Source organism: Sceloporus occidentalis, unplaced genomic scaffold, assembly GCF_023333645.1.
Source record: "Sceloporus occidentalis isolate IW3139 unplaced genomic scaffold, rSceOcc1.0.p SCAF_103, whole genome shotgun sequence".
In the NCBI taxonomy this organism is placed as follows: domain Eukaryota; kingdom Metazoa; phylum Chordata; class Lepidosauria; order Squamata; family Phrynosomatidae; genus Sceloporus; species Sceloporus occidentalis.
In genome coordinates, this window is record NW_028317083.1 from 1,331,203 (window position 1) to 1,475,381 (window position 144,179).

General features: G+C 37.8%; 2 protein-coding genes across 2 annotated transcripts; both read left to right on the plus strand.

Annotated features, from left to right (window-relative positions):
* Positions 1 to 40,204: 40,204 nt before the first annotated feature.
* Positions 40,205 to 102,637, plus strand: LOC149283506 (extracellular serine/threonine protein kinase FAM20C-like). The gene is made up of 10 exons (XM_089497421.1): positions 40,205 to 40,758; positions 42,889 to 43,076; positions 57,995 to 58,073; positions 85,100 to 85,192; positions 86,320 to 86,435; positions 92,965 to 93,145; positions 97,406 to 97,515; positions 98,416 to 98,497; positions 100,503 to 100,562; positions 102,385 to 102,637. Exons 1-10 carry the CDS (start codon positions 40,205 to 40,207, stop codon positions 102,635 to 102,637), a joined length of 1,716 nt encoding a protein of 571 aa, XP_089353547.1.
* Positions 102,638 to 136,224: 33,587 nt separating this feature from the next.
* LOC149283507 (forkhead box protein L3-like) lies at positions 136,225 to 137,979 on the plus strand. Its single transcript, XM_089497408.1, has 3 exons — positions 136,225 to 136,331; positions 136,946 to 137,114; positions 137,515 to 137,979. Exons 1-3 carry the CDS (start codon positions 136,225 to 136,227, stop codon positions 137,977 to 137,979), a joined length of 741 nt encoding a protein of 246 aa, XP_089353534.1.
* The last annotated feature ends 6,200 nt before the right edge of the window (positions 137,980 to 144,179 follow it).

The following is a 144,179-nucleotide window of genomic DNA, read 5'->3' on the forward strand; positions in this document are numbered from 1 at the left end:
TGTACCATTAAATAGCCCGTCTTTGGCTGGACAAAAAAATGTCGTAAAGGAACAGGTTTTAGGAAAGCAGCAGATGACAAAATAATGTTTTTGGGAACCTTCTTACCAGTGTGCCAGACAAACATCTGCGTTATTTTAATGGCTTCAATTTTCATATTATTGTCTATACAAGAAGCATACCTCGCTTCACTACAGGTTATAGTTGGGGAAATTATTCAGCCACTAGAAAATTGGTAGATACTGATATGCTTGTTGCATCTCTCCTCTTTTCTGCTTCCCTTTTAGTTAAAAGAGTTAAGGACAGTTTTATTTTAGTGGACATTTACTTTTACATTGATCTTAACTACATTAAGTCTTCAATTTGTTGAACTAGAAGAAAGATTTTACAATTTATAGTTGACTAAGCCATTTATCTAAGATTTTCTAGGCAAAACTATGCAATATTCCCTTCAAAGTGTTTAGTCCAACTTTCCAACCAGCATCATCATCTGTAGCATGTCCCAGACATCGTTATCTTAGTGAGGTAATTATATTAGTATCAGGTGTGATGATTTACCTACTTTTTCTCTTTCTGATATTTTGTCACATAAGGACGATAGGTATCGAGCACCAAGTTAGGACAACTAGACCCAGGACATTTGGGGCACTGAACATCAATGGTCAAGGGAAAGCGCTATTAGTTCTAAAATGGAAAACTAGTACAATGTTTCAAAAACGTAATGGATAAGTCATTAAGTCTGATTTAATAGTGTCATGGAAGCCTCTGTGACTTGGGCAGCACCTGGAGGCTGTATTTCCCATTATAGATGGTGGACCCCCGGATTTCATTACATACTTCCAGCAGGCGACAGTGGACACTTATTACAGCGCAATCTGGTCCCTTTGCTTGGTACAGGGTGGCAACAGTGAGAGAGCCAGAGCTCTCTAGATCCCAGTTTCACCCTTCCTCCTGCCTGTCTGACTAGTATTATTGGTTCTGATGGCAGGATTGTGTTCATGTGCTTTTTGTGTGCTGTTATACCTATTTTGTGTCCTTTTTGTGTTGCATATTATCCGCATATTGTTTTACATATGGTGTGGTGCATGCTGGTTGTAGCTCACCACCACCTTATTGAAAGGCTCTTGGAGGCTGGTGGTGATTGCTTCCTTGATAATGTTAGTTTTTGATTAAGCTTGATGTATATCTTGTTTTGTTATTTAGTATTGTCCTTGTCAGGGTGCTAAAGCACTGTGCTGCTATACTTCTGTACATTATAGTGCCGCTGATGTTTCTGAAGAGCTATGGGGAGAAGGAAGGATTATCTACTGGGTGTACACAGTCAGGGTACAAGCTGTTCCTGTCACAAATAGTAATTTACCACCTAAAGAAACAGATGCTATTCAAGAGCAGGTACAATTTTGTTTTTTTTCCTGGCAAAATTATACACCCCAGAATACAACCAACTTCCCACTTACCTTACTTTACTAATCCATATCAAATTAGAAGAAAACCTCGATGAGCGTCCAAAATACCACAAATCCAACTAAATTTTTTCATTAGAAATATCTGAAAAAAATACTAAAACCTAATGTGTTACAAAAAATGCCAACACGACATATGAGCAGTTTTTATGCTGTATTGATTAATGTCAAGTTTCCTTAAGGTGATAAAATCCGTTTAATGAGAAGGAAACCTTAAAGGTGACAAATCCATTTTAAGGTTTAATTGGCAATTTGGTGTTAAGTATGTTTTACACGAGGAGTTCACTGCTGTTTGCCACAGTCATAAAAAATGTGTAACTGCAAAATAAAACCACAATGTATAGCGTAATTTTATAAACGACTCTATGGTATAGCAGGGCTTAGCACGTAGCCCCCAGTGAGCTGCATAACTCAATATTCCATGTGTTTATACACATCACTAAAAATGATATTTGTTGGTACAACATTTCTATTAATGTGTTACATTCCTCTGGAACTAACCTTAAAACCTAGTTTTTGCTGTTCTGGCAAAAAATTCAATAATTTTGATTAATTCCCAATCCAATTTTAGAGTAATCCTTTGATACAATAAGTGAAAAAAGAAATCACTTTCCAAAATGTATGAACAGCTCAATAATTCAGTTCTTTCATTTCCGTCTTGTACAAAAGTATCTCATTTTCCATTTTGGTGACCGATGGTATTTTTTAAGGTACATAAAGAAGCCTATGGCTATTTCTGCACATTTCAGCACATTGTAAAATAATAGTTTATAAAGCAATTTCTGGGGGGGGGGGGGAAATCTTTAAAGTACAAATGCATGACTGGCTTTTTATAATATGCAATGGATAGCTACATTCCCAAAAGTATTTTATGAATGGGTAATAGCTTCCACTGTATTAAGAAGGCGAACAATCAACTGGTCATCTGAGGTTTGAAAATTGACCATGTTGTAACACTAAGTCTGCAAAGCCAATGGTATGGGCCAATTCCTCGTAGATGGTAATTTTATGCTATCAGATCTTGCTCACGGTCTACCCTTGGGCCATGGTTGGTGTAGGAATAGGAAAAGATAACTATTTAAACTGTGAAAACTTATATTTTTCTCTTTTTTTTCTTAATAATGGAATAAAGGTCCTACTTACATGCAAATGAGTAAGGAACAAACTTGACTGTGTACAGTAGCATTAAATGGCTTGCCCTGCGTGGAGAGTCCCAGACAACGTTGCGGAAATAAATCTCTATCAGCATATCAGACTAATCCTACCACTAATGGTGGCTCCTACTGGTCATTAGTTGGTTATGCCGGATGTTCGGGTGGCATGAACCTTATCACCAAATGAAACAAATCCCTAGATGGGCTTTAGGGAAAGACATTAATTGTAACTCTTCACAAGTTATCCATGAAAGGAACTTGGTTGTCAACCTGGACCATGCCGCAAAAAAAGCCTTTGTTTCATGGAGCAATGATAGATATGCCTATAAGAGTCAAAACAACATGAAATGCAGAAAAATCTTGACTTAAGAGGTGGTGGGCTTGGGGCAGTAACATTTGTGCACATGAAAATTAAGAAGCGGTGACAGACGTATGTCAAGCAACGGTTGCGAATGGAATTCTGGGACATGGCCACATTCCACCAACTCAATAGGGTTTGAAAGAATATCGCATCATTAAACTTTATCCTTTTAAAATTACAAGTGTTCTGTTGCAATATAGCAATAATGCTGATATTAACAGCTGCTATTATGGTTAAACCATTAACGGGTCTCACTTTTATCTTACTAGTCATCAAACTGTCATTGTGACATTCATAAGTCTGATATTTCCACTACTTTTTCATAATTATAGGGATATGGTCATTTTAGCATTGTAATTTCAGATTGCTCATCATTTTTGTTACAAGTTTTATCCCACTATTAAAAAAAATAATTTCTGGTGATATCGATGAACCCTTTTTGCTTTTCATCAGACCCACATGCAGCTAAAACCTCAAACTGCAAACGTATTTCATGTTACTCTAATTTCTCCTATGACACAATGTGACAACACGCTAAGCGGAGCTATGGGCTTTCAGGAAATAAAAAAAAAATGTGATGGATGTCAGGCTTTTTATTCCTTGGAGGTTATACTATAGCTTGGAGGAAATGTTTTCATGCTTTTGGCATTATATCTGTCATACTGTGTTGCCGTGTTCCAGGATACCTACTGGGACTTTTAAATGACTTGTTAAGGAGGTATGGCGTGAAACTAGTGTACAAATCAAATTATAAATTTTTCCAACATTGTATCAGTTCACAGCATGAGATTCGAACATTTAGAACAGTTGGTGGTGGCACAGTTTCTTTTAAAAGACATGACAATGTCCGTATTAATGCATCAGATGGACCTTTCGGACGTCACTGTGTGCTCTTTTGCAACAAATCTTATTTAAGCCCCCAAGGTGTGTCTAATCCTCTCGGGTGCACATCTGTCTGGATACAGCACAAATCACATAAATAATACATTCATGTGGCTAGATCAGTGTTACTGTCAAAGCTCCAGAGCACACAGCATTGCTAATGTCTTGTCTGAAAGACCTCGCCTCGTAATCCACTCTAGTCTGTGGTAGGAGCATTTTTTCCTGCTCAAAACTCTTAACAGCCAGGTTGTTTTCACCATTTCAGAGCCATATTACTTAAATTCTAAAATGCACGCAATTCAGAGAGTAAGAGACAAACCTACTGGTCTCCAAACCTAAAGCCAAGGAGGAGCTCTTCAGGTTATGGCATGCCTTCTTTACCGAGGTCCGTCTGCTGGCCAGAAGTATATATATATTTTTTTTTTTTTAAAACATCAAATATAGTTCTTTTGGTGTTATGTTTCTCTTGAACCTAAGGAAATCAGTTTGGCTCATTCCTTTATCTGCCTGGCTCCCAAATTAAGGAAAATATAAATAAACCTACACACATATAATATATTAGCAGAAAAAAACAGAGCAATTCAGAATTCGCACCTTCATATTGGGCACTGAACTGGTTAAAAAAAACTATTTTTGTTTCATTGTTAAGGGTTTACTTACATTTCCAGCTCTAATTTTCAGACTTTTTTCTGACGTGCAGTTGGTGTAAGATATTTCACAAATGCCTTATGTCTTAGTGATTGATGTTCTGTAGTGTTTTTACTGTTCATCAAGATTTTTTAAAACAAAATATCTGTCATAGAGCCATCTACTTTTACCTGTGGATGTTCTCCTATACATGTTCTGCCATATACAGTGTAGTATACGTTCCATGTTGTTATTTATTTTCTTGCAGAACAAAAAAATGTTTCTTTTTTCGACTAAAAGGCCGGGGAATGGGTGAGAGGTTTTGGTGTTTGTTTATGGCCCAAGGATCAACAGATGGTTGGGGAACTAATCTCATTATATTGTGTGACTGAATGAATGGGAGAACATTTTTCCGTAATATAAGAGGGAATGCAGCAAACACTTTGTTTTGGAAACCAGACGTTTTAAAAGCACAAAACAGTGTGTAGAAAAGTAGAGATAAAGGTAATAATTAAAATAAGAATTTTAGAATTCTCAGTTTATTTTTAATGTGTTGAAGTTGTTTGTGATGTCTTTTTTTGTTTGTTTTTTTTCTTACCATAGAAAAGACTTCATTTGGCTTCAATACCAATGGACTCCCCGGACATCAAGACTACTGAGGCTTTCATGTTTGACAGTTGCATGCTTTTCTCACATTGTGGTTTTCCATTGGTGTCTCAATCTATTTAGAAACGTTTGCGTTTTTTTAGGATGATGTTCATGGATCTGTTTACCAGATGCGAATATTGGCAAAGAGAATAAAACAAAACAATAACAACACATTGGTTGTCTTGTCAGTAATGTAAATAATGATGATGGTTAAAAAAAAAAAGTAAAAAGGCTGATCCAGTAAGAACTTTATGTTGCATTTTGGAAGTGAGGAAATGATAGAGATCGGTACCTTTCCAAATAGGGTTTGGGAATGTGTTTCAAGAAATTTTGAATATTTCTAGCTAGGAACTTAAGGGGTCCTCTGTTCTGTCTACACAACCAACAATGTTTTTCACTGATATGCCCATAGAGCGAGGTATTTGTATATACAGAATAAGACCATAGAAATGTCAATGTCTGGATTCACCTTTGCACCGGATTCCAAGCAGTTCCCTGAAGTGTGAAAACGCACACAAAAAGTTGAGAACAACTCGTAATAGCTTAATATCCGCAGGGATGTCCTCGTTGAGTTGCTCTCCAAAATTTTTTGTATTGTATGGTATTTCACTCTTTGAGGGATCCCAAGTATAAAGGTGAGTCTAGACGTAGACCTAGAGAGATACCATCAGCACGCCACTGATAAGGCCCATTACGTCTAATACATATGTGTGAAGTTGTCAGTTTCTTTGTGTTGAGGATGTCTGCTTTGTGTTTCTTTCTCGCCTGCCCTTGCAGCAGGGTCAGACTGATGTGTCCATAGAGGTTGTTCCTCTATAATGGTAAATGAGAGTCGAAGCCTATAGCACTCCCAAGTGGGTTTCTTTTGTTAGGTTGGCCATTAAATGACTGCCTATCCTCACTGAGTTGTTCTCCAATCACTTTCCATATGTTTTTTTAATGTGGATAAATCTTTAGCCGAAAGGGCACCTTTGCTACAATGAACTTGCTTAGTGTGTTAGCGCGGCTAATGAATTGAGTGAAACAGCACATTCAAACCCTCTAAAATAATATAACATTACGCGCGAACAAATTATTTCACTCGTATAAACGTTCGCTTTAAGATCAAAGATATCTGATTGTATTGCAAAACATTTCAATACATTTATTTTACTGCTAGGATAACTAGACCTGCATTTTTTTTTTTTCCCAGACAGTGATAAAAGACAAGGATCCCGGGTAATGAAAAATATGCCTTGACGGCTGAAAATCGGATTCAACACTCAATTCCCTTGATACGTTGATAGCGCCTACGGTATCTGGCAATAATACTTTTATTTCATGCTATAAAGATGTGAGAACTTCCAGCAACTTTGTTAAGATGCTAAAAAAGAAAAAAACATTCTAATTAGCTTTTCCCTATGGATCTGTTTCTCGTGAAAAATTATATTTACATAACATGGTTTTATATCTTCAGCAAACCCTCAACAGGGTAATAGCCTGGGCATGTAAGTAAAATTGATTGATTCTGTAGGGAGTAATTCTTTCAGTGGCAAATTTGTATTCAGATGCCAGTTAAACCTTTGGAATTCCCATACACACGCAAAACATTGTTTTAAAAAGACTGTATTTATCTTTAAGCTTCAAAATATGTTTGGCAAATGTCTGCTTCCTCGCTGCCCCGTTGTAATTGGCGTCAAATAGTTTTTATTAAAGTATTTGCAAACTAAACAGCACTGAGTCGTTCTTCAGTGGCCCCTGCAATTATGTGTCTTGTTTACAACCTTGCTTCAATGGCATGTAAAGGAAGAAAGAAGGAAATGTTCACTTTCTTGTAGGTGGATGATTTTGGTGCCGAACATAGAACGTTCATTATTCTGTGATGCCAATTATGTTTTTCTACTTATACAGCAATGAGCAAAGAGCCAATTAAAGGGGACCGTTTATTGTCCCTGACACCCCCATTAAAGAAGGATACATATTAAAGTACTCTGTTACCTTAAGCCCCTATGAGTACTTTAATATGCATTCTTCAAAGGAAAAAATAATAAGTCAGAGACTTACCTGACCTAGGAGTTGCAGCCCTGCTGCAGCAGCTGCCTTCCTGCTTCATGGTACAACATTGCTTACCACTGATTGGCTGCTTGAATTAGCTAATCAATGGGAGTGCATGCTCAGGAGGGTCTACTCCCACAGTGTTCTTTGAGTCAGTACTGAAGCTGGCTGATGGTAAGTGTGTCATGGACAGAAGGAGTGTTTGGCCAACAGAAAACAGCTGGGGGTAAGAAGGGGCAAATGGTCTGTGCAAATGGCAAGTGAGTCTGCAGAACCCTCCCCTGTATTCACCAGAAGAACTTCAAGAAAATTCAAAGGCAGCACACAGCCATCATATGGTTTAAAGTGGATTATGATGACTTGAATTTCTCTTTAACATTTTTCGGACCATTCTCTGTAAAATCTAGAGATTTGCGTGAAAATCTCAGTAGATCAGCAGTTTCTGAAATACTCAGACCAGCCTGTCTGGCACCAACAACCATGCCATGTTCAAAGTCTCTTAAATCCCCTTTCTTACCCATTCTGCTGCTCGGTTTGAACTTCAGCAAGTTGTATCGACTATGTCTACGTGCCTAAATCCATTGAGTTGCTGCCATGTGATTGGCTGATTAGCTATTTGAACAGGTGTACCTAATAAAGTGGCCAATGAGTGTGTATGGCCATATGTTGCTTAGCCCGCCACTACATTAAAATACAGCAAGTTTGGTGAGTCCTGTCTAAATAAAAGGCATAAATATTGGGGATTTTCACTCTATATGGTCATATATTTTTTAGCCTGCCACTACGTCACTTGTATTCCTTTAAATAGGATAAGTGAGTGACTGCTATGGTTACTAAAGATATATTTTTCTGTCTGCAATCTCATAATGTGGTTCCGCTAAAATGTCCATGTCTTAATACATGAATATAGAACAAAATAAAACAGACAAAATTACCAAAAAAAAAAACATCCCTACAGGAAGAATTCAGTTTAATTTACAAAACTGAACAAAAATAAATATTGTGATTTGGACTTCTATATACGCTAGAACTACAATATATTTACAGATACATAATAAAGATAATAATGTGTGCACAACAGAGTCCCTTTAAATCTTTTCAAAGACTGCTTACCGTCGTTTTCTAATGCAATAAAAATGTGAGTTTTAGTTTATGAAAATAATGGCTTCTGGGTGCCTTTGCCATATAAACAAACAGAGACTCCAGAAGCTGTGAATTCTAACAAACCATTCTTTTTCTTTTTATTATGGTTGTTATCTCCGGAATCCCTTGATAGAAATATTTCTTGATACCTTGCCGTCTTCTGTTTATTGCCGAGTGTGCATCACTAACGCATTCAAATTAGTTTTTTTTCATGCGTTCACTAATCCATTGTACTATATCTTTCCCTTAACAGTCACAAAAAACCATACGTGTGTTTGCTGGAATATGATATGCATTGTGTTAACTTTTATAATGCATGTTCATTATGCCTTGGCATTAAGTTATGGTAACCTGATAGGTAAATCAGTGTGGTATACTCACTACCAGCCAGTTCGAGTGCTAGTTCACATGGGATTTGGAGGGTGTCAAACGAGAACCCATAACATGTATGCACGCATAGCACTCCCATTCAGTGCTGGATTGGTGTCACACATGGCTTCTCCATTTTGGCTTTATTTTTGTTGAATAAATCATGACACGGTGTAAAACGTCATGTGCTCTTGTTCCCCTGAGGTATTTACCTTATTTTTAGACCTGCCAAGGAGGAGATGATTGCTATTAACCCCTGATATGTAAAACTGTAGAAATCAAAGTTTTTTCAAACGACGATAGATTTGACTAGAAAGTCCTTTTCCCCACAGGACATTTTTTCATTTGTGTAAAGGTTTCCACTAATAATAGAAATATCTATCTTGCATTCATTAAAACATGAAATATTCAGTATATTCCAGTAACTAGTTTACGTAACTGAAAAAAATGACCATTGCCTGTAGTCATGTGAAGTTGTGAAAAGTAGGAAGGATCTCTTACTGAGAATTTTAAGTAGTAAATTAGGGTATATTACACATTTGTAATCACATGACATAAGGTAATTTCGAAAATATGATTTATTGATGTCTAGTTCCATGAGCAAAACACAGAACATATATACCTGTTTTATTTTCCAGTTAGACAAGTGTGAGAGAGTACATCTGTTCATTAAAACTGAGCATGCAAATGAATTAAATAAACACTTTTTTCACCACATTCCAAATTTAAATACCAGCTTGATTGTATGTTGACTCTATTCCATATAAAATAAAGGTCTCTGGAGTCTGGATAGTAGATGTTTGGTAGGTTGGCGTGTACATCATGGACACAATTAGCACAAAAGAAAGTCAATGACCCTTTAAACTGCACTTTAAAGGCTCTGCTGGAAACTCCATGTCTCGCTTCTTCCTGCTGCCCCTGTGGAGGCAGCTCAAGTGGGAAAAGTGGGACAGCTCCGTCCCTTACAATTGGACCATGCCCTGGTTCAACGTGGGCAAATTTGTAAGGGAGCACCAACTGTAGGGAGTTAAACCAGATTTGTGGTTACCCCCTGTGATCCACAAATACAAAAATAAGGCTCCTATGTGGTTTTTCTCACTTTAGGTTATTAAGGATATGCCCAGACATGGGTCCCTGGCTCGTTGGACCTTGAGGGATGACAGCTGAGCTAGATTAATGAGGTTTAATAAATGCTAGACCATATGTCTGTGGTTGCTGTGTTTCTTGTGCAGTTAGGTTTGCCATGCATTGTGGGTCTAGACTGGCATGCTGAATGAAAGACTTTCTCTGTAATTGTGTGAGTGAGCAAAAAACTGTTGATGCACTTCCGAGTAATTACCCTCCTATGAGGCCACCTGTTTTTGTACTGTCTGCTCTTGGTCTGAGATGAGGCTCCCATGCTGTTTTTCTTGCCTTAGGTTATTCAGGTTATGCCCAGACGTGGGCCGTGGGCTCACTGCACCTAGAGGGATATCAGCTGTGCCACACAGGCAAGGCTTATGCCGTACGTTTTGTGGCTGGACTGCCCTTAGGGGTGGGACAGTCTGATATGCTAATGAAGAGGTCTTCTCTGTAATGGTACAAATGAGGCACAAAATGGTGATGCTCCTCCGGAGCAGGTACCTTCATATAGGACAGGCTATTTTAGCACTGTCTGTTCTCTTTCTGAAATGAGGCTCTCATGTTATTTTTCTCGCCTTATGTTATTCAGGGTATGCCCTGATGTGGGTCCCAGGCTCACTTCACCCAGAGAGATATCAGCTCTGCTACACTGAGGAGGTCTATGAGAAAGTTCAAACATATGGCTGTGGCTTTTCAGCCTTTTGGCTAAGATCAAGGTGCCTTTTTTTTTTTTGAGACCCACCAAAGTGTTCTTGGGCACATGCAATATTGCACCCCTGGTTATGAGGAGAAAATAAGTACACAGAGAACACCTGGCTAGTATGAAGATTTTTTTTTTTTAAATGAGCTAAGGCCCAATGGCTGGATACTTTTTTTTTTACTTAACCTCATGTGGGGAAGGGGACCAAGTAGATCTGACCTTTCTGGCTGGGGATGGAAGGAAGACCAGGCATATCACTACGAGGAGTGCCTTGTCAGAAAGCTTACGGAGGTTCTAGCTTCTGCTGCAGCTCTTAAGTGAGCACACAGAACACCCTCACATGGAAGCACGGCCCCTTGGGCTTCACCAAAAAAAATGTATGTCTGCGGTGGTTTGTTTTGGCCTGGGTAGGGGCAGTTTAATATGCTAATCAAGAGGTTTTCTCTGTAACAGTACAAATAAGCAAAAAAATATAGTGATGCTCCTTTTGAGCAGGTACTTTGCTACAGGGCAGGCTACTTTAGCACAAGGTTGAAGTGTCTGTGGTTGCTGTATTCCGCGTGCAGAAGAGACTTGCCTTGTATTTCGAGACTGGACTGCCCTGATGGGTGGGACACGTCTAATATGCTAATGCAGAGATTTCCTCTGTGATGGTGCAAGTGAGCAAAACAAACCACTGATGTCCCTCCCAAGTAGGTACCCTCCGATAGGGCTGGGCATATTTCGGCACAGTCCGTTCTCTGTCTGAGATAAGGCTCTCATATTGTTTTTCTCACCTTAGGTTATTCAGGTTTTGCCCAGATGTGGGTTGTGGGCTCATAGCACCTACATAGCAATATAAGCTATATATAATTTAAGCATGGATGAAGCCGGTGAGCAGCTGAATTGTATGTTTATGATTGCTGTGTTCCTTGTGAAGGGGAGGCGTGCCATGCGTGTTATGTCTGATCTGCCCTTTGATGGGTGAGAACAGTCTCCTGTGCAACTGAGCGTAAAAATGCTGATGCTAAGTGGATGACTTCCTACAGGCCAGGCTATTTCAGTACTGTCTATTCTCAGTCTGAGAAGATGTCCCAAGTTTGTGCAATCATAAGCCACCAGCTCCCAGAAAGTAACCCTCAGCAGCATGAAGTTTAGTGGAAGCAACTGTAATAATAATATATTAAGTATAGTAAAAAGTTAATTTTTAAGGCTAAAATATACATACTTTTATCAGACGACTCTCTTCAATAAATATATAAATAAAGTCTAAAGTCACCAAAAACACAACCTAGAAATAACAGCACAGAACCATGGACTTGTGTTAATCATTTGTTCCTCTGCTGTCCAAAGACGCTTCTTCTAAATTTGGCATTTGACGATTGCAGAGAATTGGACTCAGTTCCTAATTTTTCCTTTTATTCTTTTTTTCTTGTCTTTTTATTGTTTTGTTTATCACTTTAATTGCTTCTTAGGAACAAGTTTATTTTTTCCATGCAGAGAGTCTAACCACAATTCTCTTGTTTTCATTATATCCAAAATATGTTGTATATTGCGGGTTACTCCGGATAGATGTGTCTTAGAAAGCATTGCATTCCTGATAATTAAAAATGAAATGCAGAAATAAATGAATGACGAGATTAATTCTGAAGTTCCAACCCATCCATCCATAAACGGCTGGACAGATACTTTTGACTTTGTCTTTTCTCCCACCTGGAAAACGTTTTCCTTAAAAACATATTTGGTAAAGGTTTGGTTTGAGTAAGGTTTGGAACGCAAACCAACCAAATGCGTCTTTTTTTCCTTCATTGGCCCCATCCAGGCTTATGATTCCAGAGTGTGAGTGTGACATAAGTCCTTATTCTGTATATGGCCCACATTTTATTGAATAATGCAACGTTACAAGCATGGGGACCTAATTTGATACCTTTTGATACTCTATTCAGAGTCCATGGCATATTAATCCAGCACAGCTATGTAACATTTTTAGATTCAGCTTTAATAATCATTTAAGTGTTTATCTTATCAACAGTCATTTTCAGTTATCAGAACTGCAGGTTTTTCTGCAAGTCAATCTTTAACCAATGTGCGTAAACAGTAGTTGCACACAATGCAGCTTTATATTTGTCGACTTCATGTAATTTCCTATAATATATCCCAAGAGACGGATCTGTAATGTCATTTCCAAGCAACAAGGAGGAAGAAACATAAAATCGCTCACACATGTTTACATGCAAAAAAAACCCCACTTTATCCTTTGCAGTTGTATTATATAGTGTCATTGCAATCACCATTTCTCCATATGGTGAATGTACTATTAAGGCCATTACAGGTTATATCATTTTATTAAAAATAATGGCAATTCAACCATGGAGATCCCTCAACAAAAACAAACTATCCTGAAATAAATCATCAGGCCATGATCGATGTTCCCTCTAAGCCGGGTCCCCATCTGTTTTTTACATCTGGGGGTATGTGTGGAGGGTGTTTAGCCCTTCCACAGGTCTAACCTCCTGGCACCCAAAGGTTGCTTGGATGCACCCCATTACCCTTACCTTGGAGACTCAGAGCTGGAAGGTGGTAGGTAAGGTTGTTTTATGGGGTTTCTTTCTGTGCAATTAAACCCCTCTGTCTCATAGGACAAATATGATTGTTGATGGTGAAGCACAAGATGGGAACCCTACCTTTGCAAAGTGTTAATGATAGCGTGGCGGGTATGGATATAGTTTCTATGCCCCTAATGGTATCTCTATACGTCAGCCACCCCCAAAGATTTGTTGCTGCAATGTGTTTTTTCACTACGAGCGAGACAAATAAGTAAAATGGGTGGCATTTAATATGTTGGGTGATTTTTCTATATTTCACTTTACTGGGAGTCTTGACAGTAAGAGCTATAAAGCTAAGGAATGCGCTACCTACAGCGGTGGTGACCACAGATAATGTGGATCAACGGTATTTAAGGATAAACGGTGTTGCATTTTGTCACAAAAAGGATATTCAGGTCTGCACATCATACTTTTAGAGCTGCTGATCCAGAGCTTATTTTGATTTTCTTTTTTTGTCTTTTCATATTCGTCAATTCAAATAGGGATACCTTGGAGAGCTTAAACTTGATGGTCTGTTTTACCCACACTCACTATGTAACATATGTAACAATGTAACCTATTTTGGTGCCGTCAGTTCTCATTCTTTAGAAAATAATGCTTACTTTATGCAAAAAAACAAAACAAATCAAAGGACCAGAAACTGTGACTGTGCCTAACTAACCAAGTTGAGTTGCGGTGCTAACACCACTAAGCCTCCCATTTGCTTTTTACTTTGAGATTGGGGACAGAAGGCCTCCCACTCTCTACAGAACCTTATCGATGGACATTTTGCATATAATTTCATTAGATTATAGAGAAAAACATGCCCCATAAAAAAATATTCCTAAAAAACTATTTCTTTCTCCAAATAGGTTTCTGATCTAAGAGCTCCCTAGTCACATACGTTTTCTGTTGATGGAGCAAAGTGCAAGCTAAAATGTTAATGACTAAATAACAGCAATACTTGGCTTTGTAGCTGAGTACCGAGTGCATATGCAGACATAACACACTAAAATCATCCCTTTTATTTTTTTCCTAGAGCAGCAAACGGATCCTATTTTAGATCAACATTGAGGGTTCATGCTTCCTGTTGTCTTTTACAGTAATTGCCCACAGCTTCGTATAGTCACTTCAAAAAGAGTTTTAATGATCAAACTTTTGTAATCTGTTAGGCTTACAAAGATTAGAAAATGTATTATCAATGAGAAGGCTCCTCTTGGCTTACTCTCAATTTAAATTAAGGTTATTGATAATTGACATTACCGGAAACCCAACAGAGAAACAGAACAGGGTCCATTCATGTTTACTTGTAATCAGAAGCTTGTAAATGGTCACTGCAGACTTGACACACGTGGCAGGGTCAAGATAAAAAGAGAACAATACAAATTCAAAAGAGGTCTTCTTATCTTGGCCACGACAAACCCCAGCTCAATAATGGAAATGCAACCATATTTCCTTCGGAACGTATAGAAAATGCACATATTTTTCTAAAGACAAAACAGTTTTTTGTTTGGCAGACGTTTCCTCACGAAGCTAAGAGATGTTTATCGTTTAAGTTCCGTCGACAAGAAGTGTCAGTTATTAGAATCAACATAGCTTCTGTTCCAATGAACAGGAATGGAATGTCATTCCTATCGTGAAACGAGTTTGAAGTGAATCCGCTGTGTTTGATAGGTAGCCAATAATTCTGCGGCAGGATCTGTAATTATGCATGGATTAATCTGCAACTTGATTTTCCGCTCTCGTCAATCTGGCACCTTCCAGCATCATTACATTCACCAGAAAATATATTGAATTTTTAAAAAAACTTGATTAGTAATGATTAGCATAAATTGAGTACTGTTCAAAGCTACCCCACACGTAAACGAAGGACATTAGTACTCCGACATGTTTTTCATGGCACCAATTAATATTTTTCCAGTTTTTGAAAAAACATCTAATAGCTTTATTGCATTAAATAGGACTTAAAAAGGGAGGGCATTTAAACCCCAGTGCTAGATATTATAACTTAGTATTTTATTTGTATTAAATTATGGTGCATTATGGCTCATCAAGTTTATATCCATTTTGTATAGAAAGCGGTATGAGAACAACTCAACAGAGAATAGAGAGCAAACTTATGGCCTGTCTTATGGTGCGTTCCCGCAACGCACCTAAACTTTTGGATTAGACCGCCATGTCGATAGAGATTTTCTCTCTATAAGGGTTCAAGGGTGCTAAAACTAGAGATGCACCCAAGCGGGGACATATTACAAAGCCATTCTTAGTGGAGTCATACTCATACCTCTTCTCAGTTTTATTTAAAAAAAACCAAAAACTATTGTAGTTTGTATTCACTTTACCATCCTTAGGGCAAAACATTTTGTGCTAAAAACATTATTTTAGTTTTAATTTCTGATGCATTAACAAAAAATGTACACCTCTATACTTGCGGTTTCATTTAAATGTACGTTTCATAAATTTAAATAGACATTTTAAGCTACGCCCGAAGCTAAAAAGGCAATGAATGTTGATATGTATCTGTTTAAGAGGTCTGCTCAGATCCCATAGCATATGCTAACCTTACTAGATGCTTCGTAGCCTTTTACAACAGCCAACAGAAGCCAGTGAGGAGTCTGCGCCTGCCAGGAGCCAGCTGAAGACCCAGATGCTACTAGTTATCGGAAATATTGTGCCCAGGGCGTGCCAGCGTTATGAAATAAGCAGGCCAGAAAAGTTGCCTTGCCTGCCAAAGCTAAATAAATGATGCTACTGAAAGGCCTAGATGCTGACCTCAGCTTTCACGGACCATGCCAATTAATTACAGCTTCCATAGCGGACATAGTTACTGCAAAACGTTGCTAAAAAGTTGCAACGCATTAAATTAAACAGCTAGCGAAACATTATGATATGTATCGCTAATATTATTGTGAACATGCGACCAATTACATTTCAAAGAATATGAGTCTGTCTATAAAAATCCAAAAACAAGGTTTTAAAGGGAAACACACACATTCTCAGTTCTAATTCTTACACTTTTGTGAGCTTGTTTGAGTCCTCTTTCCCTCGTTTCTATAAGTTAAAGTATTATGCTATTATAGTAGCCAACAGTCCCGAATTCGGGTCTATCCCAGCATTGCTAGTAAATTGTGTATGTCCTAGAAACACACACAGCCTAAGCGACGGTAAATGAGCTCCAGACACCCAGTATCTGTACCTTGTAGCCTGGAGCTCAATACCGCAGGGTCACGTAACACTGTTTAACTCTCCATCTCCTTTTGGTCCCGGGACACCTGGAGTGAAAGTTGGCAAGTATAGTACCAACATATGCAAAAAATATATTAATGAGTGTATGCGCAGAAAACCACACAGAAAACAAATGTTTTGCTCACAACAGGCAGCGAGAGACTTTCGGGGTACTCCTATAACAAATATAGTGTAGAACCTTCAATAATATTTCACAAGTAAAAATAAACTTAACCCCTCACATACATTTGAGCAGCCACACTACTTAATAACTCAGAAAGAGTGCTTATCACTCTCAGCCAGAGTTTTCCAACCGCTAATAAACAGGAAATTATTAGATATAATCGTATTTATTAAGTCAAATAAAGGATAAAAAAACCTATAAAAATAAAAATATACTGAACATATAATCTCCAAGAGAGGATAAAAGTCTAAGGAACTCTCAAATCACACACTATCGGGTAAATCAGGGTTCCGTTACTGGATTCCTTGATGTTAGGCCACTAGTTTATCTTTATTCTGGACGCCACACTTGCACAGCAAGCCTCCGATACGGCCTCTGCCTCTCCTCCACTTCCGGTGACTTTCATATATTGCGAGAGTTCTCAACGCGACGCGTGTCACTGTATCAAAATGGCTTTATCAAGTGCAGATGATCCCTTGTCCTGCTTTTTATGTATCACATGTTAACCCTTAACTCCTAAAATAAAGAACAACATTATTTAAAGAAACAGTGCTTGGTATATACAAAATACGGTTTGTTTAATTAAACAAGAACATAAATTATAATGCTATAATGTCAGTCTTTTTCTTCATATACATAAAACCAATTTAAATAAAATAGAGTTAAATAAAATTAAAAAAATTTGTGTGGCAAGTTATCAGATCTTTCATTGGGCAGGTTTCTAAAGTTTTGTTAGAGAGAAAGGATTCTACTTTTTCAGATTATAAACATTTGCTGGGCGTGAATTTATAAAAAACAACCCTACCCTGATTAAAAAATGTTGAACTACTTCTGGTTTATAATAACTTTTTGTTTAGATTTGGTGCTCTAACTAAAAACGACTCGTGGTCTCTAATGAAGGATCTCACTTAGTTGGGATTTCTCTAATATTCACCAATATTTCCCCACTATGTTTCTGATTTCTCTGTTACATATATTGAAGTCTGTTACAAAGGGGATCATATCACATCGATGTCCCCTTCTTCTTTCATTAAAAGTTTCTCTTCTTCAACCCTTTCAGTCTTGCTAAGTGTGTTTTGTGAATTAGGATGGAATATAGACTGCAAGTACAAATTTAGGGAAATATTCTATTATTTGTATTTAAAAATACAAAATCAGCAGAACATATTTCATATCTGTGTTTTATAGTTTCCTGCTGTGCCGAATGCCAAAAATATGACATGTTTTTCAATTTTTCCAAATCCACAGTTAGCAGATGTTTGAGGAACAGCTGCCTCGTGTGAGTTAAGAAAGTAGCTTAATTGTATTCCTGTCTAGAATTTTTTTTATTCTTATACATGAGTTCCCTCGGCATAATTCCATTTCCCAAACATAATTCTTTACACAACATCACAATGCTCTGAATCATTGTCTTGTGGCTTGGTTTATCATAACCTCCACACAACCTTCACAAATTGCTTCATCACCCTTTAGAGAGTCCTTAGAAAATACTTTATTTTATTGTTTTCTCATGTTTCTTCTACTAAAGAACAATTCCTCTTTGTATTAGAAAACAATGGTTAGCATTTCTAAATATCCAATATAGGCCAGTATTCAGCATTTTTACTTTAGTGTTATTATAGAAAAAAACAGCCATATTTGTGATCACTCAATCAAATTAGTTCTAGGGGTAACACACCAGATGTGATGGATCCAGCTGACAGTAATGTCCAGCAGATGAAGTCTTAATTTACGTTATTCATAGGAATCCATATCCTGCTTATATACTGAATGTTACTTTAGTTGAAGGACGTGTTGGCACTCACATTATGAAGAGATCAGACCTCTGATATGTAAATAATCCAAGTACCTTGACGCCTTATCATGAATGCATATTGTAAAGACCTATTTGGGATCCTGTTATTAAGGCTTTCTAGAAAACTGTAGGAGATATTTAAAGTCCATACTCTTCTCTGTTGATGTCTATGTGTCACAAGACTAACATAGCAAAGGTACATCATGAAGCAAATCAAGTATGGAACTTTCCTGATGTGATGCCATCACTATACACGGTGATATGGAAAGTCACTAGCTTCCATTTATCATGAGATGTGCCATTTAATGTGTGTGATGTTGTCATCAATGAGGTCCCAAAGGATTATGTGACTCTACTTCTAAAGACTTCATGTTCTTCTTGACCCATACATCAATTTGCTTTATAATGCTGTGACCCTAACAGCAAGCCTGACCATTTAAGCCCATTAAGCTGAGTATATGTTTTGTAAAGTTCTGAAATGGCAGTTAATGATGTCACTCTCAGATTCACGATATATTTGTAAACAATACAACGTTTTGAAGGACTCTCTTTTGTTTAAAATGACTTGATTATTTAGAAAAAAAAACCATATACCTTAAATTAAAGAGATGTAACCTCTGTAGTGCTAATGAATATCAAAATAATACGTAACTGGTGTTTATATTTGTATTTATTCAAAAATTGATTTGAATATTAAAATATCTGAATACTAAACAAATAAGACCAGAACATTTTACTTAAAAGGATGTGGCCATCAAAAGCAAAATTCTACTAAAAGGAAACATTGTTGCAAATAAGATATACAGCGTAACGCATATCTCCAATCTGTTTTAATAAAACCAAGCCTAAGCAGTGTTTGTGCTCCTGGTGGAGTAGATTGGTCATTATGTAGTAGTAGTACCCTGTACATAAAACTGAATTTTTAGTTCTTCATTTTCACTGGTGGATATCTAGCAAACCATTGTTCCATAACCTGATCAGTGAATTGTTACATCATAAGTGCCTCTGACATCACCATCCCTTTAATTCTGCAAGCCACTCATCTTACTCTTCAGTGCAGTTGGGCACCCGACACTTACAACGTGCTATTCGATAGCGAGCTTGAAGTGTTGCTACCAACTACGTGAAAACACTCATGGAGAATAAAAGCAAAACAAACACTGTGGAGGAGTCTTACCTCCTTTCTGGACTTAGGTGGAGTTTAAAGAGATGCTGCCCCAGAAGACTGAGAACATTTTGTGATAGAGTAAGATCGGCTTTCATAAACGTTGTAAAATGGAGGAGGAGGAGAGGTGAAAGCCCGGAGCACTTGGCCAGTGGAGAACTCAAAAGAAAGAAAGAGAGTAGCAGTTTGGATGAAGACATATGTAGAGATAGGAAAAGGAGAAGAGGTACTGCTAATGAGAGAGATGATATCAGCCAGGATCTGGGGCAGCAGGGGGAGCAGAAAGCACCTGAACACCTGGAGCAGCGCATGTGCAGCAGGGGAAAGGTTGCAATAAAAAGACGCAGGAGTCAGATGGAAAGTGATGTTCCTGCTAAAAGATTTAGAAGCCTTCTCCCCATGTCCGTGCCATCCTTTACTTTTCATGCATTGCTGGGAAAAGGCAGCTTTGGAAAGGTCATGTTGGCTTCTGTCCCTGGCAGGGATTCCCGGGTAGCGGTTAAGATCATTCAGAAGAAAGCCATGAACCCTGTGAACATAATAAAAGAGAGGAGGGTCCTGGAGGTGGCTCGGAACAGCCCATTCCTGTGCCATGGGTACGCGGCCTTCCAAACAGAGACCTGCGTACTATTTATCATGGAGTATTTAGCCGGAGGAAGACTAATGTCATATCTGAACAGGATGGATTGCTTCCCTGAGACCACAGCTGCCTTTTATTCGGCAGAAATAGTGTGTGCCGTCCAGTTCCTCCACTCTCAGGGAATTATACATCGCGACCTGAAGCCGGACAACATCTTGCTTGATGGAGAGGGCCATGTAAAGATCTGTGATTTTGGTCTTGTTGCCGATGGTATTTTTGGAACTGAAAAGACCAGAGAATATTGCGGCACATTTATGTTCATGGCCCCAGAAATACATCTGAAGCAAGCATACGGTGTTGCCGTGGACTGGTGGTCCTTCGGAGTGGTGCTGTTCCGTATGCTGAATGGATCTTTCCCTTTCTATGCTAGCAATTCCAGCAGGTCAGAGATTGATCAAATTGTGTACGGCAGCCCTCAGTACAGCAAAAAGCTCAGCAAAAATGCAGTGGACATCTTGAAGCAACTCTTGGAGAAGGATCCTCGGTATCGCCTTGGGATGAAAGGAAATATCAGACGGCATCCATTCTTTCAAACCATCAACTGGGATGACATAGAGAGCCGACGATCAGCTCCCCCATACCAACCGGAATTAAGACCATATCTCCTCCCGAACAAACTGTGCAAGATTCCATCAGTTCTGCAGACCACAGAGGACACGTCCTCTCCATCCAGTAGCCAGCGTCTACCTGGCTTTTCCTTTATAACACCAGACTGGATGAATTGAAGGATGGACTGTGCCCTGGCCAAGTGACTCAAGATCTCTTGTTTCCAATAACAATAAACCAAGGAAACAAAACATAATTTTGGTTATTGCTTCTTTAACTCTACGTAACTGTAGATGGCATTTTCACAAGGAGCTGTAAGTGGGTGCGACCTCACAATACAGTTTCTCCCTTTGTGACATCATACACCGTGACACATTTCATATAAACAAAAATGTGTGGACAAGAATGTCCCAAATACACTGAAATGTAAAAAATCTACTTCATGTTCATTGCAATTAACATAATCCATGTGATACTGCAATAATGTTTTACGCCACAATAATAAATTGACTAGCAAAGTTGGGGCTTTAAAAATGACATCAATGTGTCATATCTTTCATAACTTTGTTCTCATGTTCTAGCCTATCACATCGTTCCCCAATAACGTCTTCTGTTTCTAGTGATTATATTTTCAATCCACTTTGCCCATATATAAGAATTCATGCCTCCCTGGTGTTTATTAATGGTAAGGACATTTTGGGGATCCAGATTGTTCTCTGTTCTTACTCTGGTGTCCGAGTGTTCTGCTGTGTTGACGTATATTTCACTGAGCTTCAAAGTCATAATTCACACAATATTGTGTATCTAAAGCACATTCAATTTTTAAAATTTAATTTGAATATAAAACCAGCATTAATTTATTTTATTTTTTTATTGTTCTAAGTGAGTTTCACAATTCTATAAATAGCAAAAGCAGCTCTTTAAGCCACCTAGGAAATGATTCAAAGACCAAAATAACCACCACTCTGGCCTTGAAATGAATCATAGCATTCAAGGCCAGTGGGCACTTACTGTTGTAAACAGAGGGGAGCATGGGCCGGTTGGAGTTGGAGAGACCCTTTCATCTCACCTGGCCAGCCCAACGAGGGGAAAAATCAATTGTGGTCTGTGCAGTGGCAGCTTTGCAAAGACTGGTCATGCCCCAGTCCATAAAATCCATACCTAGTGATATAACGCACAATTTGCACTTGTCACGTAAAAAATATTCACTTAGGGCATTGGTGCCAGCTACTGCGGGTCCACTTGTGTACCAAGAAGTCTTTCGGGGCACCATAACATCTGACGTCATGGGCCACAGGGCCTAAATGAAGCCATTGCTGCAAATGTATAATAACAGAAACATTTAAAACAACCCTATCATCTAAACTTGTGTGAGATTGTTTTAACACGACGGCCATACTTATCAACACAAAATTATGATGTCATAGTTCAAGTTCTAAATTCAAGCAAACATTCCACAGGGTCACCCGGAACATTTCTATTAACTGCTCTTAACATTTTCAGTTAAATGTCTCCATTTACACCCTGCTGTGAATGGTCCACTGTTTAATGCCGTGCCGATTAACGTGAATTTTTAGTCCGATTGGGAGTGGCGTTTTTACGAAACAAGAAAACTGGAAGTTTATTGTGTTACTAAATACAGCATACGCCGCTTAAAGTTACCTCTGTGCCCACGTGTTGCTGCATTCGGAGTTTGGGCTAGAACATGTCAAAACAAAAGGGTAAAAATTATATGTCTACACAAAATGCTAGTGTTTGGAGTGAAATGAATGAAGGGGCAGACACAGGAAAAGGTTTAGACTACTGAAGCCATATTTGGACAGCAATGATAATTACCGTGAAAAATGCCGTGAGTCAGTTTGTGTACCCCTGGGTGCTGCTCAAGCTGGTTTGGCAAACTTTACAGAAACTCGGTGCCATGCAATATTGGTTTCCGTAGCAGTGCTCATACAAAGTCTGTAATTTTATTCTTAACTATGTTTTGGGTGAGTAACCAGCATATAAGAACACTATGATGTTATACTTATATTAAGTATTTGTTCTGTAAAAGGCTATTGCAACTCAAATTATATATATATATATATATATATATATATAATTTTTAATTTTTTTGTACTTTGGTTTAACTTGCCATTTAATTATAAATTATAAAAAAGTAGTTTGCGTTTTACAGAAATGTCCTCATTTAAACTTCCTCTAGCTTCTCATCCTCCTGGAAAGCTTAATTCTGTCTTTGGAAAGACTCACCCCCACGTATATTTCATCTATAAGTTCAGAGTTCCTTGCAATCGATGATGACTAATAGGAAATTCTGGTGAAACCAGAGGGAGGTATTATACGGAGATATCATCATACAGGATGTGGTATATTTTTGTTTATGTAGTTTATGTAGGTAGTCGTGTTAGCTCAATGATGACATATTGCTTATTGGAGAAATTATGATCATTTAACTAACACAAATTTATAACACTGATAAAACGCTCATAAAATATATTTATTTCTACTAATTGTTTGGCGAGCTTGCACTGTATATATATATATATATATATATATATACCGTGTACATATATATATATACGGTATATATATATAGTATATATATATATACTAATCAAATGCTACATTTTTTTTAATTAAAACTACATTTCATCCCTGCAACATTTTGCCATTTTGGATCGAGAGGCACGATGATCTCCAACATAACGGCATTATCAGATGAATGAATTATGAAAGATGAACGTTATCTTCATCCATTTAATATTTTTTCTGGATCAACAAATATATTAAAGTCTGAAAGGTTAAGCTTGATGGACTTGTGTCTTTTTATTCACTGCCTGCCAGCTATGTAACTGTGTAATTATATATTAGCAGCGAGGTCAAAGATCCCTGTTGGATTTGGAGGACAATTAAAATAGCATCTGTGATTATGAATATGAGTTCTGATAGATATGCCAGTTTGCAAGGGCTGAAATCTCATTTTCACATTAACACGCGATAATGTGATATATTAAAACAGAAAGATATGATGCCATTGGTCCATGCGCATTAGAATGCATTAAGTATACATGTTGCGTGGGTGTCTAACACATTGTATTAGTAGATTATATTCATTCCAAGGTAATAAAGAGATGTCACCAACATGGTGCCTTCCTTACTTTGGCAGAACTTTTCATCACCTCCTGTCTTCTCTGGCAATTCTGAGTTTTCTATTATTTATATATATATATATATTTATGTTAAAAGACTAGGATAAGAACTTGAAATAACGTTTGTGTTGTCACTGGAAGCATCAAGGCGTATGATGGCTGAACATTATGTTATTATTTAATATTGAAACCAATTGAAGAGCTACCGAATATAAAAATATCTTTTTTTTTTTTACACCCCCAATGAGCCCCACATTTTTGAGCATCACCCGGAAAGCTTCGGATGTCGCAGCAGAGAAGAGCGAACTAACGACAATGAATGCCTTTTCCTTTTGCAAGTTCTGCTTTCTAAAGAAAGTGCATAACGTTTCCCCTCTTCAAGCGCTAGAAGTTTCAATGTCTGAGTGTTGTCATTCTGTTTAGACAGAGATCATGTGTTGTTACAAATATTCACGGATTTCTTCACGCCCTGAGACACACACTACATCTGTTGTGCTTCTGCGTTCCATTCAGAGGTAAAAGCGTCAATACTGATTTACTGATCTGGCCGAACTCCAGAGCTTTTTATGAAATAAAACACACTGAGAACACACCACAAATACTTCTCTCGGAGCGTGGCAACAGTTGTAGGGAGTACCATCTGCGCTCAAAGAATTAGGAACAAGAACATTTGTTTTGTCAGACTAAAAAAAATCAGAGTTGTGTTAGAAATCAGCTAATGATGATCAAAAGGAATACATTTCCTTTCTGGGGTAACCAGTTAAGATCCCCAGACGTATTATTATATTTGGGGGAGTAAGTATAATTTTTATGTGGTAACTCGGGGCCCTGGATTTTCAGTGGCCTTAATTTTCAGTAACCCTTAATTACGTCTGTGGTGCCACTTACCCTCAAAACACAGGGAAATGAAGTGAAGCAATGTCGCACCCCACCAGAGACCCCAACTCAAGTTAGTCTCTATTGCCAATGCCACCCACCTTCAAACAGTGTTAGTGGAATAACTGTACAAGTGGAAGGACTGTGTAGTCCCGACTCATGACGTACTCAGGCCTAGGCCAACTAGACTCAGACTTCGGTGACACGACAGTTGTGCTTTTATGTCATGGAGCGCCGGGATATGATGTCATATCTCAGGTCACTGTAGAGAGGCCGGTGGCAGTGGAGGGGGAAGCTGGGTGTTTATACCTTATAGTTTGCAACCAATACAGATATCAAGGGGTGCACAAGGTTTGTGGCTTCTTCTTTAGATGATCTGATGTTCCTAAACCTAAATCTCAGTGGTAATGATACAGGAAATTGGAAAAGAAAAAATGTAAAGGTCCCAAGGAACCTAGAAGTCCTGGTCCCCTTATAGCCATATATCCTTTTGGTCTAGCAGAAAGACATTCAGCATCTGTTCCTCTAATGGCAGAGCTATAACGTTGATGTACCCCTGCATGCTGGCAAGAAATTCTGGCATCCAAAACAAATTTTGGGGTGATTTTGCAGCCACAAAAAAAGAAGATACAATATACTAAAGTGTGATTGCCGCACTGTATAAAAGATAATTCAACAAAACATTCTGGAATATGAAAGCCAAGCCAAAAAAAAGCCAATCTGTGAACAAATAGGCTCTCCATCACACCTTATAAAATATTTCATCCCATGTATAACCCTGGCCACCATGTCTGAATTAGCTGGGTTCCATCTGCAACATAATTATTAAGCAATTCCATTTAGGTGTATCATAATGCCACAAGCATAATTCTAGGCATTGCATCTACAATACGCTTGAGATCTCTTTATAAAGCACACTCATTCTTGGAGTTGTTTTGTGGAACTGCACTAGGAAACACCTTAAGAAACACCGAAGGAGAAAAGTAAATGCTTTTTTTTAAATTACATTTTAACAGCATATAATATCTAGTGCAATATTAGCATGTTTGATGCTAGCGCTCCCTTTAAAATAGGTACTTCAAAAGAGAAGTGGTCAAAAATAAGGAACTCATTCACACATTTGGTCATAATGACCCAATCTATGTGTTTTTTTAGAATAGTTTTCAGTTTCATTTTTAAAAAGTTATTTTAATCTCATATAAAACTTACCAGGGCCAGACTGTCACAGTTCTGCTCCACCACACATGGAGAGAGCCAGCGGCACGTTGTGATTGCCAGTCTGGCAATGAACCCAATTCCCTGACCCTTGCACATCATACTTCATTTTCCATGTTTATCTGTGCCTAAGGGATGAAAACCACTTACCTTTCATAGAGTCCCCAAAATAAGTATTATTGTTTAATAAGCACCTCTGCACAATGAATGAACTATCATTTGAACCTTGTATTAAAATAGATAAAGGATGGAGCACCGCCAATTGTTCTTCGTGTTTTAACTGCATGGCCATGTTCCCTGTTTCTGAAAGCTCGTGGCTTTAGCAATATAAGACGTTTTCTGCGCTGCATTCATAAAGAAACTGATTGTAAGCCTGCATGCAGGGCTCTCTCCACCTAATGTATCGGTTTGTCTTAGCCTGTCGACTCTTGTCTTGTCATACCTCTTGAATATATGTATTGTATAAAGCGCTGCGTAAACTGTTGGCGCTATATAAAGAAAAGGTAATAATAATAATAATAATAATAATAATAATAACTAAGGAGTATCGATAAGACATTAATCTATTCTATACTCCATAACTAGTTTTCTGACTTCTTCAGCCCACCACAATGTGAAAAGGGACAACAGACTAATAAAAAGTTACATTAATGCATGGTTTCACGATTCCTTATTGCAAGGGCCCAGGTTGATTTGGCTGATTAATAATTTATTTTCTCCTGCCAGAGCACATGCTGATCTTCAGCTGCTTTATAACTGGCATCAGGAATAATTAAGTGTCGTCAGTAAATAAGATGTTGTAATTGACCTTCTGTACTGTGGACCCTAATTGAAAGAGGCATCACATTTTCCTGACTAGGAATGGAATAAAATATGGATTATACCCTTGAAGATCATTTGTGCAAACTTACCCTTCGGAGGCTGATACAATAGAGACACATCAATAAATGTATACTACAGAAGGATCAAAAATTCACTATATGGAGACATTAAATAAATTAATTTCATTTATGATTGTGTGTGAGTGCCTCTGCCTTCCAAGGAACATCTTGTTGCATTGTCACTGACAGATTGAAGCATGGAATGATTGCAACATAATGTCAGAAATGATTTGGCATTTATTGTAACCGGTCAGCAACAGACTTGGCCTCATTAAAAGCAAATATTAGTATTGTGTCATGGTGTCACTGACTTATAATGTGCCACAGAGAACCCAATGAATCATTAAACCAATGAATACTCAAGGCAAAATGCACTTTGGAGACATGACAATGCTGAAGCGATTTCCCTGAGAGGCCGCGTTTTCCCATTATTATCAATCAACATTTCTAATCCTGCTGTTCTCTCCCTCTTCCACCCTTTTTTCTCTCTAAAATGTTTTCCTTTTCCACCTTCCTTTCTCTCGATCTCTCTTCCCCTCTTTCTTTCTTTCCTCCCATCCCTCTATTTCTCGGGCCTTTTTCCAACCTTTAGGCCATGCTTTGAACTAAAAAGACCTCCCTTAAAGCTACAATAAACGTCTGATTATTTTTATTTTAAAAATAAATAAATAAAAGATTTAGGATTGTGTTCCATTATTTCCAATATATTTATGTTAAAATGAAGCTTAACCTATCCATGGCAGCATTGACCCATCTTAGGAGACAAGAATAAGGAACTAATGGAAGTCTGACTTGATTGTTTCCTTGAACCAGTGATTTTAAGTAAACATCTGGAAGTAGGTCCTCTCATCGCTTTTTCTAACTGAAACATATATTAGAACTCCTAAGTGATGAAAAATAATTTATTTTAATCGCCATTAAAAAAATACTTTCTTAAAACTAATAATATATTTATATAATTTACCTTAGCCTAGGAAGCACATGTAGATTTAAATATAAGCTGTTCCAATCTACTCTAAGTTGTTTGCAAACTTTTTTCCTGTTACCCTTGGTTTGGCAGTTGTCCAGCATCCTGCTGAAAAGATGTGTAGGCCGTGTGTTATTCCATCATGAAATCAACTATTCAGACTACCAGATGTATCTGTCTGGAGGAACCCCGTGCCTGTAGATTAGCAGCAACCTCCTAAGAGATTCTATAGTTACAGAACACAATTTTTCTTATGGACTAAAATGGAAAAAAAACATAATGATAAGCGGTGATACATTTTAAGTCAGATGAGGGAATCTTGCAGCTGGTGGTCTATCACAGTGGACTTGTAGGGTCATTACAGCGACCCGGCTATTTGCTCTCATCTCGATACAGAATAAGTGTTATTGATCGTTTTATTTGTACAGTAATGCACAAAGAATTCCGCAAGCAATCTGTAGCCATAATTAGCTCTTTTAACTCTAGCGACATGTTGGGTATAATGTTAAAGTGTTCAGAAGGAAATTGAACAACACAAGAGGTCACAGAAATACATGTTTTCTTTTATTATGATGTATGACGATAAATACCATACACAACTTTCTCTCTCTAAGCAAAAATCAATTTATATAAAGGTAAATAAGAAAAATTATCAAATAGAGGTCCCAGTTTTTTTTCTGAAAAGGCTAAAAAAAACCCTCAAGATAATAATTAAAAAATTAATTATTTCCATCCCGGTTCAGATGAGATGTTTTGACAATCTGGATGGATGGCGAGGCTGATAATCTGTGATGGTTTATATATTTTTTTAGATCCCAGTATTAATAGGGCACCATTTCCGGCATTTAATGCTATACACTTTAGTGATGTAATAAACCAGTGACATGAGAATGGTGGGTTATCTGGCTGGCTAATTTGCCCCTATCATTAAATGCAAAAATAATAGCTTCCCAAAAGAAGTGATCCAAACCAAATGGATGGAAAAGAGAAAAACCTAACATGCTTTGGATATAAGGATCCTTACTTGTAGGTATGACCCAATACTTTTCAGATATAGTGATCCTTCTGTGTAGGCACAATATACCAACGGCTAAGAGGTCTTATATATGAAACCTGTTGGGCCATACCTACAACCATTTGTGTTAAGAGGAGGACACTTAAATGTTTTTTGTCCAAACTAAACCCGCAGGAAGTCTGGATATGTGAAGTATCAAAGAAATGAGTTGCACTGAAATGAAAGACGTGAATTAGGGAAACATTAAACATGGGAGAGACGCAATTAAAAAAGCAGAATGAAAGATCAGAAATACTTACCAATTCCTTAAGAAGAATGTCCATGAATAAGGATATAGACAAAGTTCGTTAGTTCACACCTGCAGCTAAAGTTCTACATACTGCATTCAAAATGTACCAACAATGGACATTTCCTATATCTGAATTTTTTTGCTTATGGCATCTTGGTTTAGAACCTTGGTTTACGAACAATAAAATGTGTTTAGTTTACTTTTTTAAAGTTTACAAAACCTGGCACTCACTATAGATGGAGGTTTTTAGACTGTGAAGCCTGCTGCACTACTTCACTGTATGAATGTAGCCTATGGCTGAAATCACAGCCCATGAATGAAACAGTAGTTTGAATGAAACAGTAGTTCAAAACATAGTTTGGATGATAAGAGATGGTTAATTTTTGCAGCTGTACAGTATTTCATAGTTAACATAGATTATTCTAAATGTGCAAATTTATTTTAAATGCATATATTCACCAGAATATTTAAAGAGGGTGCAATGATTGAGTTAAGCATTTTCAGTGAACTTGCATATCTGAGTTCATTTGAAACATATGGCAATTCGGTGAAAATTCATGCAAATTCAGTCCATTTGTCATACTTGTATAAATAGAACATTTTGTATTGATAAAATGTAGCAATGTGCATCGAAATAATTCATTTGTATTCCTATTTAATTTCATTTGTAACACTGAGTTGATTAGCATATAATTAAAAAATAACATCTGCTATTTAATACTTATTTTTGTTTTCTGCTATTGGGTAAAATCAATTATTTCCCTTTGATGGTTCTTCTGCTGGCATTTCTGTTGCTTTTTTAATGTTCTTCTTCTGCTCCCACGGAGACACAGGAAACTGTCGAGTTCAACACTCGTAGTTTTGGAATGCACATATAAATGAATGAATAAAATAATTGTTTTATTAGCTGAAATCAAATCTATATGCCAAATTCTTCTTCCTATACAAGACAGCCCACCATGAGAACATGTACTCTATCCAAATGCTTGTGCTCGCCATAGCCATCAAATTGTGAGAACATTCTCATGATGGATGAAAAGTGAAAAATATGTCTACAGTAGACTGAAAGTGTTAAAAGGATTAACTAAGATATATACTAATATATCCCAGGTCTGAAATGGGTATGAAAGGATGATAGGTGAGGTTTGTCCATGAGAGAAGAGGACCCTGGTGGAAGGGCTTTTTCAGCGACATTCCAACGGATATACCTTTAAGATGATTTAGGGCTAAAAAGAAGGACCTTACGTGTTATCCTTCTAAAGGCCTCACCCTTCACCCTTCCTTCAATTTCAATCACCTTTGTTGCATTAAAGTTCTTCAATTACTCATCATAATATCTCTACCACTAATAGACATAGCCACAGAGAAGAAAGATCTCGCTGCTCCAACAAAAGACTACAGTAGTTGGTCACAAGGCCCACAGGATGTTAGCCATGTGAATGGTAGGACATGGTTGAGAACATGGATTATAAACACTAAACCTCGTGACAACTTCAAAGTATCTCCATACATCCACATTATGTTCACCTCCTTTCACGTAAACCAAATATCCATGACTTGAGGTGTACTTTTGGGTTTATATCAGGTTTACTAGTTGCCAGGCAATAGCACAGAATTCATTACAAAAGATATACGACTGATGACAGGATCTTTTTAGTAAACAGCGGGTCTTTGTTTTAGAGTGAACAAAGTAAGATTATTTTCAAAATGAAGGCTGTTTCAAAAAGAATGCGCTTGGTATTTTTATTTTTTATCTTCCATCCCCTGAATATTTAAATCCCAATCACTGATGTTATGATTAAAAGTTTCAGTTCTTCCTTTGAGAACATTGTTATTCAGCAATTCCTATCTCTCGCCTAATGGTCCTACGGGATTTAACATCCAATAACACACATTAGAATCTTGTCTGCATTGGTAACGGTTGTTCCAAAGAGCTATCTATATATATGTATATATATTGCAATGATCTAGAGGAGGAGGTAAAGTCAGTTTAGCTTTCTCAATCACGAAAGACTATTTCCAAGGGCTTGGGGAGAATAAGAATCAAAGCCGGTGATATGTTTTCCAGATATCCGAGCCCTTGTGGTAGCGCGATACTGTGATAAGGCATTATGCTTGCATAGCTGAGGTTGTAACAATGAAAGCCTATCACATGTCACTCCTTTCATTATCATTCAGTTTGGTTTGCACATTCGCTGCACCTCCAATCAACCTTAGCAAAACCATTAGAGAAAAAGCATGAGAATGGACTGGAGTACACAATTTGTTGGCCCATTTGATGTTTAACTCTTAAGTGATCGCAACAGAACAGAATTGCACATCCATATAACCGCTCCATAATTAAGTTACATAAGATAATTTAAAACATATATATATATATATATATATATATATACACAGATTAATTATATCTATATATTATGTATAAATATATAATATATATATACATTATATATTTATATATATATAATATATATATTATATATATTACACAGATATAGGTGTGTCTTTTCTGTATTAGAGCCATGTGGTATTCTGACATCCGGTTTTAATGATGTAAGAACATGGCATTTAGTATTTCTTTCCTCGCTGTTATTTCACTTCTGCCAACACCTGTCATGATTAATTCACAGCAAGTGAGTAAAAAAATGTGATTTTGAGAAGGAAAGTAGCAGTGGAAAAGGAGTGGATAAAGAGGAGGAGGATTTTGCTGCATCTCTCTTTTCAACCCATAGGATTTTAAACACAAGTGCTGTTACTATCCCAAGGGTTAATTAATAAACCTATATCACATACTGTAATGAAAAAGGCATTCCTTAAAATATGCCTATGTTTTTTGTAACAAATGGAGAGGGGCAGGGAGGGATTTCCGCCTCCGATCTAATGATTTTGGGACACTTCCTAAAGCTTTTTTGTTGTACATGCTGTACCCCATGCAGCCACCAGGGTGCCTAGAGCAACAAATACGTTAGACAGCATAAACGTGATCCTTTTTGTGCTCCCTTTATGAGTTCACATATATTGCCTTTACATTAACGTGTTTTGGACATGACTGGATACTACACTTGCATGTTGTCTGCCAAATGTGTTCTGGGATACTGGCCTACTTGGCTGGTCTTGTCCCTGGGGCTGGATTTTGTCAGCCATTTGAATAAAAATGTGGTATCTGAGAAGCCACCGTACTAAATTATCTAGTTTTAAGTCATATAGTGTTAACATATTTCATACTAATGTGTATGAAGCAGATATGCTATCATCGCTCAGTTTTGTGGATCATTAATGCCCATCTGCTTTAGTTTGTTTATTGGTGATTGGCTTGTTCTGTGACATTCTTCACAATCATGCTGAGTACCAGTTGTAATTGATTTTATCTTTAAAAAAAATACCTGGAGTATTTCAGTTGGAATGTGGTCCAAGGAGGGAAAAGTGGTGAACCTGCGACAGGGTCATGGGCAGCCAAGGCTCATTAATGCACATTGGGGGGCGAAGCCTGGCCCGTGTGGTCAAGTTCAACAGTCGAGCTACCATAGCTCAAACTGTTGAAAAAGTCAATGCTGGTTTTGATAGAAAGGTGTCAGAACACACAGAGCATCACAGTTTGTTGCGTATGGGGCTGCGTAGCTGCAGAACGGTCAGGGTGCCCATGCTGACCCCTGTCCACCGTGAAAGAGCCCACAATGGGCATGTGAGCTTAAGAACTGGACCACAGAGCAATAGAAGAAGGTGGATGGCTGGGTGCCTCTCTTACCTGGAGAACACGCTGTACCAGGATGCATCCATGGAGGCCGCACCTCGCAACTTACAGGACTTAAGGATCTGCTGCTAACGTCTTGGTGCCGGATACCAGAGCTTCAGAGGTCTAATGGTCTAGTGTCCATTACAGCCCCTGTAATATTCCACGGCCCCTTTATTGTCCCCCCACATTGTACTCTTAGCCCTTGTATTGTTCCCCCTACCCCTGCCTCCTAGCCCCTGCAAACTATGCTCAATTTGCTACCTTTTTGTTGTTCACTAGCGTTCTCTGGTGGTCCGTATTGGTCACGCAAGTGACTTAAAAAAGCTGCACACCCGCTGCCCCTGGGTAGGTGGGCAGTCCTGCCCGGGCCCTGCCTTCAAAGGTGTCCTGATTTGGACACCTGAAGTGTTGGGATTCCGAAGTTGTGCAGCATTAACACTTCATGCAGACAAAGGTGAATTCACTAAATAAGGTGATTGTAGGAGGGTTGCAAACACCCCGTCAATACATATTCCATGTAGTGATCAACAGGTGGCGCTATGCTGTGAGAATGTGCCTTTACCGAGCAGATAACTTGTAAGGAATCATTTTAAGGAAATTATTATATGCAGCACTTAAATAACACTCGAAATACACAGTAATTGCATTCTCTGAGCACTTATTTTTTTCCGTGATTTTCTCTTTTCTATGCTTGCACACTTAGGCGATGCATAATTATTAAAGATAATTGCATTTTGCACTCTGTTGTTCCCCATTCAGAGTCCTTGATGTGTTGTTTAGGTTTTATAATCAGCTGAACCAAAAGACATATCACAGCAGGTTATACCATTTGAAACCTTTTTCCCCATACAGTTTGCCGGTAATGGGAATTAAACACCATGAGTTTAAGCTACAATGAGCCAACAATTTATTTTTCAAGAAGCTTTAAGTGCTTAAAGTCTACAAGTAAAAATGCGCTGGTAAAAATCTTTCCTGCAATATATATGCATTAAAACAATTTTATTTCTCTGATATAACCCACTTTTTGCGCTCTTGAGTAATTAGATATTAGTAGACTATTTAGACAGCCCCGATTCCACCTCCATTATTCTATGTAAAGCGTATATAATCCTTACCAGGAGTCAAACACTAAGCTATTACCATATTGCCTTCACATACATTTGAAAAGATGGGGAATATATATTATTTTAATAAACTATCCAGCGTGAGGACACTCGTATGAGAAATGATTATTGATATTTACTGATATTTGGGCATTTTAAGATTGAGACTAAGGATGACTCTCTCCATAACTGAAACAGCCTAAAAATTCCACTTCCTGTCTGTGACAGGAAGTCCAGCAAGAACTGTTGAATTCCGCAGGAAGTTGAATTTCAGCGGGATGAAAAAAAAAACACAGCCGTGGCATGTTAAAAAATAATAATCTACATTTTAGATCCCCCCTAAGTTTTGAAGACATACCCACCAAAATGTAAGATGTCCAAATTAGGCTACCTGTGTAATAACATCAAGACTGTGCCACAGAAAATGGGACAACTGGGAGGTATGCGGTATATGATACAACATTTCCATAGTCTCTTCTACCACAGGCCAGTAGAAACAACATTTCTTGTGATGCACAAACCTCATACTGACTGACAGAGGATGATGGGAGTTGCGGTTTGCAATACCCCCGGAGCCAGAGCCAGAGCCAGAGTATTCTTACAATATTCCGTTTATAAAGTCTGCAAATCTGAAACCTCAAAATCACTGAGGTTCCATATAATTAAAGCTCTTAAAAATACCAAAAAAACAAACACATATTTCATATAAAATGAACTGCGTGACGCTTGAAAACTTCCTGACCCGCTGTTTAGTGATTTGCACTTTATGTAAAGGTTTACCCTCTGTAACGCTAACACGGGCAACCAATCCATACAAAGTAAATCTAAAAAAAAGGGGAAAATTGCATATTTGAGGCAGATGGCTTTCATTTGATGAGCATGTGGGTCTGGAAAGGAACTCATTTCTGGAGGGTGCTGTTTATGGGAAATTTGAAGGAGGCTGTTGCCATTCTTCTGTTAAGAATTTCCACGCGTTTCCCAAACTACAGTCTTCGGGATCCTGTGTTGCTCACCACAGTTAAGAAATCTTTTATTTACTCTCACACAACACATGAGATCCTGTTCAGAAAGTCAATGAGTCCAAGGGACTGTAGTCACATGAATGTGTACAAAGGTTGGCATTATATGTATATATAGGCCAAAAAAGACAAGCCCTCCCCTACTAAAAGGTCTTCCGGCACTCCGCATTCTCAGTTGAAACACCATACCCTCCATATTGATATAATATCTCATGAATACAATTAATTTCCATAAAAAAGCAATAAGCCAAAAGGCTAAAGGATGAATCCATGCACTTACCAGCACTTCCAAGTGAAGTGGCATGGTGTACCTCTAACCAATTCAAACCAGTGGGGTACGTCCACGTAGAAGCACTAAGTTACACTGTATGACAAACAGTAGTTGAACCCCCCTGCTAATTATTACGTTTTGGTGTTTCAGCCGCTCCCATTGCTGACAGGTGTATAAAATGAAGCACATAGGCGTTCATCTCCATAGACAAACATGGAAGCAGAATGGGTCGTACTGAAGCACTCAGTGACTTTAAACATGGCGTTGTCATAGGATGCCACCTTCGCCACAAGTCATTTCGTGAAATTTCTGCCCTGCTAGATCTGCCCCGGTCCACTGTAAGTGCTATTATTGTGAAGTGGAAGAGTCTAGGAGTAACACACGCTCAGCCATGATGAGGTAGACCACTCACACTAGAGAGCGGGGCCATTGAGAGCAACTCATAAAGGTGTGATGGTCTCCGCATACTTTTGGTCATATAGTGTCTCTTGGTCCCTTTTCTCCTCTCTCCTAGTTCTTATATTAGCCAAAAGTCCAAAAGTCTTGGACATGAGGACAACTCCTTTACCTACCTTTTATATACATTTTATAATCAGAAACAGGTTACCGGGGCTTCTTTCTAAGTCGAGGTAAATTCACTAAGCCATGTTTAGCATCTGCTAAACTAGAGGCAACTGATAATTGGAGGTTTGGGGGTTTTAGGGGGTGCCAAATACCTATTGTTTTTCATTCCCTGCTGTATAAGCTGTATAAATAAATGAAATCATACATAGCATTTTTGTATTTTTTGGATGAATGTAAGGAGGTTTATTTGATCCATGCAGTGTTGGAGTGCTTTTGAGAGTATGACATTTTAATAAACAACTATTTTAAAATACATTTGTAAATGGTGTTTATGCTTAATAAGTGACAACATTCTTCCTAAACCTTTAATTATTTATTAGTTTTTTTTAAAAAAAGGTGCTTGTACCATAAAACACACACATTTGCTCTCTTTGTAACTAGAAAAATGCATGTTTTATTGATAAAGAAGCCTTTGTACTGCAAGAGTTTAAATCTTAATCTGTATGATTGCTGTAGCCAGTAGGTTAAATTGGTTTCTTGGAAAGAAGAGACAGTCTACAAAATACTAAATATATACTTACTGCACCGTAAAAGTGAAATACAGAATAAAAAGGATTTAGTAAGGCTTGGAAGGGTTTATTTTTATTATACACAGTTTTGCCCCCTATTTTTTCATATGTATATACTTTGACAGCTACTATCAGCTTTCGATGGCTGGACATTTGTAATTGATGCTAGGCTTTTCAGATACCAGATCACCTGATTCTTGGTTGTTCTGCATTGCATAGTTTCACGATTCCTGCTTGAACACAGATGTCCATAAGCACTATGGTCCAATGTATGCTAAAGGGGACACATGACTCTCTAACTGGGTTTCATAAAAAGACACAGATGTCCATCAGTTGTAACCCCCCTGATGTCCCCTGAAAGTCTCAAAAGGACTTGGTTGTCAGGATGGTGCTGAAAGTGGCCTTGGTTCTTAAGCCTAGTACAGATTATTTAGTAAATAAGGCCCGTCTAATTGTTCTCTGTGCAAAGCAGTAGACCTTATAGTAACATCAACAGCTTCTTGTAATTGGCTCTAGATCCCATATGCTAGCAGCGTTGGCAGAAACTTATCCGATTTGACCCAAAGTCTCTGGGTTTCCTTCAGTGACTCTGGAACTTTGTAGCTATGTGTGTGTCCTCTTTGTGCCACGGCAGCACACCAGCGCATGCTCAGCCTGGGTTCCCACAGACTGTGCCAGGAGCTCTAGCACATTTTACTTAAATAGAGCATCTCTACTATAGAGGGATACAATATACAAAAGTAACAGTAACATCAGCACATGTTAACACCTGTCGGTACATCAGGAGAAGAGTACACTGCGCCTGTGAGCTTACAATCTACTTTGTAGAGTATATGAAGCCAGGTGACTATTCTCTCTGCTGCACATACAGCCTAGGTAATACTCTGCGGAAGATACCATAGCCATGATGGGGTGTATATGTGTGTGGGGGGGGGGGTCAGATAATATAATGATAATATTACTATAAATGTAACATATTTATAAAGTGAAATACAGTGTAAACCCATAAAAATTATCAGTGACCTCTGTTAACCCCCGTTCCCACAGCCTTCCCAGTTCCAATACAGAGAGGGAGCCCTCCAAGGGCAGGGGTAGGGGCAGACATAGGATGCTGGGCATTGTAGTGCCTGGTTCCAAGTGCACACATATGAAAGAACATGTTATACTTATAAAGAGATACATGTTACTGACAGTGTTCTCCTCGGTAAGTGTCAGGGGAACGGCATCTTTATTTTAAGCATCACTTTATTGAAGACACAACTAATCAACAATATAAAAAGTAATCAACCTGGCTTAATGCGCAGGGTCACTTCATATATAAAACATTTAATTATGTTTTTAGTGTTCAACCACAGCAATTCATCTCTCAACCAACAATATATACTTTACGAGACGTCTAACTTTGGATGAAGTAAATGCTGATTACAATCTGGTTTGTTTATTAATTCCTCAATTATCTATAAAATCAAGTAAAACCCATAATAAAATTCAATAAGTGCCTACTGAAATCAGCCAAGTGAATTTCAACTCCAGTGGATTCATAGGTCCAAACCAAGACGTCGTATGGGATAGGCATATGGCTATCTTTTATCTAAGACCCAGGACTAATTAAGATTGATGCTTTACATAAGGATTAGCAGAGTCAAATTGTGGGCCATCCTGCTATTCCGGTGATTCTGTTTTGCAGAGGAGGAATAATCCCTTATTGTTGAATTGTAAGCTCACATTACAGAGCGGCCACATCATGAGAATCTTGGTGCAAATGATTTACACCGTAACTGTCACACCGCACACACTATTGGCTTTCCAGCAGCCTTTTAATCAGAATTAAAGGATAGTACAATGATGGTATAATGGTACCAGTTTGACTGCAGGGCCCCTGACTAAATTATAGCTCCTCCAAAGAAAGTCTAGTAACCAACTCATCAAGGAGGACACAGCATGCCATTTAGGATGGAAAACATGAAAACGCTTTATTGGGGGGTTGAAATGGGGCAAAACAATGTTATCTAGAGGAATAAACGCAGAAATATGAATTGAATTGTGCTCCATTATATCCAACCAATGCACATCCATTACCGATCAGTTTAAACGCACAGTGGGGAGCAATATAATACACTAAATCAGAGCCCCACATTTTGGGGGATACAGATATTAAAACCAAAGCAGCCAATAACTATATAGACAGAAGGGAAGGTACCATGGGACCGATAAATCGGAACACTGCCTGTCTTTTTAATTGAGCAAACAGGACATGGTCACCAGGGAGACATTGAGACGTGGGAGAAAAGATACCTGCGTACAGGGATACATCTCCTAGTGGGGTTGGCACAGCGTAGAAAATGCATAACATTTACCAACACACAGTAACATGACCAAATCCTGTTATAGAGGGGAAACTGTTTTTTGCTGCTGAAGCCCACCTTTGCGCAATTAGCCCTTTCAAATCCCATCATCTATTAGCAGCTCTTTTCCCCAAGAGGTTCTGCAGCAGCTGTTCAATATCCTACCAGTTCACACTCTGGCTCACCACATTTTCCTCTCTAGCCCCGAACCTGCCAAGCATTCAATCAATACTAAACACATTAATATGTTTTTGTTTTTTTGTACTTACACAGTGCAAAATCAATTGTTGCTTCCAGCCCCCTTTCTAAATGCACAGTAATTATATATATATATATATATATATATATATATATATATATATATATATATATATATAATGTAAAAAAGTTATCACCGCGTACTCTGCAATACTCTGACATTTTTTGACATTGTATATATATATATATATATGTATAATGTATATGATCACTATGTATATCCTGGATATATATATATAGTCCTGGATATATGTGTGTGTATCATATATGCCACTGTTGCAAATAAGATTGGGTTAAAAAGCAGAGGTTAGTATACATAGCTGTGCAAACCTTTGATAATCTTACGCCCTCTCCTTGTCCTAGCAGGATCTGCAGAAATACAGTGAATTAATGAAGCTACTTCCAGCAGAGGTCTGTCCTGCTGCTATCACTGTAACATTCATGCAGCCAATCTCTGTACTCTGACGTTGGGAAGGTTGGTTCCAAAGCCTGGCTTATAATATTTAACACTCCCACAGAAGGCTGGATCCAGACACAGCATTGCTCTAAGCGGAGAAAGGCTTTCTCTCTCTCCCTCTCTGCACCTGCCAGAAGACCATCCCATTCTACCCTCATTCTTGCTCCTGCTTCCCTTCCCCACCTGCCTCCCTCCAGCCCTTATCTCAGATTGCTAAGAACCAAGAAAGCAAATGATTCTCAAGAAGATCCTGCAGCTCTCTCACTCTGTGCAAGATTTCAGCTTGTGTTGCAGTAATGTCTGCAGGCAGCCAAAGCCACTTGGCTGCAGCTTCAAGTAAATCTCTTTGGTGACAAACGGCAACATCCTACCAGGACCCTGATTGCATGGAGATCTGTGGATCCCTCTGTAGGAGAATTATTCCAAAGCCAATGGTTTTCCGAATCTTGTGCAGAAGACCACAGCCCTGCTTCTGTATTAATGGGTCAGGATGAAAAGCAGATCAGTGCTTAATACAGCTAAACATTCTGGATTGTCTTCATCTGCTTATGTGTTCATCTGCTTTCCCTGCTAATTTATTCTCCAATCTTTCTTCTTTTTTTTTACATTCCTTATTGCTGCTACTTAGACAAACATTCCAGCTTCTGTATCTTGAAGACCCATTCTGCAATCCCACTTAAAAGATTGTATTTTTATTGATTCAGTTGCAAGAACATGGATACTTTTTATTTATAAACATCTACATTTTAACCTTGAATGTTTTGTCTTTTTTTCTGTATATGTTTGTAAACAGCTTTTTCCATGAAAGAGCACTTTATAAATCCAGTTTATTGCAGAATCGTGGTTTAAAAAAAAAAAATTGAAGCTTGAAAGATGAAGATGATACTAGTTCGCAAGTTTAGGGTTTTGATATTAATGGTGTTTTTGGTTGCTTGTACAATGCATATTATGATAGACCTATTACCAAAGCTGGAGAAGAGAGCTACAAGGAGTGATGGAGATCTGGGATGTTCTTGTACTCATAATCTCAATGAGGACTCACAAGCATGGGGTAAACAGAGACCTAAGAACACAGCTGAGTCAGTCTGGCCCAATAAACATACACTAAGAATCTTACAGGACTTTAGCAGTGATCCTAGTTCTAATCTGACATCCCACTCCTTAGAAAAGATAACAGGAGTCTTGGACAAAACTGAGTCCTTCAAGAAACTGGACCAACGTGAAATGATCAAAGACTTGAATAGTAAACAGCTCATCCATGATGGGAATATAAAGATACATCCTGGGATGGGATACTCCAGGCTGGCTGCTTTGTTTCAGCATCCTCTCTATAAGAGTAATATCCCTGACTTGACAGAAGATGATGTCTTATTTAATGTCAACAGTGATATAAGATTTAACCCCAAAGCTTCTGAAAACCAAGAATGGTAAGTGTATAAAACCTACCTTTACTACATAAATCCATTCTATGTTGTGGCTGCATATCACTGTTCTCTATTTTGCTCTTAATATTTAATGAATGATCATATGAAGAAAAAGTACATTGCAAGGTAAAAGTTAAATTATTATTTTTTTTAATGTTGGGTAATTTACAGTATGACAGTAATATCATTTGAATGATCTCAGAGATATTTAAATCCAGGAAGTAATTATGCTGTGAATATTTTTTAATGGATTTTGTGAAAACTGTCTATATAATTGTTCATATAGCGTCAACATATTCCATAGTGTGGCTCAAGTGGTCCATGCCAGCTGAATCTAGGTTTGTTACCGGTAAACCTTGCATACAATTAGAATGAAGGGAATATTTTCCGCTTTCTAATATAAAACAGTAAGTAGGACAAACTCTAGAGTCCTGATTGCAAATCACTAACCATAAAACACATTTTATCTGGAATTTAAAGGGGCTGAATTTTATAAAATAGGTGACAGATGAGTAAACGTTCACTTTTCCATCTATTACGTAGACTAATATATATATATATATATATATATATATATACATATATATATATATATATATATATATATATATATATATATATATATACCTAAAGCTGGGAAAAAAGTATTTTTAAATTATATTTCATACTTTTAAGTATTTGAACGCTGAAGGCTTGAGAAAAGTCATTTTATTTCCTAGCCTTTGCTCACCTAAGGGTTAAAAATTGTCTATATTCAAAGCAAAGCCTGTTAACCCTTAAAGGTTGAGATTGACACGGAAGGAAGCTGCTCTGGTAAATTGGTGTCAGTTTTAGCTGGGGTAATGGGGACCAGTAAAGAAGGTGATAACTCCCATAATTGCTTTTTAAAATAGCACCCATTGCCATTTGATTGACATGTTATTGTCTCAAAAGAGCCGCATTGTAACACACTTATGTCTTGTAGAAACCAGATAATTGCGAGATAAAAATATATACCTGTGCAATGTTTAATAGACTGTTTCTAAAGTTTAAAACAACAAATTAAAATTCTATTATACTGTGGTGAGAATGACTCTTAATTGTACTGTATTTGTAGTCTGATATACAGTAGGCTTAGATTATTACATAGAGATATATCCGTATATTCCGCACGTATATCACTATTCATAATGCTAATCGCTTTTAGATTATGGATACGTGGTAATTGAAAATAAAATTTGAGCGTAGTTAATTATGATTGCTTTTACCAGCTGTGTCCCTGAAGATTAATTCAATCATTCATTTTCCTGGTTTCTATAATTATAATAGTGAATTAAGATGTAGTGCTACACCCAGGACCAGGCCCCAGGTAAAAAGCCCAAAGCATTTCTATGGCTAATTATATTTATATTAAATGATGTCAGCAATGGGTTTAAAATGGAACATTTATCATAGCAAATATTATATATATTATATATATTATATATATTTAAAGGGAACATCCCCGTCCCCATAGGGATGCTTTATATTTTGTACTATAGTCCAGAATACCTTTAAAGATCTAGGTCTATCTATATCCACATAAGATGCAAAACACCTGAACATGATGATGATCTCTGAGTATTTTGTGTCATGATAACATCATCAAACGCCCTGTGCATTTCGCAACATCTTCATATAATGCAGTTTTTTTGCCCTAATTAAGTCTAGGTAGCCATCATTCGGTGGAAATTGAACCTGTGGCCTGGCTTGACATGCTTTTTCAAATTAGTGGATGAGGCTGATGGGAATGGTAGTCTAGCATATGTATACTACATGCTAAAATGTCGCCAGCGATTTGCAAAAGCTGAAACGGAGCCAGATTTCTAAAGTGGTGGCTGAGCAAGCTGAGAGTTGTAGTTGTCTTCAGCCTAGCCCATAAAGCTACCGTTTTAATCCAGCACTTAAATGATTTCATTTGTGCAGCTATGAAGAACCTAAATTAAGTGTGCCTCTGTTGTAGTCAATGAAATATCTGTTAGGGGCATGGGGTCATATTATATTTGATATCACGGATGATTAATAATAACCCCACAGACTGGCATGCGCTGACCCACTTCTTTGCCTTTGCTTGCACTCACAGCGTGTTTTTTTTTTCTTCTTCTTCTTCTTAAGGCAAAATGTAGCTAATGAAGGCAATGGGGATGAGCAATTCCTTCCGACCGGAGAAGCCCATGTAGATTCCTATCCAAACTGGTTGAAATTCCATATTGGTATTAATCGGTATGAATTATACTCTCGACAAAATCCTGCTATCGTTGGGTTGCTTCAGGACCTATGCAGTCAAAAAATCACCAGCGTGGGTAAGCGAATGTTATTTCTACCTTCTCGTAGCTACTTTTCCAGTGGTTTGGCATTTATAGAAACATAGAATTTGACGGCAGATAGTGCTGTAAATACCTGAATGGTCGAGATGCTCCCCTCTGTCACTCATGGGGTTAATCTTTTAACCGTTGAACCCACGAGGCTCCAATATAAGTGAGACCTTGCTTCTTTATTTGCAGTTATAAATTAAACCATGTGATGCTCCCCGGAAGGTTACATACACATTCTTTGTTTAATGTATCCTGTTTCGAAACAAGTCGTTTTTTAGAACCAGCGTTGTTTGTTTCAGTCGAGAATCCCGATTCACGCGTGCTGTGTAAACTGTATGTTTAAGTAGTTTCTGTTTTCGTACAAAATTCTTACAGTTTTCTCTTTTGCTAAAAATGATGGAGAGGAAAAAAAAAAAGCCCAGAAAGTTATATCGTTACATTTAAAGGAACTAATGTCCCATAAAGCTGCAGCAATAAAGAATGCATACAAGTACTTTATTATGTCTTCTTTTCCTATCCACAAACTCTGACGTGAACCATTGCTGGAGCCGGCGAGGGATGAGGAGTGAGCACATACATGTACATAGCATAGGTCAGGGGCGTCCAACCTGCGGCCCTCCAGTTGCTTCAAGACTACATCTCCTATATTGCTCTTTCAGCTAAGGGGCTGGCTGAGGAGGATGGGAGATGCAGCTGGAGGGCCGCAGGTTGGACGCCCCTGGCATAGGTAGCCCATGTAGTTGATCACAGGGTATGAACATACTCTACATAGATAATGCATGTTCACACAAGTATAGCACCTTTTTGTACTCGGTGTATCCGATTTATTCTAGTTTAAATGCATTAAAATAGAGATATTTATATAAATCTGAATGTCATTGTATTTATAGTGGGAAGCACGCCCGTGACATCACAATTTCTGATCCCTGCATGCTAGCAGGGATCAGGATTTTCTACCAGTATACTAGCCGGCTGATCTTGCAATAGATGAGCTGGCTGAACGCGATCTCTTTCACACGTGTCTAGGGCAGCATTATTTTCTTTTTTTTTTATAATTTTTTTTCTATTAACAGAGAGGCTGCCGACGACTCACAGACCCATCAGCAGGCTTCTCTTCTTCCCATACAGCACTTATGTATAGAGATGATTCCCACAGATTCCCCTATACACTGAGTCTACCTTTAAGTTATCGCTCCCCTGTTATGAAGTTGCTGATTGTTGTTCATTGGTCTATGCAGCCACTATAAACATGGAATCAAAAGAAGGGAGATCATTTCAGGATAGAAAATGACTTAGATGTTGCCAGTTGTGCCACCTTCTGCCACATACCTCTGAAACAATGATAAATAAGCAAAAAAAGGGCAAGATAAAGATGATTTAATGATCATCAGGTTTGTGCACCATGGATACCGCCACGTAACTGAGAGTTATGAGATTCCAAACACTACTGGAGAACATATGGAATTTATATCAATACCAGAAGATTCCCAGTTTGCCCATTTAAGAGATTACCTCTCCCCAGACATTATTAATAATTAGCAGGTGCTGAAAGTACGCCGGATCATAGCGAGATTTGCTTTGTGATCAGATGTGTTGAGATTCGACACAGGGTGCAGGAAACATATCTCATTAACCTTTTAGGCTACGCTACGTTATCTCAGGGTGTAAGGTGTTACCCAGAATGACATCATATAGGATGCGCACTGGTTTTTCTTTTTAATTGCCTTTATTTTTGTTAGCTGTAGAATGATATAACCGTACAAAAGTCAAAGCTTTGTTTATCCTTTTTTTAATAATTTGCCACATTTTTTTTTTTACCCAAGACTACCCTTTGTACTGCTCGCAGCCGAATTCCGGCAGCGTTTAATCTGCCGTGTGTGTGTTCAGCATATATTGACATGCACAGTGTCAGGAGAAAACCATTTTTGAAGCTAACATCTATCTTGGATGTGTCTGCCGCTGACTGTTAATGATGCTGATTCCATAAACAATGCATTTAGCTGTGATGTTACCCAGCAGCCAAAAATCCCAATTTGTATAAATGTACCTTCTCAGTATGAAAAAGCTACCATAGTCATCCTAGCGTGAAGACTCAAACAGACACGTTTAACCGGAACATGGCAAACATAGAATATAAGCAAAAAAGAACAATGGGAATCTGTAATGAACTCCATTATAGATGCAGAGAAACATAGAAACATAGGATTTGATGGCAGACAAGAACCATTTGGCCTATCTAGTGGTATAACCCTTAATCAGTCCTTGGTCTTGTCATATATTCAGCAGCCATATACCCATCCAATGCATGTTCACATTCCCTCAATTTATTAACATCTACCACTTCTGCTGTGACGCTGTTCCACTTATCTACCACCCTCTTCCGTAAAACTTCCGTATGTTACACCTAAACTTCTGACCCTCTACTTTTAGATTATGACCTCATGTTCTAACATTTCTCCTCCTTTGTTCAATCTGTATTTAAATGTTTATATCACACCCCCCCTTTCTCTTCTCTCCAACAAGTTGTACGTTTTAAGATCCCTTCCACGTTTCATACGTTTGAAACGCTAATATACTTTGTACCACTTTGTATCCCTGATTACTAAAAGCTCTTTCCATACCGTACATTTTTTTATTCTTATTCTACACTGTCTCTTTAAATCTTCCGAACGTTTATATTTTCTGGCCAGCTAAATGATGTCATGGTCCTAAGTAGATGTGGTTTATGGATCACTGACTATGGCACGCCCAAAAGACACTCGGGGCTTTATCACAAAAGAATTTAAATTATAAAACATGATTTATTCTGAACAACACTCTTGATCGTAAGAGTCACAGTTGGCAAGAACACATCCCTTTCACACATAGTTTCCTAATCATACGCATCTTCAGGACACAGAATGAGCAGACTTAACCCATTGGGTGCAGCAGGGGTGTAACATGGGTTCTTGGTTCGGATGTCAAGTTAAGGTCACTTCTGCTCCTGGCGGTGCCTGGAGCAGCTGCCCCTCATGCCACGTAGACGTGATAACCCTGGGATGAAGCGTTATGTATAATTTAATACTCCCATGGACCAAATAATCTCAACACAGTTTACATTTAACCCTAGGACTTGGAAATTATCCTTGGTTTTAACATTAGAAAGGATTTCTTAACTGAGAGGGTAGTGCATATGGGGAATGGCATTCCAGCAGAAATACAAGATGCTAAAAGATGGCGGGAATGGAAACATATATGGGGTAGGCATTAGGCTGCATTGAATAGAAGGCCAGGGGCCAAGTAAGGTTTTAAAGTCTTATTGAGGTAAAGGGCAGACTAGATGGGGCAAATGGCTCCTCATCAGATGTATCTTTATTTTTCTGGTTAGCAACTGATGTTCAAGTAAAAATTTATTTTATGTAAAGGATGAGTAACTTGGACCTTGGCCTGCTGATGGAGAACAACCTTCATCTTCTCAAGCCAAGATTGTCCTACCTTTTAACAGCAAAAAACAAACACCATCAACTTAGACTCCTCCAGATCAGGACAAAGAGTCTCTAATATACATTTGTATTTGCTCTGATGTTAAGGTCACTGTTATATTCAGTTTCATTGTGTATTTGTAGCCCCCTCCAAACTTCCTTTATGAGAAAGCCTTCTTCTGACAATGGCCAGTTTCTGTCCAGGCTCCTGATGTCACAATCAGACCGGTCAATGGAACAGCCGCTGTAAAGTGTGGCCGGGTTTGTTTGTTAATGTGGGTGGGTAAGGTGGTGTCGGCAGCAGGAGAAGCTGCAGTGTCTGGTGTTCAGAATAACATCGCACAACAAAAATGACCATACCTCCCAACTGTCCCATTTTTTCATGTGACGGTCCCGATTTTAAAGACACTGTCTTGCCAAACACTCCCGCTGTCCCACTTTTGGGGATAGTCCTATTTGGGGCCTGAATTCTTCTGTCATGAGCTGTTTGCTGCATTGACCTCAATCATAGCTCCCACATGGCCACCTAACGGCACGTTTCAGCTTAGCACCGTTAGGTGGCCAGACAGGCAAGGTAGGTGGATGGTCCTGCTCACCTCCAACCCCACCACCCCACCAAAGGTGTTTTGATTTGGACACCTGAAATGTTGGCAGTATGGTACACAACTATACTACAAGCTAAACAGTCATAATGGAAATCAAGATGGAAGTGACTTCATTATGACCAAGTCCATTCTTTATCCATACTGGCTGTAGAAAAAAAACAATTTACAATTAAAAAGCTATAATGTTGGGAAACTGACCACACGTTACAGCGCAAAATGTCTGTAGCAGCATAATATTGTATATTATATATTGAGTATAATATCTCATTTTTAAGATTTCTAATGCCAACGAAAAAGAGCAACATTCAAGTGAACTGTCTGACAAAAGCAGGCGTATCAAGTCATCGGCACTGCCTGCTTTATCTCATTTTGTAGTTGTTTCTGCAATATGACATCTGAATATCTTGTTCAATTAGATTTTAATATAAAACAGCCACATGTGAAGAGTGGGAGTTTATTACAGAAAGCGCCTTCCAAAAACATCATCATTCCACAGGGTTTTAAAGAAGCAAATAAGCTTCACCAGTGCATGAATCCTCATAGCTACCAAGTGTCCTTGTTTATGAAGGACAGTCCTATTTGGGGCCCAAATTCTTCTGTCATTCTTCCTGCTACTAAGTCCTTCTACTCTTGATGTTAACCAAATGACGAAAAGCCACAATAATATGAATGGGAACAGTGAAAAAAGTCTATAAATTAATGTCATAAAACTACATTATTCTTCTTGACACATTGGAAGAATTTAAACATCAATGGGATAGAAATAAAGCAATCTGGAATTAAAATAAGAACCAAGGACTGAATAAGGTCTGAGTCTTTAGATCAGGAAAAACGGGCAGACGGGCAGTTCTTATCTGCCGTCAAATTCTGTGTTCCTATGATATCTTACTCGTTTACAATAGCTATCAACAGACCACAAAGCCGTATGGAAAGCTTGGATAAACTACCCACACCTTTAACCACACCTAGATAAAACCAAAGTATTCCAGCTTTGGTAATTTAATGTTGGGAGGTATGTATCTTGTTTCAACTAATTAGAATCTAATTCACAAAGTCTACTTATCTTTTGAGATTCCCCCCCTCCCCCGACACCTTTCGATAAGGTTAAGATACTAAATGGTTAAAGAGATAAGAGACATCTCCCAAAGCCCAGTGAAGTCTCTGTATTGTAACTGTAATAATTAATTAATACATGTTTTAAACTCTGGGGAATATTTGCCCGGTTCAATGGGGCAGTAAAAGGGACCAGTGCAGAACTCCAACGTGATATTCTGCTCCTTGGGCTAATTCCTGGGGTTGTAGAGGGCGGGGTTGCTCTGAGTGAGGTCAAATATTTAAGTAAAAAATTCCATACTTTGACAGAAGTTAGGATGTTTGAGTTCATCTGTTTTACTTACTCCTGTGATCACTCCCTTTCTGCTCCCTGAGCTCCAAGATACTGGAACACAATCAGAAGGAAAGAGTCCAAGGAATCACCCTCCCCAACAATAAAAAGTACCTTATGTTACCTTTCTAGAACATAAGATAAAACGTTGCCTTATGTAGACGGTGATAATTTAAGCCTTAGGTTGTTTGCCAAAGTAAAAATATTTATCTAACCAGTGGACTAGTATATTCTATCATACCTCTTAAACTGGTTCTTCAAGTGGAGACAGACTGCCAGGTCTTATTCATTTCACTCTGTGTAATTTTAAATTGTGTGTTCATTGTAATAACGTATCGTATGCATGAAACCTGGCCAAGTTTGTGCATCACAGAAAACCATCAGGATGGCTCCCACCCTCCTCATTACACTTTAGAGTTTTACCCTTGTAATCCTGTTAGTATGTGTGTGATGGGGAATGCTAGTGTGTGAACATTTGTCTTAGGGTGTGTTAGTATGTGTGTCTGGTTATCTTAGCGTATTTGTGTATATGTGTCTGGTTACGTCAGTGTGTGAACATGTGTCTTTGTGTGGGTATGTTGATGTGTGTTTGTGTGGGTATGTTAGTATGTGAACAAGTGTCTTTGGATATGTTAGTGTGGATGACAGGGTGTGCTAGCATGTGCAAGTGAAAGTGTGTATAGGTATGTTACTGTGTGAACATGTGTCTTCTGATATGTTAGCGTGTGTGTGTTGGTATTTTAGTGTGTGAGCACAAATCTTTGAGTATGTTAGCGTGTGAGTTTGGGTATTTAAGTGAAAGTGTGTGTCTGGATATGTTAGTTTTTGGGTGTGTGTTAGTGTGAGTGCCCCTTAAAAAGGTCAGGCTCTGGATGTTCCCCTGGACCTCACTTAACCTTGCCTCCTCATGGAAATAAGGGAGATAGAGGTAAGTCTGGGTGTCGGGACTTACCTCTTTACCTCTACACCCAGAGCATGCTGTCTATCTCGGGGGGGGGGGTTGGCATTTACCTGTTGCCCCCCAGGTTCATCAATAAGCAATACTAACTTAAAAAGATCTTAATGGATCTGAAAAAAATGTGCCCTCACTATATGTCCCATCTAATTTCATTTCTTTATAGAATCTATACTTTTACATTTAATTTGGTCAACAAAGAAAAAGGTGTACATTTTCATAAACTTTCTTCACCTCAGAGGTCTGTCCTTCCTTAAATCTGTAAAAGAGACTGAAATTTTATGTAACTTTACATCTTTTTCTTTGTTGGCCCAATAAAAGGTATGAACTTCAACGATTCCTTCCTGAACAAGTAACAGCTATATACATCTTCTTTACATATATACAGCGCCAAAATGTATCATTCTTCTGTTTGTACGTGAAAGCATAATATATCTTTTACTTTTCTATAATCCTAATTAGCCCCTCACTTCGCTTCTGTAAGCCAAGTGAATCCGTCGACTCCAGCTTGCTGACCAAAAATACCTGTTCGACTTTAAACGTCTGTAGTGAATGTCTTTAATCCTGAAACATCATTCCGTTTTAATCCCGATTACTCTATTGCCTTCACTTTTCTTAAATCCACATTACCTTTTTTGCCTTCGTTATCCTGGTAGGGCAGGACAAATCTCTGGCTCCTAAAATAGCAATTGCTTAACGTTTTCTTCTATTGATCTCTTATAATTGTTTTAGAATTTAACAATTAAGTGTAATTCTATTATCACACAAATGCCATATAAATTATTGTTTCTATGGTCCATGCTGAGATCTGGTGAACTGAATAAGATTTCACTACGATTGAGTTTAGTTGAAACCAGAATCTTAAAGGGGCTTCGGTATATATTTTCTGTTATCTTTTTTACTCCATCCATGAGGCCAATGTACCTTTTTGCTCCATGCCCTTTGTATCTCTTTATTAACTCCCTGATAAAGACAAGATACGTTAATAGTACATAACATATTTGACTAACACACACTCCGCAAACATTAATTCACTATGGCACGGGGGCTGAACTGTTTTCTATTTGAATCAGATAAGAACAGCAAAGACAGGAATGGGCCCTGCAGCATGGACCATGGATTTATGATATGCGTGCTGGGAAGGAGTTCTGAAGGACTTCAGATATATTTGATCAATTAAGGCTATTTACGCTAATAGTTATGCCTTATAAGAGGACATGTGGTCAGTTATGTATTTATGGAGGTTGCTTTCAAAGGCATGTCGCCCAGCCCTACCATCTTCTCGTCCTCTGCCCATCTTCTTCACACAGAGTGCTGGGATACTGCCCCATAACATGGTGCTATTTATATGGTTGGAGACACATCCGTAGAGTACTGATCTCCCCAGTTGGCTCAGTGAAAGGCCAGTAGGTCCAAATGCTACCTAGCCATAGAGGGACTAGAACATGCAATTGTGTGTCATAAGAATCTTTAAATTTGTTGGGCAACATTAGTGGTTGGTTCATCAAATAACAATTAGAATGATTAATCAATTTCTAAGCTGAATTGGCCAGCCTTGTTTTTTGGCAAATTTAATTCTTCGTGGGTTGAAAATAAATATTGTCACCAGGTGGTTGGATGAGTCACTGAAACATCTTGTTTTTTCCCCGTTTTTTCTTTTTTTCCTGTCTTACTGGGAACCAGGAAAGGGTACATTCAGGGATCATTATAAGTTTCATAAAATATAAGGAGCTGATGTAAAATCCTAATGGCCGTCAGGATTTGTCCTGCCCTGAACCTAGAAATGCTGTTCCACCTATGTACTGAATTTCAGGAGACAGAATACAATTCTAGATATGCTATCATTAACTTGTCCAACATAAGAGTGCCAGTAATGTTTTATCCAAATGGAACACCAACGTTGCTACAACAATGCTATTTACATTGATAACATAATGTATTCTTTAAGAATTAAGCAGAACTCAAACCAGTCAAGACCTAGAAAGAGCAGTTGTAAAAGAATCGTCTGGACAATAGGCAATATATCTGTACCAACGGCTTCTTCCGTTAAATAAGCAGCGTTGTTTTCATATGAGAAGGCAAGGAAAGTGTGGTTTTACAAACTTGTTGTGAAACTTGGTGAAATACGGTATCATTGATTTATTTATGGAGAGAGGAAGCCATAAACCTGCCTGATACTAGCAGATTGATTAACATTGTAGTGATGAGAGAACAAGAGGGGCCTTTCAAAACAAGCCAACAAAAGCCGTTTGGATTCTATAACGTTTCATGTGGTTAGAATAAAAATCACTTAATCCTGGTTCAGGGAGCAGAACGGTTTTATAGAGCTATGCCATTGTAGATGGAGGTCTGGTTAGGCTAACGTGCAAGTATGCGGCAAAAGGGTCTTTTGGTGGCAACATTTAGAATTTCTTTTATAAAAGAACTGTTTTTGTCTAATGCAGGGGAACTGATGAATTGTTTACAAGAGGTTGTATCTAAGTTTCAAGTCTAAACTTTGCCATTTCTGGATACGATCAAAGGAATACACCTGCAAAAAGATGCACTTGAAGGCAGTGGCATATTAATCTTTGGCGCTGTCCTAGGCCTAACTCAAGTAGTGCCACCAGCAGCCCCCCTACATTGCCATCCTTTTTCTGAAAGCTGGGGTTTGACGTCGTATCCCAGGGCACCTACCTGTAAGGTCTCAAGAGAATGGGCACATGTATACTGTGGAGGATGTGCCGACTCAGCACAGTCCACCATAGCGTTAATGGGCCGGTTGGGTAGATCAGTGACCAATTGCAGTTTAGCTCCAATGGTACTTTAGCCAGCTGCCATCGATCGAAAAGATTCGGACCCAAGTGGCTCTGTGAAATTTTTATCTCTCTAGGAAGTTTTGAAACATTTGTATCAAGTATAAAAAGCTTTAAAGGAGAATTGTCACAACCCTAGCTTTCGGCATAACGAAAATTGTTTTCTAAGGCTACCTTGATTGTCATTTTTGTAATTGCTATGGAAGTATATAGTTTAACAGCAGAGGATTATTTTATCTCATCCCAGCTTTCTTGAGTGAAAATCTACTATTTCTTTTAAACAAAATACCTCCAAAACTACAGCGACTGTAGAACAGGGAGCACCAGTTTTAAGAAGTGAAGTTAATTATGCTAAAAGTTACGATGGGGACATTTCACCAGCAATCAACATTCACAGAAACACAAGTGACTTCTCCGGTGCCTCAAGGGTAGAATATCATGTTTAAAACCAGTTTGGCCTGATTTTCAAACATCACCATTGACAGTTGAGGTTTTTTTTCATACCTCAGTACATACCTATTGATATGTGCTTCAAACTTTCCTTTTCGATGAAGAAAGACATAAGTTCACGTATTAGTTCCTGATGCCCACTTTTTACCCTTAGGCTTTTGCAGAGTCTCTTCAATTGCCACTAAGGGAGCCCTGGTGAAGGATAGATTTTCTGTTTTATAGCTATAGCGGGTTTGAAGCAGCGGGTTCAGACACCACAAAAAAAAATCAATGCTCTCAAGAGTCTGTATGTTATAGTGACGTTAAGTTATTTATCTCTACGGAGGAATTTTGTGGGGCTTGGAAGTACTTTGAAAAATTAAATAGAACTTTGAATAAACTTCTGTTCAGAAGCAGACATTTTTTTCTAGGCAAGCACGGATACATAATATTATTGTGCAGGATGTGAAAATATACAGTTATTATAATATCTCCGTTTCCATGTACATTGTATGTGTAATATAGCTGTAGCATGTTCTTAACATAACGGGTTTGAATGGCTTGGCGAATAGATCATATAATCTTATTTTCAAGTCAATTTGTAGGTTCAGTGAAATACAAACACTATATCCAACTTCTCACTGCTTATTGAGCCCATCTAGAACATTTGAAGAACACCTTCAGAAAGGATCTCAGGATGACTAAGATCACTGATTATTGTTGTCTATCGGTGTTGAGATAGCAGTAGGTTTTTTTGTTCCATTGAATACTGGTTTCATTTATTACATGGAGAACATGTGTTGACTACCAGTGGTCCTGGTCTGACTTTTAAACATTGGAATTCTTATCCAACAGACAGTTCTGGTAGCTTAGAAACCTGTGTTCCTCGGTCTCAAGCTCTACACTCTATTTTTGGTGGTTCTACTTTGCTCTGATCGGTTTCCAGATACATTGCAGAGATAAACCTACAGAATAAACCAGTCTAACTCTTTAATTGTTCTTGCTAAACTGCTTGGACTAGTTTGAAATACTATACATAGTGCATAATTGCTTTGTGTTGGCTTGTAAAGCAGGTCGCTCTTAAGAAGTATAATATCTTTATGCTCCCACCTGCTTCCTCCGATCTTCATGTTTGGCTTGTTCATCCTGCCTTCATTCTACTTACGGTACACCTATGAACTTTGCCTTTCAACTCTAATGCTAAGAAATCAATTGAGAACTGGTTTCTTTTGGTTTTTGTGAACGTAATAATGTCAAATGTGAAAATGTCAGCGCATGCAGAGCTTACCACAGGCTTCTGAGAACAACAGTCAGTATACAGAGAGAAATATTTATGATTGTAGCCCAAGAAGGGCCCAAGAATATTTTCACATACTTTATATGCCATAACACGTGTAAGGAGAATAAGTTCCAAAGCGGAGGTTTTTTTACGCTAGAGGCACTGAGAATGTCGCTTCTGTGTCATAAAGGAACACATGTTTTTATCGCTTTTGTCCTGTTTCCATGACACGATAATTCAGGTAATCTGTAAACAGTTCTATTTGTCAAAACTAAAACGAGAGAAGAGAAAAAAACATAAACCGTGATTCACATCTTATCACATGGCATAGGTGTCACTATAATGCCAAATTTCATTTTATAATAAACCCAAATATATATATGTGTATGGAATAAAATGTATAGAGAAAACAAAGAAAAACTTCCAGAAATGTATAAAACAAATTTTAATTTTGGGACAATTAAATAATAAAAATATAATTGCATCGCTAATTAATGAATAAAATAAATATGTAAATTAAAATGCAATCATTTTAAATATTTCTGATTGTATCAGCAGACACGTATTTGTTCTAACCTTAATCTTTGAATATTAGAATTAAACCAAATTTTGGTTTATGTGAGTTCACAATATTAAATGTGTAATTTTTCGAACCAGTCCAAAGTTTTTTTTGGTCAGTTCAAAGTTTTTTTGGTCAGTTTGCTGCTCTGACTTTTTTTTCCTATTTATTACGGAACAGAAAATTTCCAGGATGATGTTGTACTACATCTCAATAATAATGTAGGTTGTGGAGTCTCGACTGTTTCCTGTTTTGTTGTTGGCCTTAGGGTCAATCATTATTGAAATCAGTCAACTGGGAAGTTTTGGTACAAGCAACGTCCCCGTGGACAAAGAACCTAACATATCCAGGTTACTTTTTTCTCAAAAGCATATCTTAAATAGCCTTCATTTTCTAATTATTTTCTCATTCCTTTAGGGAAATTTCTGCCAATGTAATAGAAAACATAGGTCAATAAAAGCGACAATCCACATGAGATTCTTCAGTAATGAATCAGTAATTAAGGTATCGAGATTTACACAAAGTTTTGTTAGGAAAGCAGACATAGATTACAAGCCGTTTAACAGATTTACCGACAGTGTTCCCTCTAATTTTTAGTAGTTGCCGTGCGCAGAAATCTTATGTTTTGCAATTTTTTTTCCTGTTACAAAAGTATGCGCGGAGTGAATGCTTGTGCAAACGTATTTCTGAAATTATTATCAAGATCATTTTTGGCACAGTCTTCCTCTCGTGGCTAATTAAACCCAGAGTCACCTCGCCCCCTCCTTCAGAGGTATAGATTAAATTAATAACACATGGAAACTGCAGATTAAGAGCAACTGAATAACATACAGACCTTGCCTTGCAGGTATAGATCAACTGAGAAATCACACGCAAACTCAGGATTGGAGGTATAGATCAAATAAATAATGCATGGGAACTCTAAATTACAGACATAGATCGCAGGTTGCACACTCCAAACTGGACTGGAAGGATTTTTTCACTTGATTTTAGTAGCCATAAAATAGATTAAAGGAAAGTGATGTTGTTTTTTGTTTTTTACACTACTGTATTTTTACAATGTTCACTATATCAATTATAAAGATCCAACCCAGGGAGATTTTATTACAGATGTACAAGACTTTTAGACACAGATTGCATGACCTAATAGAATGATCATCCCTGGCTGTGTTTGTATACAGTTGCCATTTCCACGGAATTCCATATTAGATTAATAGCTCTAAAGTTTTATTTACAGTAAGAAGGCACAGTATAGGACTCAATGGTTCGGTTTCTGAGCTATCAAGCTTAATGATAATTATGGTGCCTAACACTGCGTTATATGTAATATAAAGAGGTTCTGAAACAAAGTAGGCAAATCCATATATTGCCATGGCTGACATTTCACTAAATGACCTATTCATTGTCAAATGGGCCGAAGGGACTAGATAGACCAAATGGTTCTTTTATGCTGTCAAATTTGACGTTGATATCGAGATTGAATTTGAATTCTGTTTGCTTTCATGGGATGCGTATCATGCTATACCCGTAGAGAGAGCTTACAACCTTGTATGTAATACAAGGGGATGCTATACCACTCAGATGCTCAATGTTATTCTGATCACTCTCCAGATGGTGAACCGAAAAAACCCAAAAAACACGTGTCACTCAGGTAGGGTGTAATAAAAAATTAAATAATAGTAATACTTCCCTAATTGGACCGCAGCTCCCAAATAACACTCTCCTCAAAGTGTAAAATGCAAACAAACCAAAAAATGTATGGGGCGCAGGAACATATATAGGAAAAAACAAAATCACTATAAAAGAACAGACATAACGAACAGAAATACTTACAGACTACAGACTTTGCTGATACACGCAGAGACGATCGCGGCTAATACCCTTCAAGAGTGCACCGCGGTGCAACAGAAGACGCGTGAATAAAGTGCCTGTATATGCATTTTATGCATGAAGAAATTGTGAGTGCATTTCTATTTGGTATATACTTTTTACCTAAGATACTGCACTATTTTAAATTTGTTTTTTAGATTTTCATTGAAGAATATTAAAGCCTTTTTACAGTCCATATTGAAGGGTTGGATTTGCCTCTTTTTCCTGTGAGTGCAATATATCACTTAATCATTAATATTGGAAGTACAATCTACACTATATTGTGTTGTTTTCCATTTTGTTTTTTCCTATATATGTTCCTGCGCCCCATACATTTTTTGGTTTGTTCACTCTCCAGATGGACAGCAAAAACTTAAAGCGTGATGTCGCAATATGGTAGCTCCTACATACAGTTAACACAAAATCATAGTCAATATTTATAAGAATTAGTATTGGGAGTAATCTTATTGTGCTAATTCTTCTTTGAACCTTTGGGCTTCTGAAGACTTAGCGACTCCTTTACTTTTGGTGTTCAGGGAGTTTAGACCCAAATGCCATTTATACCATCACGGTCTTCTTTGAGTCTGTTATGTTGTGACATAGCCGGCACACGTGGTGTTTGGCATACTAGAACTGTTAAAAGCATATCTTGCAGAAACGCTTGTTTAAAGCATGTGCTCCGCATATGAAAACAGATAATTATGTTTTAAACTACCCAATCATCCGTAATGATAGTTTTCTGAGAAATAAACACTACTTTTCAAGTAAATCGCAATCAGCTGGGGGTGTCAGCAGGTTCCAGGCAGCGTAAGACATGTTTTAGCTAGAAATCAAAGGGTACTTTCTATGTGTGATGGGGACTGCGTACGTCTCTGCGAAATGTGTCTGGAAACACGACATTACAGCAGGCTGGTAATGTGCTGTTTAGCAAATCTTTGTAAGAAGTCTAGAAAGAGTCTTCCAATGCATATACTACTTATGCCGTGCCAATCCATTACTGTCTTAAAGCGAACCGGTACCTTTTACAGTGCATACATGTATCAGTATATGTAATATATCTCTTTATTGGGGTAGAAGAAATCCTTATTATTATTATGCTTATCTAAATGCAAATACAGGGTACATAATATGTATTTGTGTTGGGGTATACAGATTACCGACATGTAAAAGAAGAAATGCTATTGCTTATCTAAATGCAAATGAAGTGTATATAATATGTTTCTTATAATTACTATTACGCTTATCTAAATGCTAAAAAAGGGGTTAGCATGGTTATCCCTCCCCATTTTTTTTTTACTTCTCCCCTGAAGCTGATGGGTTAGACCCGCCATGGAAAGAAGGGGTGATGAGATTGAAAGCAATTTGTATATGCAGTTTTTCGTCCCCATACCCCTAAACACCCCAGTTCGTACGATCTCCTACTGCTTTGATACAATATCTATAAAACAATGACTATTGTAATTCAAAAACTTATATTTAATATAATTCAAGATATTGAAAATATTGTACCTGATATAAAGACAGAAACTGAGCCCGTATTAATTATTATTTTTTTCTTTCTTACCGATAGCTATGAAGTCTGGAGGTACGCAACTGAAGCTCATCATGACGTTTCACAATTACGGTCAAGCGTTGTTTAAACCTATGAAGTAAGTAATAGTCATTAAATGTGTTTTAATATAGTGATAATAAATGATGTTGTAGTGAACAATTAAGTAAAATCTGCATACACGAATCTATAAAACTTCAACAGGAGGCAAGTGGTCCATTTAGTACTCTCCTACCACCAACTGGTATTGGGTTAACATGTAGGTTTGCTCTGAGGTCCGTCACGGTGCGTTGTTGCAGAATGGCTAGTCTTAGATTTGATTTCTAAGAACATGGGGTAATGACTGGTCTGCCTATCTCATAAATTCCCACACTGGGCTTCCTGTCTGATTCATGCTCACAGTGTTTTCCAAGATGGAAAATTCTTCCTTCCTCGCTGCCGCTCTTCGTCTAATTTAACAAACAATCCAAATGTTGCCAATGACTGGTGTGAAGTCATGCAGCCTCGGAAAATATGACTCCTCCACGTGTGTTGTAATATCCTTACCGTCAACTCTTTTGGCTTTAGGAAACAAAAATCAGTCAGCAAAATCCCCCTAATAATAATGCCAGTCAGTGCTGGAAAGATCAGCAGTACAGATATGTGTCCTGACCACGATGACCACGATGGAGAGTTTTTGGCATGACCAACTGAGTAGGCGTTAATAAGCAGAAGCCAACACTGACCTTTCCATGTGAAGATTTAGAGTAGCAAGTATTCTGCTTTGATTAATGCAAAAGTTAACACCGTGTCTTCCTGTTTCAAGTACAACATGCTGTTTATTGACCAGTTTTATTTATTGTTGGTTTTGTGAAAGTGGAAAATTGATATAGCCATATTAGCCAAAGAGAAGATAGAGTGTTGATAGCTTTGATTTGGCAAAAGTAAAGAAAAATATAGAGTCACGAACTTTATGGACCTCAGAAGTCTCTACCAGCTGAGAAAGAGATCTCTTTGGTCTCAAAATCTATTGTAACTTTACATCTTTTTCTATGTTGGGCCAATCAAAGGTATCATCTAAACACTCACTTTTGCCTGTGGTTCTTTAGAAGATTCACATGTCATGTCTGTCCCACAAAGTAATATCAATCTTATTTTTGATCAGAATGTTGGCTTTGCTCGGTGTGGATAAGGGGGAGGCTCTCTTAATCTCCTACTTATTTTGGTGGGGGGGGCATATTTGCTGAAGATATCTCAAAGTCACAGACGCACCAATAAAAGGCTTCAGGTCACAGAGTCTTTTTTAGAATAATGAGCAAGGAGAGTTAAGAAGAACTATGTATGTTCTTAGAGGTGCTGTTGGAGCTACTGTGCTGAAGTTAATCCCTTTCTATAAATACATTCAGCACTGAGACCCTCATCCCTCATCATAGTACTGTTGAATGTTTATTCTTTAATCATGTGAAATGATTTGCTTCATTCATAATATTTTTAGGAATACTTAATTGCCATGTGATGCAAAAGCAGATACTGATGGGTTGCTGTTATAAAAATAAAAAGCTTCTTAAAATAATAAAATAACAAATCTGTAATGATTTATTTGCATAACACATGCTAGCGATCTTAAATAATATTTTTTCGAAAACACCACCTTTAATAAAAAACCCTATAATGGAAGGGTATTATTTGTAGAGTTAATATTGCTTTGAAGTGAGGCAGGCTGTGCCTGATCTACTGATATAAGAACAAAGAGGCTCTTTTTTATCATTTCAAAAAAATAGATGGATCATTATTGAGCGTTTTAGTGGCAGCCCAAATGCAGAACATTACAGTTATTCTCCGTGGGCCCAATTCCAAACCTTATCTTCTGGGTTTTTTTTTATTCGTGTATAAAAATCACAACCTATCATCTTGTTTTTGATCTGCATTCTGCATGGCTGATTGAAATAATTTTTCGAAGCAACGTATCACAATAGGTTCTAGTCGGATATCTTTCACGGCTATAAATACTTCTCAAAGCATAGTTTTACTTGGATTATTCACCCTAAAAATACACAAGCGCCTGATGAACGGCAGCCGAGAGTGTGAAAAACCTACTAATATTTCACGCTAACATTGCATATGTCAATACATCCAGCTCATAAGACACAAGGCTCTGTGAAATATTATCATTGCTTATTTTTTATTGTTTTGTGGGTTTTTTCCAAGCTCTGATGTCAATGAATGTCCAATATAAGCTTACATCAATGTTTAGAAGCCCTGCAAAATACTTTATGTTGTGACAAGAGTATATTAAATCCCAGTATGTTATACAATCATTTAAATGCCAGGGCTGAGCTGAAAGCAGTACGCCATCTGACCTTATCATAATGTCAGGAAATGTCTGATAAGATGCGTCACAGATGATACCGGGGCAACAGAGATTCAAGTATTCATTTGCATTTTGGGTACTTACACCATCGAAGTCACAAAAGTAAATGTTACATACTGTTTGTTAGAAAATTTGTATCGTGTTTAGAAATGATGTCATTTCAATGACCTGGAAAAGAGTAAAGTAAAAATCTATCGGATAAGGGGTACTTTAATAGAACCAAATGCTAAGTCCATAGTAAAGAGCATTTTCATACCTCCCAGCAGTGTTGGTTTTCATACGGCAGTCCTGTTTTTTTATTGTCCTGCATTTGCAGACAGAAGGGGTCATGGGCCAGAAGGGGTCATGGGGGAGATCGTTTGATTTCTCCTGGCCAGCCCAGTGAGCTGTAAAATAAATCAACCCACATGGCCAACTTGTGATGGGTTAGGCGGTTGTTATTAATCTTGATTTCTGCTTCATTTATCTTTATAACATCTGTCTGCAGCTGCTTGGGACCGTCGTTGATCCCCATGTGCAACTGTAACGTTTGTGAAAGTCGCTCTTGCCCATACAACCCAAGTGCGTTTTTTTAGGAGGGACGGTCCCTCTTGGGGACACAAATTCCATTGTCCCTAGTTCCTCCCTTGATGTCTCTTTTTTTTTTTTAGCTCAAAATATTTCTGGATATGAGAGTATCACAGGGTTCTACAGCCCTATAAGCCACAATAATACAATGTATAAAAACATGTATATAAAAAAATTGTAAAAATAAATTACATTATTATTAAAATAATTCTTTACATAAAAAGTCCTAACAAAGTTCTGCCCCTTAACCATACCATAAATGTTCCTATTTAACCTCTTGCAACATCAGTGGGTACTACCCCTAATCTTATTCTAGGTGTACTACAATGACTATGGTTATCAGATTCTCAATGCAGAAAGCACCATCCCCCCCTAGCAAGGTGCTTATGAAGTTGCACTTCATATGTTAATGAAGAACATTTCTGACGCAAGGTACTTGGAAGGCTTACAAAGTACACCTGGAAGCTCACTAAATAGACTAGAAGACATTGGCTTTTCAGTGTGTTCTTTATTCCGCAGACAAAGGAGACGTTCTCTGTTATCGGCTCTCTAACTCACAATGGTGATAAGCTTTTAATTGATAGTTACCAGTTTAAATGTCTCTCCGTACGAACTGCTTATTACACCGAGTATTTCACATTTTTCCAGTTGTATGTCATGACAAGGAGAATATATTTCAGAATATCTCACATCATGACTTTTTTTTTCCAGACTATTTAGTAACAGCATGAAATGGATCCTATCCAAAAATTGGAAGAGACAATTTGGTTCATTTTTAGCCGTTAGCAGTCCTATCCTGTCACCTCTTATCAATCTTTCAGTGATTCACACCTTCCAGTTAACTCCCCAATCAATAACGCATTCAAAACCAAGGACAAAACACGAAACCTTTTAAACAGATGAACAAAAAAAGATCTTTGTAACTCCGAACTCCATAGTCATCTGGCACTGACAAAGGAATTTCAGATATGTCTTTCTGAAGATCAGGCGGCTTCGCTTGCTTGTGTTGGTAATCACACAATTAGGTAGGAAATCAATCACAGGTTATATTAAAACGTATGATGTTCTACTGTAAAGGATTTAATGTCATTCTCTTCCCCTTGTATAGGAATCCAAGAGAGATCAGCCATCTGTTAGGGCTTACTACTTGAGTGTAGGTGGTATTTACTTAAAAGGACTAGTCCTTTTTAATCAATTGTTGTTAGTACCTTTGGGGTCTATTCCCTAATTTGGCTGGAGAGTTTCCAAGAGAATTACAGTTTCAACCCCCCTAGTTCACTATTTGTGAAGTCAACTCTACAAGTTTCTCCACCATGAATGGCTGGGCTGGCCATGTCTAATGTATAGTTGTATAATGGTGAGGAGACTATAATGGTGAAGAAACCTTGTAGATTTAAAAATACATTACACTGGGCCATCCAAGCTCTTCCCACATCATAATCTCACTGGGGTTCGCCCTTTATAGTTTATAATGAAGTCAAGGAGCTGAAACACAGCTCTCCTGTCTATTCTCCCTTAAGTGAATACATCCAAAGTGTTGCAAGATCATTGATGCTCCATGTGTTAAAAGATGAAGACAACTTTATAGGAGGCAAACGCATAAAATGGGTGGGATATAAAAAAAAAAAACGGGCAGAAGGAGAGCAGTGATTAGTCAAACCAAGCAGAATTTGGGCAGGTAGGACTTCTCTTAAACTGGACCCATTTGGACTCCTGCTCCACTAATGGTGTTAACGCATTAAGGGGAAAAAATAGCACATTTTATGTAAACAATTTAATTTAGAAACACATTTCTGCTTTTTCTATTACACATTATTATGACTTTTAGGACTGTAGAACACTGTGTTACGCTCATGCCCACCAAACATGCTGAGCTCCTACAAGGAAATACAAGGAGGAAAAAGAACACAGTGATAAATGTTTGCTGTTTCTATACACGTTTGTGACTTTCATGGCTGTAGAACACTCGTACCTGGCAAACATTCTGAGCTCCTAGAGGAAAAAACACGGAGGAACGTTGAGATTTGGAACGTTCTCTCCTTGGAGGTATGGGCAGGAGTTAATTGGTAGACTGTATTGTGAAAGAGAATTATATTTTATACACTTTGAAGCGATTCTAGAGTATCTGGTATGTTACCATCAATTGTGCAATGCTTTTGTGATTTGGTGTACCATAAAATGACCGTGAAAGAGAGACACTTGGGAGCCATGGCTGCTCAGAGCCAGAGAAATAATGGAAATATCGTAGTCATCTTCTATGATTTCTCACATGTCAGAGTCTAGTGGATTAAATGAACTTTCCAACCTAGCTTTAAACAAAGAACACTGTAGGATCCTAATTATAGCAAAATACACAGAAAGCCAAAAAAAAAAGGTTTGGGGTTATTTTATGTATTTTAACATTTTAAAAAAACTTTAGTTTTATGAGACACTAGACAGACCCCGTTAGGAGCTCTTTCAATGGATTTCTTTTGCCTTCTGTATGTAAATCAGCTTTCTACTAACCCGAGCAGTAGTACTAGTGCATTATTTATAAATCTGGTATTATTCTGCACAAATCAGTTTATTCTGAGGTCTCCAGCTACTTACTCAACATCTGCAGCCACTGAGGGAGAAAATAACATTTATAATATTTGGTGCAAAATGTCATCTTTCTGTTTACAAACCAAAAAGTCATTCATCAAAGCCCCAGAGGTGAGATCCATGCAAAGCTGACATTAATGTGTCCATCTTTAATCATCATATGCTTAATTCATTATGCTGTTGGCTGCCGTGGCAACAGAAGAGCTGAAAACATCTGTTCTGATACTTTATTTTTCTGTAGGAGCACAATTGTCCGTATGAAGCGATATTACGGGCTTTGTTTTAAATTAAAATGATATTACGGTACACCCCACATTTTTTTCTGCTGGGTGAAATTAAACAATACTATGTATGCATTGTGCAGGGTCTAACCCTAATACAGGGGGACATGTATGTGTAAATATACTTTATGTATGTGTATATATATATATATATATATATATCTGGTGGCCCGGATACTTTCTTATACTCTGGCACAAGTGAGTACAAAAATGTAACGTTCAGCCTTAAAGTTCCATTTCGGCCCTGACGGTCATGCCGGGCAGGCTTAATCACAAGGTGCAATCAATGCATCCTGGTGTGGAATGATTAGATGGTTTGGCATTCAAAGTTTTCATTCTGAAGACACAGAATAAGTGTTACAAGGGTCCAGGGAGACCTGTTGGTGCATGCCTGCGCTCCCGGCTCTATGTATTGCGCTGGCGAAGGGATGGTATTGCGTCCATGCGATATCCCTAGGGATAGGTGTATGTGTGCGGTGGTCATTGCTAAATGGGGGATCCAGTGGAGAGCAAGGAGATCCACTGAAAGGATGAAGAGACCTTCTACAGAAAGTAGGGAGACCTGGACAGGAAGGGAGAAAAAAGAAAAAATGGTTGTGCGGCACGCCATTTTAATTACAGGTACATATGCTGGCAAAAGCCAACGATTCCTGAGAAATAAAACAACCACATTCTCTATTTTTCTTTATTTCAATTAATTTTATTATCTAAATTACTAACGTCCCTGCATTGTATGGTATATCACTCGTTACCATATATTAATACCTATCAGCTCAACAAAAAGGCTGAAGTCAGTAGCTGCCATTGTGATGAGGCAAGTCTGGTAATTTTCCGTTTTTTGATCGTACTTAATCCCTCCTGACATGAAAACACCGTCCTTATTGCATCGCATAAAGAATTGCACAGTACTTGAGTTTTCTTTGAAATTCCCCTGCTGAATACCAGTCTCATTATTTCCAGCAAGTCAGCGAGCTGGCTTCATCTTTTGGCCTTTCATGGGGTTTCACAAAGGTGTAAAAAGTTGGAGAGTTTTTCCGATCTGTTATTTCCTGGACCCTATCCAATGTTCTATTGTTTTTTTTGTTTGTTTAATTCAGGCCTTTCAGCTGCTATTAGGTTAAGACTTCTATCAACCACAACTAGCTTTTGTCAGATTGATGATGGTGGGAATTGTAGTCATGCATCAGTTTTAATAGGCTCAGGTCACCCAGGCTTGCATAGGGTACTATGGAAGGATATGGGGATTTATATTCTCCTCAAATGACTTGTCAAAACGTAAAGAGGAAGACCCATGGAAAAATGTTTTTCTTCAAGCTTTAAATATAGTGCTTTATAAAGTAATGTACATTAGAATTGAAGAAATGAATTATTGTGTTCCAATAAACTTCCTTAATCTGCGGACCTGGAGGCTGCCATTGTTGTCAGCCATGTGATGTGTAGAGTGGCTTTCCATGCTTAAGCACCACACTGAGCTGATTCTTTATGGCAATGATAACGAAGTCCTGCTTAATGCCTCCCAGTAGACTTTCTTTGGTCAGAGTATCCAGGTGGGTGAACACAAACACATGACAAATGATTACCTATAACCTTTGGTCCCTTAAAGTTTGTCTAATAATTAAATTCTAACAACAGCAGGGACGCTACTTGTTGACAACCAGAGATAAAGAGCTTTTCCTGTTCTGTTCACAAATGTAAACTTTTTTTTTATATGCCACTTTAAATAAAATTCTTAGACTGGTTTAGGAATGTGTGCAGACAGAAGGAATAGAATCTGCTGAGTAAGGTTAGACTGGGAGAACTTGAATAATTTTGTCTGTTTCCTATTCAGTTGCTGTCTGGAAAAAAACGACCAGGATTTGAAGAGTAGCTGGCGGCCTTCCAGAGGAAGGCTGCTTTCCAGGCCTACAAAGCTGATTTGCGAGCCGCATTTATCCCGAAATATAGTTAAATGACACGCTATCAAGAATAGGCATTCCTAATTATACACGCATCTGGTAACAGTGTGGCTTGTAGTGTCACAAACAGCGAGATGGGTGTGTAAGGGATCATGCGCATTCCCGACACTCTCATACCCACCAATATTTCCTTCCAGGATCCCGGGACAAAGGGAGCGGGGAGATGTACTCTGCGTCACCCCGCAGCATTGGGTTCTAGGGTACAAAAAAATGTTGGAAGGTATCCACTCTATTGCACAACTCCAAAAACAGACCAGGAGTTCTGTGTATCCTTGCTGAAAACAAGAAATCAAAAGACACTACATTGACACTGTCTACATGACAGAATTATAATTTTTTATTCCAGAACATTGACCCATACCTCCCAAATATCCTGGTTTCTGCAGGACAGTAACTCCATTGCTCCATTGTAGCTCCCACATTGAAGTGGCTCTTCTGGTATGGTGGGTCCATTCCGCCCTCCTGGGCCCAGCACACCCCTGCTTAGTTTTGGGTTTGGACACGTGACATGTTGGGGGCAAAGTATTAATCCAACTCAGAGTCATGGGAACGGCGTTGCGCCTGACTTCCCCTCCAAAAATGGAATATGTCCCACAACGCAGGACCAGCCATCAACATCAATGGGACCTCCTACCCGCATCCCGGAAGGGGGGGACTCCGGGTAACCAGAGAGTTCCCAGGTATGTATATTTGTATTAAAAAAGATGAACTTTATTAAAATTGAAGTCATTTGTAACGTCGAATGCCAAAGTGGTTGCAGCACTTTCTCCACTGGCAACGGGAAGGGTTAAACCCTGGTGTTATTGGCACGCATTGTGCATACTTTCCGGGATTTTGCAGTGGCAGCATTCTGCCGTTTGAATTGTACTGAGAGCTACTGCACAAATACTGCCTTTGTGATAACGAGATCAGACAGCAAAGCAAACATGTGATTAATAATCCCAGCTATTAAGTGGATTGTCCTTAGCCAACACGTGCTTCCGTGAATGTTGCCCACATTATTCCTACGTCTTGAAATTCTGATTTCATTTACAGAAAGAAAGTCCTCAGACATCTCAGAAAAAACAACGTTAGCGCTTATTTAAATAACAGCATTGCGGTTTCCGGAGTATACAAGTTATTGGCTAAACTCCTGTAACATAATAGAGCACCTGTCAGTATGTGTTTTATATTTCACGCTTATGTAGTTTGCGGGTATGTTAGCGGGCCGACAAATAAATTATAGGGAGAAACGCCATTAATGGTGACACATTTTAGCTTGGTTGAAGGATCACATCGTAAGGCAACTTCCTTTCATGTTTTATTAAGGTAATTAAGGCAAATTCTGCTTCGTTTTGTTGTTCTTTTTTTTCCAAAACCCAGGTAGGGCTAGAACAGGATCTCAGGCTAAATGCAAAATAATTGCCCAATTGATTAACTTAACGATTGATTAGCTTTGAGAAAACCTTTAGATTCGCTAAATATTTAGTTGCGTTCATGTCTCTGTTGAGGATGATCTTTTGTAACTAAATGCAACATTTGAAACATCATTCCTGGTGCTGTTGGCTGCTCAAATCTTTCCCAGAAAAAATTCTTTAATTAAGTAAAATTTTATCTCATTCATATTTTTGGCCGGCAACACTTAATTGTCTTGTGGCATAGAAGCGGGTGCTGATGGGTTGCTGCCATAGAAACTGAAAAGAGCTTCTTAAAACCGCTAAAAGTGTTATTTTCACATGAAAGTTAAACCGAGAAGAACAGTAATACGGCTGCTATAGAAGTCTTCTTCTGAAGCTTCAACTTAGTGTCTTTTTGGTAACCCTAATATCCCATGGATCTCATTTTATTATTATATATATTTGTTATTTGTGATTGAGCTATGCACGTTGTTATTTGTTTTTTTAACGGAGCAAGATAAAATTTCTTCAGAGCTGTATCAGAGCTGTAATATCTAGGGCTCACCATAAAGCAATACTTGATGAGATGTTTTCAGGAGTAGGAGTTAGAGGTTTCTCTCTGTGATGAAAAAAACGTACAGTTATTTTACAGTGATTCTAGGCCAATAAAAATGCTAATTACTGTGATAAAAATCTGTTTGTTCTCGCACTAGATCTGTATAATAAGGAACATAGATATAGCCATTTTGGTCCAAAGCAGGGATAGGCACCAATATTGTTCATGGCGGACATTTGCTGGGATCTTTGGAGGACAATTTAATGATATTCTATGGACCTTCATAATCCTTTCCGTGGACACCAGTGTCCTTGTACGGACTCTTTGCCCATCCCTGGTTGAAGGGGATTGCTTTTTTGGTCCAACATTGAAGAAGATGTATGCTTCTGATGGGATAGTATCATGTTGGACTATATATTGCATTATATACATTTCAAAGACGGGTAAAAACTTGGCAGCCTTCACTTTGGGTATTGTATAAACATGCAACTTGGGTGGAGTTGACATTTGATATAGGTACATAGATGTATGTGTGTGTTGAGATGCTGCAATGCTGTGTCTGCATGAAGATCAAGTGAAGGTTCAGCTTGGCTGCATCTGGGAGGCCTTTTAGCTTGACTTATGTTGATGTTTATCTTCTAATATGTGCACCAAAGAAGAAAGGCGAGTAGAGATATGGTCAAAACCTTTTTTTTAAATATATCAAGAGATTATATTTATATTCAATCAAAGAGGGTAGCTTTTATAATGGGTATGAGAGCTTGATGTAATGTAAGAAAATTCTACTATACAAAAAGGGTATTATATATGTGGAAGTAGTACTGGTAGTCACTGTAGAGGTGGATAACTAAATCTTTCTATAAAGGCACACTGCCCGCTAAATATTGAGGTTTTTTGAATCCCAAATGAATGGCAATTTCAGGATAACCCCACAACCAAGTAACATGTGTTCTATAACATTGTTTAATTTAGTATATATATTATATATTTAGTGTTCCTCTTGTTAATGGACACGATTACTGAACAAGACTATATCAAAAGACACATTTTGTACTGTTAGGACATATGACATAAAACGCTAGGTTTTATTTACAACAAGACTTGGCTGTAGCTTTCAGACGAATATGGACGACTTTTACGTATTTCATATGTGATTTACTGTGATCCAAATGCAACATATCATTATGTCCCCAAAATAAAAACCAAAATCAAATAAAACGTTACATTAAGAATCTGTAGTCTGCCGTGGAAATTGGAACAGAAAGGCACCATGTGATTTGGGGATATGAAATGACTAAGTAGATTTTAATGTTCGTAGCTAACCCTGACTCTCTAGAGTAATAGGAAAAATGTAAGGTTGAGATCATCGGCAAGGATAGCTTGGCACCGTGTGAACGTTTTCTTAACTTAGACAAGGGAGGATCCTAAATCACTGTACTTCTTGGCTCGGTTACGCTGTAACTCCAATAAGTCTTCCACCTGAATGTCATATGCGGCATCTTGTTTATGCAGGTCTTAGTCGAACTGTTTTCCTATCAGAATGAGACTTGGAATACCCATGGGTGTCTTTGTACAGCAAATTCTTGTGGCTTATTTTTTGACCTCAGCAAAAACAGACAAACCCAAATAAAGGAAAACTAATCCCACGCACAGCGCAGAATATTAATTAGTATATTAGAATATCAATTTTTAGATCACAGCATGTTTTGAGATTTTTTTTCTATGAATATTTTTATAGAATTTTTTGTCAATAAAATGCATTGTTGATATTTTTCAAGATACATTTTTCACATGCCATTTTTACTTTATTTTTTTTTATATTTTCCTATAAAGAATGTATGCTTCTTTTGTTGAAAGAACAACTATTAGGTGTTGCTTCATGGGAAAGCTGCGAAGCTCTCTTTGTTTCATTTCATGCCATGCTTAGTTTTACAAAGGCACTTTTACATCAACAATACCTAATGGTTTTGAATGATTAAATATGAAGTTCAGAGCAAGTTAAATATGTGATAACAATAAGATAAACTTGATTCCAAGGACAGAGCTCTAAGTAATGAGAGCCCACACTAAATATTGTCCTTCAAAATCTAGCACGTTTGGAAGGTATGACTATGGGCAGAGGTGACTATGTAAGGACCAAGTTTCTAGGTCCTTAGCTCCGTCAATCACCCTTGGCCCTGTCTGGCCTCTCCTTGTGTAAGGCAGCTGTTCACCACCATCTTTACTGTACTGAACCGCGCCTGTGACGCAGAAATATATTTAACTTCTACGCTGTCCTAGGCCCTACCTAGAGCAGGCCCCCAGCCGCCAGTTGGGAAGATCAAAGATCTCCCTTGTAACCAACACATTGACAGAGGAACACCAGGTGGCCTGATCTCCCAAGAGTGAGATCTGCCCCCAGTTTCGTAGCTGGGAACTGCCGCCCTGGACCTGCCGCCCTAGGCCATGATACATCATCGCTGTTACTGTAGACTATATCACAGATCTGTAAGATACTTTTTGGAAAATGGATCTGAACCTATACAAAGTCTCTCAAAAACACACAGTCATCCTTCATGCTTCAGCTTCTGAACAACGGAGTGACCAGGAAGCTGCAGCTACTTCTTCAGGTTTTATTTATTTTTCCAATTAACGCATATGAAATAACTTACAAAGTACTTTCATATGCATTAATTGTTCGGAGGGCTCAATGGCACACCAGTGTCCCTTTTAACTAATGTTTCTATTTTGAGGTAAGTGTTAAATACTTTAGATATTTATGAATGCTACATGAGAAAATACCCTTCGCTTCTTGCATTTCCTCTGTATTAGCTGTTACAGTGTATCCCCTTGCATTGCATTGTGAGCTGACCTTTCTCGGCATGTGTAATCTGGCTTTATTTTCTCTTGGATCGGATCTGATATCAGGGGCTGGTAAAAAGGTCAAGGAGTAGGGTTGAGATTTCCAGCACAATAAAAACAAGATCTTAGCTTTCTGATTTAGAGAATAAAAAATCCAACCTATGATCTTCTACACATGGTGGTAAAAAAAGTCCCCCCAAGGGCGATGCAAAGTATTACTGTTCATTTAATAAACAGAAAAAAGCAATTTTCAATTTTTAAAAAAAAAAATATTTTTCTATTTCAAAGAGGCTTTTAAATTCCTGGCATATAAAATCCTAGAAGATTTATGAGTTCTTTAAACATTAACCATTATGGGGCATCACAGGCTTTTGTAGAGAATGGCTAATCAATTTGCTTTAACATTTTAAAGTGACATGAAGAACTTCATAAGGTGTATGAATTTTGTTTCGGATTCAAAAGCTCCCTCAAAATGGCTTTTTTTTTATTAAATCTCCTTCTCTTTAAAATTCCTTGCAAAGTTTTAAACTTTTAGAAGGAACTAGCTGGATTGAAATAGGACCTACCTATGGTTACTATGGAGCTCCAGAAACAGATTATCTTGACTCTCTTATGCCAGGAAAAACACTTCAATCATTTCATTAGACAGCCCAACATGATATTGAAAATATATGTTAAGGCCAACGTCATATACACACGAGAGGGTGGTTTTTTTATATATATTCTGTAGAGTAACTCAAGGTTACAGCAGATGCATCAGCTATAAATGCATTATAACAAAACCAGACGTGGGAACACCTTTTAGACAAAAAAGAAAAGTATATGGCATCCGACCTTAGCTGTTAGTCTTCAAGGTCTTCAAAAACCAACACGTACAATAACACATTGCTGAGTGAGTGATGGCTTGTGTTGAGCTGTGTCGTTATTTACTAAACATCTGCCAGTTTGTCTTTGATACCACAGATAAACATTGTTACTTATGCTTCATGGCAACTTGAGGGCCATTCATCGTAACATGTGGACCCTATAGATGCGGTCTATCACAGTATCGGATGGGGTGTATTGTTTGAATTTAGAATGTACGCTGATGTGTCATTTTTAAAGAACATTCTTAAAAAGTTTCAACCACATAAAATTTAACCAAAAGTTTTAAGATTTTTTTCCACCGCCATGGCAGCAACGTTATCAACAGCAATCATCCTGTTAGTGCCTTCCTTTTCTGTCTCATGACTACAAGGTTTAATTAATCAGCCCCAGAGAAAATAGGAAGGGGGGGGCATTGCACACAATTTACTTTTTCTAGGTAGGTTTGGAGAATTCAAAAGTTATAGGGTTAATGCAAGGGAAAGGCATATGTCTATCCTGGATCTAAGACAGGTCAGACCAGATGAGCCGACTGGTTCTTATCTGCCATCAAATTCTATGTTTCTATACATTTCATTATAAAAAAAAAAAAGAGCTCTATTCAGCAGATTAAGGGGGCAGCAGCTGTAAAGGCTTCTCTGTATGGCACATTTTTTTTGTACTATAACCTCAAAAGCCCTTAGCTGCGTAACAGTACATCTGTCTAAACCCGAAAGAAGTTCTTTGTGTTTGTTTGTGACTTCTTTAATTTGTAACACTTTTTTTCTTGCCCAGAAAAATCGAAACCAAGACTGATAAAAAGCCAAGGTGACATCCTTGCAGCTACCTATTAGAATGAAAAATATATTTGCTCGTAGACGTCCACGTTTTATACTTGCAAAAATATTCTGCGCGTTGCGAGTTATATGGTGCCAAGTCTTGTCTCACAGAGATGATGAAATGAAATTGCTCTTGTGTGTTATGCTAAATTGATTTTGTGTAGATCATAAAAATCCCAAGGCTGTTAAAGAACATTCTCTTATCAGCTACAATGTATGAGATTTAGCACTAACCATTAAATATATTTCTAGTTGGTTGACCTATGCCCACCTTAAAATAATTGATAATTACAAATGTATTCTTGCATTATAATGGAGAGCATTACTGAAATACCTCTTTTGCTGCTTTTTCCCTGCCCTGCTAATTCCATATTCTAACCTAACGGCAAATGTAAAACTCATTACCATTTTATTACATATTGAGAATTGTCCACGACCATTTTTCCGTAGATGAAAATATTCACTTACTTTTATTAGCTCATGGACCTTCTTTAAACCGTCTGCTTTTGCCAAGTGAGATTTTAAATCATTTAGCATTTTATGGTCAGGTCTTCCCACAAGAAAAAAATAAATATAGACTACCTGTATAAAATACTCCAAGAATGTTAATAAAATGGTCAAAAATAGACACAAAGGGCATATTTAGGACAGTTGCTGTAGAAAGCAATGGTGTGGATCCTAGCTAAGGAAACCATTACTTGTCACCCTGTTTGCAAGAACTTTGTAAGCAAAGTTATATAGAATGGGCAGATAAGGTACTTATGATTCTCAGAACCTAATGAATCTGCCCCTGATCATTTGACTCGGTACAGATTTAATTTGATATGACTCGATGGCTCGGTGTCTATGACGCATCTGCTGACTTGGACCTTGCACGAAACACGTTACTAGAATTGTTCTTGACATAGAAGTGTTACCAGGGTCTCATCTGGGGGCTCCACCATTGACGTTATCAATGGCATATTTATCTTGGGCGATACCCTAGGCCTAACCAAGGTTTAGGCTGCCAGCCACCCCCCCCTCGCCTCATTGCAGACTGCTAGTATATGATGTCATATGTCAGTGCTCTGAGTCTTAAAGGCACACATTACCTAATAATGTAAAAGGGCATGTTGGAGGGTGAACTGCCACTAGGCTTTGCAGCAGGGGAACTGCCCCCCCTCCCACTGTACCTGCCACCCAAGGCAAAATATGTTCGTGGACATTATAGTGTGTATTAGGCTTATATTTATATAGGCTGCATATCCATCTGTCTATTTTAGGCAGAAGCCATGAACTCATACAATGTATCAGTCTCATTTACTAACAGCTAAGATATATTAAGGTTACAATTAAAGCATTCTGGTGCAACATTTAAAAGGGGTCTTGTCACCATAGCCAAAAGAATATTCCTGCTGAAAAAACTGTTCCACTGGTTGACCACTTTTTAAATCTTGCAGCAGAATCACTTTTTTATACATAAGCCTTACAATTTTGAGATCATTATTTTTATATACACAAAAATGAACATATAATAAAATTTGTGTCTTACTAAAGATAAATGATCTCTCAGTTTGTTCCTATTCCTCTGGTTCAGATAAAGTATAACCTATTTATACATTTTCATTTCTTCCCATAGTTAATGATATCCTCTCAGATTGATTTTTTGTGGATGAACCTTCAATTCCTTTTACTTTGTGCCAAACCAGCCTCCTGAATTCTCCGCTGTATACAGGATGACATTTACCTGATACATTTGTCTTCATTAAAGGCAGCTAGACCATTATAAGTTGATTTCACCTACCTAATTGAATTTAGGTTTTCTTTTTTTTTTTTGCATCATCAACATGTTCACTGAAAAATGGAAACTGCAGAGAAGTTTGTGATAGCTTTCAGCAGACCAGCATTCATAGAGTGGAGTGTGGAGTGACATAAACTTTCAAGACCTCAGAGGTCACCTCTTCTGATATAGAGGTCCCTTTGCAGGGTATGATGTGGCATGATGTGACTCACATCTTACTGAGCTTGGCCTAATAAAAAGTATCTTTGGGTTTTCTCCTTTGGAACCAATAGTACCAAATCCAGTTTCATGTGAAATATGTTAGAATATGTTAGATTGTTCTATGTGAGATTCAAAATTAGAGAAGCCGTCAAAGTTTAGAACTTAAAAAAGTGTTTACCAACTTAAAGCACATAGTTTGGAAGATGGTTTCAGTATGGAAGCCAGGATAGTTCAAAGGGTAGGTAGAGACACTAGCTAAAATTGGCTAGAATTTGGTGGGGTGAAGATGAAGGGACTGATGGTCTTCAGGATAAATCTGGCAGGTTTTCATCTAGTGCATTGGTAGCCATCAGGTATTTGTGTTTCTGTTGTGAAACTACATCTCCCATGATGCTCAGATATTATTTTCCAGAGGTGCATTCTGGATCATGATGGTAGTTTTAGTTCCACAGCAGCTGGAGAGCTACCTATTGACCGCTTCTGATCTTGACGGAAATATTTCTATGCCAGAGCTAAAGAGAACATCTAATAATATAATTATTTTGTTACCAGGTTAAGATCTCAGGATGAACTTGTTTTTTGTTGGGCTTTGTGTGATAATAGTTTTTTTTAGGAGCTGCCATTGGCACTTATATATTCTTTGGAGGTATTATCTGATAGGGAACCTGAGTATGTTCAAGGGAAAAAAATTTCACACACATGGCTTACCTAACCGCGGCTGCCTTTTACAAGTCTCTTGAGAGTTAAACTTTCAACAGCATAAAGGAAGGCATTTTCAACTACTGATACATTGTGTTTTATATTCCCTAGCAGAAGAGTCAAACTTTTGCTTTTCTCAGTGGAATACATTGTGCTTTTCTAAGTAGTATTTCATATAGCTGGTGTTCATAGTGATGGAAACATGAATACCTGGGAACTTCCAACCTCTGACTACCCTGAGTCCTCCCTCTTCTGGAGAGAGTCTTCGCAAGAGGTAGTGCTATCCACATACAGTCTATATCTAGCCCTAAACACCTTATGTTATATGGGGTGAGAGGAGAAAAGGATGGGGAGTTAGTGTTCCTAAACGCTGCTTCCACAACCCAGAGAGTTAGGACCATGACATGCAGAACTCTTCACCAAGAGTCTTTTGGGCCGAAACCTGGAGAGCTTCCAGATATGTCAACATATGGCGCTGGGCATGAAAGGTTTTGCTATGAAGTATCCCAAAGATACTTTTTAATGGGCCTATGTTCAGTGAGATGTGGGTCACATCATGTCACAACATGCCCTTCAAGGTACCTCTATGTCAAAACGAGAGACCTCTGCGACCTCTTGAAAGTTTATATGACTTATGACTGGTCTGCTGAAAGCTATCACAAACTTCTCTGTGTTTTCCATTTTTCACTGAAAATGTCGATGATGCAAAGTCTCAATTCAATTGGGTAGGTGAAATCAACTTATAATGGTCTAGCTGCCTTTAATGAAGACAAATGTATCAAGTAAATATCATCCTGTATGTTGCAGAGAATTCAGGAGGCTGGTTTGGCACAAAGTAAAACGAATTGAAGGTTCATCCACAAAAAAAATCAATCTGAAAGGATATCATTAACTACGAAAAGAAATGAAAATGTATGAATAGGTAATACTTTGTCTGAACCACAGGCAAGGCATCGGAAGGCAATATCATACCGTGTTTTCATCCCAAAAAAGTGTGACATCATTCCATAGAAAGGTGACGCTTTACACTTTTTTTCAGCTGATAATTTTATTTTCTAAAACAGTTCATTATGTTTTAACCTGCAGGGGTTTGGGAAAAATAGGTCAGATGTAAGTGGAGCAAAAAGCAAACCTGCTATTAGTTGTAAGTTATTCGTCATAGGGTAACATTCCTTCTTTTCTACCAACTTAAATGAATGTGTCAGCCTTGGAGATGCTTCAAGGAACTGATGCCTCGTTTTTTCCCATTTTTTTGTGAATATATTGGGCAGTCACCAAATGTTTTCGAATTCCAAATTATGAGTTAGAGAGGAGTGCTTATATATTTCTAACACGTTGAGTTGTTGTGAATATTAAAAAAAGGTTTGAACCTACTTTTTAAGATTTCTTAGAAGTGCTATTAATTCCCCGGAGATTCGATGAATCATTTTTATTCTGATACGTTAAAGTGGGTCAACGTATTTATAGAAAAAAATCTAGAATCACATAACCATCCCTATTCATTTACAATGAAATATGAGCTCAGGAATGCCGATCACAGGAAATCTGCAGTGCCCAAAGTGCCATTAGTTTAAAACAAGTTGTAAAACTCCTAAAAATGCCTAATATTTTTGTATGATGGTGTGAGTAAGGGAGGGTCCCCGGCTGGTTTTCCCTGCACTAAGTGCCTCTTTGACCCTCCCAAATTATTAGTGAATAGCTTAAGACAACATTAGTAAACGTACCGATGTATATCTTGGAGTCTGGACAGAGTCTGCTACTTCAGTTCTTACCTTTTCAGTTGATTGCAGACCACAAACTCTGACTGTGACTGTTTGTAGACAAGGAAGGTGGGAAGATGTCTCTGCTTCCTTCTTCCCTAGTTACCAAGGTTTTACCGGAGCTCTCCCTATAATTAACTTATAATAACTTACTAGAATAAGTATAACGTTCTGCAAACATTCTGCTTGGATCTATAAATACAGTAACCACTGTCAAAACATCTACTGCCGGACTTCAATGTGTCATAACATACAATAAACATGAGTATTAAAACCATGTTATGAAACATAATATACTAATAATAAGATATTTAGAATTATATATATATATATATATATAATTTATAGCTGTACCTTTATATTTGAATTAATCAAATTCACCCTATTTACTGATATCAGCAAAACCCACTGATTTCTCCCCTGATCGCATTTTAATTCTTTATTCATTCAGTGCCAGAGATATTGGTAAACCCTTTCAAGTAACAAAATGTAATTGGAAAAATACCATCTCCCCTCATTTTTCCTTAATATTTTTTAAGTTTTAAGTAATATTTTCTTTTCCCACTTTTTCTTTTTTCAATTTATACTTAAACAAGTTTATGATGTTTAGCTTTCAGTATGTGGTTGTTCTGTTCACTGTTTTGCAGTGTTTTGTTATAAAGTATCCATGATTGTGTAGTACTGTTGTCCATTGACATGATTATGAGTTAAGCCCACACACATAGCCCAGTGGCTTGAAGGGGCTGAGTAGGTGCGCAGGCCGTTGAGCATAAGCTAAATTGGGACTAAACCAGAATCTGACTTTTTTGCCAAAACCACACTTGAGCTAAACTTGCCCTGAACCCAAAAAAGAAGGTGAGGACATATTCTTGACCAACTTGGCTCCAGCTGGTGTTGCTCTAGTATTTTACCAACTTTACAATTATGAAACAAATCACAAAGGTTTTTCTACGTTTGAGAGTATTAATAGGTGACAACACAGAGGTACGGCATAAATAGCACACAGTCCAAAGTGATAGGGCAGACTCCTTTTTCACTACCCTGTACTTTAACAATTCCCCCTGACCTCACCCAGTCAGCTGTCCAGTATCCATACTTTCATGGTCTTACTGCTGCTTTGCTGCCTCAATGGCATATATAATCACAAATGCTCAAATAGGGACAACTACTCTTTCTTTACTAAAGCAATGTCCATACCCCTAGTGGGTGAAAGGGGGCATTACATGACGCAGTATAGTACGAGAAGACACCACATAACATAAACAGACATAAGCTTACTATATGGTGCTCACTGAGCCACTTACGTAGCATGGCTGCAGTGGTGGATCCAGCCACAAAAATGGCAAAGATCTTTTTGATGACCTCAATAGCTACATTTTGCTGGCTGAACTTAGAATTACCTTTTAATCTGTCAGAAACACTCAAGAGAGTGGCCATCTTCATTGGCGCGACAATCACAAAACTCCCTGTCTCTAAAAAGAGGAAACACAGGTTGAAGACAAGATATTTTTGCTATCATATAATATATACTCACATAAGCGTCAGTAGAACCAGCAAATAGATTTTACACTCAGGGCATTGAGTTTTCTTCTAGACAAAGAGAGCTTGTTAATGCCTGTTCTTTCTCACTGTGGTCATGATGTCAGCTGTGGGTTTTAGCCAGTAAGTGCGGCCAAGTATAGAGACGCTGGTTAAGTCCTCATTGCCAAAAACAGATGCAACTAAAAATCTTAGCTTCCTTTCCTTTTTTTTTTTTTTACATGTGTTTTCTGGACATTTCGGTCTTAAGTGCCTCCATAAAGAGAGGCATCAAATTTATGTGCCAAAGCTGATTTAGATATTGTAGCTCGCCTTTGTCTTTTTATCATGATGTGCATTTCAAGTTAACTGTATGCCTAGGATGGGAAATGTTAACCTTTTTGTGCACAAAGAATTAAGGCTTACCTTATTCTGATGTAGACTACAGTCGATCGATATGTAGACGTACAATAACGATGCTTGGACTGTTCATTTTTTCTAAACATACCCTTAAAAACCTCTAATCTGTAGTATTTCTGCCTTGGCAGACATAAATCCAACTCTACTCTTTCCATCCAGGTTGAGGAAACATGGTTATCCTGTATTGTTTCTTCAATCAGAAGTTTTTTTTCATAACAGGTTATAATTGAAAGTAAATATGCCAGGCGAGTAAGAGGTTAACAAGATACGTTTCTTCCTCTAGTTATTTTCCCTTTTCTACGTTTGTTAGGTTTTGAAAGTGTTGAGTTGTCAACTTTCTCCGGCTAATTTAATAGACACATAAGGTGTAGGTGTGAGACACTTTGCGATCCACGCACATGTCTATACATTTGAAGAAATCTCTAGTTGGTACATAAAGATTTATACCTTCTAGATTCTCCTTCCAGTGGAAAAACACTATTAGAAAAGAGTAAAGAGTTACCCCAGGAAGAGGCATTTTGGAGAATTCCTTGTGCATTTGCTACTTTGCAATAATGAATAGAATCATATAAAGTTTCGGTCTCAAAAATGTCTTAAAAACAGTATGTTTATCTAATAAATATGGCGTTTCTGTGCAGCCTGTTCTAGTTTGGAGAGTTTTTAGTGAGTTTCTTAAAAGTTAGTTAAGAAACAAAAACTTTTTTGGAACCAGAATTGTTGTTCTCTAAAAATGCAATTAAGCAAGGAACACTTGATATAAATTTCTATATCATCTATCACTATATCTATCAAGTTCTATTCACGTGTTTTAGTGCTCTGCCTTGCATAATACCACCTCCTTGAAAAGAAAAAAATATTTATGTGGGCTAAAGAACTATGTAAGTGCAGAAGGTAAGATTCAAAAGGTGCATATGATTTTTCCTCTAATTTTTCAGTCTAGTGGAATGTTTTCGAACTACCGCAAACCAGTGAAAAATAATGATAAATTATAAAGTATGTCCCCTCCAACTCAATAAGTCAGTAGACGTTGCATGAATGATAGAATATTTAGTTATTTGGGTCTGAGTGCATCTTCTATGATTGGGCAGCCAATGGACATGTCCCAAGACTTAGCCCGTACTTGGTCTAATCATCTGAACTTGACTGCACATTTTTGGTCTCCATGTGTTTTTATCCCAGGTTGACACCTTCCAATAGTCCCACTTTTTGCATGATAGTCCTGATTTTCAGGGCACTGTCCTGCTGTCCTGCTCCACTATCTTGCTTTTGCTGGGAATGGGAACCATGGGAGTGTTGGGGACATCCTCTGATTTTACCCGATCGGCCCTGAGAGCTGTAAAATCAATGGATTCTCTGATCTCTATTATAGATCCCACATGGTCGTCTTTCAGCACTCTACAGCTGAGTGCCGCGAGGTGCCTCTTTGGGTAAGGCTAAATCTAAACCATGGCCACTTCTGGCGCTGGCTATACCCTAGAACAGGTGTCTCAATTTGGACACCGAAATATAATGGGGGAGGGTATAATACAATACCATCCAATTCTTCTAAATACTTGAGAATATTCGTGTTAGCAGATAGTTTAACGCTGAATTTGAAGTATGTTTCTTTGGCAACACTGAGCAGTGAATTCTGTAAACAGGAAAAGACTTTTCCAAGAACAGAAGATTTTATTAAAGCCAAATCTTCCACCTGTTACAGGCCCATGTGTTCTTAATATTAGAGGCCAACGTTCATATTTTCACAGTAAAAAAGCCAGTATTTTTCTACTTCAAATTACACAATGGGTATATGTATATATATAGATAGATAGATAGATAGATAGATAGATATATTTAATGAAGGTTTTTGTTGCTGGTAAAATATATCCTGAATCTTAAGGAGTTGAGCGGTAAATACATTCTGTGCCATTCTCAAACTGGGTGACATGCATGTAGTCTCCTAATAATATCATTATCTTTTATTTATATAGCGCCAACAATTTATACAGCGCTTCATACAACACATATTCAAGGGGTCTGACAAGACTAGAATCGACAGACTAAGACAAACCGATACATTAGGTGGAGAGAGCCCGGCTCACAAGCTTACAATCTTGGGTACAACATTTTGTAAGTTTGCCCCCCCATCAATGGGTGTAGCTATATAGCTCCACCGCTCCTATTGTATGTATGTAAATATATATATACATACATATATACATATAGGGCCGGACTGCTGATGATGGAGTGACCCTGGCACTTTAAGGCCAGCGGCTGCCTGATGACAGAAGCACATCCAACGGCTCAAATAGTGTGAGGCTGTTGGCCAGCAGCCAGTTGGGCATTTGCCGCTGTTCCAGATGGCCAGCATGATTGGAGGGGTTGTGTTTTCATCTGTACGCATCTAACCGTATTCTGCATATTAATAGTAGAAGGAGAACTGTGCAAATCTTTTTTCCCATTACCGTATATTAAAACAAGCAAATACATAAATAAAACTGTGAACGAAGGCCACTGCATCATTTATTGTTTCAATGATCTGAAACATTGAAAGCATTGGCTGTTTTTTGTTCCGTTCATAGCCTTATTCCATAATATATAAACTAAACATTACTTTTCCACCTCATGGTTGCCTAATATTTATTAAAGACAGGAATACTAAGTGCGCCGGGTATTTGTCTTGATAATGATGGCTCGCTGTAAAATGCCTCATTGCATTGAAACAAAGTACAGAAACGAAATCTGCTTAAGGAAATGAAATCTACCCGAACATCATTGTATTAATGCAGCGAAATATTCTTATTATTCACAAGCCTACAAGCTGGGAACGTAGGGGATTTTATGAAATTTGGAAATATGAGCACTTTTAGAAGTTTCTAGGATTGCAACGGAAAATACTACTGCTGAATAAACAGCAATTATGTAGATAGCAAAAAAATGGTGGACGTTAACTATATTTAAAGAGCGGTAATGGACAGATTTTATTTCAGGGATTGATAAAGCAAACTATGTTCTCAGACCCATGTCGGGCTGCTACACGGGCCACGTTTTATCCAGAAGCACAACTTGTTGGTTCCTAGTGGACATGCGCATGTTACCTTTCCATTGGGAGAGCACAATAGCAGGATTCACGGCACAGCAAAAGGCTAACATGCCACGAAGCTGAAAGCAATGGAGATTAGCCATGCAGAGTATCTGAAATACAAATAAAGAAACCCTTCAAGGAACCAGGGTGTTAGATCACAAATGGAGCAGCCATTTACAAAATACAGGGCTGTTCTTTTAATATAAAATAATTTATATTTAATTTATATGTAATAAATCATAATATCATACTTTTGTGTACCAGTATTTGGAAAAGAGTTGCCAAGCCTCATGCCCAGGATTTACCTCTTTATGTCCTGGGAAACTGGAGCACAAAAACTTTGAGCAGGGTTTGCTTTGTGATGCCATAGATTTTTTATTTTTTTTCTGAAGAAACTGATAGGGATACAAATTTTGTTACCTTCAGCCAGTTAATGGATTTTCTGTTCTAGGGTCCTCCCTCTCAATATCCATCCTTTTGCTCTTCTTTCCTCCCCTTTTGCTCTCCTTTTGTCCCTTTCTGTCTTCTTTCTTCTCTCTTTTCTTTCACTTTTCCCTTCCTTAATTTTTCCTTTCCCTCTATGCTCCTTCTTGTCTCATTTCTCTCCTTTACCACTTCTCCTTTCACCCTTTTCATTCTTATCTCCTCTTTTCTCTCTCCTCTCTCCCTTTCCACTTGTATTCATCTTCTCCTTTCTTTATGTTATCCTTTCATTTAGTTGCTCTCCTCTGTTTTCTTTGTTCTCAAATTTTCTTTTTTCACTCACCTCCCATTTCTCTTTTATCTCCGTCTGTCTCTTTATTCTGCCTCTGAAATATAATTCCTTAAGCAGTAATGGCACATGACTACCATTGTGCAAAAAAATATTAATCTAGCGTTATACAAAGATTTACTCTGTTACCAACCTTTATGTTCTTGTCCACAAGTCCGTGGACGTAACGGATTCTTAATATTGTATCAATACATAAACTAAAACTTAGACACACAACATCAGTTAACAGGCCTTCAGCCTACGGAAGTGATAGATGAGTAAATGCTTCACAAAATAGTATATTTTTTAACTGAGAAACCAAAGGTTGGTATTTTAACATTGCTCCGCATCGTGTAATAAAAGCAGATAAGCTCTGGGGACTTGGAGATGACATTCAACTGCATAGCACATCTGCATTGAAAACCTAATGGCTAGCATGCAGAAGAAGTTATTGTTTTGATGTCTCAGGAAGATTTACACAAAATATGATGAAAAAGTAAAGGATTATAAACCAGGAGGAAAAAAAAAACTGCTGTAAGATTCAGAGTTAATGATGTATAGAGTAGCGCACCCAGAGCTGCAGGCTGCTAATAGCAGAGCAAAATTTGTGACAGTGTTCTGTTCCCGTTGTGATAAAATGATCGTCCCATATGTCACTTATGCAGCAGGGAGAAACAATTACAGAATCCGAATCTGACCTAACTGTCAAGATTAAGCAGAAGCTTCTAATTCGCGACATAGAATTTTTTTAATGTTAAATGTCATCTTTGGCCATTATTTAAAGCAACCGTGGCATTTAATTGGCTAATTACCGTATTTGCTCGATTATAAGACGACCCTGATTATAAGACGACCCCCCAAAATCTGAATATTAACTTAGGAAAAAAGAAAAAGCCTGAATATAAGACGACCCTAAAGGAAAAAAGTTTTACCAGTAAATGTTAATTCATGTAAACTATTTTTTTTAATAAAAGCTATGATTGAGAAAAATATTTTTTTTGTTTTTATTTCTTGTATTTTCCAGCCTGTCCCCCAGTTACGCACATCTGCCCCCAGGCTTGCCACACCAATATGGCACTGTGGCCCATGATATGCCTTTTAACCCTCTATATGCCACTGTGCCCCATGGTATGCCTTTTGACCCCCTATATGCCACTCTGCCTCCAGAAATGCCTTATACCCCTATATCCCATTCTGGCATTTAGGGGGTTAAAATGCATATTATGGGGCAGAGTGGCATATAGGGAGGTATAAGGCATTTCAGGAGGCAGAGTGGCATTAAGGGAGTTAAAAGGCATTGTATAGAGCACTCTGCCTCCAGAAATGCCTTATACCCCTATATGCCACTCTGGCATTTAGGGGGTTAAAAGGCATATTATGGGGCAGAGTGGCATATAGGGAGGTATAAGGCATTTCAGGAGGCAGAGTGCTCTATTAAATGCCCCCTTAACGCCACTCCAGAAATGCCCTATGCCCCCATTTAACTAACACACACACACACACTCTCTCCCTCCCCTCTCTCCCCTCTCAGCCCTCTCTTACCGGTGCTTCCAGCCGGGGCAGCGGGTTGACGTCGCCTTCTGCTGCAGCCGGAAGGAGGTGGAGTTGGCAGCGGGGGTTTGTATGCGTCAGTCGCGTATACTTTCCCCGGCTGTCAGAGATCAGAGATCTCTGACAGTCGGGGAAGGTCTACGCGACGGACGCAGACAACCCCCGCTGCTAGCCACACCTCCTTCCGGCTGCAGCGGACGTTGTCTACGCGGATCGCGTAGACGTCAACCCGCTGCCCCGGCAATACAGCAGGAAGCACCGGTAAGTGTGTATGATGGGGGGGGGGGGTGAGACAGGAGGATCCAGGTCCCCTGCAGCGGTGCGGGGGATCTGGATCTTAGTCTCCTAATCAGACTCTATTTGAGGTCTGATTAGAAGACGACCCCGATTAGAAGACGAGGGGTATTTTTCAGAGCATTTGCTCTGAAAAAAACCTCGTCTTATAATCGAGCAAATACGGTATAAATGAGGCTGCCCAATTAAAGCTTAAACGAGCCTGGTCACTTTTTATACTCAACCCATGACAGATCAATCATTTTTTTGTCCATTGATGAATAATAAATAGTTTCTTACACTCAATTGTAAACATTTGTGGGTTTTTTTGTTAAGATATGAATTTAGTGAGTTAACCTTTAGTTGTCTGCTTTAGGTGACACTGTTGTGTCTTATAGGACATATGACCATAGCTAGGTTTCGTCTGCTTATTGATATATACAATCATAACAAGGGCTCTTAGTTAGTGCCTAAGTGAGTCTGATGTCACATTCGATTCTGGAAGTAAAAAGGGCACAGGGGCATTACCTTTGGGCAGTTCAAGTGTTCCACTTACCATTCAATGAATGGGACAACTGCCCTTCTTGCCCCATTGAAGTTTTAGTCATCACGATTAAAGAAAATAGGTGGGCAATATTCGACCATGTCTTAGGCTTCTAGGTTTACCATATTCTGGAAAACCTATTGATACAGATTTTCAGGAATCTACTGAATGACTTCATAAGACCTCAGAGCTGACAATTTATTGTGTATCTTATAATGTCGTGGTTAGGACTTACCAGAAGTGTACTTGTCTGTAGCTCCTTAGTCACTGTCAAACTACTGATCTCATGATGCTGTACATGAAATGTCTATTTGTCTACTTTTTGTTCCATTTCATTGCGCAATCTGCTTACATATCTACTTCTATTTTTTCAGGCAGACAAGGGAACAAGAGACGCCGCCTGACTTTTTTTACTTTTCTGACTACGAGAGACACAATGCTGAAATTGCAGCTTTTCATTTGGACAGGTAAGAAATTCTGGACTATGCATAACATTAATAGTGTTCTTGAATTGGTCACTTTAGTATGCAATCAAGCGTTACATGTGACATTACTATAAACCACCATAGATAAAGCAGTGCCAATATCATTTTTAGGCATTACAGCAGATAAATGTAATTGTAGATTACAATTAGTAACGAATATTGTTAAATTAGGCCCCAAAGGGAACTTATCAATGTATAAATCAGTTTATCAATTTATTTATAGATTAACTAATATAAAAGCATTTTATGGTGCTAATAATCTTGAATCAATGACCCACCTTTATTGGCGGTTAAAGGTTTGTGATTCAACTTTGTGGATTGTAGACTGATACAGCTATAAAACACTACATTGTAATCAATAGAAAATTGGTATTTGAAACGTGAAATTAATTGTTGTTCATTATTAAGTCGGTTGATACATATTTTTAGCTGAAAATATATTCATATAACACAGGGGCAAATTGGCAATCATCAGCAAACATACAAGTGCCCATATTACAGGCTGTGCCAAGTTGGCTGTAATGAGCTTCAGCTGTGGCAGTGACCTGAGTTATCATCAATTTAACTTTTTTTCAATTAGTGCTCTGTGAGTTGAGTGCTTACTTGGGAATGTGATTTCTTTGCGAGACCTTTATTTTCAGTACTCCTGGATTTTTAAACAGGGCATTCATTCAAGCCCCATATCTTTTTATTTTTTTAATGTATTGTTCTACTGGGTCCAATAGGAATATTTGCACGCTGTTCAATCATCCAATGGTCTGGTTGCTTTTTTTTGTGTGTAGATCTTTTTGAGACACAATGAAATTTCCTTAAATAAGAACATTATTCCGTATTCTTGCTTTTAAAGATTACTTTTTCTGTGCACCGATGCTTGAAAAGTTATTTTCTACTTATCTGTTTATAATTAAGTTGTGACTTTGGTTCTCGCTGGATTAAATATCCCATGGTAGACTTTACGCCATTAGTTTTATGTCCTTGAGTGGGTGACATTGTCAGTTCTGAAAAATCCTGCATAATAATAATGCCCTAAGGCCATGTCCAACACCCAGAGGAGACACATTTACTTTCAAGTCAACATTTAAGCATCTGATTTTTTTTCTTTCTTTCAGGATCCTTGATTTCCGACGTGTTCCACCCGTCGCAGGCAGATTGGTGAACATGACAAGAGAGATCAGGGATATCACTAGAGACAAGAAACTGTGGAGGACATTTTTCATCTCACCAGGTGAAAAAGAGATTCTATTTTTCTATACGATCAACGATATATGATATTTGTCAAAGCAAAAAAATAAAATTTTAAACAAACTGTAAAATCAAACCTCAGCACCCTTTAATTTTGTCATCTTTTTCTGCGAGATAAAGCAAACCAGCATTTATCTTACTGCATTGTGATTATTAATAGAAAACATGACCTATCCGACTAATCATAGTCTCTGGGGAAATTACCTCCTAATCTTTTTAGCTAAGCAGAGGTGTTGAACCTTGGTCCTCAAGGACCTCTGACATAACGCGCTTTTAACTATTCCGCAATGCACGTTGTTTTTAATTAAAAAAAGAGCAAATTTAGATACTGTAGCAGGAGCTCAAGCGCTGAAGGTGATTATGTGAGGCATGGGGGCAAAAAGACTACATTATGTGACATCACAAAGTCACGTCTTGAGCTCATATTACAATATGGCAAATAGGTGTAAAAAGTTCTACCAAATTTTCCAGGATTTTTTTATTTCAATATCAACTTTTTTTTGTATAAATTACCCTTTTCAAGCATTTCTTGTGTAATGTAACATTATGAAAAAATAAGCTGTAACGTTATTTTTATGTGATGTTAACCAATTACCATCCTTTTAACTACTGGATGCCTAACAGGCAATTTTTAAATACATGACAATCTAAGATTGTTTGTGGTAAGAATGGCATTGCAATCAATCTGTACATCATGTGACATTTCATATTTCGAATCTCTGTGCACCCCTGCTTCGCACAGCAGTGATGCGCTGTGAAATATCTTCTGAGCCATGGGGTATGAATAATTAATAAGCAATGCCATGATCTTAGTGTATCATTCTAATACCTGCAGCGGTATATATGTCTCAAATTTTCTTATTTTGCTGTTTAAAAGAAAATATTTGATGGTTTTCTAGCTAATAAAAAATCAATATATAAAATATATAAAAATATATTAAACTCAAAATATTATCTACCCTAATATACTGCTAGAGTGTTGAAAAACAAGATATATTAGCGACTCTTTAAACTTTGCATATTACAGACTGACGTTCGCCGCTCCGTTTTAAGCGTGAGAGGAAGTTACTCAAGGGACGAGAAACTTGTTTGCAAGTCCTTTGCATTTAGCATCATTTTATTCAAGTATTCCTTGCAGCAGCAGGCTAATGATTGTTGTTCCTCTTGAGAAACCGTTAGCTTATATTGCTTGCGGAATTCATAAAATACTCGTAGACCATTGAGATTTCAATGACCCCCCCCCTTACAAAATCCATACACATCTGTGCATGGCGGTCCTTAATTTTGTTACTATTAACCTGCAGGAATCCGTTGCGTTCTTATACTCTTATATGCGTATTCTTAAAAATCAGGGAAAACACACTTTTGTTTGGGCATGAACATCATCTGATGTTTTTTATTTATTTTTTTAATTTTCAATGTTTCCCTGTGGGGGAAAATGTAAGGACGCAGACCATAAACTTTAATAATTGATTCATAAATGCTGGATGTGCTCAGCAAGAATTACTCATCTTTCTTTTCATTACTGCAACTTTTTATGTAGGGTTCATCTAACAGTTTTTGTATATAATACGTGTAGACCATCCAGATATCAACAAACCATGAACTGGTCATATTCATACCTGGGGACTCTCTGTGCTTGACCCAGAGAACTCCGTGAGACTCATTGCTTCTCCAAATCTCCAGGTCAACACACGAATCCTCCGGATCGCAGGAGCGGGGTCTTGACAGACCCCGCTCCCCGCCCATTTTCCCTTTAAATGGGAGTGTTTCCCGCGATGTCAGCGGTAACGCCTGCTGATGTCAGTGGGCAGTACTGGCCGCGTCCCGCAAGGGTAGCCCAGAAGTTCCAAGGTATGGTCATATCCAACTGATATTGGTTATGGCCAACAAGGAATGGTTTTGGTCAACCAGAAATACCTGTTCCGCCTAGAAGCATTTCATTAAGAATAAGTTTGGGCAGAAATAGTCTCAATACGTTTTTGATGCTTTTTGGTTGGCCAGCATTGATGGAATACAATGTTTTCTAAGTTTTCTAAAATGTCTTTATCAAAAATGTAATCTTATTTTATCAGCACTCATACATGAACAGCTGTCACAATGGTCTTTGTGATGTCTTCTCTGGGACCAATAAGGCCATATACGTTTCGGTGATTACAGCAGGAAACTAGCGTAGTTAAGACATGACATATACAGGCAGGAATCAGCCAGAAGAAACTTAATGTACTTTTTAAAAAAGAACTTTGGTTTTAAGAATTTTCTTGATGTAGTTCTTTTAATTTTGCAAGTTCACAACAATATTAAACCTTATAGCTGCAGACAAAGGTGTATTCAGATAGTTATAGAAGCTCTATCCAAAAATATCTTAAATATCTGAAAATTAGAACTTTATAGAGATCCTTTAAATTGTATACTGAGATGTAGAGAACTTCTACAGGTGCTTCTAACTAAATAAGAATTAGTACATCTTTGAAATGAAACAGTACTACCAGACAGAGAAGCCATTGTACGGTTTTGGGGAGCTAGCAGCTGTTGTTCACCTGATTCCAGAAAAGAGAACGCTTCAGCTCTTGAGAACTAAAGTAAGATAAAGACATTTAGTTTGTAGCCTGATAATCCATAACTGGAAAAAACACAGGGCTTGTTATTTTAAATGCACAGTCAAAGAGACTAATGAAAAACCTTGTCCAATAAGTTTAAAAACACAACAAAAAAAGCATGTTTAGAAAATTCTACTCAAAGCAACAATATGCAAAATAGACAGTTTATTTCTTTCCCGGAGGTATGAAAAACAAAATTGTTTATTCCATAGAACACAAGTTGTTTCTACGCTAATTGGGCCAGCTATTTGAAGAAATCAATAAGACAGCTTGGAGGTACATTGTTGTATTATTACTATCACTAATTCCAGCTGGAAGAGGAGATGTAATGGGAAAAGTGCCTGTCGTTTGCACCTTGTAGCTTTTCAGGGGTTCCTAGACGTTCAGAATCTGCGTCATTAGTTTCAAAAAAATCATCAGGTGAATGAGGGTATAGATCATACTAAATGTTGCAGAAATGCAATTATATTAAAAAAAAATAAAAAATAGAAGGATTCAGTCCCTTCTAGCATGGGAAAGTTGGCAGGGTTGTATTCTGAGTGTCAAACAGTGATTAGGTATTGACATAAACATAGAAATTGACGGCAGATAAGACGCATTCAGCCCATCTAGTTGGCCCATTTTTCCTGACTCAGTCTTTAATCAGTCCTCGGTCTCGTCTCAGATTCATGATAGATGTACGCCTACCCCATGCACATTTAAATGCCCTCCCCATGAATGCTTAAACAAATGAAAACTATTTTGGATACTTTATATGCAAGGCTGGTGCCCCTTCTCCGCAGGGTCTTATTATAATTTCTTCTTTCTTTTTATCTTGGTCTACAGACCAGTGGATGTCTCAAGGTCTTTTTCCCCAGATATTTTATTAGAGGGTCTTTTCCGACAAGTTCCTTACGTGGAGACATCTTAATCACGAGTGCTGAAAGGACTATTTGGTTTTCTGTAGGTTACGTTACAGATAATTTACCCAGCATAATAAGGTTTGTCATTTACATGGAGGTAGCTTTGAATTTAGCAAGGCTACTAAGTATTGGCAGGTGATAAACTGGTTTGGGGAAAGTTTATTTATTAAGGGTTATGTTGACGCAACAATACACCAAAGATGTTCACAAACATCTTGATCTCACAGGGTGAACTCACTGGTGAGTTCCACAAATTATAGGGGTTTAGAAACTATTCTTCTCCCCAACATTTTATGTGTTCAAAGCATGACACCTAGTAAGAAGTGAGTTGGGAATAGGTTGAGGGTAGAGTCCATTCCCCTACCATACCTACCCAGCCACCTCACAGTGTATTGAAGCAGAATGCTGGGATATGACATCGTATTGCTGAGCTCTGCTTTAATACATTGAGAGTTGGCCTCATGGGAGCTGCGATTGAGGTCTTAGCTGCGGATTTTACAGCTCCGTTGGCTGGTGAGGGGACTGGCCCATGGACCCCACCGCCTACAAAAACAGGACCGTCCTGCTTATAAAGAGAAATATAGGAAGCGAGAATATTTTATTAACCTGACAAGAGAATTGTATTTTCTGCTGTATAGTTCAGTCAGGCTTCGAGAAACACATGCACCTGCCTACAGAAAGGCTCCATCTTAAGTACCTAGCCAATTATATATATTTAAACAGGTTATATGAATACATATATCCGGTTAGATGAATATAACCTGTGTTTTTATTCCTGAAGTTAAATCCTTTTTAAATATAATTTTTATTACATGTTGCTCTGGTGCAAAGCACAGGAAAGTTGTCTTGCCAAGAGGTTGATCTGGTGCCTTGCTTTTGAAGCAGATGGGCTTGCTGTTTATTAATGTTTTATTTCGCATTTCTGTAATAAACTGAATACAAAATTGCATAACGTTTAACTGACTGATTGATGGGCAAGTGGAACGTTCACAGTCCTTACCTCTCAGTCAGCCACTGGTTTAACTCCTTGTGTGTAATATAAAATTGGACGCTGTTGTAGCGATAAAGAAAAAAAATCCAAAAGTGAATTTATTGGTTGCATTTAGATATCAGAAAGAATTTTGAGTCACTGATGTCACCAGATGACACGCGTTTCCAGCAGGGTTACAGATAAATATATAGATACAGTTCAAACCTTGGTTAGGTCATCCTTTAAAGCAACTTGGTTATCATGACCCTGCTCAATGTGTTACGTCTTCATGAGTAATTTAGGAGCATTAGGGTTGCAGGCAGCTCAGCTGCCACTGGACTTTTGGCTATGGGTGAGCCTAGCTTTCTTGCATGACTCAAAACTGTCCTGATTTATGCAGGACAGTCCCGATTCTGGCTGTGCAGCTGTGATCTGGACTCACAATGCCAGCCATCCCAGTCTCTCCGTCATCCTTTTCTTGCATGTGGTACATAAGACAGAGGCAACCATGGAAGGATAGGTGAGGAGCATGCCAGGTGTAACTGCCAGGACCCAGGGGAGGGAAGCCTATGAAAGGGAGAGCGTGCTGCAGTATTACCTAGACTAGCAAGGGGGGGGGGGTTATTGAGAGAGTATTCCTTATTATGAGGCTGGTTTCCAAAATTAGGACTGTCGGCAGCCAGGGCCGGCCGAAGACTTAACGCCGCCTGGGGCGAAGTTTAAAATGCCGCCCCCCGCCGACGCCGGGGGGGGGCGGCATTATCTACCCCCCCCCCGGTACTTACCCTTAAACAGTCCTGCGGTGAGTCTCCCTGTGCTGCCACGGTGCCGGCTTGTAATGCTGAGCGCCGGAAATTCGCGTCACTTCCGGCGCTCTGCATTACAAGCCGGCACCGAGACCGAACAGGTAAACTCGCCGCAGAGGAGAGAGAGAGGGGCGCCGAGCGGGTAAGCGAAAATCACTCGGTGCCCCTCTCTCTCTCCTCCGCTTCAAAAAAACCAAAAAAAAACCGCTTGGGGCGGCAAAGTGCCGCCCCTTCTGAAGTGCCGCCTGGGGCAATTGCCCCAGTCGGCCCCATTGTAGGGCCGGCCCTGTCGGCAGCTACACAGCAATACACAGCAGCTATTTTTCACTTGTGATCTCTTGGCTTTATGGATGAAATAACTTGCTTACTGATAATTTCACTAGTGGCTGTATGTTATTAGGCAATTAAATGCCTGAATGTGTCTATAAACCAGTTTCAAGAATCAAAGTAATGATTCAATGAGATCTCTCAACCGTATTCATCTGCCAGAGGCAAAAAAATTACTACAAATTCAATATATGAACTTGATATGTATTCTTGGAGCATGAAGCACATAACTGTCGGATATATCTGTATATTCAAACCCTAAAAGTATCATCACAATTAAATAGTTTAATATTCTTTCCTCATTGAAGGATTAAGCTATTTGGCTGCACTTTAGAATGACCTTTTATTTTTCGAAATAAGATATTTTTGAAGACGTTTCTTATGCTTGCCAGTCAGCCAAAAAACATCTTTCTTGTACTTGTGGGTTTAAACGTAAAAATCCACGGGCCTTCCAAGACGAATTGGTAGGATCTCTAATCCTTTGGAATCCAAAGATATTCTTAATGAACCAATTTCATTCTGGGTAACAGGCAACGTGTTAAAATCAATGTGTACGTATATTTTATTATTGACAGACAATGGTAGAGGCTTAGGCAACACAAAACTTTATCACACACTTAGAAATTTGAATATTCTTTTATAATGTCTTGGTTTGTTTGGTTTTCTAATTGAAAAAAATCTTTAATAAAATGAAAATTGTGTATTCTGTCAACATTATGTATTGAAACATTATTATTGTACTTGTCCAAGGAAGGAATGAGGGTCTGTGTCCAGTACGCTTTGCCTTTAATATGCGCTCGTTGCTAAATTAAATTGTGAAATACTGGTTTGTGTCCAACCCAAAGAGACTTCAAATATGTTTAAAGGTGGACCTATATCTGAATATGCCGTCTCTGGTTTCTTGCAGCCAACAATATCTGTTTCTATGGAGAGTGCTCGTACTACTGTTCCACAGAACATGCTCTTTGTGGGAAACCTGACCAAATAGAAGGTTCCTTAGCAGCTTTCTTACCGGACCTGTCTCTAGCCAAAAGGAAGACTTGGAGAAACCCATGGAGAAGGTCATACCATAAACGCAAAAAAGCAGAGTAAGAGAAATTCTTGTCTTTTGGGGTGTTTCAGTCTGGTTCAACACTTGTTGCAAGCATTTTTAGGGTCTGACCCAGTAAGGCATGATCTCCTCTTAATTGCTATTAAGAGTTACATGGAACCCATGTAGTTCAAGCTCTTCTTGTTGAGTATCTTGGTACCTTAAAGTGTCCATATGGAAGCTCACAAGAATTATTCTTAGCGTCTTCCCAGGAACAAATACAACAATATTTATTTATTGTATAAAAAAACCTCAAATTTGTAAATTCTTTAAAAAAAATAATAATAATTAGGAAAGAATGACCGGCTTGCTGTAAATTTATGAGCTAGCATATATTTTGCTCTTGTAACCAAGGGTTTAAAAAATGATGGACAGTGTATCGACTTTACTAGCAGAATATTATTCACTATGTTTCGTAACACTTGGTGCGGTTTTGTGATGGATACCCATAAGCTTACCAGAGGATGCTGACCAGTGCACAAACCGATTGCATTATGGGACTGTGTTCTTTTTAATTTGGAATTACTGGCAGCTGCGGAGATACAATTTCTGAAAACCTAGCCCTTTCAGATCTTATTAGTGTGGTGGACGGAAGGATGCACTGGGGTGGCAGGGCTGATGTGTCATCAGTTTATTGTACAATTATGTTTGCCTTGTCAAAACCCATTAACTCCTTCTTACAAATGTCCAAGCTGTATCGCCGTCAAGTATTTCTCATTCAAAGAAAAGAATGTTTAGAACCAACGACCTCCTTGAATATAAATTCCCTGCAGGAGGATAATAATAATTATTATTCTATTAGCAATTCCGGAATCGGTCATGACTTTATACCTAGATAAAGGATGTCATACCTTTCTTAAATGCCTCTTGTTCAAGAGACCGTTCACAAGGCTAAGGCCGGCTTTAATGTTGAATATCACTGCCTTAATTAGACGTTAAGTTAAAAATAACTCTAGAGGGGATGCGATCCTCGGAGAATTCTTTCATGCATTAGTCATTATGCTTCCAAATAAATAAAGCAGATGGATCATAAATGAAGTGTAGTGAAGGGAAATGTATTTTTTATGTAAGCAAATGTTATTAAAGTAATTTGAAATGCAGCATTACTGGGGCTAAAAATAAAGATGGAGTAAATTGCACTGTTCTAGATTATTGTGCATTCACAAAGGCTACGAAATACAGGCGCTTGGTCATGTTATTGGAGCAAATATTACAAGTTAAGGAAATTAGGTGCTCCTTTCAGGTACCTATGTATTAAAGGGAACATGTCACCTAAATTCCATTGGTATTTTATGTAATTATGGAATACATGGCATATTCGTAAATTGGTTTTCAATGATTTTACAAAAAAACATTTTTTTACTACACAGGCATCAGAATAGATACTTTTTTTGGCGATTGGCAATTTAGTAAACTGTGAATAACGAATGCCACATTTGCATGTTAAACAGGAAATGAGTACTGATTGGTTGACAGGTGTCCTGGGTATCTGTCATGGCTTTGACGTTGGGTTTCTCCAGTCCCTGTGCTCTGGGCCATCACATACCCTTGCATGGGCTTTAGTTTCCTACTTACTGTTTTCATTAGCAAGGTGTGTCTCAAGTCACTCATGCTCCACACTCTTTGAAGTCAGGTAGCGTGATCATGGATATGCATGGGAACTCTCTGGGTATACCCAGGGGTCTCTGAATGAATCACTGCTTTCCTGAGTCTCCAGGTTACTTTCTGCTTTCTCACATCCACTCCCTGTCCCATGCACAGCTAGCCCTCCCTACACTCATGGCTACCCCCCCCCCAAGTGGGAACCCTCTGCATAGCCTACCTTCGGTTCCCAGGTATGATCAAGTCCGCAGAGTAACGCCTTTCAACCTGAAATGACGGTGATGAAAATCAGCACTGGATTCCAAAATCCTTCCAATGGACTATAAGAAAGTCAGAAGGGTCATTGTTAAGACAGGGCAAAAGGGTAGCTGACAGATTACCTCCTGTTACAACAGCCCCTGCACCACTGCTTTACTTCCGTAAGTAGAACTCAAATTTTTCTTTGGATAGAGAGGGATGCTGAGACCGAAGGAGGATAACCAATGCTTAAAAAGAGTGCTAAGATGGAGGGGTAGCGCTTACGTGTTAGAGACCCACATTCAGTGGCATCAACCTCGCCCTATTAATATGAAATACTGTTCTGCCACTAAGAGGTGCTTGGGACTCGGTGATCCCTTTCACATCTGCATCCTTTTATAGTTTGTAATTGTATTTTTTGTAACCAAAATCTCCTACCAGCCAATCTCTTTTTCGTTTTGTCTTTTTTGCCTTTGTGAATCAATTAAATGTAATGGTTGTATTGCAGGCTGACAAAATGTACAGTAAAAACCGAACCTACTTACAAACAGCGGCTCATTCTGTCAGAATTAATTAGAAGCATCTCCCTGAATATAATAGCCTATTATTTCATACCATAGAAAGAAAAAAACAGAATGTTTTCTCCTCGTCCGACACATTTAAAAATGCATTTTTGTTTTACTGCTTGGACCCAGCGTGCTGGCAAATGAATGCTTTATAGGAGAAAACAGGTGGGTTTCTTTAGGCCTCTCAATTCAGCACCAAGACAGAAGATTCGTAGAATAATAGGGAAATTTCACACTAGGGGTTTGCGGATAGATACGAAAAACCGTCTTTTCAGTAAATGATGGATTTGCTGAGTAAAAATCAGAACATCTCATTATACAGGGACTGGCTACAGAAATCAGTTAGAACCTCATCCAGAATTCATTCCCTGTATTTACCTGCATATTATTCACTCCTTATTTTTTGGTAATCGGGGCATAATATATATCTTTTTTATTTACTGCCTGGTTACCGTGTACACATTTATATTTTTTTCCTCACTGTGAAATAGTTTGTAATGTTATAAATTAATTGAACGGTATATGTCATACATACTGTATATACCCAAGGGCAGGTTACAATATGGCAGTGCTATTCCCTTAAGGAATGTTTAAAAATAGGTAAAATAATTGCCAATTCTTACAGGTCTTTGTTTCTCCCACATTAATTTGGCAACTGCAGGTATAAAGCCTGTAGATTCTGTTTTTCCTGTATTTTAGGAATATGATGGTGTGTGTATATATATATATATATATATATATATATATATATATATAATGATAATAATTAAAGGAAAAGCATAACTTAAAATTGTACTAATTGATTTGTTTGTGTCAGGATTACCAAAAACTGAATGTACAATCATCCATAATTTAAGGAAAAAAATACATAATTTGATACATTTGATGTCTATAACACATAAACCAGATGACTCCCCAAAATATCTCAGATACTTACCGTGATATTATGTTTCACAGAAATATATACCTTCATTTTTTAGATTATTTAGACTACTGAATGTATATTCATTGGCACTGTTTATATATGAGCATAAAGAAAAAAAATAGCAATTATGTCTGCATCAACATTTATAGAAATAGCAGATTTTATACAAAGTTTAGCCTTGAACAATTAACATTTACAGAGAATTCTTTTTATATGCATATAAATCCTTTGTAATTGAAATTATACTTGACATTTAATAAAATCTTATAATTTTATACTTTAGAGCAAAGTAGAAAAGGGTAATAGTGGTCCCTGGCAGATCAGCCCAAGCTTGTAGCATATAATTGCTTTTTAAAATATTAATTGAGAATTCAATGTTGTTTTGAAGGTTTGGAAACATAATGAGCATTGCATTATATGGTCCTTGGGTTCCTTCACTCAAGCAGCAAAGACCTGAAGGCTGGTGTAAAATAAAATAAGTTTCATGATCTTCACATCTAATTATATGCATTAAAACTATCCTTTAAAGATACATTGCTGTGCAGTATGCACAACATGGCAAAGCACTGTTACCAAAGTATCATATAGAGCATTTAAAATAGAGGTTCCTTGTTTGAAGTGTATCACCCTGTTGGGTTGGAACCATCTTCCGCTGGTCCGTTTGTCGCTATTACTGTATATTCATACTAAAAACTGGTTTTACATGCATCACAGGCTTTGGGTCCATGTCACTTTCTGTCTTTTAGACACTTTCTGTCGTTAGATGATGACCTCCAGGTCATCATCTAACGGATCATCACTTTATTTGTCTTATATTATTTTTTAGGTCTACTATCAATCCTCTTTCTTTTTTTAACTCTATTTTCATAATGTTGATTATAGAAAAAGCTGCAGTGTACTTATTTCTAAAAACTTGTCATCTTTATAGTTGGGAAGTTGATGCTGACTACTGTGAAGAAGTAAAGCAGACTCCACCTTACGACAGTGGCACAAGACTCCTGGACGTCATCGATATGACTATATTTGACTTTTTAATGGGTAGGTTGGTTTAATATACAAATGGAGCATGGAAGAAGACATTGGTAAACCTTTCCATTGATGGAGGGTCTCAATATAATTCCGTTCTTTATATGATTCTTACAAATCCACTCAACAAACAGTTATGGCAGACGTTAGCAACACTTCATTGGTTAAAACAACCTCCATATTTAGTTAAGGGAAATTAAGGGGATAGACTTTAGGCTGGACATCTGTTCACAAAGTTTGTGAACACAGTGATGCTGTTTTCCCTGAATATTTACGCTAGGCATATAAACCAAAATTATATGAGCATCGTCTCTAACCACAGTTCCGGGTCCTTGAGTTTTGCTTATTCTCCTAGGAATTGAATCATTGCTTTTGGATTGTGGTTTACCCTGTTGAACCTACTTTTTAAACAGTTCATAGAATGTTTTTTTTTTTTTTTAAATGTCATTGTGTTCATATCAAGTCCTCATTTTAGACAATTTTTGGAGATTGATAAGGGAGATTGTATCTTTTTCTCGTGCCTGCCTGGTACACAATGCCCCTCTGTTAGACTTATCATAGCCTGCAACTATGAATGGGAGATATTGTTACTGCCAAGAGGAAAAGAACTGTGCTGATATTATAGAGCAGCACAGTCCACAACATTAGATTTTGGAATTTTGGTACTTTAAAGATATTATCAGAAGTTCAAGATTCTTTTTTAGGTGTAAATATGGTGCTAATTATTTAATTAACAAAAAGTGGCACAAATAAGCATTTAAAACATATTACCTGTAACAAAATAGCCCACAGCTCCTGTTAATCAAGATTATATCTGGTTAGTTTATTTAACTTGATAACAACAGTAAAGTAATGGATATAGCATTACCATGCAAACATGTAGTCTAATAGAACTATTGTTTCATTTTGCAGGGAACATGGATCGCCACCATTATGAGACTTTTGAGAAATTTGGAAATGAGACATTTATTATTCACTTGGACAATGGAAGAGGGTAAACATATATTTTCACTGATCCCTTTAAATAATGAATTTACATTTTTGGAAATCATTTTTTAGAAATTACATTTTTGGAAAAGTTTACTAGCATATTAATAATTTGGGGTCATCATTATGCAGGAATTAGTATCCTACTAGTGAAGAAGAATCTGGTGACTGGAATCATGAAGAAGAGAGGAGTTCTGTTTTAGGATTGTGGTCCTTCTTGGGACTTTGCGTATTGTGTAGACAATTGCAGCTTGTATCAAGTGCTCAATGAGCTGAGATGTCTTCTAGCTTGTGCTGTACCACAGGCCATTCACCAAACTACATACTGTACATCATAAAACATTTACAGTCCACAATCATTTCATCTATGCCACCCAGAAAATACTCTTACTTAAGCTCACATTATTATAATTGCATGTAAGTCATTCCAGGACACAGAGACTTTCTGTAACCCATAATGTTATTGCTCTAGTCTATTTTGTGCCAGAGTCTGAATTAGATAAGTGGTTGGAATGAAACAATGGCTGCAAAAAAAGAAAATACTGCATACCTTCTGAGCATCCCTCTTAAGAACCCAAGTTTCTCTGTCTGTTAATTAACTCCAGAAGTACGGAAAAGTTCCAAATGTGTCTATTTACGTTTTTTATCACTATGCCTTTTCTTGGTTATCCCGATGGAAGATCATGGTCAGAATGTTGGTTTGGATAAAACATGTAAATTGTCCAGAGCCAGCTTGGAGAAATTAGCCAGTGTTGACCCTACATAATAAATGTGATTGTGTTAAAACCCCAACTCCTGCAAATTTCCCTTACCAACTCTCCATTTAGTGAGTAGACCCCAATATGTATAGTATTGGGGCTTTATATAATTCTGGTACAAAGGTTAACTCCGAGCAAGAACATCCCTAGGTTGCTTTGGTGATTGCTCCACTTGTATTAGTTTTCGGATATGTAATCTCCTTCTCTCAAAAAATAACAGCATCTGTAATTTCTAAACATATTTTCAGAGGACAATTAGTCTGTGTTACATTATCGACTGCTTTGGCATTTGTTTTTGCATGTCGTTTTTGTATGTAATTAATCAGAATTATTTTTTTTTTATGACCAATCAAATTTAATTTGATTTCTTAAATAGGCTTTTATTTTGTTGTAAGGTAAATGACAGAGTAGTGAGGATAACTTTGTGTCTCTGAGTTCCCCACAGATTACGATCTAATAGCCTGGTGCGGGTAACTGCTAAGCAACCGCTTGACGCCTGTATTAATTAACTCACAGAGCTGCTTAGCCCGTCCAACCGTAGTTTTAAAGTGTGTGTGTGTGTGCGTGCATGTGATTTCCCCAAAAGAGTTGTTACACTGACGTTAAGAACCATCATTTTCTCAAGATGTGGTGTCTGTGGTTTCCATGGTAATGCAGTCTTCTGCTCTGGGCCGTGGCGAGACATGTATTCTGACCTTGCAAATACTTAATATTTCAAATGCTTTCATCCTTCAAACACCAACACGCTACATTTTAAATTAAAACAAATCTATGAGTAGGAGAGAATAAAGAGAAGAAAAATGTTGGGGGGGGGGAATGTATTTTAGTACAATAAATTCATTATGTATGGTTCATACATATTTAATATACACGGTATTTAATATATTTCCCATTTAAGAGCGTTTTATTGGTGTGGGGAGGTGCAGAATTGCATAGTTATTCCCATGAAATCAGTAAGGAGTGAAAGAGAGCCTTAAATTACCAATTTGCTCAGTTTTTTAAGAAGATTTTGAACAGCTGTGTCCTATTCACCATTATTGCCTATGCATAAAATACTCTTTCATTAAAGACAAATAACTTCTGCTTCTTGCGCTGTTTATATATATATATATAAATATGTCACGTGAAGCCAGCCATTGCCAAGTTTATTCAGTGTAGCTACCAAACAGGCTTAAATAACAGTTTTGTATGAGAAATATCAATTTACACTTGTATAGTATCTTTTTTTTAATATCCAACTTTTCCACTATACAGATTTGGAAAATATTCACACGATGAGCTTTCTATTCTGGTGCCACTGAATCAATGCTGCAGGTATGATTTTTTTTTTTTATTATTCCATTCAATAGTATCCATTCAGCTGTTAAAAATATTACTAAATTTCTACGTTTTTCTTTCTGTTCCGTATACAATGTTTTTCCCCCCTGGTTCCTTTGAATTAAGGTTAGTTTTTGAGAAACTGGCCAAACATAAAGGGGAAGTCTTCAAGACTAAGATAACAGAGCTAGAGCATATATATATATATATATATATATATATATATATATATATATATATATATATATATATATATGGCAAATATGCAGCCTGAAAACATTATATTATATAAAAACAAGAAGTGTTTGAAAAAAGAAAACCACACAATAAACTATAATAAACACATAAACGGTCAGTTATTCATTTACTGATGTTGCCATGATCTACAGAAAGACCCCATGGGTTAAAATTCTTAGAAGAACGATATAGGAAGTTAATAATTCTTAGGTTTTTTTTACCCACTCAGGTCAACTTCATATTTTATGAATAAACATGCTAAGAATCCTACATGATTATTAATAGTAAAAGTCAAACAATATAACATCATGTTTATTAATGTTTTATTGGAAACCTCGGGTTAGATCCTATACATGTACTATATAACAGAACTTAGATTTATTTCCAGTTTTCTTTTCTTAGTATAATGAGCTACATAAGTAAATTGTCTTACTGTATCAAAGAGATAAAAAAGAAAAAAGGTGAGAAGAATTAATGACAGTGCCTTGGTATACTATCCAATTAGTGTCTTTCTGGCGAGGACATACAGCTGATTATGTATGTTCCTAATGAAGATAGAGAGGTAGAAAAAATGTAAAAAGACAATGTTATACATTTTCTCCTGCCTTTTTTAAGAATAGGACCCTGTTAAATCAGATAAAATAAAAACAATTGTTTAACATAAGAAGGCATATTACCTTAGTTGGTACAGTGAGGAGTCAAAGACCGAAAACACTTACGTTAGGTGACATTTTGGTGAAACACTCTATAGTCTATAGACCTCAACTGTTCTAAATGCCCGAATTTGAACAACCTTGAATATGAAAAAAACACAACGGTTTCTGGAGGTTTAAGTGTTAAAATATGACCTTATCTCCAGCCTCATAATTAACTTAAACAGGAAATCATGTGCGTTTCATAATAAACCGACCTGTCTTATTAAGTGACTAGCATTGCTGGCAGACATGCAGGTATATTCCATACTAGCCTTAGGTTGGATGTTGAGCAAATATTTATTCACGTTTATTAGGCACAGAAATGTCTTATTAGAAAACTGAAGAGACATTTTATATAGACACGTCGTAGTTATTATTGTAAAAATACATTTTGATTTCTCAATTGGTTCAAAAAGCAAAAGAATTGACATCTGATGTTATTTACATTTTTTATTCAACCAGAATATTTACACTTTGTTAATATATATTATTAATAATAAATATGTATGTACAATATCACATACACCTCGCATTTCAGGAGTCCAAATCTGAGCACCTTTGTTGGGGTATGGCTGGAGATGGGGAACCAGACATGGGGGGAGTTAGAATGGAATTGGGACCACTACCCATTCTACCCAAAGAGACACCTGCAGACACAAGGAGACCACTTGGAAGCTGCAGTGGAGGTCTGTCTGCAAGTGAACAGACCTCCAAGGGGTTTATAGCTCCCTGGGCCAGTCAAAAGAGATCAGACGGTCTCTCCAGCTTCGAAGGACAGCGGGACAGTGTCCAAATATCAAGACTGTCCCGCAGGAAATGGGACACTTGAAGGTATGATATCATATGAACACCTAATAATCCAGGAATATTATTTTCTGTCTTTGCAGGATTAAGAAATCGACATACCTACGATTACAGCTAGTGGCAAAAGAAGAATACAAATTGAGTGGCTTGATGGAAGAGTCATTAATGTTGGACAAAGTAGCTCCTGTTCTTTATCAACCCCACCTCGAAGCAATAGACAGAAGACTACGGATTGTTCTAAAAGCTGTCAGTGATTGCATAGAAAAAAATAGTTATGAAAATGTAGTTGAAAATGATTTGGACTCTGGTTTGGGCAACAAGACAACTAAGAGGTAGTGACTCAAAAAATGGCTCTTAACTCAAAAGACATAGTCTTACAAAAGACTGCTTATGATCTGGTGTGAATTCAGTGAATTCAGATATAAAATGTAATTATTCTCACTGTAGACAAACTCTAGAATCAAAGAAGGATTAGATTGATACAAAATCTGTATTATACGTAGATTATTTGTGGGTGTGCATAAACGTTACGGTCAAAGATTTACGGAGCAGGTTTGGGTTGTAAGCATATCCTGTTCATTTTGTACAGATAGGAGGCCTTTATTTTAAAATGATGTATTTATATATGGAATATATATATATATATATATATAATGATCTACCTGCCACTTTTTAGGGACAAAAGACAAGGTACTCTTTACAAAACATGCTGACATTACACTTTAAGGTGACATCAATTTTCTTTGTCCAAAAAAAAGACATATTTACAAATACCTTTGAGTGATAGAGGTGGAGGACCCATAGCGAAAAGTTTTGTAAATCCCTATAGCACTCAAGGTGTGTACCATCTGGTGTCCAAATATTCCAAAAGGAGATCCTAAACAACTCTATGATAGGAGGTTTACTTGAACGGAGTCATTTTCGAAGGAGAACGTGTTAACTTGTAATAAAAAGCATCAGGTATTGCTTTCAATATTGTCATAGCCACTGCCTTCCGGAATTTGCATTTAATACGTTTCTGTATATACTGTATATAAGTAAATGGATAACAGCTGCAGTTTGTGGCTGTAACTTCATTTTTGCAAGCTTTTTATTTTGTGAATTGTTTGCCGCGTGGTAAAAGTGCAATAAAGAAAAAAAATGGTACATCCAAGGCATCCTCAAAAGTATTTCTTATGACGTTGTTTGCAGATTTAACAAAGACATTGGTGTACAAGTACTCGAGGGTCCTAAACAGGTCAGGAATTCAGTGTATCCCTGTCTAAACACAAGTAGTTGAATGACAACTCAACTCTAATTGGCCTTTTTGCTGTCAATGAGGCTTGGATTTGAGTACCACTCAACAGAGAAATACTTATATGCACTAGAAAAAAAAACACTTTATGTATATACCACAGAATCAAAATCTTATTTACTCCCAAAATCAGAACAATTTTTTATTACATTATATTGAAAATGGGGAATCAAATGGGCCAATTAGGGAAATAGGGCAGGATTTAGGAACACTGTAAAAGGGCGCGCAAAATGACATCTTATTCTGCACAGAAAGTTTACGTATGAAATGTATCCATATTCTGCTATGTTAGCCGGTCAAAAAAAGGTTTATAGTATTTCAAAAAAATCCTAAAATCATGCATGGTCAATATTTCAGGTTTTAGATGTATACTGTATGCCTCCTAGCCAATATTAGACAACTATTTCAAGAAAGATCACTTTAAGTACTAAGAGTAAGGATTTAAATGAACAATTAGCATGGGTGGGATGAAACATATAGAGTATGGTCATCCGAAATGACTTAATATTCTATAAAAAAAATATATATATATTTTATATATATAAAATTATGTGTTAGAGCTTTGAACAGATGGTTCCAGCGACACTGCAACTTAAAATACCTATATCCCCTTAAACATTTGAATTCATCCTAGATATGATGACCTATTTACAGGTAAAACTAATGGTTTGCAAGTATGATTCATAGGTACTGTTCCAACTGCTTGTTCCAAAATCTGTGTCAATAGATTTGACATTTGTGTTTAATTAACGCTTAATTACATTTTTTTATTTGCATTAAAAAAGAAAAAAATGAACATGATGATACATAATACATAATGATCAGATATATTTTATGTAGAATATTTACATTTTATATAGATATTCTTTAAAGCCAAAGAAAACATGTTTAAAAGATTCTCCAATATTTTAGAACATTCATATTAACTGGAAATGATACATAATAATATCGTTAGGACCACCACTTACATAAAAGGGATGTCAGTTAATCATAGGGGCAGCAGATGTCTCATGGAATGGCGGCACATTATCTGGCTTACGTTTAGCATTCAGGATTCTCTTTTATCTCAAGCTGATTCTTGATGCAGTACACACGGCCTCTTATATGCTTATCCTACTTAAGCTCAGAGTTCCTGCTGCCAGTTAACAGATCAATATGGTCTTTTTGGTTGATTTAGACTTGATCCTGGATCGTTTCTCATGTGATCCAGTTGCTGGCCCATAAAGGCAACACTTTATTGTAAAGTTCAGCAGATTAATTTCCACTGGAAAGCTACATTATTTGATGCCTGGGCTACATATAAGGAAATAACAGGAAGGCTTTTAGAGCAGATCTACCATTGCTTCTCTGCTTTTAAGTTCATATGTGTCCACGCGTTTCACGAGTACTTAAAATAATATAACTACATAACAAGACACGTGCATCATAAACTTGGATTCTTGTTTAAAATTGCTAAAATGACAAGCTGTTATCAATCCTTCGTCTAACTGCTCCAGAGTTCTACATAATGCTGGCCAAGTGAAATCAATCAGTCGAAAAACAACTTTAGGCACCCTTTACCTACCTCTGGATGCAGCTATCCCACTAAAGCGTTAGATAAAAATAGGTGATAATGAAATAAAGTGAATGTGTTCTTCCAAGATCGTTACAAAAAATCCTGGTGAGCATGCTTAATTAGCATTAGCATTTTTAGGTGTTTTATGTAGCACTAGTGACGGGAGCGTTAATGAGAAACCTGATAACTGAAATATAACACTTTTATACTACATATGTGTCTATATTCACTTTTTTATACTACACAACAAATATTTTTTTGTAATCCTGATATGAATCAATATCATTGTTAAGCAAAGATGTTGTTTTGTTACCTGTAGCCCTATGGTTAATAATAATTGTGTCCCTGTCTATTTTACACATGCACTTTACCCGAAAATGTAGGAATGTTGGCAACTATGTAACACTTATATGATATATATACTGTATGATATATATTGTATGATCCCAATTATAGACTGCACCCTTATAGTTCAGTGCCATTTTAAAGTAAAATGTAATTTTTAAAGAATAGTTATTTAATGAACAGGAGCGCATTTTTAGTATCGATTATGAAGTTAGTCCTGCTTTTGCTCACAGATATATGGAAAACTATTTTGAAGTTGTAAATAAGGATAAAGGAATGGACGGGTAGAAAGTAGGATGGAGAGAAGACTAAGAAAAGGACTAAGAAAGGAGGGAAATGGGGAATACATATCAGAACCATATTTTGGAAAGACAACCCTTACTCTTAAAACATATTATGAGAGTATAAATGTGGTGGTCCAGCCAAAAATGCTGACAAGGAGGCTGATGGGACTAGTCCTCCAAACTCTTTATCTAAACTTTAGCCAGACGAGACTCAACTGTTCTCCTCATCAGCTGTGAGGATGCAGCAGACTGGAGCAGAAAGTGGATGTCATGTCTGCTGAACTAGCACAGAATAAGCAGAACAGGCGGAACTAGTTTTATCAGCTCACGTTGCTTGGGGGACTGCAGTGCTGACGGACCGCTCTACCGGAAGTGGGCTCAGCCGCCTCAGTAGTGCGAACAGACAGCGCAGGAGACTTAAAAGCGCACCATTCGCCATCCTGAATATCTAAAACCCGATTAAGCCTTACCCCTAATTTAAAGATTTAAATTAGAGGGAAAGCGCGGCCTATAATACAATGCGGTATATTCACACACACATGGCTGTGACACATACTGCTGCTGTGGTGATTTCCAATGAATTGCCAAGTTAATGTTCTATTGGATCACATTGTTAATCCAACGTGATTTGTTTGATGTGTAACCTACAATTTTGATTAATATGACATTTCTCCAATAACCGTCAACCTCTCATATCTTAAAGAAAATTGCACAAGAGGCATAAACCAGAGGTGAAATCAATCATCACCGCTAATAAAATTGATCCCCTTGATCAATAGTCCTAATAAAATAAGAAAGGAACAGAAGATTTATCACAGCTCTGTGGATAACACTGAACGTTGGTTTATATATATATATATATTTATATATATATATGCACCATATGACATCAACGTTGAATTCAGATGGTTTTCGGGGCAACTAGATTTTGAATCAGGTTCATCATCCGGAGGAAGATCAAATAGGAAAGAAGAGAACTGCGGGGCAGTAATGCTAATTGTGCCCCAATGCGACATAGATCGTGGCTTCTTTAATATATATTTCTCAACTGAATATCTCCTAAACTATTATATATTAACTAAAAACTGTGTTTCCCTTTAAGAACTTGTATGAAGTGCCCTGTTTATATTCTGCTTCAAGTAGTACAGATACCATGATATAGTCTCCAAGAAGGCAAAATATCAGCTTGCCTAGAGCAACATCAGCCCGTGGGCCAACCTGGGTCAAAAAATTAAGTGTAGGACTAAACTGTATAGCTAATATTGTTACAACTCCTTTAAGAAACAAAGCCACTAATGATCGAAAACTATCATAATAATTGTATTTCGTCCATGAAATCCGCAACGATCCATTACAGCAGATTATTAAAGATCTCTGGCTGAGAGAAACAATATTATCCTATACTTTAGGGTTTAAATCTTTCATCCACAAAAAAAACTGCCGTCTGCTTATTTCCCTTATTAATTATTTAGAAACTCCTTTTAGTGCAGCATGAGTCATTTTGCTGGTCTATTCTGTTTCCCAACAAATATGAGACTTGATATCTTTGTTGCTTGTGGACATTAATATTGTAGTCTCTGCAGGATCATTCTCTTTGAAATATAAAGAGTGTTAGTCTGGTAATTCAGAAGCAAAGCTTCATTTCCCAGAAGATACACTGATTTCCACGCGTTATTGTGAACCCTGATGAGTGGTGCTATGACCCATGTTTGCTTGGATAAGAGAGATTTTTTTTTTGATCCAAACAAAAAAAACTAAGAATATTTTAACGCAAAACATATTTTGTGCCAGTGGAATAGATACACGGAATCTTGTTAGATAGCTAGGAGTATACAGAGAAAAATCTTTGTATTATCTGAAATCATAAATGAACACAAAAGCAATGGAAATTTTCTTTAAGGAGACAGAAAGCTTTCATCCAGGGAACAAATGACCCAGTAAAACAAGGGTTTATTCACTAAAGGAAAGTTAACAAGAGAGCTTGCAGGAGAGTTTTTGGTTCAGCTCCTTGACTTCTCTATATGGTGTGAAGGTCCAACTCCAGTAAGGTTCTGCTGCAAGAAGAACTTGACTGGCCTTGTATAATGTATAGTTAAATCAGTGAGATTTCTTCAAAGTTTCCATATTCATTGGCTTATGCATTATACGGGTCCAACTAAGCCTTTCTTGCTAGAAAACTTTCCAGTGATGGCCCTTAATGAATAGTGACCTAATTCCAACACGTTTTTCTCAAAAGGAACTACTGAGAAAGTCCATGAAAGAAGAACAGAAGGAACCAAATCAAGGTGTAAATTCTTTAAATTCTTCCCAACCTTCCATTATGTTCTAAGAACACAGGAGCTCAGGCATGGAGCCTCCCCTGTCAGCAGGAGATAGCGTCACTGGCTCTGTGCTGACAGATAAAGTCTAAAACCATGATCGCAAGTTACATTTCAACACAGTGTCAATGCCTGATCTCCGATTAAGGCACTCTCAACCATCAATGTGCCATTTACCGGAGATGAAGGTGGCACTTCTGCACTTAGGAAAGGGGAACAGGGGCCAAAAGTTTAGGCCAAAATATAAAACATCTTGCAAAAATGACTCATCAAAAAGTCAAAAAGAAACAGGTAGTTTTAATTAAATTCAGCTATGCTAGCAATATTTTAAGGCTTTTAGACCCCAAATTACATTAATACTATGTAATTAAAGAAAAAAGACACGCATGTATGCTTTAACTCTTCAGTTAAGAACTGTACGCACGTATTTTGTTGAAATACCTAACATGCGTCAGAGTAAAGGTGTTATTTAAACATATTCTTAGATCTGCTGAACCATTTTAAAATGTTATCACAACATATAAACGGTTTGTATCATCTGTTAAATCACCTAAAGGGTTTTTGTGACAGTAGCATTCTTAGTGATCATGAAATAAGCAATTTTACTGCAAGGAGTTAAAACTTCACATGTGATCCTACAGCAAGAAGGATAAAACATATGTTCCGCTAGCTTGCGGGGATATATTGCTGGGTTGTAAAATGCTTCCATTGGTTCATCCAAGTACATCTCAATAGTTTGCTAGTCAATCTGAACATTATTACTGTGTCTCCCTTAAGCTACAGTTTTCCACATTGTGTCTGCAATCACTTTAAAGCAATTTTCCATCCCCGAGGCTGTTATAATAAATGAAATTGTAAGATCTTAAGATAATATTATTATAGAAAATGCGCACCCGAACTATAGAGTACAGTGGTTGTCCTCAAGATTAAAGGGACACTCCAGCCATCATATGCACTTTATTGCATATGGTAGCTGAAAGATCCCTATTATCATGGCGTCTCTGCAGACCCTCCCTCATGTACATTTGCCCCTTCGCCAGTACTTTGGTTATCTTCTTCGGCTAGTCAGGACTAGAGCTGACTGGTGATCCCCAACCACGAGCATTCAAAGAAACAAGCATTTCAATGGGAGTTCTTTCCAATCAGCACACAATCAGTAGCAAGAATTGCTGCAAAAGGGAGGAGGACAGCTGCAGCTCTGTATCTGCAACTTCTCCCTAGGGTGAGGCACTGGGCCTATTCGAAATCCATCACTTGGTCTCTTTCTTTCGGTGATATGGGTTGGAGGAAAAAGACAAACTAATTACAGTGTGCTTGGGTCATCTCCCTTTAAATAGAAGAAATATGGTAGAGATACTTTTGTTTTCAAAGAATCTTAAGATGGACATTCACTGTCCCCAAGATGGAGTATAATGTTCATGTGACACAGCAGTCAGAGCTGTAAAAATAAGAAAAATCTCTGTGGATCCAATTATTAAGTTAGTGCTTTCATACAGAAAAGGCTGAATGCATTAAAACACCATGACTTCCTGTAAAAAAAGATAATAGGTGGAATTATAGATATGATATATTATTATTTTATACAGCAATAAGCAATACACCAGTAATAACCTTTTTTTCTGTAGAAGAGCTATCGTTTTTTCCCACTAAACACAAGTATCTATAGAAGTGTAGCATCCCTAGGGTTATCAGGTTACCAGTTTTTTCCTTGACTGTCATGTTTAAGGAAAAACAGTGTGATAAATCTGGACATTTATATTACTTTCAATTAGCTGTGTTTCTTTTAATACTCTCAAGCATGGATAGTTTGTTTCCATTCCTTGCCGGGATGTGAAGCAAAGTCTTGCCCAAGGCCCAGTTTCCATGGTGGACCATATATATATATATATTTTTTTTTTATTTTATTTCTTTTTTTTTCTTTTACAATATACATGGCCTAGGCTGGCTAGGCTTAGAGTGGCAGCTCGTCCCTCGCATAACAAGGAGCCAATTGCTGTTTTGGGCAATCAAGCTCAGCATAGCGCCGCTACTCAATAGGCCTGTTAAAATCACTGATCTCTCCAACCGGCCCATTTACACTATGGAAGGTTGTACCGAGTCAGCACAGCCACCATAGCCTACTTCCTAGTGACACCACTTAACTTTAAAAGTATATGACAACAGGTCCCGTTACCCAGCATTAAGGACCTTGGTGCAATGGGGAGCAGCAGTGGCACTGCCCTAGATTTTGCCTGGGCCCTAGGTCATAGCATTGACAATCTCTATGAGTTTTAACATTAAACGATATATATCTTTTGAAGTTAGAGAAAGCAGGAAATTGATTTTAAGCAATAGAGAAATAAAGCTTCATTTCCAAAAGTCGTCTTATTTCCCCTGATACTGGTGCCCTGGCTGGATTTCGTTTTTTAATAGCGTCAGCGTTCCATGCCTTCTCCCTTGCGGTTCGCGTTTACCCTTCTGCATTTCCTTTTCGGCTTGATTGCATATTCCATTTGGTATCAGTTGCCATAAACGTGGCCGCGTTTTAAATGTCCCCTTAATCCCCATAAACTTATTTTTGAACGGTAACTAATTAAAAATACGATTTGCAAATACCCAGATGTTAAAATAATAACTTGCGTTCTGAACTTTCATTTGGAATGGAATGTTCTCGTAGGGTTTTTTTTTCTTATACTGTTACGGGAGAATATACTATAATTTAGTGTAGCTAAATAATAGCAGTCGCCTTTTTTTATGTTGTAATCAAGCGGTAAAAGCAAGTATTTCTGGCACAGGGGATTATATCCAACCGGCAACCTCAAGAATATACCTATTAGTTTTAGGATTTGCTGTTGCTTAGAATATTACCGTTGGTGGAGTTTCAGGTCAAAGACTTTATAGATTTCAAAGGGGAAATGTTACCTAAACAGTGTGAGAAACTTGTGACATCACCATGCACATAGCTCTCAACAGTCCTGGTTTTCGCGAGAAAGTCCCAATTTACCAAGTAGCCCCACTATCCTGCATTTGTGGGCAGTAGGAAACATGGGTTGGTTAGGAGCAGATAACACCAACATGTATAATCTAACCACGTTGTTTTGTTTCTTTTTCCTTCTCATCATTTAGTTAGTCCCAAAGAAGGCTTCTGATTTTCTTGTTTTAATATGTCAGCCAGAATTAATATTTTAGCATGGCTTACCTATTAGGCATCCAAAAAGTTAACAAAAAAAAGTCAAAATCTCTAATAGCTGCCATTTGTAGGCTTTAAGGAGTCAAAGATTGGGTCTACTGCCACGTTCCCGAGACATGGACCAAACTGCCACTAAATTCCAAACATCATAGAACATTGAGTCCGAATAACGTCAGGCACTGGTTATAAGTACTGGATAATCATCACGTTAATTATTTTTTCTTCCTTTCATTATATATGTAAATATTGACAAAATATAAAGCACAAAGAAAACAGCTGCTCGCCTTACGTCACCATCATAACGTCTAATCTGGTTAAACAAAGAGACACCTTATTAGAGAAGTTTATCCAGAAGGCTTTAGGAGGAGATCACGTGACTTGGCTGCTCATTTAAATTGAATAAATATGAATCCCGTTCACCTATGACAGACACAGCAATTACCTGCTTAGGTAGAACAGTCTTAATAATTAACAGAAAGCAAATAAAGTCTACATGTTCAGGATATTAATTTCAAGGAACACTCCAGCCATCATATGCACTTTTATTCGCGATAGATGAAAAGTCCTTTTACATTTTTATGGGTTTCCCTTGCAAATGCATTGGGGGATTCTGCAGAATTCTGCATTTTTCTCCCTAAGGTATTCCTTTTTTTGTTTTTGAAGATTAGATGGATGAATATGAAAGTACATACAAAGCATGCCCAGATTGGCCATCAAGCTCGGGAGGAGCTGGCTGACGGAGCTGCACACTCACTCAATCTGCCTCTCCAGAGTCCAGAGAAAGATTGAGTGTAGCAGTGTGCGGCCAGCATCTGGATATACCTGGCCCCAAGCTATGAGATATATCCAGTAGTCGGCCGCATTAATGTTGTCAAGCGGCCACTGGCCTTAAAGTGCTGGGACCACTCCATCACGGCCAGTCTGGCATTCAGAGTTGGAATGGGGATAACAAGGCTTCCCTGTCACTTTAATGCTTGTGCCTTAAAGTATATCACCACTCCCTAATTTTATTCCCCATCCCTTTTCTTATTCACATTCTCCTTTCCTACAACAATGTTTGTGCTGATAATGATTGTTTTGTACAAAAATTATATTTCTAGATCTCCTGCTTTATGGCATCAGTACTCTTAGTGTCATATACCTCTGAGAATATAAAGCAAAATTTTGAGAAATTGGGCAAACTGAATCCCAAATTGGTGTGCATTGTTTAGAAAGGGTTGCATATTAATATCACACATGTAGCTTTGATCTGATTGTTTATACATTTGTACATAATCACTTTACAGATGAGAATGGAAAGAACCAATAGATCAGAGCCATTTAAGTAATAAGTACATTGCTGTAATTAAAAGCATTTCATGTTAATTGGTAATAATTGTGCAATCATTACAGATTGTATTAAAGAAAAGCTTAGTTCAACCGAACATTAATTATGCCTGTCAACTGTAACTGCGCATAAGTTTAATACGCCTGTGGCTTTTGTTCGGCACATAGATTTTGGCAAAAAGTCGGCATTCTGCGTTGAATAATGATTTTGAACAGGGGGTTGATTACCTTTCTAACTACTGAATGGTATGTACAAGAATACTGATGCATGTTGTGTAGTTTAAAAGTAAGCGTTAAGCCCAAATAATGGTAAAATGTTATGGTTGTTATTCTGTTAAAGGCTAAAGTGGACATTTTGGGATCTACAAGAAATATACCTGGGAATACCATACTAAGATGATCTATATGGATGCCAAGAGGTGCCTAATCAGAGATGGAGGTTGCTTACTCTTTATGTAAAGGTGGGTACAATGAAGCAGAAAGTGGCAGAGAATATTAGGAAGAATTCCTAGATGGTAGTAACCTAGATATCATGTTTACACATGCCTCCCACCAATTTGTTGATATGGCATGCCTTGTCTCAAAGAACGAGGCTTACTCCCAAGCAGTAGAATTGGGAAATAATGCATGTATTCCTGTGTCCGAATGAGCAATGCCATGTGTCCAATGCATACTCTACAACAGTCCTGTTTATTTACTGGTTTCCACGCATAAACCTGACAAACTACGTCAATGTCTTGCTCCTAGGGTCAACCTGTGACATTGATTTTGCAGCTCAAGCCTCAGTCACAGATTTCATGTTTTCCCCTCATGGCCCATTTCTGCCATGCGTCACATGGTGGCTGGACAGGGAGACAGGAGTGATGGGGGACTAAAGGTGAGACAGGTAAGAGGCATTCATCCTCACCCTGCCTCTAACCACATCCCCAATGAAGGTATCCCAGTTTGGAGACCTGTAATAAGACTTATGAGATAAAGTCTAAAGTGAGCGTTCAAACAAAGGTCAATAGGCTATTCCTGATGCTAGCATGATGATAAAAGACATCAGATGTCTGCCAGATGTATCAAAGTGTAACACAGAAACATAAAAACATGGAATTTGACAGCAGATAAGAACCAGATAAGATTCAGCCCATCTAGTCTGCTTATTTATCCTGATGTAAAAACTCCGACCTTAATCAGTCCTTGATTTTAGATTCAGGAGACATATGCCTATCCCATGCATGTTTAAATTCTCTTACTGTATGAGCCTCTACCACTTCTGATGGGAGGCTGTCCCCTTATGTACTAAATATATTAAGCAGGAGTTATAACTTACAAGCTGTAGGTGTATTCCAATAAATATAATAAAGGGGGTAGTACAGGGGTGTCCAACCTGCGGCCCTCCAGCTGCACCAGGACTACATCTCCCATACTCCTCTGCCAGCCCTTTATCTGAAAGAGCATTATGGGAGATGTAGTCCTTCAGCAGCTGGAGGGCCGCAGGTTGGACACCCTTGGGGTAGTAGAAGCATTATTAAACACTCATCTACAGACACCAGACGGCTTGTTTTCCCCTCAGAAATCTCATGGTGCTGCCACAACCACAAGGGATTCTGGGTAAGCGCATGCAAATAAGGTAAACAATAATCACTTTATACATGGATCCTTTAAAAGTAATTGCCTGCTGTACAAGACAGCCTTTAGACAAAACTAAGGTAAGAGGTGCAGTAGTCAGATCACCACTCATGGACAGCTGTTTCGTCCTTAATGGGACTCATCAGCATTATTGTTGACCTTATTTGCATGTGCGTACCCAGAATCCCTTGGTGTTGTGGCAGCACCATGAGATTTCTGAGGGAAAAATTTGCCTTCTGGCTTGTCTGGTGTCTGTAGATGAGTGGTTAATAATACTTCTACTACCCCCTTAATTTTAAGTGGAAGGGTTTTCCCATCACTTTTACCCACCATAACTTATGTAAGGGTGTTTCTCATGCTACCCCAAGCCTCAAGTGTTAACCCAGTATCACATCCTTGTGCTGGTGAATCCTCTTAAGGATAAAATGGCATTTGGTCAAGATCATGTTTAGCACTCCCTGAGAAGAGGGGGAAATGCATGAACCTCTGGCTTTATGGCTGGGGTATTAAGGTGCCTGTTTCCCTCAGTGAACTGATTGAGTCACTTTGTTGTGGTTTGCTTGTCTACCATGAAAGGGGTATGCATGCTATGCACCACAACTCTAACTACCAAGCCTGCTCTGTTTTCTGTAGCCTTTATGAACTTGTGAAATGGGCAGATTTATTTTTTTATTTTGGCTGTAATGGCTGAAGATTTTATTTATTTCTGTGTATGCCTATTAATTGTTGTTTTCTGAATCACATAACAGAACACGCTGAGGCAACCACATGCTTTTTTGGATCATGGATTTGGCACTTTTTCTTTTGGGCACTGCAATAGCAGTCGCAGCTTGATTCACTTGGTGGAGGTAGAGCGGAGCCTTATGGCCCCCTACCTCTTCCATAAAGGGGTCTTATCCTATGGGGTGTGACCTGAAGTTAAAGGGGTCTTACCCTACGGGGTTTGACCTCAAAATCCTGCCCTCCCACTGGGGGGGAAGGAATTTAGTCTAGCATATCCCCTTCGGGGAATGTCGGAAGTAGTTATCAGGCTTCTGCTGCCTTACAAGCACAGAATGCACACAGAGGAGCACACACCCTGGGCTCCCAAAATAAAAAAAGCTGTCCATGAGTGGTGATCTGGCAACGGCATCTCTTAACCGAGTTTTGTCTAAAGGCTGTCTTGTACAGCGGGCAATTACTTTCAAGGGATCCATGTATAAAGTGGATATAGAGGCAAAAGGTGATCATTGTTAACCTTATTTGCATGCGCCTACCCAGAATCCCTTGTGGTTGTGGCAGCACCATGAGATTTCTGGCTTGTCTGGTGTTTGTAGATGAGTGTTTAATAATGCTTCTACTACCCTCTCAGTTTTAAGTGGAAGGGTTTTTGCCTTTTTTGTACCTATTTTATTAATATGCATTATTACATCCTCCAGACGGTATCGTGCAACCTTTTTACAATGCCTCAAATGTATCAGATCCAAACAAATCCTGATAGATCCTAAAGGGCTTTGCTGTCTAAACAGTGTGTAATTATACAGTTTTCACGGAATTATTTCAGTCTATTAGCAAAACGCGTAGCTCATTTTATATGCTCTATGCTACCTTTAAGTACTGTTTAGATGACAGGTACCCTTTTAACAAATGATCGTGTTATTGATTTATTGGGCCAATTCCATCTATTAAATATCAAACAAACAGGATGAAATCCTGTATTGCTGTCATTGTAGTTAAATTAAAATTAATGTATTTATCTTGTCTGTTCTTGTCGGTGGAGGTTGAACATTATTCTCCAGCAAGCTTTAGTACAAATAGTTCTTGCAGTTATTACCCACTTCTAAATTTTTCATCATATCCAGCCTTAGTCTCTGAAAGTTTAAAATTGTTTTCTCATTGTAAATCCCATCAAAACACATGTTTAGTACCCAAGCCCATTATGGCAGATGCAAGCTATTAACCTACACAGAATTATGAAAGCAATTCTCTGAATATTCCAGCTATTCTGTTTTTCTTTTCTTTTTTTTTTTTTTTTTTTTTTTTTTAAACAATTTCTCCCTATTATATACTTAGTTGCCTAGTCTCCTTTGACATAAAAGTCAACTTTTCTTTTTTCACCGTACGGATTCATATATGAATTGATTGAGGATATGCTTATATGAGGTTGTGTCTGTTTGATGCATTGTAAAGTAACGGAAAAAGATTTATCTCATCACATAAAAACATCATATTAAAAGTGACGTTTTGATCTAATGATAGCTGTTTATGTAATTGTGTAAGGCACACAAAATGAGAAAAATTTATCTTATTTATGCAATGTACATTATATTTGTGCAGTTTCCAAATACATTTTTGGGGGCTACAGAACCCTGTGATAACCTCATACCCAAAAAAACATTCGGAGCTTCTAGAAAAGAAGGACATCAGGGGAGGAAAGAAGGGCACATGGATTTGTGCCCTAATCTGCATTATGTTCGAACAAGAAGTCTGTATAGTGCAGACCTGGGCAAAGCACGGCCCGCGGGCCACATCCGGCCCGCTGAATAGCTCGGACCGGCCCGCAAAGAGTGTCCTGGTGACTCACCAATGAGTCCGGTGTCCCCCCCCCGCCCCGGTCACTTACCTTAAACTCCTGTGTTGGAAGCGTTTGTCTCGGGTGCCGGCGCTTTACGCTGGGCGCCGGCATATGACGTCAGACGCCGGCGATCAGCAGTGAAGCGCCGGCACCCGAGACAAACGCCTCACGCTTCCAACACAGGAGTTTAAGGTAAGTGACCGGGGCGGGGAGATCCTGAGAAGGGGGGGTTAGGGAGTTAGAGGGGAGATACTGAGAAGGGGGGGTTAGGGAGTTAGAGGGGAGATACTGAGAAGGGGGGTTAGGGAGGGAGGTCTTACTGTGTGTGTGTCTTACTGTGTTTGTGTGTGTGTGTCTTACTGTGTGTGTGTGTATCTTACTGTGTCTGTGTGTGTCTCACTGTGTCTGTGTGTGTCTTACTGTGTCTGTCTTACTGTGTCTGTGTGTGTCTCACTGTGTCTGTGTGTGTCTCACTGTGTCTGTGTGTGTCTTACTGTGTCTGTGTGTGTCTCACTGTGTCTGTGTGTCTTACTGTGTCTGTGTGTGTCTCACTGTGTCTGTGTGTGTCTCACTGTGTCTGTGTGTGTCTCACTGTGTCTGTGTGTGTCTTACTGTGTCTGTGTGTGTCTCACTGTGTCTGTGTGTCTTACTGTGTCTGTGTGTGTCTTACTGTGTCTGTGTGTGTCTTACTGTGTCTGTGTGTGTCTCACTGTGTCTGTGTGTGTCTTACTGTGTCTGTGTGTGTCTTACTGCGTGTGTCTTACTGTGTTCATAGCTTATTCAGTTATTGTAATAAATATTTTAGCCCATTTTTTAGCTCAAAATATTTTTTCCTTTTTTTTCTCCTCTAAAATCTAGGTGCGTCTTATCAGCAGGTGCGTCTTATAGAGCGAAAAATACGGTATGCACTCCGAAGCCTTGTTCATTTTGTTCACTTCTGTGCTGTGCTAATAGTTATTCAGGCCTTACTTATTCAAGCACCTCTACCAATGACGTAGGCTTGAATAACTTTATTAAACAGCACATAAGTTAACAAAATGGACAAGGCTTCGGAGTTTGTAGTTTGTAGAGGTCTGGCCCTCTAAAACCATTCCAATTTCTCATGTGGCCCCATGGGAAAATTAATTGCCCACCCCTGGTATAGTGTCTCCTTGTACACAGATGCAATATCTGCCGGTGTTTGGGAAATAAAGTATAATAATGACCATGCTTTGGAGCTTGGCAGATATGTATTGCTATGGAGTATATAAAAGGCCACTTTGGAATATGCATTACTGTAATTTGCGAAAATGATTCAATAGATATTTAAACAGCTGACGCCAACCAAACTAATATCAGGTGAAATCAGGTCATGTATTGATTTGTTGTCAGAATGAAATCAATAACTGGCCAATTATACCGAAGATGGTGTGATGATTTTTATAATAACATCATTTTTTTTTAACAGACTTAACATTACTAGGCATTTCAGTGGTCTAACTTGCTTTTTAAGTGGTAATCCAGTGTAAGATTGTATTTGTTCATTGAATAGTGATAATGTACTTTATTTTTGCTCTTCTTAACCAAACTCTTTGGATTTCATGTGAGATTCACATACTGTCCATTTTTGTGGACTAAAAATAAATAGCCTTATTTTATATAAAATGTATCTCTTGTTGAAATTATGATCTCTTAAAGGGAGGGGGTAAGTCAATTCTGCCTTTAACGTTAAGCAATTGCCTTCTGACATCATCAAGGCCACACCATCTGCTTATAGCTTTGGGGGTTTCCATTGCATTTCCTATGCTTTATGTCCTCCTGGCTGACTTTGCCTCTCTTTTTGCACCGTAGATGCACCTGCTTTTGTAAACTACAACTCCCATCACCCTTACCATCGATATGACTGTGGATGATGAGCGTTGTGGTGCTTAACAGCTTTCCACATGTTTTATCATGCCATTATAAAGGGTTTGAAGCCCACTATTTTCATGGTGGCATGATAGAGGGGAAGGGGTTAAACACAACAAAATTACATGTACGTACATCCTCTGTACTGCTGGCAAACAGACTTTGGACCAATGGCCCACTGATCCTTTTTCTATTATGTCCTGTGGTGGCCTATTTTTCAGTGGCCGTTACAACAGGAATTGCTTTATTTTACAAAGATATTAAAGCTATTTTAGGCTTACGCGCAGATGACTAAACTGATAAGCAGATAAAGAAATATTTTGAGCATGAGTTGGCTCAATACATATGGAGAATATGCAGAAGAACAGATTTTCATAACATGTATGTAAATAAAAAAAAAATATTGTGGGCTAGTGGGGAGAATATTTGGTTGCCATCATTGATCCTAACAGCAAGATCCTATAAATATTATCTGCCTAGAATGCAAAATAGACCTGGTTCAGATCATAACATGGACACTAAAATGTCTTAGTATGACCGTATAATAATAATAGGAAATAAATATAAAAAGGGCTAGTGAATGGCTACAGAAAGGAGGAGAGAAAAACAACGGGATAAAAAAAGATACATGAAAACAAGCCATGGAAAGGGATGAGAGCTAGTCAAGTGGGTATATACAAGAGAGATGTGGACAATAAGGGAATTAAAACATGCATTGTATGGACATATGGCTATCCTGACTCTGAGAAGAGACTAAGGGCCGATTAAGGTTTGAGTCTTTACTGCAGCATTATCCAAATAGTTGTTAATGTACGGTCAAATTCTATTTTTATGTTTCTAAAGCAAGGATGAAGAAGAGAAAGGGAGGAATGAATTAGAGAAGTGAAGCTCACATCTGGTACAGGATGGAAGAAGAAGCAAAGAGCATTGGTCAAGCATAGGACAGCATGAAAGAGACGCGTGCTCATAGACATACGCAAAGCAGGGTGGAGAGGAAAGCAGAGATGGGTCACATATACAACACAATACGGACGCAGAGGGCAAATGTTGGACAAGATGTTATAGAATGATGAAAAGAAAGACGGAAATGGGACAAGCTATAGCTGAAACGTGAATAAGAGAACATGAATACTAAGAGATAAGTTCATACAGCTATATCTGCCATTAGAGATTAAGATAACATTAAAGTAAAAACAAAGTGAAAATTACAACGGTGTACCTTCAGCAAATAGAATGTTTCTCTGTTATTCCCAGAAGGTAAGAATAATATGATTTCTCTGTAGGGAATAATAGACTCCATTATATCTTATGGCTTTGTATTGAAGTGAATGGAAAATGTTACTTACCATGACCTACATAGCCACTCTTTGTGATATAATGGTACTTGGTGGGGTAGGATAAGACTGTAATGCAGTTTATCAGAGTAGAGATTAACATTAGTGTGTTCCTGCATTAAGCCTTAAACACCAACTACCTTTACTAAGACAAAGGGAAGACCCATAATCATAAATCCTGAGTGTGGAAACACTCTGCAGAGCATAATGAGGCCGGGATATATATATATATGAGCCAAGGAAAAAAAGATGCCATGACTGTTCCTTGTCCTTAAAACAAAATCCCAGTAGAAATATATGCATCAACATATTTCTATGTGTTTGTTTCTCTGTAGAATTCAGCAGAATAGCTAAATTATCACATACATTGTAGCTTTTATGAAATACAGACCATTTATAGCATTTTTATAGCTTTTTGCGTCAAAACTCTGCTGATAAAAGAAGATGAAATATTTCAGGATACATCCTTCTCAGACATTTTAGCCAAGGGCTACATTGGTATTTATAGAATCATTCCTATAACAATATTACGAACACCTAAGATATTAGATGAAGATGTTTTCGTCACCCGTATAATGGGAACCGTGTTTTCTTTCTAGAGTCACAAAACAATTATTTTGATCTATGTTCTCCCCAGGGCATCCGTCCTTCAAAAAGGTTTTGGCATTAAAACGATGGTACGGGGAAATTGGAAATACCAATGACGTGTTGAGTAGCAGAACGTCAAATTCTAGATATTCTCTATCTGAGAAGTTCTTCAACCGGCATGCTGTTGGTTTATGAATTATAGGATTTTTTCCCGAATAAGACATGCCACCTTTCAACATTTTTATTTTCTTTGAGTTTCCTAGTCAAAGTTTCCTTCAGTATCAGCATGAAATCAGCAAATGAGTCGTAAAACATTTAATATATAGACACATCAATCAAATCTGAAAAGAAGCTTAATGCATTTGATCTTTTGATGGGATGATGATGACTTGCCTCACTTGGCTTTTGAAAATTGCTGATGGGTGAAGAATTTTCAGGATAAGACTCAAGAGAATTTTTTTTGGGGAGAATGATGTAGGAGGGTGTGATTTTTTTTTTCTATGAAAACCTACTCTTTTCAAATTTTTTGCAGTCAATTTTTATCTCACAGGATACACAGTACTGAACTGTAATTGGATTCACTCAGAGTAAATCCTATTCTATGTTGAGAAAACGACAACTGAATGAGAAGATTCTTATCATATTTGATCATGCTTTCTGCCTGGAAAGGCTACAGGTCTGTTAAAAAAGGAAGGTGTTACTATAATCCATTATTTCTTATATGAAACAACCCTTTCTACTATCTGGAAGTATATGATTGTTTCTTTAACATAAAATAAAAATACAGAGAATGAAACATGTTCAGTATCTAGCTCATTGAGTAAGTGCCCACTCAAGTTGTCACTCAAATGGTTTATCAGATTAATTCAACAAGGGCAGTCTAGATTGAAATGTCAGGCAAATTAGTTCATCTTAACCTTCAAACGCAGATGTAGTCTTCTGCCTTCCCATTATAGAGTATTATTCAAGTCAACTGTGAGCGGTCCTTTCTTGGATAAATCTCTTTCATACCTGTTTATTTCATAATTTGAAAGAAATGCGTCTGGAGGCCAGCCAAGAGTTTTATAGATATATGGGTTTATACAACCTTCTCTGTTCTAGTCTTCACTAAACCAAGTGGATTCTTGAAATTAAATGCTACAATCCTGTTGTAATCAAAATGGCGTTGGAGCTACAGTATGTGACTGCTGACCAGGAAGATGGAATCTTATTGAAACACAGCATGTGACTATTTAGCATTCAAGGTCATTTTGAAGTAGATCACGTCTGCGCTACATGTATTCTGAGAATCCTTTTGGAACTTCTAGGAGGAGTCCTACTGAAGCTATGTGACCCAACTTAATCATGGATCACTGTCACAACTGCAGGTACCGGGTCAGGCTGGAGTCTCTGTTCATCAACATGTTCTTGCTCAGGACCCTGCATGGGATATCCAGGTTCAGGAGTGCCTGCTTACAGGCGGCTGTCTGCTGCAGCCTTGGTCTTCTTCCTAGTCACCATCTACAGGCACAGGTCCAACTTAAAAGCACAAGTGACCTGTAGATGGTGACTAGGAAGAAGACCAAGGCTGCAGCAGACAGCCACCTGTAAGCAGGTCCTCCTGAACCTGGATATCCCATGCAGGGTCCTGAGCAAGAACCTGTCGATGAACAGAGACTCCAGCCTGAACCGGGACTGGCAGACGACATGGGGTCTGGAAAATGGTAGGTGAACAGTCTCCCACGGTCAGAGTTGCTGGTTCAAATCCTGTGGTTCCCAACAATCACATTGGAGCTATGTAACCTCTACCGAAACAACTATCACATTGGTGTTGTGATTACCAGGCAAGTAGGGATTCCATTTATTTTATGATTTGTGACAACTTCAAAAGTATAGATCAGGGTAAAGCTATAGTATGTGTTAGGCCTCTGCAGGCAGGAATCTTGATGGAGTTATATTAGACACGGTTTGAAACCATTAAATCATTGGGGATTCTGTCTAACTTTTCTTGGGTTATATTGCTTTCCAAGGAGCTGAATCAGTGGGACTGCACTGTATTTTAACCCAAATGAGACTCTCAAGCAATTTAAAGCCTTCTCTGGACACCATAAATGAGGCAACCGTAAGAGATTCTCTTTTGGGTTCAAATGCAATGCAGTCCCACTGACTCACCAAAATTGGAGTACTTTGACATAGTGGTGGGCTAACCGATAAATGGCCGTATAGTGTGACAGGATCTCCAATATTTAAGAATGCTATTTGTTTTTTGTACTTATTTTTCTTTATTTAATTATTATATTTTAGCAGCAACCATTGAATCTGAATATATATGACTTTTTATGTTTTATGTGCGCTCCCCTTTTTTTGTATATATTATTTCACAATCCCTTACACAATCTCCATACAATGTCCGCATAATACGTCGCTTACACTGTTGGTTTTCAATGTCATTTGGGCAATTAAGTACCACGGAGCAAGGACATACATAGCTTTATTCCATTCAGCCCAAGAACATCAACGATATTGCCGAACCTGCTGAGAGAGATTAACAACAGCTCCAATTATAATATAAAAATGGAAATTCCCAGAAGGAATAATTGCAGTTTTGTAGTTAAACATACAGCGGAAAGAAACAGAGTCACGGAGGTCATTTCTTTAAAGCAACTAACAGATTTAACAAAATGAAAAATCTATACATTTCAGACAGCGTAGGATTTTCTTTTTTTGTCTCCTTCCTCTCTCCTGGTGCTATAATTAAATGATTCTATTGCTTTCTGATATTTTTCATCTGTAATTTAAATATACATTTTATACCTATATCGAAAGCTACAGTTTTATGTACTACATTTCTGCTACAGGAAATAGGATATTTTCAATTTGAAATGCATCTGGAATAAGTGCTAACATAAATCACATATTCTGGCCACAACTCCATATCATGTTTTTACACACTTTCATAAATCAAGGGAAATGCTTTGAAAACCTTTTGTCGAAATGATGTTTCTTGAAATAAAAATTCACATTTAGCTGCCAACGAGCGTCCATTATTCTGTACTTCAAATAACCACTTTTGTCCACAGGACCTATCATTCTATGAACACGGTGATGGGTTTTGACAAACAGAGCTAGTCACCCTTTTTAAGCTGTGAATGCAGCATGACCAGTGGCTAAAAGAAATAACCTTCTGTATGGGGTATCTCAAAAAAAATTGACAGCAAGTGACATGGAATTTGGAAAGAGGCTGACTGCTTGGTCGGAATCATTCGAATATTTCTTAAACAATGAGGAAAGAACGGAACTGCTTAAGAAAAGAAGACTTTTTGCTATTGTTCTCATGAAAATAAAAGTAGAACAGCAGTGATAACGGCATTATAAATTAGGTGTCTGCTTATAGGCTCTTTTTGTGTCGGGAGTAATAATTTGATTGGTGACCTTACAGGGGGCATCATACCAGCCTGGAATGAATTTTTGTGTTAAGTGAAAAGCTAACTGGGGTCTAAGAATGCTCCAAAGCTGCACCGTTTACCCAAACTGCACACTGAGAGGGCCTTTAAATGGACAGTATAATGTCCCATACAGCCTCGCCAATGAAGATTGTACTTAAAAAGTATTTATGAAGTATGCATACCATACACTGGAAAAACACTGGAAGGAAAATGCTCCCATTGAGATCAAAGGGAGTGCTTTGTGCACAAGCCACAGAGATCTCGTTAGATCTGCTGGAACTCTCAAGCTTGTAGACTGGCAAGCAGAATAGGCCCATAGGTCAAACAGATCTCCTACAAGCCATGGAGCTGGGGGAAAGGAAAAAATGTAAGCTAAAGTTGACACTCAGCTATCATATACGATGGCTGGAGTGTTGTTTTAATAATTAAAGGATAACTGCCAGGTGCAATAAGGCTTGTTCCATACCCTATTTAAATTGGCTACTTTGGACAGGCCTTGTTGATGATAAAGGACCGATTAAGTCTTCAGTCTTTACAGCAGAAAAAGTAAGTCAATGTTTTAACTGTATATCCCAGAAAAATATCAACTGGACTGACAAACATAAAAAATGCAAATTATATGTAGTCTTTAAACAGACATGGTACCAAACGCAATAATTCTATGCCAATCAATAACAGAGGGAAGTGAAAAAAGCATTGAATCTGATCCGTCTATGTCTTAAGCCAAATAATTTGTAGTGATGCAGAGAAGGTAAAATCGAAGCCTGGGTAATGTTATACAAAGATCTTTCTGGAAATCCAGGGAAAAGTAATTTGATTATTTCTGATTTATTATCTACCAAGTTTCCTCTAGGGCATGAAATAAAGGGTGACATCTACAATACTGTCACACTCAGTGTATTGGAGGAGACGCTGGTGCAGGGTAGGTCAGTGCCCCCCAAAAGAGAAAGCCCGTCTCAGGACAGTTCTTTGCCCTCCAACTGGTTTCCCCTCGAGTTTGAGCAGCTGTGGGACTTTGTAATGATCTCCCAAGATCGGGGGCTAACTCAGGGATGCAAGCGAGGAATAGGTCCAGCAGGAGCCTGAGGTTAACCGTTAAGACAGTCGAGGTCAAGAAGCCTGAGTTCAGAATAATCAGCGTCAAGCCCAGGTCACGAACCCCGAGTTCAGAATAATCAGGGTCAAGTCGAAGTCAAACACAGGAGTCGAATATGCAATATAATGTACGGGGATAGGACACACTACAAGAAGCATAAGCATAACCATCTGAGGGCAATGTGTAGGTGAATAGTGAAGGCATTTATAGGGCAAAGAAGGAGGAAATGGTGTCAATTCGAAATTGGTGCCACACTCAACAAGGAGTGACATTGGTCAATTCATGTAGGACTATGGCGACCATCTAGTGTATGGCATGGCTGTGTACAAGGCCGCAGCCGACCATAGTAGTTGGTAGGTTGCAGGAGAAGACACCTCTGGACAGCATGGGACAAAGAACGGAGGAGGCCCTGCTCTGCAAAAAAAAGCGCAGAGCCGGCTGCAAAGGACCATACGGAGGTCTCCCCTCGGAAAGTGTAATAAAATGTGAGCCGTCAAAAAGGAAAATACATATTTTTTAACTGCCGTTTGTTCCTTAAGAAATACATTTTAAGAATATTTGATTATTCTTAAAATGAATCTGGGTGTATGAACCCATTCTATTTACAAGCACAAAAATTGTAGATGAAAAAAATAAAGAGAGGCAAAATAAAAATAAACTATAATTAAACGGCATGAAAACAAATCCAACATTTCAAGACTGCAAATTATATAAAACAAAGTCGTACATTATGAATTTTAATAACACAGATCCCAAAGTCATGTCAAAACATCATAATTATAATGAAATGTAAATTAACACAAAAAAGTGTCATGTAAACATGTGAAATTAATTAGAGACACCTAAATACAACCTGGAATAAATAATTATAATCTATTTTTTGATGACGCTATTAGACCTAATATGGCTTTCTAAATTTTGGTGAAATATTGGATTTTTATCTGCTGAATCATAACTCCCATTATATTCAGCGGTGTATTGAAGTTTCAAGGTTTAGAGGATTGAAATTGGATCACAGGGCTTTGTCACAAATTGTATTGAAATTAATATAATACTAAATGCAGAAGACACAAACAAAAGTCGAGTTAAATGAAGAATTCTAGCTAGGTACAGGTTATTGATCGTGTTTTGGAGTTTGACATGGTTCAATTAAATCATAGTTATAAAATGACAAACTATAGCACCCAAGATGAATGATGAATTAAAACTTCTAGAGTTTATTTGAAGCTCTTGCTGTGAACTTTATGAAAATTGATAGTACTTGCCCTGTAAGACTCTGCTTATGGTGGGCAACAAGACTGCAAGAGGCAAGCCGGACTGACTCACTAGATATACACATTCTTGCAAGTGTCTTTCTGGACTAGTGCATGGACTCAAAGACGATTGGGGACAAAGCATGTTAAGACCTCAGTTCTGCTAACCCAAGCCTAGCCAGTTGTTGGTCATGACCCCAGTTTAAGCATCTGCTTGGTCGTGTGAACTCTCCTCTTTTCCATGAAACTTGGAACTAGTTAGAATAGTAGTCTTCTTCTCAGAGTTGCTGTTGCAGTTCTGGTAGGACTCTTTTGAACAACAAAACATAACATGTTGGTCAAGCGGAAGAAAGGAGACATAGATGCATCTTGGTCTCTTCTGCCACTTCATCCACTGGGGATAAGTTGGATTTATTATACCACTATGTAACCAGAAAGTATGGCCCCTTTGTCAGAACAAACATTAGTTGGGTTGGGACACAAACAGGCAATGGAAAACCTTTTGCCTTCTTGCTCCCCACTGACAAACATCAATTACGTTTATTCAACGAGAAGAGAATGATGAAATTGCTGATGGTTTTCTTTGAACGAGATTGTGATGACATATCCTGGAAATCAGAACCTCAAAACCTCTGTATTTGTAGACAATAACCTTGTGTTATTCAGTTGTATGAATCTGAGTAGATCAACAGCACTAGATAAACCAACAAAACATATAGAAACAGTATTTGACAGCAGATAACAACCATTCGGCACATCTACTATGACCATTTTTCCTGCTTTAAAGGCTAAAACCTTAATCAGTCCTTGGTCTTGTCTCAACATTTTCAAGTCACATCTTCAGCTAATGGCTCCCTGGCATCATTGTCACAGCTCAGTCAGGAATCCAGGATTGCTTTATAAAGAAACATTATAGCATCCCCTTGTAGATAACTATAAAGAAACACAATAACTGCTGTCGCTATGCTATAAAAAACTTTGATCTATACTGTATATAGTAGAGAAATAGACAAATATGGCCTTATAAAAATAGTTCAATATAAATATTCGTGCAATGCCAATAACAAGTGATATAAAAATATTTGAAAACTAAAAATTTCAAAACTAAGCGATTTTAGGTATATTTTGTTGTTTTGTGGTCTGCATATCCAATGTTATTTATAATATTATACATTTTTTTTTATCAGAGTAGGATTATTATTTGCCTGTTAACTAGGTTTAGTTATTTTAACAATTTTCCAGTAACTTTTGCATTGTTACAGTTTGTTCGCAGTTGAAGCATTTGTAGAAGGTCTTAAGAAAACCATTAAGAAGCCGCAAACCAACATTTTAGTTAAACTCAACATACTTTGCACTAAAACAAGGATTTAATGGCTCATGTCTCACCTTTCACTGTTCCTTGAAAAACTATTGCAATATGACAATGATGGCCAGTGACATGGCTATGAATGCATTTACAACAGTAAAAAAAAAAGTTAATCCCACACACACAAAAATCCGCTTTTAGACACAGCTTAACTCCCTTTAATCAAAATCAGTTTTGTACAATGTAATTGTTTTTTTGTATGGAGATGATCCGCTGCCAGTCTACTGGATTATTAAAGGGGAAAAAAAGGTATGTCAGGACAATTTTGATAAAGTCACTGCATAAATCACCTAGCCATGTAATGTAATGGGATTAAACAGCATTGGCAGAAATGAAAGGATTGCTTTAGAAATGCATTAACAGGGCTCTGGTCGGCTTGTGTATTCATTCATAATTGACTAGTACATATCGCCAAAGAATATATTAATGATTGAAACAGTGAATGTGTCCTATACAGAATATTAAAACAAAGCTAGATTCACAATGAATGTGCTCTACAAAGGAGATACATTACTTTTTTAGAGAAAAAAAAAATCCTTTGATGTTAATCTGCCGCGTAACGGAGAGACATACAAAGACAGGTAGTTTCCGTCTGCAGAACGACCTGGCAGAATAATCCCTGATAATATAATGAAGTGTATTTTCATTTCCTGATCAGAAAACCGGTGTTAAAGGGGCTGTCCTGTTTAAATATGAGCTGATAAGTGAGTCTTTTTCATCTGCGTAAATACAATCAAATCCCCATCTACACTTTTGTACGTAGGCACTGGGAGGTTCCACGTGCTATCAATTCAATTATGTCATGTTTATTGATCCATTACTGCTAATGATGTTTCGGGAAATCTTAATTTCATCCAACTCTATAGAACATAGAAGCAGATATATTGTAGCATAATCTAATTTCCGAGGCGTATTGTGCATAATTTACTGCACAGGTAAACCCTGATCACATTGCTCCATCTAGGGGAAGCCTCGGGAATTGCACTTTTTAATCATTTGGATTCTATGAAGGCAAGCAATTCTACAATGTTAGAAAAAAAGTCCCATAGATGTTGGTAAAAAAAACTGGTACCAGTATATACTGTGAAACTAAATGCTTATAATGCTATGTTAGTCCGGGAGACTATGCAGAATCTAAATTCAAGGTCCAGAAAAGTGACAAATGTAATTGATGGCTAGATCAACCAGTAAAGCTCATTTCAAATCAGGCTATTTAATTATTACAAGAATATAGAAAATGTATGACAACGTAGCAGCAGCTGACGTAATGCTAATCTTTCAAGATGGTATTGTCTGACCATTACAGACACCAATGGCACCTTGAAAGGGTCAACTATTATTTCTGCCATTTTTAAAGTAGTTTTTGTCTGACTCCATTTAAAATTTTGTTTGGTTTGAGCATTTTTGGGATCTATACAATCCAACAGTGGTTTATAGAGAGTCTTTGATGTTCAATATTCTGCCCTTTTCTCTTAACTAGCCTTAATTCTTCAGCTGATGTTTACTTAAGAAAGCCTAAAGATATCGAATTTAATTGTTTCATATAGTAGAAATTTAGAGCACAAGGTCACCACGTTATTACACTGGCCATATTTCATCCACTCTACACCAGTAGCCCTCTTGTAGATTTAGTTGCAGATGAAGCAGTGAGGGAATTTAAGCATGAATGGGATGATCTAAGGTTATCTTGAACATAAGACAAGGTAAGGTTTGAGTTCATAGAATGTAGAAAACAAATGGGCAGTAGATGCCCATGTCTTTATCTGTCATTGAATTCTGTTTCTAATATCTGTGAGATTGGACATTCGGATGTTAGTCTTAGAAGATGGACATCAATTATTGCTGGGAATAGGAAGTGTTTATTTTCAATTTTCATTAAGTTTAAAGCTAACATTTGTGTACTTATTTCAATTGACTTTAAAGGGGCATTCCAACTATCTTTAGAGTTGTGTGTACCCCTTACATTCTCTTGTGGTCCATTCTGCAAATGCATAGAAAAATCCCCCAAATGCATTTGCCCCCCCTCCAGCAAAATGCCCTGCCGGGGATGCATTTGGCCCACTGCATCTACCTGCATATGATGTACTCACCTCCAATCAGCTCCATTGCTGGTTCTAGTGTACTCAGTGCACATGTGTAAAGTCTTCCCATTGATTTCCTGCCACTGATTGGCTGTTTGAGGCTGTCAATCACTGACAGGGAAGAGCTCTCATTGATCTCAATGAAAGTACTTCCCTGACACTGGCTGAAAGTGGCAAGAAAGGTGGGAGTCATGGAGAAAGAATAAAGATTTTGCAGATTTGCAGAATATTTGGTTGCAAATTCTATGTCAGATAACTATTCAATTTTGTATTTGTTTATTTTTGAAAAAATGTATATTAAAGTATTCATGGAGGGTTATGGTTACTCACAGAGTACTTTAATGTGCATTCTTCTATAATAGGGCTGTCAAGAACATTAGACTGTCCCTTTAACAATACCAGTTTTTGGAATGTGGTGCATTACTGTATTTTCTGGGAATCCTTAAGGAGGATACCATATCTAGAGCCCTAAAAAGCTTTAATGAGAATGTGAATCTCTTTGATCGCTCTACATAGAGGGACACCAACCACACATCACTAATAAGGTCCATGATGGCTAAAAAGTATGTTTGGGGTTGTTGGTTCCAAAATATGGAAAACCATTTTATACATTTCTTTTGTGGGTTAGACAAATATACTGATGGAGAATTTTCCTCTGTAACGGCACAAGGGAGCTAAAACTAGAGTCCTGAGCAGGAATTAACTGTAGGTTGGGATATTTAGTCTAAACCAGTTGTAATATGTGAAACAATCAGAGGGCTTTAAGGGATCTCCACAAATGCAATGTCACTGTACCTTCATTGTGGCAACTTGGTATGTGTAGGAGACTCGTTATTCGACTGCGCGGCACCATGCAAACATGTATAAATATATATTCTTTATGTAGTTTTATCATTATTTTCCAATATAAATTTGTGCGGCTGGAACAAGGTCAACAGCCGCCTTATTATTGAATAATAATATAGGAAGGCAATATGTTTATAGTCAGTCCTATTTTCTCGATTGAGACATGCATTAATGGAAGCTGAAGCTTGTATTGTAATCTAAGCTATTTCTATGGCATAACAACAAACAAGGTTATTTAAAACAATATTATGTCTTAAAAGTATTAACCAACACCAGTTCTGCAGTGATCCAGTTACAACATTGTTTCGGTGGCTTAATTAGATATTCAGACCTTGCATTACGGGCTCTATGCAAAAAATTATCTCATCTTTGGGGATACAAAAAGTAATTTTCTCTGCATTACTGTAAATTAAGAACCGTGAAAATTAATTTATGGAAATGTGGCTGTCACAGGCATTGCCATTAGTGTACATAAAAAGCATTCATATTCCGGGTCACATACAAAAATCTATTTGGAAGAGCTTTAACCTGTACTGCTACTGCTGGTTTTACATCAAACGGTCACCAAATAGACAATTTTGTGTAGGCACAATTTACTGTGATTACATTGTTTGGGTTCTCATTGGTAGTTCAGACAGAGCTTTAAAAGCAATGTTCCTGCTTACTTTGCTTTAGTTAAGTAAAAAATAGTTTTGAGATAGATGATGTGACTTCTTGACCTGCTTTTGGGAATATGGGAGAAATATTTTTTTTTAAGGATACAAATTCGACAAGCCCAAGGACAAATGAATTCTTGCATCTAATGCTCTTTAAATTAGAGCTTTCATATATTTCATATATTCTGACTCTCCGAAGACATTAAAAGTGTAGGTAAATATCAGATCAGCTTACTAGAAAACGGTCAAAAGCAGATTACCTGCCAAGAGCAATTTATGTCTCCCACAACACTGGGAATACCTTTTAAACACATGGACGGAGAGTTGCCATAAGGCTTGGTTAGTAATCTCGTATATATACAAGAGAAGATATTTGGGTCTGTCTATAAAGAAGCCTCTATTAATGTGAATGATTAAGTATCCTTTTATATGACATGCATGAGACGTTTGATGCATGATTCGCAAGCAGGTTTGGTTTATGAGAGTTTAGACCTTTCATCTTATTGGTTAAATCAAACGTTAAGAAAAATAACAGCAAACATAGGGAAATTGATACTTCCCTTAGTCCCTTTAGTAACATATCCAAAATACCATTTTACTGCTTGGTGTTAGTGAAACTCAACACACCCTATTATATTACATACATGTGTGGGTGGAGATGATAGAGAGATGATAAATAGACTGACAGAAGAATAGACAGAGAGGCAGAGAATAGATAGGGGATTGCTTAGTACATATATTTTTTCATACTGAAATCTCATAGAGAATAGACCCAAATAGCACATTTTATATGATATTTAGTGTTCCGTTGATTTAAAGGTTAAGTTGACTGACCAGACTCAACTGATGTCATGCGAGTTTCAGGTGAGTGCATGCGAGGTTCATATATATATATATATATATATATATATACATATATATGTGTACTCACCTGAAACTTCAGTTAATTAAATGGTATTGTTCAAGGTCTAATAAAAACCTGCCATAGCAAACAAGTTTTAGATGAACTCACTGGGGATGGACAGCAGCTTGATAGCCTGTCCTATGGTGCATGACCGCTCAGGAGCATCTCGACTTTTAGCTCTCTTGCGTCATTACAGAGGAAAAACTCCATTAATGTATCAGTCTGATCCTGCCACAACGGCAGCCCAGAATCAAAATGCTATACAAAACAAGTATGAGATTGTCTCACTGAGAACGGACAACTGCTTAATAGATTGTCCTATGGCGCATCCCCACTTGGGCACCTCTCAGGGTTTAGCCCTCTTGTGCTATTACACAGTAAACATCTCCATTGTCATATCAATCTTGTCACAAGAGCAATTTTTTTCTACACAAGCAACATATGTTTCAGCCTTCATGGGTCTTAGCAGTAGGGCCCAATTTATATCCTTCTAGGCACAGGAGCGCAAGGAAGTCCACATCTGGACTCACCTTTTCACTTGGGATGGACCAGTTATGTGCTGCCCCTGAGCAAAGTAACAGCTGAACACACACAACCATATGTCTGTTATAAAAAACACAATCTGAACTGACCATCAGGCACACTGGACAAATGCTGCAGATGCCAAGCATATCCACCCATCGGCTGCACTTACACCATGGGGTAGCCACTGTCCTCAAAGTTCCAGATCTCATCATGTCCAGTCCGGCCCTCCACGCAATTGTCTAGAAATCATTCCCTTATACAGGTTTACTGTATTAACCGCTTTCATCATATAATCCATTTACTATTTGCTGTAAAGAGCGAGAATTTTTTTGTCTCCAGACAAAATCTGTAGTTACCGCTGCTTTGAATCTGTGTAAAATATAAAACAGCTGCCCATCTTTCCAGCCAGCAAGTGTCTGTGCTGTAATTTACCAACAAACCTGCATCAAAACAAGCCAATCCTTGAAAATCAGCGTTTCAGTGTCTGCACCAGTTTAATCGATTACACCTGGTTATCAAACACAGTTATAACGCTAAGCACATGCTGTATTCAAATTATATTTATCTTTTTTTTTTTACTTGAGGAATAAAATGGAACAAACAGCAAAACAGTAGTTGCTATTTATAAATGGTAGAAAGGTTTATTTTTAAAGGGGCTGTTCCACCTACTTTGCTGAATGTAACATTTTTGTAACTAAATGCACCATGAGAAACACCACTTCTAGTACCATACCTCCCTTGTGGATCAAGGAGATTCTGTGGATCCTGCAGAATGTTATTGCTTGGCCAGCCATAGAGAATGGCACGTTTTCGGTTATGATGATTAGACGATAGATGATAATAGAGTCGTGCCTCACTATCAGTGGTAGTGTGTGGGGAAGGATTTTTAGCAGGTCTGTATAAAATGATTACATATCAGCTTAGTAAGACTTTCAATTAAGTATACAACTGTCTGTTGGGTGGTGGAACAGAAATCACTCAATCATTCTTCTGCTCTTGGAACTTACATTGTAATAAACACCCATAATGGTCTGTGGGTACATTGCATCCTTGGCCCACCATGCACGTCTAGGAGGCCTACTATCGTATATGTAAGCTTCTGTGCAACCAGCAAATGCTTTTCAATCTGCTGCCGTCAGAAAGGATGTATTACTTATTAACTTCTTTTTTTATTTTTGAGGCTCTTCTCCTTGAGCTTAAAAGAAGGTTTGTGGATTGTCCCCTAGAGTAGGTCTGTGATTTCTATTGTCCTCCCTTGTGGCACCCAAAAGGTGCGTGGATGGACCTTATACACCCCTACCTGGGAGATGTATGTGTAGATAGGGATCTTCTTTTTTATTTTTTTATTTTGTTTTTACATTAATCTGTCAATCCCCAAGGGCAGGGTTGTAGGAAGAGAGAAAGGAACTGGGTGTTTTTTTTAATCCCCTAACCCCAGTGGGCATGGGCAAGGATATCCCCCCAAAGGACTTTTAACTTCAGGACCAGTGTGGGGGTAAGAGAGGCACAGTTTAGGGTCCCTGCCTCCCATGGGGTAGCTTTGGATACCTTAACCCCATCCATCTGAGCAGGGGGTGGGGGTGTCTCCCAGGTCGATTTAACATTGGTTAGTAGGGATCATGGAGACCCCCATTTATTATCATTATTATTTTTTAATTGATAATTTTAACTGTAAAAAGTGACTTGTGAAGAAAAAGAACACTCAAATTACAATTTGATTATTTTCTGACATAAAGATTGATAAAAACATCATTCTGACTTCAATCCAAAATGTGCTTATATAGAATTTCTGTAGGATATTTTCTAGTTTGGATAAATGAATATTTATTTTGAATTTACTGAATTGACTATTTTTATAAATGCTATTTTCGGAATCCTGTCTCTATAGCGATCATTATCTCCTATGAGGTTTTTTTTTTCTTAAATATCTGACTGATGGAAAAGGTGTCAAACATATAAATTTTTCAATAGAATTAAAAAAAATCTAAAAATTATTATAAAGCCAGATAGCTAATAATTCAGCGCTACGGAATTTGATGGCGCTATATAAAACATCAAATAATAATAATTCCAATATATACGATAATGTAAACCCACTTGATAACAAAGATCCTAACTTTTTGAGTAGAGTGTAGTCCAAACAGGTATTGTAGAATGAGACGTCTGACAATACATGGTTCTATTGTATCAACTTAACCCTGAAATTTCACGCTTCTTGTTCCTTAACAAAGAAGCCAGATAAAACATAATGGAATAATCCGGGTGTCTTAAAATGGTTTTTGTGGAGATTTAGGTTAAAAACAAAGAGAATTTCAGCATATTTTTTGCATGCTTTCAACATCTATGTTCGGTTAAATCAAAGCCCACTGAGTAATGTAAATGAGGGAACAGTCTAGACCAGAGATTCCTACCTAAATTATAAATATATCTTCCTATGTATGCTCCACACAGGCAGCAAAACCGCTTGGCCAAAAACTAATTTACAAAATGTATCTGATTTTCCCCTAAATCGGCCAGAGTTCTGAGGCATAACATCGCATTTTATATCGCGGCCATTCTCAGGGTCTGGCGTGGATCGCAGAAATTAACAGTTTTTCTTATTATTCTGCAATTACCTAGAATAACTTTCAAAGCTTTCGGTTTATACAAAATTTGCACCACGGAGGACAGAAAAATCTGGCATTGTTCTAATTCTGGATGCTTAGTCACAAACGCTATTATTCTAAGCCGTCCTTGAGATCAAAGCCCACACACATAGTCAGCTTTTAGAGCTTTATAGAATGTCTGCTGATAGCCCTTCATACAGTATCTCGCGTTGAATTTACAACGTCTTCCCTATTAATATATAAAGCATCAGAATCCAAAAGTTTGAATTTGACAGCAGATGAAAACCATTTGGGCCCATCGTCTGCCCTTTTTTTTTTCCAGATGTAAAGACTCAAACCTTAATAAGTCCTTGGTTTCATCTTACATTCAGGATAGCCGTATCCTATTTATTTTTACATGTTTATTAGCCTCTACCACTTCTGCTGGAAGGCTGTTCCACTCATCTACCACTTGAGAGAGAGAGAGAGAGAGCGAGACAGGGAGAGAGCTCATTTTTGTTTGCTTGTGTTTAGATTGCAGGAAAGGGAAAAAAAAAAGATATTTCTTCTCCACTTCTGTCTGGATATTCTGGACCACCCATGGTGAAAATAAAAAGCTAAAGGCTGTGCACACCCTGGGTTCAAAGGTTCATAATGGAACTACCAAACTTAATCAGTTATTTACTGTCTTCCTTATAACTAGATGCAAACAAAATATCCCAACAGACTGACTGTCTGGGAATAAGAAATTCAAGAAAACAACCTCCACTCCAGAGAGAGGGAGGAGAGAGCCCCGATTGAGTAGAAAGGGAGAGAAGCACTGGTGTTTTTTTTTTTTACCCCTCCTTCCTAGGAATTCTAACAAACAGAACCAAACACAACAGAGTCACATTAGTCTCATACAAGATCTGCACTATGTTTGACCATACCCAGTACCCTTATAACTGCTTTAACTATGACGGAGACGATTATCCAACCTGCAGCTCCGACGAAGAAAAGAAATATACCAGACCAGCCTATAGGTAAGTGGAAACATATCTCCTGCTTGTTTTTATACGACTACTTATAGTCAATTAAATGCTTTTAAAAAAGAAAAACAAAATAGAATGATAATCTTAAGTGTTTGAGGTCATGTATCCTTCCGATCCAGAATAAATAAAATACATTATTATTATTAATAATAATAATAATAATAATCAATAATGATGTGTTGATGGCATCATTGGTTGGATTGTAGAAATTAGTGCCATAGACTCTTCTTCAGGCAAAGTATCATTTTGAGTAAGGAGCCCAACACTATGCAAGATTATATCATAATGATGAACAATACAAGTTACGAAGAAATATATGTTCATAAACTTAAGATACATTTTATTATTATTATTATTATTACTATTGCTTTTGAAATCATTTTAATTACTTTTAAACATTCAATTGTTTTCTTAAGCAACATTTATTTCCATGCATATCATTCACATATGATATATGAAAATGTTTTCTTAATATTACCAAAAAGAAGAACTTTTCTTTTAGATTTTAAATGCTTCTTCACTGTGAGTTGTAGCTTTATATATGAACACTTCCTAAAAGTAGACTATGTGTAATATCCTTTTCCTTTATTTTCTTTTCCTTCTAGCTATATCGCCCTGATCGCTATGGCTATCCAGCAGAGTCCTGACAGCAGAGTGACGCTGTCTGGCATCTATGATTTCATCATGAAGAAGTTCCCCTACTATAGGTCCAACCAAAGAGCGTGGCAGAACTCAATTAGACACAACTTATCCCTCAACAGTTGTTTTGTCAAGGTAACATAATTATGCTCCATCTACCTTTTGATTTCTAGAAAAACAATAGATTCCGCCACATATTTGAATCCAGGTATATATATATATATATATATATATACTCCTGCCAATCAGATATGATCTCCTAAACCCTATATATATATATATATATATATATATATACATATATATATATAAAATTTCATACAAGAATCAAGAGTTTTTTGTCCAGTAAAGAATACAATACAGAGCATTAACAGATAGGACATCACTTGCTGTGATTATCACTTAGTGAACGGTTGGCTATCTCTGCTTCATGGTCTGTAGGTCACAAATGCAATCGACCGTTTCAAAGGCACATTAAGGGCATCTACATTTAAATGAGAAACATGTAACAATGCTTATTTTTATGTACCTACAGGTTCCAAGAACAGAAGGGAATGAGAAAGGGAAGGGCAATTACTGGTCTTTTGCATCTGGTTGTGAATCAATGCTCGACCTCTTTGAAAATGGGAATTACAAGAGAAGACGAAGAAGGAGAAACTTGAAAAAATGTCCGAAAGATAGAAAACAAAGTATAACAAAAACTCTTCATTCTGGGGAATGCACGAATTCATCTGTACATTCTATGCCTGGTGTGGAAAGTCAAACTGAATCAAGAACCGTTCAACGGGAGTCGAACCGTTTATTATCTAGTGATGTCACAATCAGACAAAACCAAACTAGCTCCTATGTTGGAAAATCGGATGAAATCAAGTTTAGCATTGATTATATTCTGTCAGCCCCAGATCCTATGCCGGTTCTAAGATCCCACCATAATGTTCTAGATAATAAGTATCACATCCTGGAATGTCAACAACAGAACCTTCATTTTTGGAGCCTATGACAGTCTTGCGTCAAGCGTACTCAACAGCCAACTCGAACATGTTAAAAATGTGCAATGGACACTGTTTCTCACTCCATTTTTCAAAAATGTTATCTCTGGTGCCAAAATCCATACATACAAACAGCTCCAGTTTCTTCTTAAAAAAAAGGGAACTGTCGCCTAAAAGAACTTTACATAAAATATTAGCGCTTAGAGGACCACCTATGTGCTTTGTGGCAACGTCTATTTTTATTAATCAATTTCAACCTGCACGGTTTATTCTGAAAATTGTTTTTTTTTAAGTATACATTTAACCCTATTAGCTATTATGCTTTTAATTCTAAATTAACTTTTAACGCATATTTCCACAGATAACTGGGAGGTCAGGTGCATGCTAAGATCTATGCTAAGATCCATAACTTTCTAAGAACTTGAGATGGGAATGGGAGTACAAATCTTTTACTAAAATATAGTGCACACTGCTGAAGTATTTTAAAAGGAGAGTTAATATATAGAGACAAGTTTTCTTGATGGTAGTGGAACGATATTCGTTGACTTTATGACAATTGTGGTCTTGAGGACAACTTTTTGACCTCAGACTCTACAGCCAACTTTAAGCTTTTTTTTAATTTTTATTTTATTAGTGTTTGATGAGATAATGTCACAGCCATACAATGTAAACTAAAGGACAAGTCATGTTGATGTATTTAAGGTATCAAATATGTTGTTAATACATAGACTTTATAAGTTATTTTGAAAAGAGAAGTTTGGTTATCAAGTAGAACATGTTGTCTGTATTTCATACTTGTGTCATTTTCATGACTCTTCACAGAGAAGAACAAAGGAGGACAAAAATTGTGACCCGCAGCAGGGCCATTTAATGTGGTTGGCAATATAATGGGCCTTTGAATGTCTTTGATACCCGTCGGTACCTGTCTTGAATCTCTGATGAATACAGGGATCCGATGAAATGAAAAAATTAAGGATAGCAAGAAGACTGTCAAAACGAAAGTGTTTTGATTTTGGCTACAGCCCACTCACTTTGAAAACCTCTCTCTATGCAAAATATTCCTTTATTTCATACTCATCCAATTGACCATTATGGAAACACGGGGACATTTGTGTTACTGGTGTTCGTATTTATATAATAATTTATTATTCAAATTTTTGTCTATTATTTTACTGCATGTTTTGTTAAATACACTACACTGATGGTTGTTTACTTTTCAATATATTGTATGTACGCAAAGTTAATATTTTTAGTATTATGGACAAAAAAAGAATTATAGATTATGATAGAATCCATTGTCCCTCCACTCGGTCTATTTTGCTGTCTTTATTCAAAATCCATTATATGTATTTTGGATTTGTGTTAGGATTAACATTATAAGCAGTATAGTCATATTTTCATTCTTTAATTCTCTGTGTTCCTTCCCTCTTCTCGTGAAAGTAATTTCACGTATCCACTACTGCTTTAGTAAGGAATGCATAACATCCATACATAATATGAGGGTGGTAGATAGGTGGAACAGCCTATCAGCAGAAGTGGTAGAGGCTAATACAGTGAGGCAAATTAATAAATTGTCTACCATGACTCCACGAGACCAAGAACTGATTACGATCTGAGTCTGTATAAATTGGCAAGAGTAGATGGTCCAAATGATTCTTTAGTTCTAAAACCCATTCCATCTCTGTTTTATTTTGTTTCCTTAACTTCATTCTAATTTCTAATATTGTTTACAAACTAAATTCAGCAACAAACTTCCAAAAATCACAGCTTTTTGTGAAGTTTTCTCTCTAAAGCCAACCTTTTTAATGCTAATAAACACTAACTGTCTGTAAGACAAAATCTATGTAGTGCATTTTCCACTTTTAATGCAAAAATTGGTACCTTGTGTCAGATACTTGATATACATATTTCCAGTCCCTACAGTGCCATAAATGCGTAGAATTCATAATCGCTAATAACCTTTCATCTTTTCTATATGCGTACGGTATTTCCTCGTTCCATATAAAACACTTGGCAGATGTAGACACCGAAAGCCGAGCTGCATTACAACCTGGATGCGGTTTATGACCTTTTCAAATTCAAATGTGTTAATTACTATGAAGTTTATTGCTACCAAGTTCCCAAGCGTGGCGTCAAACGTTGGGCTAAAAAGAAACAGCGGTACGTGCTTTAGTTTGCCTGTAAGCCACAAATATGCATTAGTGTAATGTAATAAAATAAATGTGTACACATACATATGCTGGCATTTGGTTTATGAAAGCATATCAATCATGTTCAGATGGCACATAATTCCACTCTACGTTCTGATAACTGTCAGAAGGTTGGGTTTTTTTTTTTGGAGCACTTATCGTGAATGGCATTTAATATTGAGGAACACAGCACAGGTGTTGTGACCTTATTTAAATGTCGTCGTCAGAACAAACCAGTCCCAGCGCGATCATAAATTAATTTGCTATGCTGTTGTTGCAAATCATCGGATCGATCACTGATATTAACGTTAATACCGTATTACCCCCTGAGCCAAACGTCAGCTTCTACATTGATACGGATCACCAGGTTTCTATCAGGAGGACGTGCCATATGCTCTGTGCCGTCAGATTAAGATTAATTTACCAAATGGAAAACCTGTAAAAATATTATAAGCTGTTTTTGTTCTTTAAATATAGACTGACGCGTGCACTGTAGTAATTTGTATTGAAAAAATATAAATTCTTTAAAGAATCTTTCAAAAGACGTGTTCTAACTTTATAGTAATTAACCTATTTTATATAAATTTTTATTAATATTATATTAGCATGACTAATAATAAATATAGTAATATTTAAGGTAGTAATTTATGTTATACAATAGTTTCACATATTTAGTATATATATATATTTAAATATTCATGTATAGTTTGATTTTGTGCATTTTAGTTTAATATACAGTACTGTGTCAAAGTTTTAGGCAGGTGAGAAAAATACTGAAAAGTAAGAGGGCTTTCACAAATAGACATATTAATAGTCCTAAGTGACCACCCTTTGCCTTCAAAACAGCGTCAATTCTTCTAGGTAGACTTGCACACAAGGAACTTGGCAAAATCTTGAAGAACTAATCATGGTTCTTCTTTAGGCAGCCTTCCTTGGCCGACCGCTGCGTCTTTGGTCCTCCACATTGACATTTTCTTTGTGCTTCTTGAAAAAGGCTTGGACAGAACATATGGAAACCCCTGTTTGCCTTGAAATTTCTGCCTTGGAGAGGCCTTGCTGACGCGGTATCTTTATTACCTTGTCTCTACCTTGTGTCTTGTTGCTGTGCTCAGTCTTGCCATGGTGTATGACCATGGGCTGTACCTAATAGAGTTTATTCCTCCTACACAGCTGTTTCTGTTTCAGTCAATGATTGTGTTTCAACCTACATGTTAAATTGATGATTGTTTAATCATACACCAAACTATAAGCCTACAAAATCCCTGACTTCGTGCAAGTGTAGCTGATGCTGTTTTGATTGTTACATTTGATTTTTATTTTTCTTCTATTTACTCACATTGCATTTAGTTAAATGATTTTTTTTTTTTAAACTATTAACATGTCTATTTTTCCCATTACATAAATTATGGTGGGTAAAGATGAGGGGGTTGTAGAAGCATTATTAAACACTCATCTACAGACACCAGACAAGCCAGAAGGCTTGTTTTTCCCTCAGAAATCTCATGGTGCTGCCACAGCCACAAGGGAACAATGATCACCCTTTGCCTCTATAGTTTATACTATCCACTTTATACATGGATCTAGAGGACTGCAAAAAACTTGCGGGCGGTCTTGCTGGTGTTGCGGGCCGTCGGACACTGTACCTACGGGTCCCGGTAATCCCGCAAGACTGCCTTCGCGCTGCTCCCTCACAGCGTGTCTCCTCTTGCTCCGCCCAGGAAGACAGTCACGTTATAGTAACATAGTAACATAGTTCATAAGGTTGAAAAAAGACCAAAGTCCATCAAGTTCAACCTATATACATATTGTGTCCCTACTGTGTTGATCCAGAGGAAGGCAAAAAACCCTTATGAAGCAGATGCCAATTGCCCCATACCAGGGGGAAAATTCCTTCCCGACTCCAAATATGGCAATCAGAATAAATCCCTGGATCAACGTTCTGTCCCTATTAATCTAATATCCATAACTTGTAATATTATTGCTTTCAAGAAACACGTCCAGGCTCCTTTTGAACTCTTTTATTGAGTTTACCATCACCACTTCCTCTGGCAGAGAGTTCCATAATCTCACCGCTCTTACTGTAAAGAACCCCCGTCTGTGCTGGTGTAGAAACCTTCTTTCCTCCAGCCGTAGAGGATGTCCCCTTGTTATAGATACAGTCCTGGGTATAAATAGGTCCTGGGAGTGATCTCTGTACTGTCCCCTTATATATTTATACATAGTTATTAAGTCCCCCCTAAGCCGTCTTTTTTCCAAACTAAATAACCCCAATTCTGATAATCTTTCTGGGTACTGTAGTCCTCCCATTCCCCTTATTACTCTGGTTGCCCGTCTTTGAACCCTCTCCAGCTCCACTATATCTTTCTTGTACACTGGTGCCCAGTACTGTACACAGTATTCCATGTGTGGTCTGACTAGTGACTTGTACAGGGGTAGAATTATTTCCTTGTCGTGGGCATCTATGCCCCTTTTGATGCACCCCATGATTTTATTTGCCTTAGCAGCAGCTGCCTGACACTGGTCGCTACAGGTAAATTTACTGTTAACTAAAACTCCTAAGTCCTTTTCCATGTCAGTCGTCCCCAGTGTTTTCCCATTTAATACATATTCCCAGCCTGGATTTTTCTTCCCCATGTGCATAACCTTACATTTATCTGTGTTGAACCTCATCTGCCACATCCCAGCCCAAGCCTCCAACCTATGCAGATCCATTTGTAATCGTGCGCTGTCCTCTATTGTGTTAACCACGTTACAGAGCTTAGTATCGTCTGCAAAGATTGATACTTTACTATGCAATCCCTCTACAAGGTCATTAATAAATATATTAAAAAGAATAGGACCCAAAACTGACCCCTGTGGTACCCCACTAGCAACAGTCACCCACTCAGAGTATGTACCATTAATAACCACCCTCTGTTTCCTATCACTGAGCCAGTTACTTACCCACATACACACATTCTCCCCCAGCCCAAGCATTCTCATTTTATGTACGACCCTTTTATGTGGCACCGTATCAAATGCTTTGGAAAAATCAAGATATACGACATCCAGCGATTCACCCCGATCCAGTCTTGAGCTCACCTCCTCATAAAAGCTGATCAGGTTAGTTTGACAGGACCGATCCCTTGTAAACCCATGCTGATATGGAGTCATACACTTATTTTCATTGAGATACTCCAAAATAGCATCTCTTAGGAAACCCTCAAACAGTTTACACACAACAGAAGTTAAACTAACAGGCCTATAATTCCCCGGGTCACTTTTTGTCCCCTTTTTGAATATTGGCACAACATTTGCTATGCGCCAGTCCTGGGGAACAGACCCTGTCACTATAGAGTCCTTGAATATTAGAAATAGGGGTCTGTCTATTACATTACTTAACTCCCTTAGAACGCGGGGGTGAATGCCATCTGGACCTGGTGATTTGTCTATTTTGATTTTTTTTAGGCGGCACTGCACTTCTTCCTGGGTTAGACAGGCGACATGTACTGGGGCATTTATCTCATCCTGCTGTATATTACCTGGCATTTCATTTTCCTCTGTGAATACAGCAGAGAAGAATATATTTAATAGATTAGCTTTTTCCTGATCCCCGTCTATAACTTCTCCCTCATTACTTTTTAAGGGGCCAACGCTTTCATTGTTAACCTTTTTACTATTTATATAGTTAAAGAACATTTTGGGGTTTGTTTTACTCTCTTTGGCAATGAGTTTTTCTGTCTCCAATTTTGCTGCTTTTATCTGATTTTTACATATTTTATTTTTTTCCCGATAGCTTTTTAGTGCTTCCTCACTGCCTTCCTGTTTTAGTAGCTTAAATGCCTTTTTTTTGCCATTTATTGCCCCCTTTACATTTTTATTTATCCACATTGGTTTTCTCTTGTTCCTGACTCTTTTATTCCCATACGGTATGTACCTTTCACAGTGAGAATTTAAGATATTCTTAAAAATCTCCCATTGAGCGTCTGTACTCTTGTTTTTGAGGACATTTTCCCAATTTACAGTGTTAAGGGCTTCTCTTA

Bases quoted from the DNA above. Each gene is read 5' to 3' on its own strand.
- LOC149283507 (XM_089497408.1), top strand. From the start codon at position 136,225: ATGTTTGACCATACCCAGTACCCTTATAACTGCTTTAACTATGACGGA. The intron at 136,332-136,945 runs GTAAGTGGAAAC...TTTTCCTTCTAG, and splicing joins TATACCAGACCAGCCTATAG to CTATATCGCCCTGATCGCTA. The intron at 137,115-137,514 runs GTAACATAATTA...ATGTACCTACAG, and splicing joins TCAACAGTTGTTTTGTCAAG to GTTCCAAGAACAGAAGGGAA.
- LOC149283506 (XM_089497421.1), top strand. From the start codon at position 40,205: ATGAAGATGATACTAGTTCGCAAGTTTAGGGTTTTGATATTAATGGTG. The intron at 85,193-86,319 runs GTAAGAAATTCT...TCTTTCTTTCAG, and splicing joins GCAGCTTTTCATTTGGACAG to GATCCTTGATTTCCGACGTG. The intron at 86,436-92,964 runs GTGAAAAAGAGA...GGTTTCTTGCAG, and splicing joins GACATTTTTCATCTCACCAG to CCAACAATATCTGTTTCTAT.